The following is a 127526-nucleotide window of genomic DNA, read 5'->3' on the forward strand; positions in this document are numbered from 1 at the left end:
TTTACCAGGAAACATAGATAGGGCAGTCTAGAAAAGTCAGTGCCCTCCTAACCATACCCAAGCACTCCGAGTTTGTTGGTGATGTCCATTTTGCTCTATGAGTTCATGGTGACCTAACACTAACCCTAAGGGACTCCCCCCAGCCAAGTGCACTGCCCCAAGGCCACAAAGAGAGTGCAGCCCCAGGGCTCATGGGTGCTGGATCCCCCTCCATGTCAGTTCTGTCCTTGGATGCAGCTTCTTCAGAGAGGTAAGCAAGAATTCTTCAGTGGGTCTGCCAAGCAGAGGGGCAAGTTAGAGCTGTGCCCCAGGCACACACACACCACAGCCGTGGAAGGCAGGAAGGAAGAGGGGAGCAGCAGGAGTCCTGAGAAGTCATGGAGAAAAGGCCTTGAGCAGGAAGGGAGGAAGGAGAGGGCCGTGCAGAAAAGATTGCACAATCCTGAGATGGAGGGAAGTGCAAGAGAGGAACTCTTTTCCACTGGCAAAATCATAGGCAAACCGATACCATCACTTCCGGGGCTGTGCCCAACCCACAGCATGTAGCATGGCTGCAAGAAGGCACGTTGGAGAAGGAGGGGGTTGCAGGCACGTTGCTATGGTGCCTTATTTATAGCTGTACTTTGGGACTTGTTTTCATCACCATGCATTACGACTGAACTTTCTAAAATAAGAAATTTTTCTTTGCAAAAGTTCCAATGATTCACTCTTTGGCTGGTGGCTTTGAGCCACTCCAGAGGGCAGGCAGCAACCCCAGCCCTGTCTCAGGAAGCCCCTTCTCTCTGCATCCCTGCCCTTCTCCCTCCCCTGGCTCCTTTTGCCCTGCTTCTGCCTGGGGGGGGCATGGGGGGTTGCAAGTGCCATCTTCCCCTGAGAACGACAAGCAGAATTGTTACAGGCAGGAAATGCAGAGAAATATTTGCTCAAAAGACAGATAAACTTGAGGATTGAAGACTTGGGGGTCTGAGGCACCCCCCCTGCCCATGCCTTGTGCTGGATGGAGCTGGCTTTTCTTTCTCTGGAAACAAGGTTCTTCTCTTGATGTCCCCCTTCCCCTGTCATAGGCCTGTTCCTCTTTGGTTTGCTTTGCTGTTGCCACCCCTCCCCAAGTGAAGTTACCCCATGTGCAACTTTGCAGGAACCGGATACCCAATGGAGGACCTCCCGCCCTGTGGGAAACAGCCCAGCAGAGAAGACAAAGGATTCATGACTTTGTGCCATGAGGTGGTGTCCAGCTGTGGATTTCCCATTTCCTTTCCAGGGGGATCCAACCTCCCCCCCATCTCCAATGTCCCTTCTCTCTTCTCTGAGATCTAGACAGAATCCTCAGCTCAATGGGGGGGGGGGGCGGTTTGTCCCTCAGAGTTCATTCCTCTCCTCATCGCTGGAAAAAGTCGGATGGTCCCTCCATCTTTGGTCAGCTCCCCTGGTTTGCTCAGTTCTCAGCTGCAACATGTTTGACGTTGGGATAATTTAATGCTGCTCAGATATTTCAGTGGTAGACTATTTTTACAAAAAAAAATGTGGGCAGGAAATTGCCACTAATAATTTTCCCAGGTTCTAATTAAAAGGATTCTTGTTTTGTTTAACAAACACTAGAGGCCAGCTGGGCTACAGGGGCCACTGCTACACCTGGCTGAAATTTGGTGGCCAGCCAGGGGGGAGGATGGAGGATGCCTGAAGAAAGAGGAAAGTGGAAGAATTGCATTGGATCGGATTCTCAGGGCTGGATGGGGGGGGGGTTGGGGGGGGAGAACCCACTGACTAGAACAGGCTGTGCTTTCTTTGGCTTGCAGATTGCAAAGGAGGCCATGAGGTTGGCCAGTCAAGGCTTCTGGGTGTACAGATGGTGTTCTTTAAAAGGTGGGCAATGGAGCAATTTAGCCTCTCTTTCCCTTTCAGAGGAGGCAGGAGGGTGAAGCAAACCTTTGTTTGCCCCTTCACCAATTCCTTAGTTAGCCAGAAATGCTTGGCTTGCAACTGTGAGTGGGTGGGTGTGTCTGAGTGGGTGGGAGGATTAGGCTCCCCTTTGCTGCAGAGGGAAGGTTTCGGCTCCCCTTTGCTAGGTGGGCTTCAGAGAAGGCTGGGAAATGCTTCACTTGACGCCTTCATCTGGATTCCAGCACTGAATGCAGAGGATCTGACTGTTTTCACTTGCTCTCTTTCTCATTTCTCAGCAAAGTAGGAAGGTCTTCGTTGAACATGTTCTTCGGTTTTGGGCTTACTTGAATGGGATAAGTTACATGTTGGGATAAGTTTTCAGTAGCTTCAGGAACCAAAACAGCTACAAGGCAGTCTAGAAATATAAGTAGCTCATGGACTTTAAAATCTGTTTTTGAAGGTCTGGAAAGAATCTGTGTTTCCAGGCTAATTATTTGCAATCTGCAATACTGTCCATTTGGCTGCTTCCAGACCAACCAAAACCCCTCCCCCTCCCAAGCGAAGCTGTTCCCCCCTCCTGCAAGCAACCCAGAGGAGAAGGCAGATCTCAAGATTACAGGGAAGTGCTTGATTGAGCTGTGAGTTAGACACACACACACACACACACACCCTAGGCCTCATAGCAAAGCTCTGAGCTAACTGTAACCATAGCCTGGAAGGATTTCTGCCTGCAAAGGAGAGACTGTTCTCCCTCTTCTCCAGGACAGACAGGAAGCCAAGGGAAAGAAGGGGGGAGCGCAGGGGAAGGAACAGAGCCGCTCTTCCTTTCACTACCAGCTCCCAGGCTGGGGGGTGGGGTGGGGGGTCTATGGGTGCTCTGGGAACAAGTTGGGGAAGGGAGAGAGCTTACTGCCTTGGGTGGCAAGCAGAGCAGAGGCTGAGGGCTGATGCGGGGCCTTCCCTGAACCTCCAATGCAGCATAGGGGCTGCTTGACCAGCCAGACCAGGGACTGCCAGCTTCTCCAAAAGCAGAGCTGTTCTTTTGGCTTTGTGGTTCCTACCAGTGCTCAAACTCCATAGACAGAAGGTCTTGAAAGAGCAAAGGGTTAAAAGCAGCAGGACCCCCACCCTACCCCCTGTCTCAGGCCTGCCTCCAGGCCCAGAAGAGGAACCACGTGCAAAAGTCAGCAAGGTCTCCCTGCACATTCCACCAGAAATATAGAATAAATACTGTAGGTCAGACTCCAGACACATCCCCAATTCTATTTTCCTGTATAAGATAAAACAGGTTTCTAATCTGACAGGGTGTGTGTATGTGTGTGCGCGCGCACGAGAGAGAACTTTCATAGGATGCAAGCAGTGTGGTGGCCCCACCTGGGTGTCATGTTGTCTCTCTCCTCAGCAAAACAAAGGTTGACCCAATGCAGCTTTTGTATGCCCCCCCCCTCAGAGAGAGAGAGAGAGAGAGAGAATGCCTCCTGCTGTAATACAAGGTTCCAGGGACGCCTCCTTACGGGGGCTGCTCAGATTTGGGCTCAAAAGAAAAGAAGCTGATTTTTCCCCAGAGTAAAATCAGAATACAACTGACTTCCAAAGGCAGCCTGGCCTTCTGCTACAGGGCAGAAAGCCACCTTGTTCCCTTTTTAATCGCCAGGCAAAGGCATAACCTGAGCAGCGAGGGAGGGGCGGGGAGAGCAGGCAGAGGAGGGCTGCTCTCTCCAGGCGCAGGCAGCGGACTTGAAGGGTGAGCGCCAGCATTTTCCCAGAGGCTCTTGAGGTTCCCTGCCCCCCCTGGGCTTCTGGAATGGAGAAGAGGCCCCTTCCTTGTACCCCTTGCTCCAACCACGTGCCAAGCGGGCACTGCCCTTCCTTCTGAGCCCAGCTGGGTTGTGCGAGTGGATCTGGGTCAGCGAACAAGCTGCTGGCAGCCCACCTTCTAGATATTTTATTCTTTCCTTTGGTCCTGCAACATCAAAAAACAAAACTTTTTTTGTTTGTTTCAGTAGCATTTTCTTGTTACTAAAAAAAACCCTTAAATTATCAGCTTACAAAAAGGGAAAACTCTCCATTTTGCACAAATGTTTGGTTGTCAAAACCTCCAGATTTTTACTTTCCCAGTACATTTTTGGTTGCCAAAAGCTATCAAATCCTGCCATACTTGCACCAAAGCTGTTTTTTTCTGTCATTATTTCATTGGCAACTGCTTCCTGGCTTCATGCAAATTGCAGGATGGTTTTACTTTCTTTCTTTCTTTCTTCTTTCTTTCTTTCTTTCTTTCTTTCTTTCTTTCTTTCTTTCTTTCTTTCTTTCTTTCTTTCTTTCTTTCTTTCTTCTTTCTTTCTTTCTTTCTTTCTTTCTTTCTTTCTTTCTTTCTTTCTTTCCTTCCTCCCTCCCTCCCTCATTCTCTTTCTCTTTTCTCTCTTCTCTCTTCCCTTCCCTTCTTCTCCAGAGCCATCTCTTCTCTCTTATTTCTCTGAGTTATTAGCTTACTTTTTATTGGGGTTGTGCCTCTAAATGTCGAAGTATTTCATCCATCAAGGCAGACTCTTTCTAACACTAATACTGAATTTATAGAAGTGGTTAAACAAAGTGTTGACAATCTGGACAATGTGTTTCTGATTAGCACTGCAATTTAAAGAGAGAGGCAGCCAACTTCTTTGAGCGACTGAAACAGCTCTCTCTCTCTCTCTCTCTCTCTCTCTCTCTCTCTCTCTCTCTCTCTCTCTCTCTCTCTCTCTCTCTCTCTCTGTGTGTGTGTGTGTGTGTGCCTTCCCAGGAAGAAGGAAAGGAAAGGCCAGCAAGGGAGCTGGAGTCCCTTCCCAGCAGTAACAGATGCTGGTCATAGAAGGGAGGAGAGCCGGTCTGGTGAAAAGGAAGCTTTGCTCCAAACCCTTTGCAATCCCTCTCTGGCAATTAAATCTGCGCGGGGTTTATGTTCTTTCATTTTTATTATTTGGTTTGAGCTTAGCTGCCAATTTAGCTTTTGTTTATTTTATTTTTCTTGTTTCCAAGGCATTTTTCAAGCCTTTCTGGAAGAGCCTCTCTGCCTCAGTTATTCTGGAAGGGGAAACATGTAAAATCTGTTGTAGCAGCAAAGTATTTTTGTGGCCCCTTTAAAGAAAATACATTTATCCCAGTGAAGTGTCAGTGAAGAGAACCCAGTCCTCGAATCCTCGGGTCCAAGAAACATATTTGGCCTCAAAATTCTTTCCACAGACACATGGACACACACTCACACCCACACAGAGCTGCGAAAAGGGTATGTGTCTTGATGTTGATCTTGCACGATGCCTTTGTAAGCTCTCCGCCTGGATCTTGGCCGGACGTGGTCCATTCCAAATCATACTGGGGCACCTTTGCAAGCTCTTTTCGACTTCTTCCAAGGCAGAGTTTGGAATCAGACGAAAGGAGGAAGGAAGAGTTCGCCCCAAAGGTGGCAGGATTAATGGCCCCCAAACAGTTGTGGTGGCGGAGCGATTAGACCACTCCAGGCAATTCTCCCACACTCCAACAAACAAAGTTGACAAATTGAGAAGGATTCTGAGGAGAGCTGCACAAAGGCAGTGGGACCAAAAGCCAAAAAGCCAAGGCTTAGGATTAGGTCTGCAGGGGGCTCCCAGCCCAAAGTCAGAGAAGGTGTTAAGATATTTAAATTTGGTAGTTGGAAGAGCCAAGGGAGGGAGGGTGGAAAACCCTGGTTCCCTCTTGAAGGCAGCCTCTTTCCTAGTGGGGACCCAGGATTTGGACGAGCACTTCCTTGCCCCTCCTGGGCTGGGACAGATCCCGTCCTCTCTGAGTCAGAGGAACCCCCCCCTGCTAGAGCAAGGTGGCTTAGGAATCCCCCTCCCCCCGCCCGCCTTGCAACTTGCCTGCAGCAAACTGGGCAGAACTGGGAATCCTCTCTACTTTCTTTGGGTTAAGAGTCATTAGAAAATGCTTAATTAAACAAAGCCACACTTAATCACCAATGTTTGCCTGCTCCCACTTCCTCTGGAGGAAGGGACACTTGACCTCTTTTGCTCTGGAGAAGCCACCAAAGGAGGGTCCAGGCGGGTTGGTGCACCCTCTCAAGGGCCTCCCCCTCCATTGCTGCTGGGATGGAATGAAAGGGGCTTTGGAAGTAATGCAAGAACGCCACCCACCCCCCCGCCTTGCATTCCTCACCCCTGAGTCAGGGGCTGACTCAGGCAGTCCCTCTAGCTGTCAGAAGGGCAGGGGGAGGGTGGGAGGTAGGGGTAGTGGCAGGCAAGGTGTCCCCAGCAGCAGAGGAGGAAGAGGACAGCCTGCTACGAGGATGGGCACAATGCTTGGGCTGGCAGAGAATGAGCAACAGATGCTTAGTAGGAGACCTCAATTAAGGCAGACCAGCTTCTCCCTGACTCTTCCACTGGGCGAAGAAGAATCCCTGCCCAGAGGGATTCAGGGGTCAACACCCAGAACAAAACAAATTCAGAGGTGAAGTCTGCGGAGGTTGGAGGGTCCAGCATTGACTATTGCGTGAGAAGCCTTGGGCAGATTATTCTTACTCTTCAATACTATCACAGCTTCCTGATTGGATCAGTCTCCTGTGGGTTATAGGAAGCCTGAAGTTTCATCTGGACCAGAATTTGTGCAGACTTTTTCAACAAAAATATTTTATGGAGAAGAAATGAGAGATGATATTCTAGTAAAAAATGCCTTCAGTCTTTTCTGGAAAGCAAAAGATATGGGTTTTTTTTACAAGCTCCAAGAGGAGATGAACCACTAGTCTCTTCTACAGGCAGGATCTCTGTGCCGCCCTCAGAAATGTCAGTCCTGCTGGGGCTTTCCTTGACCAATGCCCCAAAAAGGCCCTTTTTTCCCCAAACACCAAACATTTCACCTTGAATCTGGGTTCTTCGAGGGCTGTAGACTAGCTTGCTTCCTTTGGCCATCCTTGGCTGCCAAACCCCAGCCATCACTGCCCCAAACCCTAGTCTTGATGCCTGCTCCTTGCAATGGATTAAGGTTAGGGTAATGCCTACACACACACACACACACACACACACACCATCTTTCCCCAAGTCCCAGTTCCATCACAGTGGGATAGAGGGTACCTGTAGAGTAGCAGCAGTTGGGAGGAAGAGGACCACCCTCCCACTCCAAACTTTGTTGGTGGCAAGGCTTCCTATCCTCACACTTTTCACACAAGGAAACAGACCCCTGTCTTATTCTGTAAAGTGCAAAGTCTTCCTCATTCCCTAAGCTTCTCTTAGCCAAATCGATCTGTTGTCAAGCACTTGCATTTTCCAAGGCAAAACCCACAACCTTCTCCCTAGTTTCTGATTATGCGCATTTTAGTGTAACACTTGTCCTTTTAACTGAATACTGCATAAGAAGCTGAAATGGAAAAGCAATAAACACATTTGCTAAACCAACAGCCAAACTGATTTGTAAATGGTGGCAGATTCAGAGAATCCTGGTGCCATCTCGAGAAGCACGGAGCAGGAGCCCAACACTCACGTCAAACTCCGAAATAACTCACACTCTCTTGATCTTTTGTTCTTTCCCAAATCATGGAACTATGTTCATACTACTCTGCTATTTTGCACTTGGCCCCTTTCCAAAGTAGCATAAGACATGATTATAATGGTTAAAAATATAACAATGAATAAAACTCAAATGACTCTACAGAGCCACCCATAAAATACCACTTTAAAAAGAAAAAACGGGGGGAAAACAGGTGGAATAACTCTTGTCCCAGCAGATGCAGAGGTAGGCTGCCTTTAGCTGCAAAGGTCTGCATCAGGACAGTTGCTCTGTTCTTTGAAATTTTTAGAAAAAGCACAGGGCGGCTGTAGTGGGAAGAGATGCCCCCTCCCCTTATGCATGAGAGAGCTCTTAGGGCTGAGAGTTGCACACTGGGCAAAGGGCCCTCGCTGGCTTGGGAGCCCCATGCTGAACAGTCCCGGAAAGATCCCACCTTCATACAGAGCTGAAGCCTGTCTGAATTTTGGAGAAACAGGGATGTTCCCAGCGGAATTTGTTGCCAGACTGCCAGTTTTTCTTCCAGCCCTGCTCTTGTCTCCTGAAAGGCCACGCCCACCCTCCGTGTGGTCAAGTAGCAGCTGATGTTCTGGCAAAGGGTCCCAACCAAGGGAGAGGGGACCACCAGCCAGGGCTGACCTGTTTCTGGCCTGGTGTGTCTGCAGGCCAGTTGGAGAAGAGTCCTGTGAATTGGAGTGTGCTGATCCCCCCCACCAGCCTTGTTCAGCAGAGCTATTCTCCCTCCCTATCACAGGGCTTCATTTGCATCTATCTGCATATTAATAGCTTGCATATTAAACACCCTCTTCAGAGCTTGGGCAATCTAATGAATTCGGCCATTTTCACTGCTTTAGCTCCATTTTGCCTCCTTCGTAGACTTCTGCCTTCACTGAAATTATCCAAGCCAGCCCTCTTGTGGACTGCCTTCCCATTAATCCAGTTTAGCCCCATTGATGGGAGCCTCTTTGCCTTTGTGGAGAGGGCAAACTTCCTGCTTTGATTTGGGGTCCATTTCAGGAGACCCTCAGACCCAGCTGGGACCAAGAAGGCTGCCGTCCCAGGTCAGATGGCCAAGCTTCCTAGCCAACCCTGCCCCGTTGCCCTGTGACAGATCTGCCTGGAAAATTTCATTAGCCTTTCTCCAGGCTGGACAGAAGCTCATCACATTTTTTGGGCACCAGGGACCGTTTCCGTGGAGAAAAGTTTTTCTGCGGACCAGAGGGTATGTGGTTTCATGTTCTGCTCGCATCCAGCGGATAGGGCTTTGTTCGTTTGTGCGGACTGGTTGCTGGCATGCTGTGGCCCAGTACCAGTCCATGGTTCTAGTCAAAGCAAAAGCAGCTCCTGGTGACTTGTGCAACTTGTCTTCTCTCCCCCCCCCCTTGCTGGATATGGGGCTTCCTTAGAGGAACTCGCCCTTGGGAAGAGTGGCTTCTCTGGCCAGGTTGGAGGCCCGTCTGAAGGTGGGAGGCCCAGTGCTGGAGCAGTGGAGGGCTGGGGTCACCAGTGGGGTCTTCTGGCCTGATCCAGCACAGATGCACAGCCAAGCAGGGTCCACACCTGTGTTCCAGCGGACAAGGATGGTGCTCGGGGATCTATGTCATTAATCTCCTTCTGTTACTAATAACTGAGGGAACGCTGCAGCATTGCAAAACTCAAAGTCTACTTAAGGAAGAGAGAAGGCTGAACTTTAATGAGGTTGAAAATAATTGGTCATGGTTTGCTCATTATTTCAGTAATTACAATCTTAGTTCTTTCATAATCACAGTTGTTACTTTTTCCTTTCCTTTCCTTGCTTTATTTATTTTAGCACAACCACCTGGCCTAACCCCCCCTCCTTTTTTTGAAGGGCTGGGTCCCAGAGATCCACGCTCACGTTACCCCCACCCCCACCCGCTGGAGAGTACGGTGCCTGCTTCTGCTCTTAGGAACAGCCCAGCACCCAGCTGAGGAAGGCCTGGGCCTTTGGGCTTCTCTCCTCCTCCTCCTCCTCCTCCTCCATCCAAGGAGAGGGTGGTGAGGGCTGGCCAGGAAGCGATCTTCCCTCTGCCCTTGGCGTTTTTTGTAGTTGCCCTGGAAGAAATGAGATGTTTCTTTCTTGATTTCAAGGAGGGAGAAAAAGCAAGAAATACCAGGCTGACTTTGTTTTATTATTAGTTGATGATCTCATTCGGTCCATTTTATGCTTCATTAAAGGCCATGTGAAAGTGCTGTAGGAGCTGATGCTTCCCTGGGGAGGGAGGGGTGGGTCTGCCTGACTGAGACCCACCCCCAGCTTGCTCTGCTCTGGTTTCCTTCTTGGCTGAAGGCTGGCTGCCAGGAAGGGAGGGCCCCCTCCCATCTATCAGTGGTGCCTCTCCAGCTGGGTGCCCTCTCTCCTCCCCCCCCCATTGTTCCCACAGCCCTTCAGATGCCTCCGGTTTCCTCTTTTCCTGAAAGAAGCTCTGCGGTGCCCCAGACCCTCGGCTTGGGGGAGGGAGGGTGCACACTTTACAAATTACCATCGAGAAATGAATAGCCTTGACAAAATCTAATGTTTTGTGACACAGCACAAATATGCATTTCATTCTTGAGGAGAAGGCAAAGGAGTTCATTGGAAATATTAAATTAAGCAGTGTAACAGCTGAGAATAATTTGGTTTTCTGCTCTGTTGCTTGTGATTTGGTGTGGAGTTTGAAGAGGCAGCCTGCTCCTTGTTCAGAGGGAAGGCAGCGATTTCCCCCCTGGGCCGGCCCTTCAAATGCCAGGAGCGCCACGTGCAGGACCCGACAAGGAGACGAGGGCACCACCCAGCGTGGCAGGGGGCTCCCTGCCTGCACCAGGCCCAGCCTCCTTTTGGGAAGAGGTTTCCTATTGCGGGGTGCTGCGAGGCTTTTGTGGGGTACCGACCCCCGCTTGGCCTTCAGCAGAACCCAGCACCCACCCAGGCAGAGAACATCCCTCCCTCCTCGCCTTCATCACCACCGCCAAGAAATCTCGCTCGCCTTCCCAGACCTGACATTAAGAGCAGCTTCGGGACAGTTTTTGGCACCGGAAGATCGAGAAGCCTTTCCGGCCGCCTTCAAGCCAGCGCCTCGCCTCGCTTCGCCCCTCCTGCCAGGGGAAAAGGTGGCACCCAACGGGCTCCTGGGCTGCACACTCACCCCCACCCCGCTCCGCTGAGAGAAACGGCCGAAGGAAGCGGCTCCTCTGCCCCCGAGAGGCTTCGCGAGGTCCGTCCCGGGAAAAGCCGAAGAGCCGCTGCTGTTCCTCGCCTCTTCAGCACCACGACGCGGGACCAGCGTCTCCGAGTTCCTTGGGGCGGGGGGGGGGGAAGAGGAGGGCTCCCTCCTAAGGAGACCGTTGCACCCGGAAGAGCCGAGGCAGGGGGCTCTCCTCCGGCAGACCCTCCTTTTCCAGCTCTTTGCTCCGCGCAAAAAGAAACTGTTGCTTGAGCCACGTTTTGGCTTAGGAGTCTTTCCTTATTTCTTACAGATTTTATCATAGTCAATTTTTTTGTCCTTCATGGATTGTTTTTACTTCCCTTTTCTGTTGAAAACATGTGCTGAATTCAAAGCTTGGGTGAAAAAAAGACCAGTCCTTCCCCCCCACCAAATTATTTTGAAAATAAAACTATAGCTTTAAAGACTCCCCCCACCTTATTTGTAGAGATCTATTATTTTAATAATTACAATTAAAGGCCAAGGAAATTCACAATAGGCACCTTAAACTGAGACATCTCCAGAATGGAGATTACATTAGATTAGAATATGTTTTAAAAACTTTACTTGCAAAGTTGCTTTGAGAAGGGTCCCTCCTGTGAGAAGAGGGGAGGCGTCTCCATCAGGGGAACAGCCTTTGGAGCAAGGGGACCCCTGGAGGGGGCCTGGGCCACAGCCCAGGGAATGAAGGCCAACAGGAGGGAAAAGTGGAGAGAAACAGTCTCTCTCTCTCTCTCTCTCTCTCTCTCTCTCTCTCTCTCTCTCTCTCTCTCTCTCTCTCTCTCTCTCTCTCTCTCTCTCACACACACACACACACACACACACACACAGATGCTTCTCTGTCCTTGTTTGCCTTGGCGGAGTCAGCTCTGCTGCCCACTGCACCAGGCCCTGGACATCTCAGCCTTTTTTGTCCAGTGTAGAACACCAACAAGCTCCAAGCTGGGCCTTGTGTGAGGAGGTTTCTTTGGCTCAAACCTTTCCCGTGCAAGCAATACATTGTCCCACCCGGCTCAGCTCTCCCAAGTGGTCACGTGGCTCACACTTTGGGGTCTCCCTTTCTTAAGAAACAAAACTGGAAGAGTTCCCAGACTGTGCATCTGCCAGTGTAATTTACACCTCGGAGGATAAGCTCTGCAAAGAACGTCCCTTTCCATCTGTGCAGCTGCCTGCTTGGCCCTCTCCCCGTCACTGCTCCCCCAAAACCTGAGCCCCCCCAGGGATCTTGCTCAGCGCAGTTTGCTTCCATTTGCCCGCCAACCTGCAGAGGGCTTGGATGCCGTCCCAGAGCCCGGAGGGCAAAGTGAGCTGGAAGACTGACCAGCCCCCTCCCTTGCCGGGCCCACCCCTGGAGCTGAAGCAAAGGGGGGGGGCTGGGATATACAGACAGGCATTGGGTGACAATAGGGCAGGGGAGCCCTGCTGCTTAGTGCGGGAGGGGGGGAGCATGGTGCTGCCCACCCACAAAACAGCAAGAACAACAACAGGATTGAGGCAGGGCCCTTTCCGGCCAGGCTAGGGGGTCCAGAAAGAGATTGACATTTGCCTTCCAAGCATAGCTGGGGGGGGGAATGCTTTCTGGGGCTGTGTTTCTTTGAGGAGCCCTGATGGAAACACACAAAAAGAGGGGGGGGGTCTTTCAGCAAAGTCTTTTTTCCCCTCTGTGGGTGGGTGGGGGGAGGTGTGGGTCAGATGTCCCATTGGGGGGAGGCCTTCTACTGCCTGGCTGTTTTTTCTCAGCAGGGTGGGCTCATTCAGGCCTTCCCAGATGGAGAGAGTCACTGGCAAAAGCCCAGCCCTCCCCATTCATGCAAGGGGCACCTTGCCAGGTGACCCTGCTGCTCTTGGCTGCTGGTGTTGTGCCCATTCTGACTGGCACTCGGTGCCTCCTCTGCTAGGTTTTAATCTAAAAATGCAACAAGGGCCGAAATGGGTAAGAAACGTCATGTTTTTCTTACGGGCAGGGTCTAAAATAAATAACGTGAAGCATGCTGGAGGTAAACAAACAAGCAATGAACAGTTTCTTACACACAAAAACGTCTTTAAAAAGAAATGGAGAAATTAAAGCAAAGTCTCACTCCCAAAACTGCTTTCTAACTCTTATGGTATTTATTATTTGTTCCCAAACAGCTTCTGAATATTTGATTCTTGGCCAGTCAAAGCTCTTCCAGAATGAAAAGTCCTCATATTTTCCATAGTCCTTTAAAAAGGCATTTTTTCCAAGCATTTGCTGAGGTGACACCACTCCTTCCAATGTCTGGTCCACACACACAATCCCCCCCCCCAGAGATGGGTCATTTAGGGTGACCTTTGCACAGCTTTACTTTGCTCAGTTTCCAGGGATGTGGCTGTGCTTTGAAACATATCCCTCGTTTTCTCCTCCTGGGCTGCTCTGTGGCTCCCCCCACCCTACCTCTGCCTGGAACTTCTGATTTGGCTGGACCCTCAAAGCCCCCCACAGATGCCTCCAAGATTACTTCTCTTCTGACTCAGGGGACCCTCTTCTCCTCCCCAATCTCCCCTTGGGGATCCTCCTCCTCCTCTTGTCCCAAGACCCCTCCTTGTCTGGCAGCTGCCCAGAGCAACTGTGGATGTGCAGGGGCCTGCCTCCCCCCAGCTCTCTGGCTCTCAGACTCAATTGCTGAGCTTGCGGGGGTGTGTGTGGTGGTGGTGGCAGATGATGATGCCCTTCTTGGAAGGTAAAACAAGGGCAGCTTCTCTGCACAATGGACAAACTGGAGGAGCTGCCAGCAAAGGAGGTGTGCGGGGAGCCCCTTGCATCTGGCAGATCCTTCGTCTCTTCCTTGCTGAGCAGCAGGAAGGGCTTCAGGGCAGGGTTGGCACTCTGGAGCGTCCTCAGCCACCCGGGCCCTCTTTAGCCAGCAGGTCAACCAGCCATAATTGGATAAGAACAGCTGGTATATTTTGCTTTGCTTTGTGCACTTGGGGGTCCTTCCTGCCCTCCACAAGGAAGGCTCCAAGCATCAGCTTGAGTCCTGAGGCCTCCGCACAGGACTTTCCCCTAAAACCAAGCATATTCTGGGCACAGGGCACCACCCACACAGGGTCTCCAAAGGGCAAGGCAGCCCAGGAAGGCACAGTTCAAGAGAGTGAAAATCCTAGGAGACAAGCTCTTGATCCAAACTCCTCATCCATTTGGGAACTATCCGGGTGGAAAAAGCCCCCCCCCCTGACTTCTGGGAACTTTTAAAGCAGAGGAGGTTTCTCATGGCTGGAGGAGGAGGGGGGGTTAGGGTTAGGGCCATCAAAGAGACCCTCCCTCCCTCAGCTTGCCCAGAGCTGTGCCCAGCATCACAGAAGATGCATATTTTCCACTCAGCTTTAATATTTAATTGATTAGGGTATTAATTTCAGAAATAATTTTACTGCATTTTTAAATTTGAAATTTATTTTTAACATTTGCTGGCTGCCTTGAGGACCTGCTGGAAGAGAACAGTGGGGTAGAAACAGAGGAGGAGCTATGCTGACCCTCCAGAGAGGCTCCGGGGCAGCTGGCAGGACTCCACCCGACCTAGAGGCTGACGGCCAAGGGGTGAGACCATATTAAGAGTGGAGGCCTGAATGACAGACGCTTCTGCAAGTTGCTTTTAGAGACCAGAAGACGCTTGGCATCATTAGTGAAAAAGGTAGCTAGCAATCTTCTTGATCAACAGTGGCAATTTATTTTAAAGTGTCCATTTTGCGACTGTCACAGAAAGACTTTTATTTATAATCTTATTTTCAATTTCAACAAAGACGACTTCACTCATGTTTCATGGTAGGTTTTTCCCCTTTGGTGTGTCTGTTTTTTTGGTGTTGTGTGCATTCAGATAATAACCGATGATAAAAACTACCCTTTCACTTTTCTCTCGCTCCCCCCTGACAATTCACACCCCCTCGTTGTGGTGTTGACATATGGAAATGATTCAAAATGTAATAGGGCGTAATTAGGAGCATTGTGTGGAAGTAACAATTAGTGTCTCTTCCAAGGAGACTTGTAATCAAAAGACACCAGGAGAAGGAGGGGAGGCAGCCCACAACACTTGGGGCTCAGGACCCAGCCCCCCCACTTCCAGGGTGCCGCCTGGGGGTGTCTGGGCAGCGGGGGAGGGCAAACATGGGAGGCAATGGCTCAGACTGGAAGTGCCCCCGCCTCACCCAGGGGGGGTTGCCAGGGGAGTCTTGCCTCCCTGCAGAGGCCCAGCCAGAAGCCCCCCACAGCTTTAAGGGGCCAGACCAGCGGCCCCCTCAGAATCCTACACAGCACCCAAAGAGCAGGGCTCACCATCATCCCTGAGTTCTTTGGAGACCAGATAGATTGCCCTGCTCTTCCTCTGAACCACAACGGCCCCATCATCCCTCCTCCTTCCCCAAATCCCATCTGCAAACCCCAGTAGCAGCTGACCATGGAGGAGGGTTGCCAGAAAGCACACACACACACACACATACCCCCCCCCGCCCAAGGGTCCCAGCTTCTGGTCCTTCTCCGCTTCTGTTTTTCTGGGGACTCAGAGAGTGCTGCCAGCAGAAGCAGCCTCAGATCTGCCCTTTGGCTCAGCCTCTCCGCTTCCTGGCCTCGCTCTGCCTGTGCCCTGGGAACTGCGCCGGCAATCCTCCTCAGCAGACTGGGCCACAGCCTCCCCTTTGGGTGTGTGTGTGGGGGGCACATGGCAAGAAATGCCCCGGGGCTGCCATTCCCATCTCAGGTTGGGGGCGTGAAGGGTGTGGGTCTCCAGAAGCTCTGGGGCCAAGAGAGCCGTTCCCAGCCCTATCCTGCTCTCCATTCCCCTCACGTACGGCCAGGCGACACGGCCTGCGCTCTTATCGGCTGCAGCACCTGCTGCATTGTGGGAAAGCTGAGCCTGGCCAGGGCCGGCTCATTCAAGAGCTGTCACGGACGTCAAGCCCGTCCACCTGACCCGGTGACCTTGAGCCACCGCTGCCTTTCCTTTGCCTTGGCTCTTCTTTGGAAAACAAGCCAATGGGTCTCTTTGTTGTTCTGGGGCGTCAGATGTCAGTAAAACAACATTTTGATCAGAAAAGCAATTTTGAAAGCAGAGGATGCTTTCCAGACCCCAAACTCCAAAGGAAAGTTGGCGAAAGGGCCAAAATCAGCCAAGGGATGACTGTTCGGGTGCTGGAGAAGGAAAGAGACACGGAGGCCTCCAGGGCCTGGGAGGGACCAGACACTGCGCTGGCTGGCCGGGTGGGCAGAGCTGCCTCTGCTGCTTTTGGCTGGGCCCGGTGAGGGGGGCATGCAGCTCCCTCTTCAACACATTAGTCTACCCCTCCCCCCCACAGCTGCCTGAGTTTTCCCATTTGTTCCCTAATGGGCTGCACAGTAATGATTCTGTGATTGTAATGATATATAAAATGTCTATCGGGAGGGAGACTGCTGGGAAAGTGTAAGTGTTATTCCAGCACCCCACGGAGGCTTCTGCAGTGAAGGAGGAGGCCCACCGGAGAGGGGCTTTGGGGAAGGCAGCCCAAGGGGAGGGAGCTGTGCAATCAGCCCAGTGGGGTAGAAAGGGGAGGTGGTCTCTCACCTGCCAGTTTTAAACAATTCTGTAGATGTTTCCTTCCCCTTTGTAAAGCGTCCTTGCTTGTTTGCTGTGAAAACAAGAACCCCCAAACCAAATGAAATCCTCTTTCTAACCTGAATCAGCCAAATTCAGTAGGTACAGTTATTTCCAGCACAGAAGGGAATATGCTGCAAATATTTTAAAAATGTTACAGATGCAAAGCTTGTCCAAAGAAAAGAAGCAGCCTCACAAATGAATTCAAAGCTGGAGTGTGAAGAGCTATGCACTCGCTCTCCAGAACGGATGGTTTTGCTTTTCTCTCGCCCAAATTTCTTAGGTCTCAAGAGCTTTCTGATCTACTTCCTTCCTTCTTTTTTCTTTTCCCTTTTTATTCTTATTTAAAAGAAGCATAATAAATTCTTACTCATCCCTACTTTAAGAACAATTATGTCTCATCTTGGATACCCATAAAAATTAGGTTTGCTCAATGAACTGAGCCAGTGCTGGCCGGAAGAAAAGGGCTCTGTTGGGTTTGGGGGATGGCTCCCCTGAGATTTCAGCAGCGTCTCAGCAGGAGGCTTGGGAGAGCTGGGACCAGCACCAGAAGTGGATCTGCTGGCCCCAGGCATCTCCTGCCCGTTCCTTCGCAGTGACATTCCATAAAAAGAAGTGTTTGTTATTCAGAGTTTCTAAAAAAGATTTGAGACTTCAGAATCTGAAATTCAAATATCAAAGGTTGGCACCCAAACCCACATTTCAAACTTGATTTGACCTGAATGTAAATTTCTTGGTGGTCGGGAGCTGGTTGCCAAGTCTTCGCTTGTCTCACCGGCTGTCCCAGTGCCAGTGCCAGGGCCCACCACTTGCTTCCAGCACCCCCCTCCTGGCCCTCCACTCTGTAGCAGCTGCCCCACATTGTTATGCGACTCCCTCTTTCTCCAGAACCCCCAAGCCAAATGACTCATTTCTGAAACCACATCTGAGGTCCTATTTTAAAGTTTTTTTTCCTGCTTCTGAAGTTGAAAAGGACCAGCAAGGCATTATGAAACCCTTTCCAGATTTAAATTGGGGTGAGAGCGAGGAACAGGCATTTTCTTATTTTAGCATTGATTGAAAGACATTCTGCTGCCAATAAGCATTTCTATCAAACGGGGGACTTTTGACTCTTGTTGCTTAGTGATTTTGAGGAGGCAAAGGCACTGCGTGGATGGATCCACCAACTCCCTTCCTGGCCGTGTGGGATTCTGAGAAGGTCTTCAGATCTTGTCAGGAAAAGAGGCCAAATGCCAGTGGGTGGGCTTCTCCGTAACTCCCCTGAGTGGCTTGTAGTCCTCCTGCTCAGGCAGCTCCCCAGAATGGGGGAGGGTCGGCTGGGCAACCCACTTTGTGGGTAAATTGTGTGAGCTGTCCTTCTTCTGCCAGTTCCCCGTGACTGACACAACTGGGCTCCGTGGCAAAACAAGAGGTGGGAGGGTGGCCAAAGTTGAAGGGAAGTGGGCAGAGACCTCTGTACCACTCCTTACCAATGCCCTGGCCTGGCCTGGCACAGCCCCCTTCCTGAGCAGGCTTGGGCCTCAGCTGAGAGACAGCCCTGCTTTGGCTAGGCTTCGCCTTGGGGCTTTTCCCTGAGAACCTGGCTGGGGGATCTGGAGCTAGGAAGCCGGCGAGTTTGTCATCTGGGGGGACAGGAAAGGGCAGCCCTGGTCCCGGACAAATCCTGACTTAAAATGCTTGCAAGGAGTTCAGCAAGGCATCTGAAAAGCCATTGGAAACAAAAGTGCTTTGCAGGGTGCTAAGCAAACCACAGAGGAGCCGCTCGGGGGGGGGGGATTTCATGCTGAGCAGGAACCCCAGAGTCTCCTCTGCTCAGCACCCAGGTTGGTGTGGAACAGCCCAGGGCAAAAGGTACATCCTGGCACGGAGGGCATCTCCGTAAGCACCTTCCCAGTGCAGGTCTCTGAGCTGCTTCATATGTGCATCACGGCTTTGCTCAAAAGGAGCTGTGCCTGCAGGGGGCATTCACGGGGTGGGGCTGCCCTATTGCTGGGGCCCATTTCCTTCCTAAGCAGCACCCCTCCTATAGCACACACAACCCATGCCCTTCCACAAAAGGGCACAAAGAATTTTGCATTCTGCCTGTCTTTGTGTGATCCTCATCAAGTGCCAGAGCAAATCGATGGGAGAGAGCTGGAAATTTCTGCCAAGTGAGGGGGGGCACTCCCCCCCACTGGGAGTCCTGGAGAAAGAAGGGAGGAGGGAGAGCTTCTGGGCACCTCTGCTGGCCTGGTCCCCTTGAAGAGGAGGAGGGGAGAGCCCCTCCTTGTTATTAGTTGTCCTGCAACAGCTTGAAACCCAGCAGGGTTAATGGCTCCCTGCCTGTCCTGGTGAGATGAAACTCCATCGGGAGACCCAGGACAATTTTTATATAGGATTAGAAAACAAAAAATCAATATTTAATTATCTGTAAGCGTTGCATGTCACTGCATCTTTAGCTCACTAAGTGTGAGCCCTCTGCTGCTGCCACAAACACAGCGAAGCCCTCGTGGCGGGCGCCCCCTCCCCCCTCGCCTTTACGGCCCTGCAGTAAAGAGAGCACATTATCCCCCTGGCCACCCCAGCTGGTTAGCTATCTCTGCCATCTCTATTCACCTGTATTTATGGGGGATATCTCCCGGGCATTATACGGCTAGGTTAACGTTAACAGGGAACGTTCAACTTTGGAGCACCCACTCCGGAGGCTGCCGGCAGGGAGAGCGGCATCTAGGCAGGATCTGCGTTTGGTGTGTGTGTGTGTGTGTGTTGTCTTTCTTCAACCACGTCCGGTTGGGACAAGGTCTCCGGAGCCCCTCGGCTCTCCCCTGTGCTACAGGGAGCCGCCTTCTCTCCTTGCTTTGGCCCTTGGGGCAGGGAGGTGCCCATAGTGCTACGTGGGTAAATTCCGAAAGAGATGACGGGGGAGCGTCCCCCCCTCGTCCTCTCCCCAGGCAATTAGGAGGCCTCTTTTGCTGCGGTCGTTACTTTTTTTTACAAGCCGCCTAACTCTTGCCGTTTCTCCACCGCTAATAGCGATTCCCAGCCGCTTAGCCCATAAATAAGTTTCCGAGTCTTCGGCAGATGCCGAGGGCTGCCGAAGGAGGGAACAGCAGGCCTTTGAACGGCTAATTGACTTAATTGCTGTTGGCTGGGCTATTAGGACACTCGATCCACCCCAGTGACCACCAGGCTCCTTAATGGGGCTCGCTTTCTTCGGATGCCGGGCTCCGGTTACCCTTGACGGGGGGGGGATCCACTTGCTGATTGCCTCATGAATACCTAATTGGAGGCCGGGGCGAAACGGAGCAGCGAGGGGGCATTAATAACAAGCCAATTTGCCACCGCCTTGAGCCCCTCGAGGAACTTCACGGGCCTTGTGGGGTGCAAAGCAGGACCCCTGCGCGGCTCTGCCCCCCGAGGGTGGGTGGAGGTGGAAAGGCCAGGTCTTGGACCCAGGGCAGGAGAGGCTGGCCGAAGGAGAGAAGAGCCCCGGCTCTCTGCAAGGACGGTGGCTGCAGAAGGAGCGTGGCCCCCCCTGGAGGGCAGCAAGGCAGCGCTCTCCTCATTTGGACGAAGGTCGCCTCCTTTCCCGGCAGGTAGCCCGTTGCTTGAGGAACGGAGACCTCGAGAGAAAGTTCGCTGGGCAGGGAACCTTCCGGTGAAGGGCCCCGGCAAATGTCCATGCGTGTTTCTTCGATTTACAGGTTAATACAGACGGTCCTCCTGTGATGAGAAGCCTCGCTTATTTTCCGGGGGGGGGGGGAGGATGCAGGGGCGGATGTGGAATGAGAGGATGAAGCACCAAGTCCTTCTCCGCATCGCTTCGAGCTTTCAAAGTTGGACCCTCCGAGGATCAATGTCGGCTGCTCCATCTGCAGGTCGGAAGCGAGAAGGGCCTCGCTGGCTCCGTCCGGCTCTGAACAAAACAGGCTCCCTGCAAAGCCTGCTCGCTCTGCCCCTTCAGGTGGAAGCCCCCCCTTTCCATCTGGGACGGGGGCTGTGCAAAGACAAGGCGGGGGCGGCAACTGTCCTGGGCCCCGTCCTCCAAAGAGCAGGCTTTGCTCTCCGGGAGGAGGGGAAAGGAGGAAGGAGGCGAAGGGGTCCGGCCCAGACCCTGGGAGCTGCTCTTGATGGCCCGATAATGCCAGCAGCAAAGCCAATGCGGACCAACCTCTGCTTCCCCATCCACCCCCAGCTTTCTATTTGCAGCCCTTTGCAGCCAGGACCCCCCATGGGGGAAAGGGCTGAGCCCAAGTCCACCTAACCGGGCCCAGTTCAATTCTCTGGATGTTCACAACACGTTCAGCCCCCCCTCCCTCCGAGGAACACCCCGGTTAGCACAGTGCAGAGGAGGCAGAGGAGGAACCCGCACCTTTCTCTGACAACCCTCCCCCCATTACGCCAAGGGAAAGAAAGGGGGGTCTGCTCAGGGCACCCCCAGTTTCTGGCGTGCTGCTGGGCGGAAGGGCCAGAGCGACGCACCCCACAGGAGGACCGTCTGTTGTGTTCCGATTCATGTTTCCTGCCTTTCCTCCGGTGCTTTACGAGGGAGGAAGCCCGCGCCGCTTGTCACCCTTGAGTGCGCTCGGCTTGTTCCAGCGTTTTATGTTCTCGGACAAGCAGCCTTCACCGGCGGACATGGGCAGCTTGGCTGGTTCCTTGTCCGAAGGGGGAGACGCGGGCCGCCTTCCTTCCCCCCCCCGCCCCCGCTGGCCCTGCTCTGGGAGGAGGGCGAGGAGAAGTCCGCAGCCACCGCTCCTCGTAGCTTGCATGATGGCCAGGGTGCAACGGCTTCCCTCACCCCCCCCACCCCCCAGCAGGACACTTCTCCTTGACTAGAGAAGGTGGGATTTTAGGGCAGGGTGTGTGTGTGTGTGTGTGTGATAATGCTCCATGCAACAGCTCCCTTCAAGTCTTCCCTGGAGGGCCGGAAAGAACCCGCTCAGGGGCCGATGGTGGGGTGTGTGTGTATGTATGTGTGTGTGTGCGCGCGCGCGCGTGAGCAGGTCATGCTGCCCTCCTGTCTTTGGCTCATCTTGAGCTGAAGAAGAACAAAAGCATGAAAAGGGCACCCAGATGGCAAGTAAAATAAACCCCTTCGTGATCGGCCCCTCTTTCACATGGACCAGAACTCCCATTTCTTTTTAGGATGCTAAGGCTCCTCTGCTCCTGAGAGAGGCCAGGTCCGCCCCACCATTTCTTGGGAATTCCCCACTCCTTTATACTAGGAACTGAGAGGATGGGCTCTAAGTCTTGTATTGTAACAAAAAAACAAAAACCGATCTTGCTTCCCCAGATTTGATTTGCAGCATTAAAACAATCCCTTTGCATTGCTAACAATTTTTGGTAAATTGCTCTGAAGTTTAAAAATTGCTGCATCTTTAATTCAAAGACTCCTACTTGTTGGTTGGTGCCCATGAGACAAACTAAATCATTACTGCAAAGAACTGGTAATTGTCAGTTTACCAGGGGCAGTTAAAATTGCAATCTAAAAACCTGGCTATTTGAGTTAGCCGGCCTGGACTGAGGGATTTTAAGATTTTAAATTTTAAATTTTAAACTCTTTTGGGGCTATTAATTTAATTTTATTTTAATTTGTACATTGCACTGTTTTAATTTGCCCTGTAAACCACCCTGAGTCCCTCGGCAAAAGGGTGGTATATAAATCGAAACAAATAAATAAATAAATATAGTGAGGGGTCCCAGTGTGGGTCCCTTATGGGGGGGGGGGAGAAATGACATTGTCCTTTTTGCTGCTTCATGTTAATTAAGATGATTGTGTTGGATGTTTGCAAACTCTTCTCTGATCCAATCTATATTTTACAACATTCTCTCTTTCCAAATGGTACATTCTTAACTCCCCCCTTCAATCCTTACCAATTTCTGTTTCTCAGTAGAAAGGGGGGGGGAACTGGCCCCACAAACTCAAATCTATTATGAAATGATTACATCTGCCCAGCCTCCACTAACAGGGGGCTTGAAATGGGTTTCCCCACTGTTTTCACAAAGTTGCTTGTTTCATGGTGCTCTCAGCTCCAAACCAAACCAAACCAAAATAAATTGTATAATGTGAAGAAAAAATACTTTTTCAGAACGTGGATTCCAAGGCCTCTTAAAGGGCAGGAGCTGATGGGGAAGCAGTCAGGCCTGAATCCCTACACCCCCACCCCAGATCTGGAGAAAGACACCCCCCCCCCAATCTCCATGGCAGATTGAGCAGTGAGCTGGAGAGATGGGAGCTGACAGCTTCCCTCCCGGCTGAGGGAGGGGGCGGAAATCAACGGGCAGGGGGGCTGAGCAAGGAGACAGGCCCCCTGGCTTTGTCTGCTCCAAAGCAGAGCAAGTGCCCGGAGGAGGGCAGGAGCCTGGCTCAATCCGAGGATAGGGAGGAGGGGCGAGGAGGGAGACCCTCCCCGGAGGGCCAGGCTCTCTGCAGTGCCCCTTCCCCTGAAAGCAAGGACGTCCAGGGCAAAGCAATCCACGGGCAGGCCTGCACGGGCTGCAGAGGGTTGCAGGGGGGAGGGGACTGCCAGTCCTCTGGAAGCCTCTAGAAGTCTCACTCTAGGCTGGTGGAGGGACAACCCCCACTTATAGGGAATCCTGCATTCCATTCCTCTGGCCTGCTGGATTAATTCTGGGGAATTTCTGATGATGAGTTCCAGATTTGTAGCATGCGCAGTTGATCCTGGTTCCCAAAGTCCCTGGCTCTGCCTCCTCCCCACAGAATCTCCCCTCTTGAGAGGTGCAGCCATGGGAGGGAAGGCAAGACACTGCTGCTAGTAGCTCAGCATCCCGGGTGGGCAGGTGTCTCCCAAAGCAGAAGGCTTCTGCCCTGCTTTGCACACACGCACACAAACACACACACACACAGAGGTCACCAGCAGAGGACGGAGATGCAGGGAAGGAGCCAAGGCAGGTCCCGAAATGGAGCCAGGAGGAAGAGTCCTTTGTCCCTCCCTGCTACGGGCGGTTTGGTCTGGTCGGAGAGGTCAGGCAGCCGCGTCTGGCTAGAGAATTGCCCCAGGGTCTCCTCCCATCCTGAGCAGCTCTCCAGAGCCTGTTCCGACAGACCTGGGCACCCGTCCCTCTTCCTGCCAGAGGACGGTGCTGCATCTTTTGGACAGAGTCATCTTGACTCCTCAAGGCCCCCACCGCAGACATGGCAGCCTCCTCCGCCAGGAGAGCAGACATTGGGAAGGGGGGGGGAGGCAGGAGGGTCTGAGTGTGTGGAATATTTTAATGAAGAGCAAGCAAGCATTTCCCTCTGAGCATGAAATTAACATACTTTATAGCCTGCTGTAAAAAAACCCCACTTCCTTAAGGCACAAAGATTATAAAAAATTCAAAGTAACAAAGGAAACGTATAAAAAATTCATCTTTTAGTAGTACTCATCTCTCTCTGTAAAAAATGGAGAGCTTCCTCAGGAACACAAAACTTAGAGGCATCCATGATAGATAAGCTGGTTGGTCTGGGACAAGAAGGCCTTCCCTCCCCCTCTCCTCCAAAGAAAGCTGCTCTCATCTTTGGGGAGCTCAGAAGCAGCCCCCCCCCCTTTTGGGGGCTGGGAAGAAACAGGTTGGAAGCAGGAGACTGGGGTTCCGAGCCAGCAAGGCAGCTGCTCCTTGGCCTCCTCTGGGGCAGCTCCATGGAGGTCAGAGCTCTGGGCACCGGACGGGCGCAAGGCTTGAAAGGCAGGGATGCTGGCAGGGGGGGGAGTCCCCTGCCTTCTGCTGCGCCTCCACCTCCTCCAAGCCCAGCGGGGGTCCCAGGCTCCTCCTCAGGCACCCAGGACCAGGCTGTGGCCTTGGCCAAAGGGGCTGCTACTTGGACCGCCTCAGAGGCTCAGTAGGCTGAAGATGCTTAAAAGCTTTCAGAGGGTTTACACAACCTTTCTAAACAAACTCAGCGACATCTGAGCCCATTTCCTTACTGGACACACACCAGAGGGGAAGCGGAAGGAAAGAGGGGAGTCTTCAGAGACAGCCCAGGCTTCGTCAACAGCCCTGCAAGGTAGGTCAGTCTGGATCTGCCCTGCTGACTGCAGAGCAGGGCTGAGCAAGGAGGGTCCCGCGTCTTTGGCTACAAGGCAAGATTAAGAGAGGGGCAGCCACAACCCCACAGGCCGGTCAGGTGCTCCCAAGAACAGACCCTTGCCCAGCAGGTGTCCTCCAAAACCACATTGCCTCTGCTCCCCAGAGCCCCCCCAACTGCCACCCCCAGGGATGCAACTCTCTTTGCTGCATTGGGGGAAGAGCAGCATCTGCCCACGCGGGAGACGGTGGCTGCCTTTGGCAGCAGTTCAAGCTGCCTGGTGAACTAAATTGATTTTTTATAGCTGCTCTGGAGCGAGTTTAATGAATCCACTAGTAGCTGCACAGCGCTTAAACCTCTCCTTGCTCTGGATCTGCAGTGACAGCTTTTAATAAAAAAGGAGAATATTACTTAAGACTTGCCCCTCACCTTCAAAATACCACCTCGCTGCTAAGCTGTTTGCCGTGTCTCCATTCCTGATTTAATTCATTAGGAAGAGAGCCTCCGTGTGAGTCTGCAGTGGGCCTGGAGGGACCGAGAGGCTGTAGGCGAGGACCTCCGCCTGGGGGCCTCATTCCAGAGGTCCGGCTGGCTCCAGGAAGCAGTCAGCTCTCCAGCTGCAGCAGCCGTAGAGCCCGATCCCACAGAGGAGCGATGGGAGGCTCTGTGAAGGCGGGCAGCCACCCTCAGCTTTTCAGGCCTTCCCTGCAGGCCGTGGATGGCAGAGGCAGAGGGGAGCATACAAGGCCACCACCAACAAGGGGGGGGGGAAGACAAGCTAGGCAGACACTTCCAGAGAAATACAAAAGGGAGAATTTTAACAGACACCCCTTTTCCCAAGCTCTGCTGGGAATGCGTTGCCTGACCTCTGTAAATTCCTGGGGGGGGATGCAAAAAGATGTGGGGTGTCTCCACCTGAGGAGCCTGGTCGCAGGGCCTCTTGGGGGGGCTCCTGCTCGGTGAGCTTCCCCTTCTTTGCTGATGTGGGGGTAGGGAGACCCTCGTGGTCAGTCTTTAGTTTGGGGCATGGAGGGGTCTGGGGGTGGGTGGGCTGGGTCCCAGCATGGTTTTGAGAGAGAAACCTGGTGCTGCAAATGGATCTCATCAACTTTCACATTTCCTTTAGCCAATCTTTAAAATACATTTCTGTAAGCAAACGGGCAGAGCTTTGTTTCAAATAGCTTAGTTTTTAATTAAAATATAGCAACGGAGGACCTCAAAAGCCAGCATTGCTGATCAGCTAGATCGGCATCACTGTGACTTTGAGAGTGCAACTTTGCACAGCAACACAAATGTGCAAACCGGAGGTGAGGAACGTCAAGCTACGGCTGTCCACGCAACTTCACTGCAGAGATAAGTGGGCACGTTTGCAGGGTGTCTAGGAGAAGCCTGCCAGGGAAAGCTGGGTCTTCTCGGAGAGTAGTTTTGCCTGCCAAAAAGCGATGGAGAATTGCTGTATTCTACCTGTCTGCAAAACTGAGACTCAGCGGGAGAGCTGCCCCCCCCCCCGGGAGCTTTGTGTGCAAACTGGCATTCCTGGGCCAGGAAGGCATCCACAGCAGCAGAAGAGAGAGACCCCCGTCCCTGGCAGCTCCTCGGCCGGGCGCACCTGTCGGGCTCTCTCCGGTCTCTGGAACAGCTGCCGGGAGCAGACCTTGTCGATCAGTGCAGCCGCCTTTCTGCTGGGGAGGCCACGGCAGTGTTTTCCAACATCCAGGCAGCAATCTGACTGGTGGAGTCCCAGGAGAGCCGGGCTCCCGGGCCTGCTGCACACATCCTGCCCAGGTAGAACTGCAGCCAGCGTCTCTCTCTCTCTCTCTCTCTCTCTTTCTCCATAACCCTTTCCCAGCCGCAAGAATCACCAAAGCTACTAGTAATTTCTGGTTAAAGACCCAGGAATCTGAGCCTGTCAATTGCCTTGAACCAGTAATACATTTTGCGTAACCACTTTTCAAAAATCACCAGTTATCTTGATGAGAAGCTGATATTACTTGGGGACTGCTTCCACTCATTCACACTCTGGAATGAGGTTGACCGTTTTGTGTTTCCTGCCAGAAAAAAAAGGACTTTCAAAAATACAAAAAGAAAAGACAGCTTTCCCTGATTTGGGCAGGGTTTCCTAAAGATTTTGTAGTCACAGATCACTGTGGGGGGGTGAGGTGTTACCCCCCCCGCCGTTGATAGGGCTCGCAACTTGGGCGTCCTCCTGGATTCACGGCTCAGTTTGGAAGATCACATAGGAGCCGTGACCAGGGGGGCTTTTGCCCAGGTTCGCCTGGTGCGCCAGTTGCGACCCTACCTGGACCGAGATGCCCTACGCACAGTCACTCACGCGCTCGTGACCTCCCGGTTAGACTGCTGCAACGCTCTCTACATGGGGACTTGTTTTAAACTTGTTTTTAACTTTTGTATCTTGGTTTTTAATTACCCTGTAAACCGCCCTGAGTCCTTCGGGAAAGGGTGGTATATAAATGTAATAAAATAAATAAAATAAATAAATAAATGGGGCTGCCCTTGAGGACCACTCGGAGGCTTCAGCTGGTGCAGAATGCGGTTGCGCGAGTTGTGATGGGAGTCTCCCGATACTCCCGTGTAACACCTCTTCTCCGCGAGCTGCATTGGCTTCCGGTTGCCCTCCGGGTGAGATTCAAGGTGCTGGTGATGACCTATAAAGCCCTAAATGGCTTGGGTCCGGACTATCTAAAGGAACACCTGCTGCCGGCATCAACTTCCCATCGTCCTGTGCGCTCCCATAGGGAGGGCCGCCTTAGGGTGCCGCCGGTCAGGGAATGCCGGCGGGTGATACCCAGAGGGAGGGCATTCTTTGTGGGCGCGCCTGCCCTTTGGAATGATTTACCTGTGGAACTCCGGACTGCCCCTGACTTGCGCTCATTTCGCCGGGACCTGAAAACCTGGCTTTTCGATTTATCTGGCCTGGACTGAGGGGGGTTTTAGTTTTAAATTTTAACATTGTTTTATTGTTGGGCTAGTATTAATTTAGTTCTTTTTAATTCTATTTTTATCTTAATTTATATTATCTTTTAAATATTGCCCTGTAAACCGCCCTGAGTCCTTTGGGAATAGGGCGGTATAGAAAACTAATTAAATAATTAAATAAATAAATAAATAAATAAATAAATAAATAAATAAATAAATAAATAAATAAATAAATAAATACATAAATAAAGTCTCAGAAAATGTAAGCCCCCCCCCAGCTATAGGTTTCATCTTTCAAAGCATGGAGGTTCACATTTTCGGGTGAATAGGAACACAGTTATGGTCGCTTCCCCTCACCTAGAGGCCTTTGAAAGCTGATTCTAGCACCAGAACGAAGTATTTGTTTACCCCTTGGATGATGCCCTATATGCAGCTTTGCCTGCTGGCCAAGAAAGCTCCTCTCCAGCAAGGGCTCCAGATGCCTCCAGAAAGCCCACTTTTGGGGTGTCCACACCCCTTACGCTGTGGGGCAGCTCCTGCTGGGACAGCCTTATTTGTGCCTATGGGAAGCAGGGCTGAGGCAGGAAGCAGCCTCTGGCCCAGAAGAGGGGTGGGCAGCCGGCATTTCAGCCTGGCTGGATGAGGCTAGACCAGAGGGCAAGGACACCTGTCAGCTTAAAGACCAGTATTCAAGTAGCGTGCAGCCATCAGATGGTGATGACTGGGCCCCTGAGCATGTGCAGAACACACTTTGGGCATGCATCAGCCAAAGCAGCCACTGTCTCCGAGGTGCGCCAGCTTGCTACCTGCCTTTAGAGAACAGGCACCCAGCAGGCCAGGGGCTCAGCCTCAGATGCCAGCCCTACACTGTTCAGGCCTTGGCCTGACTCTGCCCGCCCAGCCGGGGTACATCGCAGCAGTATCGATCGGTGCATTTTCAAGAATCTCATTGAGATTCCGGACAGCAGCTCTGCAAATCTATCCCAGCCTTGCTCAATAGCTTATATTTTTAATTTGTCAATAATCCGTCAGGAACCTTGGCCGGCCCTCCCCCACGTTTCTCCCCTCCTGCACTGAAGTGGGGTGGGGGTGGGGAGAGGAAATCGTTTAGTGGGAAGGAGGCTGAGCTTGACGGCCTGAGCTGAGCCAAAGGGAAATCAGGAGTCCGGTCCAGACTTATGAAAAATCGCAGGCTAGATTATTTTTCATAAACCTGACAAAAGCATATTTATTTAAAGACCAAGATTAGGTACCTGGGCTGGAGACCCGGCTGTGTCCTGGCAGGGAAAAAAATAAAAATGAGCTGGAGAGCTTAACATTTGTGACCGCCGAGTGACGCCTGACACGGCCAGGGGAGGACCCTCCCCAGCAGGCCAAAGGGGCAAAAGGCGGAGGGGAGCAGCCCAGCCTCAGACAGATCTAATTTGTGAATAAATTGTTGTCTCCAGGCAGGCAGGCTTAATTGTCCAGATCACTTAATCTGTTTCCCCTTCTTCCTCTCCCCCCACGGCCCCCACAGGCATTTTCACAGGCGAGCTGCATTTCAGCGGCTCAGCTTGCCCGAGACCCCCCCTCCCCAGTGCTGGATGCCGCTGGTTCCTAGGAATTCCAAATATCCTCCTCCCCCCACCTGCCAGAATCCTGGCTTCCCAAAACATGATGCCGTTGTCTAGGAATGTGAGGCTTTCTCTCTGGCCCCGCTTCCAGCCCTTTCCCACCAATCGCTTCACTGAGCATTTCTATCCCTCCAGCTTCTGCAAAATATTTGGACTTGCTCTCCGTCTTCCCTCTCTTCCTGGTTTCTGCTGTTCCTCCCCAATGAAAGCCCCTCTGAGGGGTCAAACGGCTGCAGTTGCAGAAGGGCCCCCCAGGGAGCATCCAGACTTGCCCCAGGAAGTGGCATGCTTGCAAGGCCAAATGGCCTCTGGGAAAAGGCGAACTTCAGGAGCTGTCTTCCATGGCCCAATGTCCTGGCCATTTGGAGCCGCAGCTGCTTCAGCTGGGATTGGCACAGGCTGAGATGCTTTCTGGGGGGTGGGGGTGGGGGTGTCAAGCCCTTTGGAGCCGTGAGAAGGATTCCTAGAGCAGCCTTTCCCTGGCAGTGATGTGTGTGTGCCTGTGCATGGGAGAGGCAAAGGCGGCAGGGGGGTGTCCTGCCTTTGCCAGGGGGCACCTCCCTGCAGAGACGCCTGCAAATATTTTCAGAGGTGACCCCAAGGACCCCACTGAGAGGAGAGGAGCGATGGCCAGGAAGGCCCCCTGAAGAGAGCAAGCTTAATCCCTGAAATCCCTCGGCTCAGATCCCTGGGATTGGGAGCGGGGGGGGGGGGCAGGAGGGCTTCCATTATTCGGCCTCCAAAGATTGTTTCCAACTTGCAGGAGAAGCTTCCCAGCTTGGCTTCCTTTTACCCCACTGGAAGCGGTCCCTGGGTGCTTCTTTCCCTCCCCTTCAGTTTTCCACCATCAGGAAGAAAGATGCCCGCTGCGTTGGCAAAGGCCTGGTTTTAGTGAGTGACCAGCCCTGGGGCACAGCCCCCACCACCTGGCCCAGGAGCCCTGTGCCTGGACAGCCCCGGGTCCAGACAGAGCCTGCTTGGAAACCTGATGCGCCTCACCCCAGACAGGGATTAAGTGAAAGACAGGCAGAAAACCTCTCTACCCCCTCCCCCCCCCCCCCGGCAATTCCTCTTCTGTTATGCTTCTCCTTTACCCACAGGGCTCTCCGACTGGGGATAAATCGGAGGAAGGAAAAGAAATGGAATAAATAAAATACAATGAATTTTGTTAGGCCACATTCCATCTCCACCCCTGCTGAGGCCTCCTCGGCTTGGTCAGTGGGCTGCCAAACTCTCCAGCCGGGAAACTGAGAACCCCAAATCTTAAAGGATCCCAGCCTGGGAGAAATGGGGCTCAGGAACCTCTATTGCCTCAGCCACCTGGACCTTTCTGGCCAGTGAACTGTGCCTTCAGGGCCCGGCTGTTTTGGATTACTTAAGATCGCAGAACAGAAGGATCTGGAGATCATCTAGTCCAGCCTCTACTCAGCTCAGGGATCTAGTACTTCAACAACCACGAAGCCCTCCTCTTGTAGATCACAGGCAGAAGTGTGCCTGTGTGCAGATTCGCACAGCCAAGGAAACCCTGGCTTTCTGGCAGGGAGAGATTGGGAAGGGAAGCCATGGCCAGCCTGCGGGGAAGGCAGGGCCAGGAGGAGCCACAGAGAAAGGCCGGCTGCCGTGATTGAGATTAATGCCAAGCAAACATGGGCCCCGCAGGACAGCAGAGCAGTGGGAGATGAAAAGGTAGGTACTTAAGGGATGGAACATCTTCCTTGTCCAAACTGAAATGTCAGTCGGCCATCAGGCCCAGCAGGGCTCTCACTGGGAGAGAGGAGCCCAGCCCTTGGCCCTCCTGCCCCAGGGCACCCTGGACCCAATGAGTGTCTCCTCGCTTCCTCCCTCTAAAGCCCCCCAATGCTCCTTCCCTCTGAAAAAGGGTCCTGGGTGGAGGGGGAGGGAACGGGAAAGATACCGGTTTGGCTTTGCATGTTGTGCACAGCCAGGGCTTTTTAACATGGTTGCTGAACAAGCCACGTTTGGCTGTGTTCGGAAGACCTCCCGTGAACGCCAAGCCCGCCCACAAACACAAATAATCTTCCCGGTTTTTAGCTTCTCCTTGGAACTGAGGACTGTGCTGGGGAAAAAAACCTCTTGTTTTTTACTTCCTTCTTTCTGTTTTATGTCTTTGAAACGTTGTAGCCCAGCTTTTCCCACAAATTCAGAGCTTCACAAGGAAAGTATCATCTTCTGCAAAACACAGACATTCAAACAATAAGCAGTTGCAAAAGGTAAAAAAACCCAGGGAAGCCGGTGGGACCCACTACTGCAGGTCACACACACACGCACACACACACACTAATATGTTGCTCTGCCTTGTGAGGATTTCCGTTGTCAAATGCTGGAGCAAAGGAGTTGTTATTATGGCACTAACGTGAAGCACAGAAAGCTAATTATGCTGGAGCAATTGCCAACTATCTTTGTCTAATTACTCAGCACCAATTAACTTTGTTCCAGTGAAGCTTGTTCTTCTTTGGCCCGGCTCCTTCCAGGAAAAGCGACCCCGAGCAAGGCCCTTTGCACAGTCCCGCAAGGGGCTCACCTCAGACCGGTCTCAGGGCGAAGGGAGCTGGGGTGGGTGGGGAGGGAGGAGCAAAGGGACGGGTCACCTGTCCATTCCCCCTTGGGCTGGAGCGACATTAAGGGGGCCTTAAATTGTGGAGGGCGGGTTGGACCCCTCCATGCTCTCTGTCCGTCCTTTCCAAATGGATCTCAAAGCTGTCCTCTCTCCGTGGGGCCAGCGGGGGGTCACTCTGGGCTGATGCTCTGGGAAGGAGGAGTCTGGGGTCCCAGAAGGGAGCAGCTGCCAGTCAGCCCAGCCACTACTCAGCTTGGTGAAAGTGAGGAGACTCCTTGGGGGCTCCAAGGTGAGACTTGCTCCCCAAACATTGTTTTCAATGTTAACTTTCCACCACCTCCCTTGAAGGCCAGATTTCCCCCTGCAATCTGTAGTCCCATCTGCACTGCCAGGGGCACCTTCATGCCATCTGCAGAATTTGTGGGCATCTCTTTAATGCAACACTTTTCTATAGACCCCCCCCAATACATATCCCCTCACAGCAGAAGCAGAGCTGCTGCAACCCCTGGCTTCAGCAGGGGCGAAAGAGCAACCTTTGTGAGCCAAGCCAGGGAAGGGTGGGCAGCCCCCAGTTGGGGAGAAGCTGCTCCCTTTTCACAGGCCCCTGTGGGGGACGAGGCTGCTCAAGCTCTGGCTCCGCTCTTCTTCACCCGACAATTTCATTAGATATCCTCCTTTGGACGTTCAAGCAGGCCTGGACCAGCCTGTCCAGGTGGGGACATCGCAGGGAGACAGGAGCAACAGAGATATTAGAGCCGGGGTGTTTTGATGCTTAAAGATCATACACAGATTGAATGTCACCCCACACTGCCAGGGGAGCACAGCAAGGGGACGGCCCAGGTTTTGCATCCATTTCCCAGGAAGGCAAAGGAGAAGGAAGTCTCTCCCCCCACTGGCTTGGCCTCCTGGCATCTTCTGAGCAGCTCTCTGGGCAGTGGCCCCTGTACCGCTGGGGGTCCAGAGCAGCCCAAGCCCTCTGAGGTGGCATGTGGGCACATACACTGCTGGCCCCGAAGCTCCCCTGCTGAATACAAAGATGTCCTCCTTGCGCTAGTCCCACTGGCAGCAGTGGGAGAAACCTCCTGGAGGAAAAGAAGGGCCTGGGGCGCCTGGCAGCCTTTAAACAAGCCCAGGACATGTAGCTCAGCTGCCAGGGAGATGGGGGGGATGGGAAGGGGAGGCTGGGCCCACCAGGCCAGAGCCGGCCCCTCCATGGCGGAGGGAGGATCTGGCGGATCGGAGCAGTTCCCGTCAGCCCACAGCCTGGTGGGGAGAGCACAAAGCCCATCTGGCTGGGCTGGCTTCCCACGGCCCTTTCTGAGCAGATGGGCAGTCTGACTGGCAACTCCCTGCAGACAGCCAGCTGGCATTCCTGGGCTGACGTCTGGCACCTTGGGCTGCCACATTGCGTTCCCTGGGGTCCTGGCTGCCATGCTTCCATGCCTGTTCTCGGGCAGCTTCCTTCGGACAGGCATCTGGTGCTGAGATGAGCCAAATTGGCATGGATGGGCAGGCTGGCAGCCGGTGGCAGCACATGGCCCCGTCTTTACCAGCAGCGGCAAGAGGACGAAGTTTCACTCTTGCTGGTTAGTCTCCAGTCTGCAGCATTCATGTGCCTAGCAACGTTTCTCACCCGGCCATTCCCCTCCCCAAACCTGAACCCAAAGGGTCCCTAGGGGCCTTGGCATTTGAGGTGGGCGTCCGGTGTGCCCCTGGATTCTTCACCTTCTTTCTCCTCTTTTGCCACCTGGTGCCCTCCCTTGCCCGGGGTCCTCTGGTGGCTTCCCCAGGCATGCAAGCCTCTCTGAGATTCCTCTTACCTTCCCTGCCTTTTATATGGTCTGTCTTGCAGATATATGATAACAGCACAATAAAATAACAGTTTTAGTGCAGCTTCATTTTCATGCAGTTGGAGAGCATTACTTTGAGTAAATTAATTTTATTTCAAAAAGCAGTGGGGAGATAACTGATTTGTTTAAGGGCCCCTTTCCTAACTGTAAACGCCAGTGATTTTATGAAGTTGCATCAGGGCTCTGCCAAGCCTCTGATCCAGGGCCCCTCTTCTCCGGCCAGGGCTAAAGCAACGCCTGAGGAGGAGTGCATGGATGGGGGTCTCAGGAGGGACCCTCTGCTTCTCTGCAAGGGAATAGGAGGAGGAAGAGGAGGTGGCTTTTGGAAATCAGCTTTGCCCGTTTCAGTCTCCTTGGTGGATTTAAGCCGGATTCCTGGGCTGAGCAGAAGATTGGTCTCCATGGCCTCAAGGCCCCCCCACAATAATTGGGTTAGGAGGGAGCTACACGGGAGGGGTTGTTTCCAGACTCTGATTTGGGACAGGGTGGGGACTTTGCTGTCCCCCCAGATCTTTGCCACTGAATGGCCTGCATCTCTGCAGTGTTTAAAGCTTGCACGTCCAGGGACCCCTCCCTTGAAAGAGAGCGGCTGGCAGGCACAGGAAGGTCGCAGGAGAAGCAGCCTTGGCAAATTGTTGCTTTTATACCTGCCCTCAGACCCTGCTTGGACCAACTGAGGCTGATTTAATCACCTCCGCCTGGTTTGGATTCCAGGGCCTTTGTGGTGGGGCAGAGGTCCCTGGCTCTCCACTCACCACCGGAGAAAGGGCCACGGGAGCCAAAGAGAACCCAGCAGCCAGCCAGGGTTTGCCCTCTCTGACCTCTCCAGGCTTAATTGGGGAAGAGCCCCCCCCCCTGCAGATTGCTCACTCGGAGGGTCCTCTGCCATTCAGCCCCCTTGAAAAACATCTTGGTCATTATTGAAATATTATCCAGCTGGTGTAAGTTAAGGGGTTTTAATATAATCTCGTGTCCTTTGAAAACGTGGCTTGCTTCTTCCTCTCCCTCCCCCTCCCTTTAATCTGCCAGCCTTATTTTCCTGCCAGGGTCCCATTTAGCCCTTGAAGGAGAGCAAACTTCAACTTGGGGGTTAAAAATCAGGGCTCCCCACATTCATTTCGCCTTTAAACATTTTTAGTTAAATATTGTTTCTTTGGAAATGCCTTTAATTTAAGGCTAAAATGCAGGAGTTTTATTTTAGAGAGAGCACTCCTCCCCCCTTCCTCCTTTTGTGCATGAATATTAATGCTTTTCTTAGAGAGAGATTTGAGGGAGAGAAAGAGAAAGAGAGGGGGGGGGGTGAACCAGTGCAAGAATAAATTAAGGACCTACAGATTTTTCTTCTAATTCCTCTTTTTTTGGTGACATGCCGTCATTACATCAAATTACTGAGATGGGCTCCCATTTGTGTGTGTGTGTGTGTGTGTATGAAAATTATGGAATATAAAGTATATGTAAATGCAGCCCGGAGCTGGGGGCAAGGAGAGGGACGTAGAGCGGCATCAGGCATTCAGCCGGCATCCTTGCCAGCCAATTAATCAAGCCGTGGTGAGGAAAGATGCAGAAGCGGATGAGTTCGCCCTTCATGTTGATGAGGCCGGTCCAGGGCAAATGCTGCCTGCACCTGAGCTCACCGTTAGACATGCAGAAAGGGATCATGGGAATATCTTCAAGCCTTTGTCTTTCTCGTGAAGGATGGAAAATGTCAAACTGTTTGGGGGCTGCATGTGGGAGAAGGGCTCAGAATTTGCAGCAGCCGGGCAGGCAGAGCAGCGCTTAACTCTTTCCAGACTCTCGCCTGGCTCCTCCTGACATGTCAAAGACACAAAAGAGCCCATCAGAGGGGAGGGGACGGGTGGATAGGGGGGGTTTGGCTGCCTCTTGCTCTTCCAGCAGCTTCCTCCGTGAGTGGAGTCTGACAAACTTGCAGTCCTGAGTTTGTTTTCCTTTGACAGAGAAATTGAGGGAGGAGGAGGAGGAGGAGGAGGAAGTGGGTTCAGCCCCCATTTCAACCCACATCTTTTTCCATGCATTAAAACAATGCAATGCCCCAAACTGCCCCTCCCTGGAAGCTGCTGGGCATCAGTAGGCAACCATGGAAGTGCCAGGGAATCTTGCCCCCCAAACTCCAAAGAAATGCCAAGGGCCATCCTCCTTTTGGATACCTGGTGCAGAACCTGAGGAGGGAGGGGAACCGGCCCCTCGCTCAGCAGCTGAGTTTGCCCAAGGAAGTCAGGAATGCTGAGCCCTCACTTAGGCACGGCCCTGTCCAGCTTCTGGCTTGGCGCCTGTCTCCAGCAAGGCTACGGCCACTTTCCTTCTCTCCCAGGTCTTGGACCATCAAAGGAGAAGTGCCACCAGGCCTGCCTCGCAAGGCATGGAGACAGGAGGGGCTGCCCCGTCCGGTCTGCCCCTTTGTCAGGTTAAGGAAGGGGGTGGAGTGAGGCCCGTGCCCCTTTCCGCACCTCAGAACGTGCTTCCTTTGCAGACAGTCCTGGGGAGAGGCATGTGTTGGAGGGGACCAGCAGGCGCGGGCCCCAGCTTCCCTTTTGTGCTGCAGCATTTCCCTGGTTTGAATTAGAAATCAGACCATCTTCCACACATAATTAGCACCAGGTGGCAAAGGGTTGCTGGGGGCAGCTTCAAAGCCAGGCTGGGGGGGGGATCCTGGAGATTGTATTAGAACCTTTTTTGGGTGGTGGTCTTCCTTTCTCAGTTCCTCCTTGCTAAATTCAGAAAGTTCTCCTGGTCCTTCATGGGAAATAAGGCAGGGGAGGCAATTTTTGTGGTTGCAAGAATGAAGCAAGGGGGACGCTCTCTGCTAGAGGGCAAGGAGGGGCCTTGGCCAGGCTCTCAGGAGGTACCATCAGGGGCAAAAATCTCCTGCTAGCCAGGGAAGAGGGGTGGCCTCGAGGGGGATTCCAGGGGCCCCTGGATGTTCTGAAGGGAATCCCAACTGCAGCCTCAGGGCCACCCTCAGCTCCTGCACAGGCCAAATACGACAATATGCCAGACAACAGGCCCAACTCAGTCTGGTGGGCACATCCACGCATGCCCTGGGCAGGCTTGGCACTCAGCATGCTTCATGGGGTCAGTGCCTGGGCCGAGATTACCCTGGTCTCCTGCCCTTAAGAACCAGGATCCCAAGGGTCTCCTCGGGAATCCTGGCTGCCCGCTGGGACCGCCTTCCTTTCCCGGCAGCAGGAGGAGCTGAACTACTGGGGGCAGCGCGTGGCGTTGCTTTAGTTGCAGCTCCCTTGTGGAAATTTCCAGGGTCTGCTAATGCGCGTGGATTTGCCTGGGTCGCTGACATGCTTTGGTTTGTTCTTCGTATCTCTATTCTCCTTCCCCTCATGCTCAATTTTCTGTTCAAAGTTTGGCAGCCGAGAAGGTGTCAGGACTAAAAAATGGAATGGGCTCCCTCCGAAATGAAATAATTTTGTTGTTCAGTTCCGAGCGATTTTGTAATTTCATGCTTGTGTATGATAATTTTATGCTGTCCTGCTCCACGTAACTCAGTTCTGCCAAACCCTGACAGGTGATAAATACAATCTTTTCCGCCTGGCACGCAACAGGCCAGCGCCGTGGAGAGAGCAGGGACAGGACCATTCCCACGGCAGGCAGCGGGCGGAGCACTTGCGCGTCTCCGTCTCCGAGTGGTCCTTTTCCACGCCTGCCTCGCGTCCTTACTCTTGAGCTGAAGCCCCCCCCCGCCTCTGTGTGTGCGGGTGTGTATGTGTGAAAGAATCCCTCCACTCGAAGCCCCCCCAGCAGAGCTGAGCCCACCCACCAGGCTGGGAAGGGAAGGGCTGAGCTCCTGTCCCCAGCCGGCAGGCAGCGTGATTTAGAAGCTTTGTCTCCTTAATGGAATTCAGTGGAACTGTAACCTTTTGGAGAAATTATTTTTACAAATCTCTTAAACATTTGAAAGACAGCACTTTTCTAATAAAAGGCTCACATTCTTCCCATTTATCACTGGGCTCCGATTTTTATAACTTCAGCTGACTTTGTAGAAAGCGTTTCTGGGGGGGGAGAGAAAACCCAAAGGCAATGAAGAAATGTGGGGCAGATGGGCTCTGGGGCAGGAGGGGAGGGGGACAGAACCAGGAATTCAGTTCTGGGAAAGGGGCCCGAGAGTGCCGATCAGCATTTGCAAGACATTCGGCTTGGGGGGGGGGGCTCACCTGGTCCACATTGCTCAAGGGGAGAAGAACTCGGGCCTTGGGACAAATGGGGGGGGCTCCAGTGTTGAAGCCACGCTCGCCCTTAGAGGGACCACCTGGTGAGGGGAATTAGCTTTGCCACAGCCCCCCAATTACCTAGAAGGCAGCCTCTTAACCCTTGGAAACTTTGAGACTCCTAAAAGGGCAGGAGAACAGATGTATGTTCTGGAAAATAGCTTGTTTTGTATTAAAACTATATAAAAGGTTTAATAAAATGGTGGAAATGCAGCCAGAGGGAAGGCCCTCCATCTGTGGCAATGGGAGAGGGAGCCATCTTTCTTTGATGCCCATGAATTGTTCAGCAGGTGAAACCTTCATGTGTTCTGCTCCGAAGGGAGGTGGCCACACACGCCGATTGGGGGTTGTTCCACATGGAGGGTCCTCCACGGTCCTCCCTCTTCTGTTAGCGGCCATAAGATGCACCACCTCGCATTTTTCATTCCTTGCTGTCTCAAATGCAAATTTCCCATTCTGCTGTTTATGTTAGGTTTTCAAATATATGGGAATCCATCAGTTGGGAGGAAAGGGCTGAGGCCACAGGTGTTCCCGATCCATCTCCCCCCCAAAAGCCCCCTTGTTTTCACCCCACCCACTTTTTCCCACAGATGGCGATGGAAGGAAAGAACACAAACTTTGTGTTCGGCAATGGTCCAGAGTCTGTACAGAGAGAAAACAAAGACTCTGTAAGCAACACACATTTAAGCACATTTGTCTTATTTTGCACCCTGGACTCAAGACGGGCGCATGTGTATCTGTCTGCCCAACTGGTGCTCTCTGCCTTGTTATTTCCCTCTAAAGTAAAATGGCAGAATCTGCCAAAATGGAAATTCTCACAGCACCGACGGACAGCCATCTTGTGGATTTTGTCAGCCTTCTCTTGACCGATTTCTCAGCTCAACTCAGGAGGGCTCCAACCTAAGCCCTGGGTCTTCCTGGGGCAGCACGGGCACCTCTCTGCCCAGATGCCTCTGGGGAAGAGCCACCTGGCGTGCCCCCGCCATCTCCTGGGCACGGCTGAGCCCGGCAATCAACTCTGCCCAGCCGCCAAGGCCTCAACCTCTTGGTTAAATGTGGGCAGCCGTGCTGGAGCGGCCTCTCTTGTGTCCAGAGCTGGCTGCCTCCCTTCCTCCCCCTGTGCAGTCCGGCTCCACTTTTCTTTTCTCCAGGTGACCCAACACTTTTCTGCAGAGCTTTTTCAGAGAGCCAAATTCTTTTCTTCATTTCCGTCCCTCTGCCATGAAAGAGCCAGGCAGTATTTTTAATACTAGCATTGTCTTTTTTTTTTTGTTATGAGCTTGGAAATCCTTCCCTGCTTTGTAAATGTGAAATCTGCTTGGAAATTCAGATGGAATTGAAAGAGAGATCAATTCTGAGTCCACACTGGGAGACAGAAGTGAAATTGGCAGGAGCTAGTGGTCTCCCGCTTTTGGCTCCAGATGAAGGTGATAGTTTCCCCAGAGTTTGTGGGGAGTGTGGGGGGGAGCAGGCCCAGTTAATTCAAACCCTCCCCCCCATTCCAAATACCCTGCAAATGCCCAGAGACTTTTCTTGGTACAGCTGGAAAAACGGGGAGTCCCTTTGGGGCTGCAGAGAGGAGCAAGGAAGTCCCGGATGGGGGAAAAAAAACATTTAGAGGGGAGATAAACCTGGGCCTAGAACGGTGGGGGGAGCTGTTTAAAAAAAACTCTTGAAAACAAAGCAGCCACAAAGACACAGAGAAAGAGCAGCCAAAATCCTAACTCAACCAGGGAAGTTTTCTGTAAACATGGAGGGCTCCTGTGGGGTGTTGTGCGGAAGGGGTGGGATTGACTGGCAGCAGAGTGCCCTGGGTTTCCATTCTCCCTCAGCCAGAGAAGCTCCCTGGCCCCCTCCCCTTTGCCTCTCAGCCCTGCCCAGCTCAGAAGAACCTTTCTGGGGGGGGGGGGAAGAGGGGAAAATGCAGCAGATGCACCCTGGGGAGGCAGGGGGGCCACCAGAGAATCCAACACCTACAACGGGGTGGGGGGGAGCTGCCCCAGGAGGACCTTCCACCAGGTCAGGATGAAAGTGATTTTTTTCCACCCAGGGGGTGGGGAGCAAGCCCCGCTTTGGAAGTGTCCTGCTAGGGCTTGGGGTGGGGGCAGCCTGCCCTGGCGCTCCTTCGCCAAAGATGGCACCTTTCCCAGTGAACCTGTGTGCCCCCCCGGCACTGCATCCCCGCGGGCCCCTCCTGCCAGTGACCCCGCTGGGCGGGCGCTCTGGGTCCCCCAGGGGTGGTGGGTTGGGGGCAGGTGGCCGCTTCTCTCCCCTCCCTTGGATTCAAGGTCTGCTCCCTGCTTGAACGATCAACATCATTTCCATACTATAATTACATCGGCCAATCGTGGCTGCTTCTACCGCTATCTTGTAAGCCCCCGTCCTGCTTGTGAGTAATTTAAAGCCCTATGAGATGTCAGCCTCTGTGAAACAATCTCTCCTCCAAGAAATACGGCCCGGATCATAATTGATAAGTCCCATTAGATCGGGGTGGGTGATGCCTGCACACACACACACACACACACACACACACACACACACACACGCAGACAGACACACACATGCACACACAACTTCCCTCTTGGTCAACCCCCACCCCTGCAGATTTTGTCTCCTGGAATGGCTGCTTTCCCAACTGGGCAGCCAGGGAGGGGGGCAGCTTTGGTGCAAGGAAGAGGGTCAGTGGCTGAAGGGTCAGTAGGGGATTGCTGGCCCTTCTGATTTCCACCTCCAGGATTTTAAGTTTTCGGCCGGAGTTACTGATGTGTTTCCACCTAAAACCTTCCCTTCCTGCAAACTACAAAGAGCCTCTGACTCCCTTTTTGGGCTCAGATGATGTCCTAAATATAAAACACGCTAAGCTACATGCCTAAACATATAACCGTGTGCCCAATGCCCCAGAAGACTGTATTTCAGACATGCAACCTCTGACCTGCCGGGCCTTCCTTGGCTGCAGACCAAGCAGGGCCGTCATCCAATTAGGGGGCCGCGCTCCGAGCATCCTCTGTCCTGAGCTGGGGAAGTGCTTAGCGGCTAATAAATAGAGGGCTCAGCTTAATGTGGAAGCTTATGGCAATTTAATAAGATGAGGCTTTGGCTCTGCTTCGGAAGGCAGGCAGGAGGCTGGCTGGCCGGCAGTGCGCAACACCCCCCTGTGGCAGCCAAGGTGATGCCCAGCCTGGCAGCCTGGTGCTCCTTCTTCCTCCAGCGGTTGGCCAAGAGGCAAAGGGCAGCCTTGGCACCCAAGAGCCCCGAACGGCCAAGAATGGCCTGCACTCTGCCTGGACAACCCCGGTCTGGCCAGGGGGAGGTCGCGACCCTGTACCCAGAGGGGCTAGGAGCGGGAATTGCTGACTGCCTCCTCTCCTGAAGAATGGAAGAGCTTTTTGAGACTGAATAGCCGATTTGTTTTACACCACCGGCCTTCAGGTGGCTTTGGCTTCTGGAATGAAACTCAAAACTGAGGGCTAAATTTGAGTAATAAATAGAATGAATGTCCAGCCCCCAAACTGCTGCAATTCAGCCTTCCAGCCAGCACAGCTGGAGAAAAAGCCCCAGAGATCAAAATCAGACGGAGCTGGGTCTAAGGGCACATGGGGGCCCTTCTCCCAGCACACTCCCCAGTGGCTCCTCCCTCCCTCCCTCCCCTCCCCTCCCCTCCTATTATATTCCCTCCATCTAAGACCCCAGCTCCCTCTCTTGGCTGGACCATTTTGGATGCTTCTTCATTGTTGCTCTGGGTCCGTTAACAGCCCCCCTTTGGGAAAAGAAATGAATCTGCACTGAAGTTCTTCTCCAGTCTTGCCAACATCCCCTGGGGGAGCAGAGGATCCCTCGAAGCATCCCAGCTGCAGGCCCTTGGGTGGGACTCCAGGAGCCCTTGCCCTACCTGGCTGGGTAGGCCAGAGACTGGGGGGGGGCAGAAAGAGGGCCACTGTGGCTCCCAAGCACCAGCTCTAAGGGGCAGGAGGGGAGAATCATCCCAAAACAAGCCCCACTAAATGCTTTGGCAATTATGCCAACCAGCAAATCACTTTCCCCAAATTGCTTCTTTGGGGAATTACTACCCTGGAAACGAAACACAAACAGATTATTAAAAAAGAGATTCCCATTGGGAGAGAAACAGTATTTACAAGAGAAGATGTGCCTAGCTGGACTTCTAATTGCTCCTCATTATCTCATATTGATTTAATTAGCTGCTGCTCTCAAGTCTAAATTGCCTGCTGTCCTCAGCAGGGATTTAGGGGCCGGGATGTTTGAGATGACCTGGCGGGGAGGCCCCCCTCTCCTCCACACCCTGGCAAACAAAGCCAGCATCACTTACCTGTGGGGAGGCAGGGAGGGCAAGGGGTGTGTGTCAGGCTTCCTCCATCCAGATTCCAGGGGTGGCCGAGGGCTTATCCAGGGGTCTTCTGGGAGGCCTCCTTGATGGGGGGAGCAGCTGCCTACAGGTGCACTATCCAACTGGCTATCCAAGGCTCCAGACTGCCCCGCAGGCAGCAAATGGCTTTTACCTGCTGGAGGTGCTGGCAGGCTCCAGGGCTTGCCCATGCCAACTGGGCAGAGGCACTGGCCATCTCTGGAAAGGCAGATCATTTAGTCCCACATTTCCGTGCAAGAGGAAAACCAGGTAGCCTCAACTAGATGCTGCCTCTGCCAGGAGGAGGAAACCGGCCAGGAGAGGCCCCTTCTCGGCTGCTCAGGCCTCCACTGCAGCCAGGGGAGACCCCTCTCCTACTCACCAGGGAGGCGGTGGGGCTGGGTGGGCTCCTGAGGACTTGAGCACCCAAGCTGCTGCTCCAATGGAGAGCCCCTGCCAGCCCCCAAAGGGAAGGGAGTGGAGGGTGAGTAGCAGAGGGGAGGGGCAGAGGAACCAGGGTTCTCACAACGGGCACCTAAACCAAGTTTTCAACTGAACAGGCAGCAGTTTTTTCCAGGGACTGCAGCTTCTCGGCCCACTCCTGGGCCAAGCCCACAGTCGAGGGACTCTGGATCTCTTCCCAGAAGCAGGAGGGTCCGTCCATCTCCCAGAGGAGCTTCTAACCTCTTTGAGCTCCTGGCCGGCACGGGCTGTCCGAGCTGCCCAGGAGTCAAGGGGCTTTTCCTACTGTGCGGGGGGCACCTAATTGCCAAGTCCTCCTCAGGTGCCAGCTCTCATGAATAAACAATTGTTTCTGTGGCTAAAACAAACTTGCCCATTAAAATGCCCCTTATGGCTTTTGGGGGTGGTGGCAAAGGGAGCGAAGGTTGAGCTGCTATGCAAATTGGCCTGTTAAATAAAGAATAATCCTAGGTAAAATAATTATGCAGTGCCGTTTCCTCTCTGCAGAAGGTGCCAAAATTTATTTCCCTGATGCCAATTATCTGCTTGTTAGCACTGACATTATCACAGGCAATACACCAAAGTGATGCCGTTTGGGTAGCTTGACACTATTGGAGAGCCATTCCCCTCCTCGCATCTCTCTATTTACTACTCGGTATAATAAATGTCATTTTTCAAATGTTAAGCTATTTGATATTTAATCTATCATTAAAGCCCTGGACGATTATAAAAATAATAGGGATACGGCGGGTTGAGCAGAAATGAAAAGGCTCACTTCTGTGATGGGATGGGGGCAAAGAAGCCACGGAGGAGGCTTCTTCCCGGGTTGGGGTGGGGGTTCAGAAGCTGCGCTGGGCCACCCAAAACACCCGTTGCCTGCCACTCTCTTCCTAAGCCCTCCGGCCAGCCTGGATGCCTTCTCCCTTGGCACGGCTTGGCCAAAGCTAACTGGGCAAAGAGAGAGAGAGAGAGGGGAAGATCCCAGATGCCTGGCTTGGTTCTGCAAGGCAGCTCAGGCCCAGAGACCCTGGGACCTTGCAGATGACCTTAGGGTTCTTGGCACCCCAATACTGAGCAATGTCCAAGACGTGGCCTCATTTGAGAAGATGGACAACCTGGGTTTTGCAAGTGCCAACCATGGTCTGCTGCTCAAGTTGAATTTTCTGCCAATGAGATTTCCCCATGCATTTTACCAGGAAACATAGATAGGGCAGGCTAGAAAGGTGAGTGCCCTCCTAACCGTACCCAAACACTCCGAGTTTGCTGGCGATGTCCATTTTGCTCTATGAGTTCACAGTGACCTAACTCTAAGTTGAATTTTCCGGCAATGGGATTTTCCCATGTATTTTACCAGGAAACATAGATAGGGCAAGCTAGAGAAGTCAATGCCTTCATAACCATACCAAAGCATTCCAAATTTGTTGGCAATGTCCATTTTGCTCTCCAAGTTCGTGGTGACATAACCCTAACTATAATGTAGACCATCGACTTAAGCATTAGCAGATGCTGGGGTTATGATTCCCAGATGAGAAATATTAGAAGCTCCATTCAGTCCCCAGGCCAGGAAAAGGACTTGATTTTGCCCCCTGGAGTCTGCTGTGGTAGTGAGAGGGAAGGCAGGCAGCCGCCGGCCCCAGGTTCGTTCTGGGCTGGGCTGGGCAGGTGGGAACCTCCTGCTCAGGCCAGCTGCCCTGTTTCCCCAGCTGCAGCCCGTTCTGTCCAGCTCTGGGATCTGACATCCTGCATGGAAACAAAACCACCTTCCACTCTTGAAGCCTCAAAGTGGTTGAATTATCTTGAAGGCAACAGTCATGTGGTTTGTGTTAATTGTTGTTCTTTTGTATTGGGGAGAATTGGGGGGAGCACCAAAAATGCTGAAGTTCTATGAGGCAGGATTCCCTGGGATCCCTCTAGGAAAAAGGGTCCACAGACAAGGCAGCCAAACTCTTCAAAAAAGATTCCTCGGTCCAGCCTCACCCTCTTGTCCTCCCCCCCCCACCTTGGGAGCTTGTAACCTATCCCATCTTCCCATCCTCCCAGGTCATTTCAAAGGGATGGGGAAAGGTCTGGGCCGCCAGGGTGGGGATGTAAATCTCCCCCCCCAGAAGCCAGGCTGCTGCTGATTCACAGTGGCCGGACCATCTGGAGCCTGTCCGCAGGTGGGCACAAGCTGGGCACAAAGCCCGTCCTTTCTGCAGGGTGCCAGGCTGGGCAGTCTCCAGGCTGGAGCAGAACTGGGAATCAGGCTGTTCCCCCCCCCCTCGGCTGTCTCCCCAGCAAGGTCAGTCACCAGCCGAATGCAAAGCCCTCTCCTTGTGATTTCCTATGATTGGAAACTCAAGCAAGGCGGCATGAATAATGCAGAGCCTCTCGTCCTCTCGCCTGCCTTCCCGTCCTCCGGGGCTCAGCGCGGCTCTTGTCTGCCTCATTAGTGGCTGTTCAGCCATTTGATTTTTGCAACAATGAAGCGCCTCGCCAGGATTTTCATACCTATTTGCGTCACAGAGTCAACGCCAAGGAGGGCTCCTTCCCCAAGTCCCCATAAAATGTTAATGGCCTCATCTGCATATTTCTGTATTCTAAGCCCTTCCCCCCTCTGCCTTGGCCCCCTGAAAAAGGGGGGAGGGCCGGGAGGAGCCAGGTGGCAGAGGGCAGGGCTGTGGCAGCCCAACCAGAGGGAAGAATAACCGATGAGCAGCCGGGTGGGGGGGTGTAATGAAGAACAAGGAAGCACTTGCAGCAGCTGGGCCTTCAGAGGACCCGGGGTGGGTGGGGGGGAGCAGGAGGAGCAGGAGAGGAGATGGATCCAAACTCACAGGCCTGATTAGGAGGAGGTCTTTTCTGTGATCAGGCAGCCCAGGCCTCTTGAGCAGCAGAGGAGAGCTGGCCCCTTCAGAGGAGAAGCGAGCTGGGCCTCTGGAGATGCCCCTTCTTGAATTGGGGATCCCCTCGGGGTGGAGCAAGGGCAAAGGTGGCCCCAAGCTGTCTGAAAGAGAGCTGCTCCTCAAGAAGAGGGAGCTACAGTGAGAAAAAAGGGGCCACCGGGAGTTCATCACAGGAGCCCCCAATTCCCAGTAGCCCCTTCACTCTGTTGCCTGTTTGGGCCAGAAAGGGGGGGGAAGGTGCCAACTCACTTTCTGCCTTTGGGAAAGGAGGGGCTCTTAAAACTCACCTGGCCCTCCCCAGCATGCTTTTGAAGAAACCACCTGACTGGGTCCACCCAACTTCCAAGGCCAACAAGCTTGTGAGCCAGGTTGCAGTGCGTCTGCTGTGGAGGGGGGGGGAATCACCTCAGAAGGGCAGACTGATCTCTTGGCCCCCATCAGAATGAGGTTCAAAGGGGGTGTTTTAATCGCAACCCCTTTCAAAATTCATATGTTTGGTCTGTGACCCATGAAGCAACCGCCTAATTGCTCCAGATGACCCAGCGGAGGAAGGTCCAGCCTTCGGTCAGACTTGCTGCAGTTTCTTGGCTGGCCTCTCTCTCTCTCTCTCTCTCTCTCTCTCTCTCTCTCTCTCGGGACTCCCCGGTGCCCCGGAAGGGCCGGTGGAAAAGAGGGGGCCGGCGGGTGGAAAGCGGCTGGGGCACCCAGGTCCTGCCAGCGCCCTCGCTATGCAAACCGGGGAGTCTTCGAAGCTCTGCCCAGGCAGACTCGGGCAGGGGGTCCCATCCAGGTGTGCCGACCCGACCCCGGAGCCCGCTTTGGAGGCGGAGGACGAAGAGCCCCCCCGCCCCCGGGGGCTTCTTTTGGCTGCGGTCAATCTGCGGTCATCGTCCGAGACCTTTCTCAAACGCCAGCTTCTCAGCGAGGGCTTTATTGAATCGATATTTAAAATAAATAGTAATAAGGATATATTCTTTCAAATTTTACTCGTGTTTGAGGACTGACAGCCGAAAAACGCCGCAGCTCAAAGGGCAGCTGAAGGTTCGCTTTTGCGCAGAGCTCCAAAAGCAGCCGAGCGGCTCCCTCCTTCGCCTCCGGCTTCCTTCTCAAATTCTGCTTCTCCTCGGAAGGGCTCTTCGCTCTGGGGCTGGCTTAAAGGAGACTTCCCCGGTTCTGTCAATTAGCCACCTGTTCCTCCGAGAAACGCGGGAGGCGGTGACTTCAACGGGCGTTTTGCAGATGTTTCTGCTTTTTTTCTGCTCTGGGATCTGGCCGCAATTCCTGGGCCTCAGAGAGGGTTCCGCAACCCAGGTCGTTGAGGGAAGGAGCGTTTTGCATCCTGTTCTCCCAATCGTAAATATTTTCTACTTGTGACATGTAAGTCTGTGGCCATTGTGGGCAAAACTCTCTGATAAATTACCAAAGACGTAAGCAAACTCCAGTGATTTACACACTGGTGTTTGTCTTTAATAATGTTTTGTCTTAGATTTTGTCCTAATTATAAATCATTTGCAAAGACAGCTTAAAATATAAGCAAATCTTACATGGCATTCTTATTATCTACTTTATATCTCGGAGCACAAGATTTACTGGGCCCCATTCTGGGAATTAAGCAAACTCAGAAACTAAGTAAAATGCGGTAAAAATTATAGTTTTGTCATAAAAGTTTGATTGATCAATGATTATTGTAAAACTGTGGTAAGTATGCAGATGCCAGCATAAATCTGCAACGGGACACAATTTATTATACAAAATACTATATTTCCTCCAAATTTGACCGTCACATTAATACAAAAATGACAGATTTACTGTGGTTTTAGCTTAATTAACTCTATATGACTATATGTACCCTTATAATGCATGTTTCCCCTGGTCTTTGGCATACATATTTTGTTTTCCCCTTTTCTATTGTACTTAAAGAAATATTTAATCTTTACACTAATTCTAAGTCGGCTCCTTCTCTTTTGCCCTGAAAGGAGAGCGGGTGGGGAACGGGTCCCTCATCTTTTTCTGAACGGTGTGAGAGTGGCTGGCTGCTGCAGGGGGGGGGGCACCCACCTCCACTTCCAGAAGTTGTGCACAGCTTCACACACCAACCGGAAACACACCTGCCTCCTTGGCCTTGTGTCTCTCCCTCTCGGCCGCACCTGGTCGCCATCACCTGGGCAAAGACTCTGACTGCTCCCAGAGCAGTAGGTGCAGTTGGGGCGGTGGGCAGCAGGCAGCAGGAAGGGTCTGCTCAGAACCAGAACTGGGCTTTGTGGCCCCTTTTGCCTTGGCCTGGAGGCATCTCTCCCCCCCACCCGGCTTTGGCCCCCTGATATTTTGGCAAGTGGGACCGGATTTCCTTCCTGGAAGAAAGTCCACCGGGCACCATCATGCCTGAAACTCTCCAAGAACGTCTTCCTGCTTTCTTGCTAAGCCCTGAAACACATTCCTCCAGCAAGTGAGGATGCCCAGATTAAAAAAAGAAAAAAGAAACAGCAAAAGCGAACTGCTTCTAATTGTGACAGTAACTCACTGGGCCAAAGCTGACATGCCTCTAATTGCTGCTAAAATTGTCTCTGTCTTCTAAAGTGCAAATTACCACCCGAAATGACAGGAATAATGAATGAGTAACTCTGATGTAATGCAACAATTAGCCCTTAAAGACACTGTCTAATATGCTAATGCTGAACACCCACTCCTCGTTATTAAGTGGCTGATAATTATTTAATTATCTATCTGCCAGGATGATTTACTTGGCTTGTTTAGCCGCAGAGGCTGGGCAGCTGCCACCCCCTCGGAGGTCAGAGCGAGGGTCCCATTCCTCCACGGCGGGCAGGCAGGTGGGCAGCAACTCCACGGTTTCCTCGGCTTCCTTGCCAGGCCTCCACCTGCGGCTGCTTTGCCCAAGTTGGCAGCCACAGGTGAGCCTGGAGGAAAGTCGGTGGGCAACCCGGCTGCCCAGATGCTTCTGCTGCCCAACCAGCAGCGCGTCAGAGGCACCTCAGTTGGGCAATTGCTGGATGTTGCAGCTGGCCCCTGCCTCAAGCTCAGAGAGGCTCTTTGGGCACAGAGGGCCCCCCTGGCTGGGTGCCCATGTCTGCCTCCGCTCATGGGCAAGGATGGGGGCAGCTGTGTGGCTTGTTTTGCTCTCACCCTAAGCAAATGGTATCTGCCTTTCTGCAACTAGGGGTTGGGCCAGCACTGAAATCCCAGGAATCCAAGTCAGGGGCTCTGTGCTGGGCACCAAGTTGGCTGATGATCCCTCCGGCCAAGGCTGTCTGGCCAGATTCCGGGACCGGCTCTCTCAGCTGCTAGTCACAGTTCCAGCAAAAGCCTGGGTGCACCTGCAAGATGAGGCAGGGTTTTGCAGCTTAGCTGCCACCCAAATCCATCCCATCCAGAGAGACCTGACAATGGAGAGATTTGGTCACAAGCTTTGGGTCCCCAAGTGAGGAGTGGGGCACAGGGAGGATGAGGCAAGGCAGAAGCAATCCTCCGCAATCCTCAGACCCTTAGCATCCCAAAGGGGAGGACTGCGAGATTTAAATCTTTCCCCTCCTGCGCGCTCTGTGCCTGGTGAGGCTTTTCTCTCAATGAATGAACGTGTTCCCCAGCAATTAGCAATTATGCCTTTTGAGATCTATAGACAAACTTGCCCTGCTGGGGGTGACCAATACCCTCTGCACATCATAACTCTGCTCTTGTTCACCTCTTACCCCACTCTCTCCTTGGCAAATTTTGCCTGGTGAATTTTAATGGGGCTGTAATTAGGCAGTGCAAAGCATCCTCTCCAGGCAGCCCATCAAGCTGGCAGCAGCGGCTGCCTCTGCCCCACAGGTGGGGGTTCTCCTTGGGCCCAGGTAAGGGTTTCCCCCCCTCCTCTTAGGAAGAGCAGGGGGGATTCAGAGTGGGGCTGCTATGCAGGAAGCAGCCACGGGCCACACAGCTCCCCTGTTTTCCTTGGCCAGAAACTCCCTTTCTGGCCCCGGGTGGGGGTGGGAGTGCGAGTGGGGTGGGCACCATTTCCTTGGAATGAACCACCCTCTGATATCTCCACCCACAGCTGCTCCTTCCCTGGCTCTCAGTTTCAACGTGGCTCCCTTCACCCCGTTTTTCTGGCTTAGGGGGATTGAATGGACCCATTTTTAGACCAAACTGGGAAAATGGGCACATTCCTAGCCAGGTTAGGCACGTGTGTATGATGACACCCTTTACCTCCTTTTCTGTCCCTGCCCACGTGAAGCTGTTTTCTCCGCAAGAAATTGCCTCTCTCTGTTGAAGCCCATCTTTCTTCGAAAAAAAGGGATTTTGTCCTGTTATGTGTTGAGGTTGTGCATTTACAAATCTGTGCAGCTGATTTTTCTTCCTTTTGGCCTTTGGCCTGCAAGGGTCTCTTATTTCTAGGAGACGTGTTGATACCCCGCCCATCCAGCTCCAGTGCTGCATCTCCAACAGATCTGTTCTCTGATGGGCAAAATATAAAAGGCAAGATGGGGGAAAAAACCTTGACAGAACCTCTCAGAGTGATAACAATTAACTTCTGGGCAGTTTGGACTTTCCATTTGCCCATTCATCAAGTGGGAGGGGGCTGCCCAGCTCCCCAAGGGGATCCTGGCCAAGGAGGGGGAAGGGCTGAGCAGAAGATCCAGGGCTGAAGAGGGGAAGGAGGCCCCTCTTAGGTGCTCAGCTGGCCTGGGGCTGCCCACGTCCTGCCTGGCTTCCTGGATCCGGGAACCAAACTTCCTCTGGGAGGGAACCCCCAGCTTGTTCCACTGGTCTCATCCTGCACGGACCAAGCCTTGTCCAGGGCCAGCCCTGGCCTGCAACCTGGGTGCAGAAAAGGAGATCAAAAGTCTGTGCTTGGAAAGAGGCAAAACGTCTGCGATGCATCTCCGTCCAGTCAGCTCTGCAGGTCAGGCTGCCAGATGCATTTCCAAGCGAAGCACAGCCACTGGACAGCTGCGGGGGATAGGGGACAGGTGGTGCTCCCCCCCACAATTTCCTGCAGGCCCTGAGGTTTGGCAGCTCCCCCCTCCCTCTGCTATGCTGGGCCCTGGCTGTCTTTGGAAGCTCCAGACGTCAGTCAGCTGGAATCAGCTTTCTCGTGCATAGCTGCTAATAAATTGGAAATGCCACCTTCTCCCAAACTGCATTATTACTGTTTATAATTTTGATTGTTCATTTGCATACGAAAATTAGTCCTGTGACATGCGTGAATTTTATTTTATTCCTGAACTAATTATAAACAAGAATGCCACATTATTTACATAACTAATTATTGTTCCTTCTGTTCTCTCTGGTGTTTGTTTGTCATATTTTTTGGGGAAAGGCCTCTACTTTGCTCTGCTTAAAACCACAAATTAGAAAAATATTCAAAAGTTACTGAATTTCTTACGTTTGTATCAAGTGTAAATTCATTTGAAAGGAAGACAATGAACATTTCCATTTTAATAGGCTTAAATTGGCTTGATCTTAATTTGTAGTTAATTGGAATAAATCATTCCTGTCTACCTGTGTAGATTTTTTCAGCCACAAATCGTAAAGGCTTATTAACCTATAAACCAGCTGTGCCTTGCGCATAAAAAGTGTGTTTTGTCCAGAAAAGATGGGCCAGCCGCTTCCTCTTAGCCGTCTCCTCTGGGCTGAGGCTGGGCTGGGCATTTGGCTGCTTTCCTGGCAGAGGCCTATAACTCATCGTTGAGATGGCAGCAGTGCCCCCAAGCGGGCAGCCCTTCTTCAGAGAACGGAGACACAAGGTCCTCTTGCTCCCCCAACCCTCTCCTGACACCTCCCGTCCCACACACTTTTTTCCCCCTTCTAGGACTCACACTATAAAATTCGGGGACATAAGATGGGATGGGCTAGGCTGGGAGTGGGGGAGGGGGCAGGCCAATTCTGCAGATGAAAGGCTCCCGGAGCACGCCTTTGGTCACCTCTTGCAGAGCCCAGCTGGAGTTGGAAGAAGCGGGCCAAGCTTGGAGGCAGCTCTGGAGGCCTCCGGCCTAGGGAGCCCCACGGGCAGCGGATTCCTGGAGGGGGCCAGAAATGTCTTCTAGGGACCCAGCGGGGTAAGTGAGCATTTGCCTTGGAAAACTCGCTTGCTTTTTCACAAGGGGGGAGTGGAGCCCTGACCTGCCGGGTGTGCCTGGGGTTGCAGTTGCAGTCTTAAAAAATTGGACAGCTGCCTAGTGAGAGGCAACGGGGCTCCTTTCGGAGGAACTGTCTCGCCCTCCGGCCTGCTCCTCCCGCACCCACGGGCTCCACGGGAGAAGGGGAGCCTCAATTCCCCTCTGGCTCAGGGGCTTCCCTTGGTCTTGTTTTAAATCTGCCTCAGGGAAGCCAGCCGAACGCTCCAGCCCTGCCGGGAGCCATTTTCTCCTGTGAAAGAGCTGCCAAGCCCAGCCCACCCAGGCTGGCAATCTACAGAGGGGCAGCTAATTGGCTGTAATGGGATTAGGAACCTAATATGCTAATGTTTGAATGAGAATTTAATAAACTCTAATGTGATCGCAGAACACAGCTCTGCTTCGCATACGGCGGCCTGCCGGTGGGAAATGGGCAGCTGTGATTAGCCAAACAAAGTGGGTTCATTACTCTGCCAGGTACTTCAACACATTTTTAATCAAACTATTCAGACATGAAAGGGAGCCTATTTGCAAGGCAACTTTGGGCTGGAGGGAGCCAAGAACAGGCTGAGATGCTCCCAGGAAATCCCGAAGGGCGGAGAGGAAACCGAGGCAGGTTTCTCCAGAAAGGAGCCTCTGAAATGGGGCTCCCTGTGCCTCGGTGGCTGCTTACAGAGGGGGAAGGTTTTCCGCGCTTGAGGACAATGGAGGCCACACCAGGGGAGGGGGGCAGCCCAAATCCTTCCTGTCTCAGTGGGATTACAAGCTGGTGGGTATTCGCAGCCTCCTTCAAGGAGAGCCATTTCTCCCCGGTGCCCTTGAGGCCCAGGGCTACTGAGGGAGCCAGGCCCAGGACTGAGGCAGCCCAGCCCAATGGTGGGGTCTGGACTGCTGGGATGACCCTGCCCCAATGGCCCGGTTACCCTCAAAGGATCCCTCCTTCCTTCCTTCCTTCCTTCCTTCCTTCCTTCCTTCCTTCCTTCCTTCCTTCCTTCCTCCCTCCCTCCCTCCCTCCCTCCCTTCCTTCCTTCTCTCCATTCCTTCCTTCCTTCCTCCCTCCCTCCCTCCCTCCCTCCCTCCCTCCCTTCCTTCCTTCCTTCCCTCCCTCCATTCCTAGGGGACTGGTGGGCTCCTGCAGCTTTCCCTTGATTTCTACTTCCTTCTATTCCTGTCACTCCCGTCCTATTTAAAGAGGGGAGCCCTCCTTAACCCGGGTGATAGCAGCGCCTTATTCAGAGCATCTGTGCATGATGCAGGCTGTGCACTGGAGAATCTATATTTTAAAAATCAATTCCCTCTCAAAGGGCACAGGAGGAAAGGAAGCGTGTTATGCATCCAGGTCACGTGCCTGATCAGAGCTTGCCCGTGAAGGTTCCTCCTGCTTATCTGAAAGCCGAATTTTGACCTAGGTGGGGTTATGAGGCCTGTTACACTTTGCAGCAGATGCTCCTTAAAATCCCAGGAAAAGCCCAGGTACCTTTACCTTGGCCAACCTCTGCTCACTGGGGAGTTTTTAAAGCCTGGTAGTCAGATTTTGTTTATGCTGCCACTTACAAATTGATATCTCAAGTTGTGTTAATCTGCATATTAAACTGCGGTATATTAAGCAGGCATTCACAAGTCTGCCCTTTCTCAGAAGGCACAACTGTACTGATTGTAAAGGAGGCCTAAGTGGAATTAGCAACTGGGAAATTGGAGAGTCACATTGAGTCACTTTGATGGCACCCTTGGAGGACTTTATCCTGGGAAGCTTTATTGCTGATACACAATAATGCACATTTTGAAAAATGTTCTGAAAACAAGTGTCTTTCTTCTTTAAAAAAAACAGCAGGCAAATCTGGAAACTTTTTCAGATAATCTCAAAATTGACACTTATTATGTTCTATCTGTTGGGAAAGATGAATTTAAAATGGATACCAAATAATGTTCCTAGCTGATAACCAGACCTGTTCAAATCATCATATGCCAGTGGTGGCACTCCGACAAGGCCCCATTTTCCCTGAGGGAGGGCTGGCTCTGGGTTGGCCGTCGGCTGGGTGGGCCGAGTCCTTTGCAAAGGGACCTCGCACCTTTGACTCTGGGCAACCACCTGTTCGTTCAGAGACACTTCTGTGTTATGGACTGGTGGCAGGATCCAGATGCTGGCTCTTCAGGATAAAAGGAAGTTAAGAACTGAGGTCCAAGCAGCAACGTGGAAGAGAGGGTCTCTGTCTTCCCAATAATCTGGGGACTCGGGAGAGCTTTTCCCCTTGATTTCTGGAGGAAATTGTATCCATCTGATAAATATGAAGCTCATTTATCTAGAAATTCATCTCTATCAAATTAGTTCTTCCATCAAATTAGCCAATGAAGAGGGCGATGTTTGGCGGGAGGGAGCTCGTGAGGGAAAGGAGTGTTTCACTGGCAGAATTATGGATGGCTGCTCTATTAATCATTCCCAGTAATTATTTCTGCTTTGGCACTATCTTGCACACTTTCCTGGCCCATTAATTACCTGAAAATTATTCTTTGCTTCTCTTATAAATTACCCACCATTCCCCTTCTCTCTCTCATCTCTGATTTGCTCCTGCGTGTGCGCGTGCACGCGCACACGCACATGCACACACACACACAGAGAGGGAGAGATGTGTGTTTGTGCATGCACACATGTGCACACTCTGGGCTGATTCCTGAAGTGTTTCTACAGTGGGAAAGAGCATTGTGAGATGTATCCATGTGTCAGTTTCAGTTTAGTTCCATGGCACACTTTGATGAACGACTCTTACGGATCCCTGCCCACCTCCCTGGCCAAGCAGAACTGCTTCCCACCCTCCAGTCCTGCTCTCTGGGTCCCAGGAGGTCCTGCCAGCGTGACCCCTTTTGCAGAAGGGAGCCCTTTTCCCGAGGCAGCCGCAAGAGAGAGACCTGAATTGGCATGCTGTCATTGTCATGAGTGGTGGTGGGGAGGGGAGCCGGCACCAATTCTGACCTGAAATTAAAACACTCAGTTGCTGGGTGGGTTATTTTCCAGAAATAGCCAGGAAAGCCGCTCAGAGGGGAGCAACGATGTGGTTCTGCATCAGGAAGGATGGGCCTCCCTCTCAACCAGAAGCTGCCCAGAAGCTGCACAAGGGCTCCCAAGCTGGCCAGCAGTGCCTGGCCCTCACCCTGGCTGGACGGTCTTCCATCTGACCCTGCTGGCCGGGAGCTTCGGAGGTCAGGTTGCTCGCAGGAGCTCTCCAAGGTCCTGATTCCCAGGCACCTGGCCCTCTGTGCCTGCCAGCTTCCCTGCCAGAACCGGGTGACAAAGACGGTCAGTAACTGAGGAGCAGTTTGCAGCGATGGCAGGAAGCAGCTGGAAATAAATGGCTTAGTGAGTGAAACGCACTCAAGAAGGTGAAGACCCCCGGCATGCTGCAGAGGCTTTGAGGGAAGTGCTTTGACTTCCACATCTGGCTGGGTGCCCTCTATAAAGAGGCTGCCCCTGCTTGGAAATCGGCCCCGTCTCCCCTTGCCTCCTCTGGCACCCCACGGGCTCTCTGCCCCTCCTGAGGCTGGGGGGAGCCAGAGCCGGAGCAGCCGGCATCTCCCCTGGGGCCAAATCACCCACCTACAGGAGGGCAAAGGAAGCAGGAGGGACGGGGGGGGGGAGCTCTTTCTCTGCTGCAGCTGGAGCTGCCACCCGGCTCACAGAAGGGCCTTGGCCAGCCTCGCAGAACACATTTTGTCCATTCCAGTGATGAATATGGAGAGGAGCTTGGAGGAAGGGAGAGACATCTAATTAATGAAACTGCGCAGGGTTCAGGATAAACTTTGGGCGGAGTTGTCCCTCCTGGTAGGTTGATGGTTTCACAGGAACATGAAACATCCAATTAACTAACCATTTTTGCACCGTCTGAGTAGCAGTTTGAAAAAGGTGAAAGGTTGGCATATTCTGGGGGCCATGCTATATATATGTATATAGATATTTTTTCTAGATTTCCCCCAATATCTGTTTAATTACTGGAACAAATGTTTGAACATTTTAATATATTAATTTAGCAGGAGGATAATTGTGTGATTACAAATGCACTTTGACCAGAAGAGAGTGAGCAGATGAAGTTTTTTTTAAAGCTAAAATGAACACTCAGATGTAAAAGTGAGAAGAAACGGAGCAAATTTAAACCTGGTCCTCAGGGAACATGTTTTTAGTTCGTTTGTCAGAAGAGGGTGCTTTGAAGTTAAGCACATAACATTGCACATAGAACATTGTACACCAGTTGCACAAAGCTTTTTTTCTGAAGGGTGGGGGCTGCAGTGTTTTCAGGCTTATGGGGTTGGAAGCGACAGCATTGCTGGAGCTACTGGTAACCAGTCATCTTGCCCCCAACCCCGCCCCAGGCTGCCCACGCCTCTTCCCGAAACCGTTGCCACACGGAGGGCAAGTGCCGAGCCCAGCCGAGGGTGAGCCTCTTCTTCAGGAGCGCCAGGGGCTATGCAGAACCCGGAGTTGGGTTGGCCTCATTTTAGGCATGACAGAGCCAGGGCAGCGATGGGGGGCGGGGGCAGACTAAAGGACCCAACGTGCACAAGGGGAAGGGGCTGGTGATGCTCAGATCGAGGCAGGCTCTGAAGTCCAGCTAGCATCCAGGGCACGAGGCTCACCCACTCCCAGGGGTGAAGGGGGTCCCTTGGGGCTCTTTGTGGACTCTCTGGGTGGATCTGCTGCTAAGAGGAAGATGGCAGGGCTGGAGAGCAAAGCGGAAATCTTCCAGGAGAGTTGCTGAAACACGCGTCTTGGATGACTGTGCTAAGGTGTGCTAGGAAGGAAGGAAGGAAGGAAGGAAGGAAGGAAGGAAGGAAGGAAGGAAGGAAGGAGCAGCTTCCCCTCTGTGGTGCCACATGGGCGAGGTAATTCGGCCCTCCTCCTCTTCCCACAGATCCTGGGCGCATGCAGAGAGAGGCACAGCTTTGCTGCTGTTGGTGTGGGGCTGCCAAGGCACACCCAGGGAGCCCTTAATCTACGGGTTGCTGACATGATAAACAATAATGTCTCTTTTGGTGCTGTTATAACTTATCTTGTTAATGGGCGGTTTGGGATCCCGTAATTGGTGATTTGTGCATGGACTGTCACAAAATTTTAAAACACGTTTGCCATCATTTCTTGGGTGTTTGAACAGCAACTGGCTCACAAGGCCAACAGGGAACCGCAAACAACACTCTACCTCGAGCTCGGGGTGGGGGGCAGAGAGGAAGCTATCCCACCACAGGCATATTCTGGAAGGTTTTAGGCATCCCCTGGCGCTATCTGACCAGGATGAATAACATCTGGGTCCGGTCTAACCGCAGCTGAAGGGAAAGCCCAAAGGGGAGGCTGTGGGGACCCACTCGGCTCCTTCAGGATTTCCAGGAACTGGCAAGATCCCCAGAGAGCCATTGGTGGGAGGGCAGAGAAGCGGCCAGAGGGAAAAAGGACCGCGGGGGGGTGTCCTCTCTGGTCACTCAAGAGGCAGAGGAAAGGGGTGACCCCATATTTCTGAAGAGCCGTATCTCTTCTCCCCAGCCACCATGCCCAGCTGGGACTCAGGCCAGGACTTCAGGGAGGGGAGGCCGGGAGTCCTGCCGGCGTTGCCAACCTTTGCTCAGGCTAATGGGCGTGGGTGGCAGGGGGCAATGCTGGGCCCTCCCCACTTCTTGGGCTGTTTTCTGCTGGAGCTAATTAAGAGCACCTGCCCTTGTAGTCGGCCCTGCTTCATTAGAAACACTGTAGACCTAGTGTCAATGTGTAATTAAAATTATGCATATCTTTTTTAAAAATAGCTCTTTTGAAACAGAGCCCCAGTCATCCATAGCTATTAATTTAATCAGCCAATTTTGCTCAGGTGAATTCCTCCCTCCCCTCCTCATGCAAAGACACAGAAGGATTTTAACTGATTAAGTTACCATAGCAATGCGCAGCTTCTCTTCTCCCCACACTGCTAGGGCCCTGCCAGCACAGGAGTTCAACCCCCACCCCCATACTTCCTCCAACCCACGCCACCTCCTTGTCCATTTTCCCCTGCCTGCTTGGGTTGGTCTTCTCTAGGGCCAGGGACATCCTAGCTGTCCCAGAAGGAAAGCACAGCTTTGCAGAGGGAGGGAGTTAAACCCCTGGGCCAGGGGCCTTTCTGAACAGCAGTCCCAAAGGAAACTGTCGTCCCCCCCCCGTTTGTCAACACTCTGATGTTTGTCCTCTCTGTGGCATGTTTAGGAAATGCACAGCCACCGAGGTTTTGCTTCCTGGGCAAAGTCTGCTGGAGGTGTCTGTGCAGAAGCTGGTGAAGGGAAGGGAGGGGAGGGGGAGCAGGGGGGCAGCCTCAAAGGAGGGTGCTGAAAGATGGGGAGCTGCCTTCTGCCTCCTCCAAACCCAAGCAAGCATGAAAGGAACCCCACCTGGCCAGAAGGAGAGGAAAGGGGAGTTGCCCGCCAGGACTGGCTCCTGCCCGTCAGGAAAGCCGGGGTGTGTGTGTTTCCTCTTGCATCTCATTAGGAATGCAGGGCGCATCCCCGTTGCTGGCGCATTCTGCTGCAAGAAACTCGGAAAAGACAAGAAAAATGAAGGCAGGTGCAATCTCATTTTCTGAGGGCTGCAAGTCAGCCAGGAAGCGGCCATTATTCCATCGACTCTGTCGGCATTAAGTTATTTCCTTCACTAAAGACGGGCGGGTTCATGAATATCTATTGAGTTCCAGGTAGTGGCGTCTGGCAGAGAGCGCCTAGCTGATTGTAGCTTTATATTCCTCCGACAACACACCTCAATCTCCCTCTGAAGTGAAAGACAATAGTATTTTAAATTGGTTAATAAATCTCTAGATTGATGCTCCAGAAAGGCCTGGTGACTTCATCTCTATTACATGAATAAAAGTGATAAGGCCTCTGCCACAGAGGGGCTCCGAATTGGGGGGACCCCCCCACGACCTTCAGGCCTGCAGCACCTCAGCTGCAGAAAGGGCCCCGAGTGGGGAATGGAAGCAACGGAAGCTCTGACCATCTAGTCAGAGCTGAAGAAGCTTCTTGGACGAGAAGCGAAACTTCTTCAAAGAAAAACAAGGAAGTCCAGTTGCCTCCTGAAAAAGCTCCTTTGGGATAACCCTGACCTGGGTGACCGAGAATCTCCATAGACTTCTAGGGATGAAGCACCCACAATGTCTGGAGGCAAGCTTTTCCACTGGTTAATTGTTCTCACTGTTAGGAAGTTTCTCCTTAATTCCAGGTTGCTTCTCTCCTTGATGACTTCCCATCCGTTGTTTCTTGTCCTGCTTTCAGGCGCTTTGGAGAATAAATTGACCCCCTCCTCTTTGTGGCATCCCCTCAAATACTGGAATACTGCTGTCATGTCACCTCTGATCCTTCTTTTCTCTTGACTGGCCATATCCAATTCCTGCAACTGTTCTTTGTATATGTTTTAGTCTCCAGGCCTTTAATCCTCTTCTTCTTTGCACTTTTTTTCAAAGTCTCAACATCTTTTTTGTAATGCGGTGGATGCAGCATTCCAGGTGTGGCCTTACTAAGGCATCATAAAGCAGCACTAATGCTTCACGTGATTTTAATTCTACCCCTCTGTTTATACAACCTGACTCTGCCAGCGAGGCTCTCCTGATTTTGAATGAAGGCAGAAATGCAGCAGGACACACAAATGGCAGACCAACCGGCGAAGGCCGAGTGGTGGTCCTCCTCCTCCAGTTCCTTCTGCAGTGAGGTCGGCCTGGCATTAGGTGGGTTCCTGGGGTCTTCTGCCTTTGCCTTCCTTGTGTCGCGATCAAGTGGCAGCTGCGATGCTGAGGCTCTTTGCGAGAAAAGTACACGTCTAATTCAAAACAGTTATGTTAGACCATATAAATTTATTTAGTGCCATAAATTACATAATTGAATTTTTATTTCCTTCATATATTTGAGTGAAATAACTAATATTTTGAATCTGCTTGGCCTGCATATGTCTTTCACAGGAACATATTTTCTGTAATATTATGCCTGTATAAAGCTGACATTTAAACGGTTTAATAAATGAGCTGTTGTTTGACTTGTTTCAGATTCAATACATTCTGGTACATTAATAAAATATATTTCAGAAAGCAGCTCAATAGCCCAAACCCTTGATTTATTAGCGATACTTTTGCTATTAGGGGGACAGATATTCAAAATGTCATTAAGGTTAAAATAATAATCAATCACACTAATTAGGCTCAATTTTTCATATGCAAATATAATTAAGCATACATTTCTCAAGAACTTTAAAGAGAATGACGGAAACTGGGGATAGGATCCTGGGGTGGGGGGGCGAGATCCAGTTTGCACTAATGGAACAGCTGTTTCCCCACTTAAATCTGCAACCAGATTGATTTGGCACTTTGCAATCTGCCAAAACTCAGAAAAGTTGGCGCTCAGGCCAAAGAGCACCTAGCGTTCAGGTGAAGCTGCTTAAGGATGAAGCTGGCTCAAACAGGTGCAGAGCAGACTTCACAAGCGGCTGGTTTGGGTTCCTTTGGGGAGGGGTAAACCATTTCTGCCCCTTCCTTACCCCTCCCTGCATTGGTGCTGGGCTGGGCCAGGCCACGTGGCAACTAGGAGTCCAGTCTGACCGACTGGGAGGCTGCTGGCCTTCCACTGCGTGGGCCCATCCCAGCCCTCTAGCTGCCTTGTGCCAGAGCCCTTTTAGCATCCGCTGGAGACGAAGGGAAAAACCCACCGAAGCTTCAGTGCCCGCCTGGGGCTTCTCGGGGGTTGAAGGGGCAGGGGTGGGCAGGGCACTCGAGGGGCATGGGCAGCCTGGCATCTGCCTGGACAAAAGGTGGCAGCTGCTCCCCAGGAGAACCAGTCATTCCTTGGATCAGGGACTCCCTCTTTCTTTTGTGAAGAGAAGGGTTAATAAGTGATGTTTATTTATGAACTTGGAACATTACTGTTGTCGGATAATTTGAATACATGCCTGGGTTATATGTGTCTTCTTTACTGCATACTATAATTTCATTTTTAAAGCTTCCCGAGTGCCATCCTTTGAAAATAATGCCACAAATAAGGAATAAATTCTTTCTTCAGCTGTGTTGGGTACAGCTACCCAGGGACTGAGCCCCCTTGTTCTCCCAGAAGCTTTGTGGGCAGGTCTGTCTTGGCTTGGGGAAGGGTCAGTACAGGTCTTAAAGGGGGGGGGCATTTGCTCTGAACACAGGTCATTTCAGGCAGGCCAAAGAGAGGAGGAGCAGGAAGCAGAGGCTTTGTGGTATCTTTTTTGAAGATCCTGGCGTTTCTCCTTCCAGCTGTTGGCTTCTGTGACCATCTCCCGTGTGCCTCTCTTCAGCCGGAGGATCCGCAAAGGCAGGGAAGGGCTGGGGAATTCAAGCTCCTCCCCACCCATCTGGGAAAGCCTGCGAGCAGGGAGGAAAGGGCTTCCCGGGGAGATCCTGGGGAAAGGGCTTGCACCCAAGGCCAAAGGCAGCTACCCAGAGAAAGGAAGCCCCAGCTGAACCCCCCCTCAACTTTCGGGCCCACCTGCTCAGCCGTGGGTTCCCACCTTGGGGGTGAGGGTGGGCATTGGAGCCCAGGGCAGTCTCCTTTCTTCTCCGCTGGCAGCTCTCTGCAAGCCTCAGCACTTCTCCCCAGGAGCCCCTTCTCAGCCTCAAAGCCGGGTCACGCAAACTGACCCCGAATGGGAGGAAAATGCCGTTTGAAAAGCAGGTTTGTCCCTCTAGGAAAATGTCCTCCTTCCTTTGGTCCACGATCCATCATCCCCTCTCCTCCCGTCACCTTCGTCTCTGGCTCCAGGCAATCCATCTTGTGGTTAAAAAGAAAAAGATTGATTCTCACAAAATGCCATTTTCAAGCAAGACAAATGGAAAGGGGCCCTTTGGAATCATAGTTGCATTGGGTGTAGGAGGGAATCCGCACAGGATCCCAACTGAGAGTTACAGGCAGATCGGTCTCCGGGGGATCCAGGACGGAGGCTCAAAGGGTCAGAAAGAGCATTTAAAACGGCCTGGCCCCTTTCCACAACCTCCTGGGGAGATCAGTGTTTGGTGAGGAAAGCACAGAGGGGGCTAAAATAATGCCAGGCCTGCCCTGGGCTGAACTAGCAACCCTGATCTGGGAATCCCCCTGCCCACATCCTGGCCCCCTTCATCTTCCTCCTCCCCCCAAAAAAAAGAGCCAGAGAGAAAGATCCACCAGAAAGCCCCCTCCCCAGCCAAAGCCTCATTCCTGTTCAACCAATTCCAGAACCTTGCCTTGGATCGGATGGCAAAGGCAGGAGGTGCAGACCAGCCAGGGCTGCTCCCCATATTAGCCTTGGCCAAGATGGCGGCCAGGCCAGCTCCCTCTCAGCTGATCTTGGCTGCAATAGAGACACGGGATCCATTCCTTGGAGACGGGGAGATGGCCTCAACCGCTGAGGCTGGCAGAGGGCCGCGTTGGCCAATCCTGCATCCTGCATGCTGGTAGAGCAGTTCCATGAAGCCCATGGCCCCTTCCTCACCTCGGCCACCCATGGGGAGCCCAAGACGGGCAGAGAGACGTGTCCCCAGTCTCTGCCCAGGAGGGTGTCGGCTGTCCTTGCTCCCTTGCCGGGCAAAGGAAGTGCAGCCTGATTGGGATGCGGGGATGCGCTTCTGCTTCTCTCTCTAATGAGACAAAATAAATTTACACCGTGTCGTCCCCCCTCCCCCCCTCTCCAAAGCAGAGGCAGTTTTTACGCCGTTTAGACAACCTCCGATCTCGCCCCAGTCGCACGGCTCTTGCAAGCTGACTGCATTTTTATGAGCAGGCTTGTTATATGCCAGCAAAGTATGCAAAATATGTCAGGCCCAAGCCGAGATCGGAATCAAAATGACTCTAATTACGTGTAATAATTTTTGCATCCCTGCATAAAACAAGATTTGGCTTTTTATAAGAGAGAGAGAGAGAGAGAAAAGGAATAATGCCTTCCCAATAGTGGAAAGAAAAGTCATTTAGTGGGGTTCGGGGGGTGGGGGACAGAAGATTTGGACGGGTGTGGGGGCCAAGGGCTTCCGCCACTGGAGGGGGCTGCAATGACAAGGAAGGGCTCCTGGGCAGAGCTGAATGCCCCAGGCTGGCCTTTCGGTAGGCTGCCTCCTGGCCGCCAGGGCTTCCTCGCCCAGTTCTGGCCCAGGCGGAGCTCAGCGCAAATGGACAGGGAGCCGCTCTCTCCCTTGCGGAAAGTGGCCTGGATCTGGCCTGACCTCTGACTCTTTCTGGGCTTCTGGCGAGTTGTCCAGCAAGGAGGACTTTATTCCTTAGAGATGGGATTACTTTTGAAACACCGTTGCAGATCTGAACCAATTTCCTCATGGAAAAAGATTTGTTCCAGCAACTGTGATTGTGATTAGTAGAAATTCCAGGGGGTGGGGGCAGAAAGAACGTGGCATTCTGAATGCAAATATGTCCTATTTACATAAAATATTAATCCAAAGATGAGGTTTCTTCCTTGCATCTTTTTACGAATCGGCTGTTTACATAATGGCTGAGATGGTTGAATTGTTTCAATTGCTAGAGAACCCTTTGGCAATTTTTAACCAGGGGGGCACGGCACATTTATGGCACAATATCTCTGTTGTTGTGCATAATGCATGCTCACAACACACACTGAATTGTGTTTAGATGAGGCAGGTGAAATACAGCTGAACAGGATGAGCGTTATGACATCTTACAATGCCCACTTGGTGAAAAGAAGACGCCCGTCTGCGGAATCCCTGGCGGCCCTTTCAGAGTCCCGGATGATCTTCCTTGAAGCTCTCTGGAAAGATGATGGGGTTACTGAGGAGTGGAAGAGGCCGGCTCTCCCACTGGCTGGACTCCCCTCCCCATGGCAAGGGGGACCTCCTCTGTCTGACAAGCTGTCCAGGCTGGTCTTCTGGCCCACAGCATTCTCTGGACTCCAGATCACTTCTAGCATCAACCCCGTGATTTGACGGCAAAAAGGAAGCAAAGTGGGAGGCTTCAATACTTTAAGGCCTTGGGCTGCAGAGAAAATATTCCCTCCCGATTTATGACAGGATGGAGATTAAAGTAATTAGAAAAGGTGGGTAATTCTTTCCTGAAATAACCACGTGTGGCACTGGGACAGCTGCACTGATCAATCCTGCCCCTCCTATAGAAGATGTAGGAAAGCTGCTGCTGCATCTCCTTGGCCAAGAACGACCATAAACACAGGAGATTTTTTAAGAGCAGGTGGCCTCTGGATTCCCCACTCTCTCTCCTCTCCAATTTTCTAATGTTCTTGCAGCTGCTCCCCCCACCAGGCAGCCCCCCTGACGGGAGGCTCTCCTGGGCACTGCCCCCTTCTCTGGCAGGGCATTTGGGGGTGTGGGGGAGGCCTCACCCCAAGGGAGACTCTCTCCAGGGTCTCCGAGAACCAAAGTTGCTCCAGTCACCCTCTCAGCCCTCCCTGGATGCTTTGCTGCAGTGTGTCCAGTTTAGTGTTGCTTCCTCGTGATCCATCTCAGCCTGGATGGACACTTGGCCATCATCAGCTTCGGCCCAAGCTGCCCACAACCTCCCTTGGTTGGGACTCATCACTCCAGTCCAAGGGTTCTGGAGCCACCCGGAGCTCTCCAAGGTCCTGAGCTCCCGTGGTGCTGCCTCTCTCTCCCCCCCCCACCCATTGCTCTCCTCAGTCAAAGGTCGAGCCGAAGCCTCTGAAGGAGGAGGCCTTCCTCCCTCTTCTCTCAAGGGTACCCAGACTCCTGCCTTGTTTGGCCCTTCCTGCATCCTCCTGCTTGGTGGAGGCTCTCCTCCGTCTCTTCAGCCACCTTCAGCAGGGTTGAATTCTCAGACTGGAGGAAACCAAACCCAGCCTTCTCCCACTCTCCCCCCCCCCCTTGCATATTTTGCCTCTTCAGAAGGGTGTCTGCAACTTTCTTCCCGTGCCTGAATGGGTGAGAATCTCTTCAGAAATAGCATCCACCGCAGCCTTCTGCACAAGGCCTTCTTGAGCACGGATGGAGCCCACTCATGCCCCCAACCCAGACCTGGTGCCAGTCCTTGTGCCACTTCTCTGGCCCGTTTCTTAAGCAGCACCTCTGCTATTGGGAGGACCCCCAAAAGGCATTCTAAGAGATTTGGAACCAGGCAAAGGGTTTCCCAGAGGGACCGGCCACGTGCCTTTTTGGCTCGGGAAACCCCCAAATGTTCTGGTCAAGCAGGCTTGTGAAATCAAACTTGTAGGGCCTGCTTATCCAGCGAGGGAAACACAAAGAAGCCGAAGAAGGTGGGATAATGAACGTTGAGCTACAGCGTTGCAGGAAGGGAAAGTAAGTCTGCCGTCTTCAATCCTGCAGCAGCTTCTTCAAAAGAGCCGATATTCCAGCCACCCTCCTTTCAGGCAGGCAGAGACGCTTCGCTGTCACCCAAAAGAAGTGCCTGTCTTCTTCCAAGCTGCACGGAGGCATTCAATTTGGAGTCAATTTAAATTTCAATTGTCTGTGAAATCTAAATCAATAGGCTATAGTTCAATGGTGCTTTAATAAAATGGGACATAACCGAGGACTCGCTGGGGGATTTGGTATGATAAGACATTGCAAAGAGCCTCCATGGCATAATAGTGGCAGGACCATTAGAGAACGATGTGGCGCAGATTCTGCTCCCCAGGAGGCCCAGAGAGCCTGCCCCACGTGTCCCCCTGGGGAGCAGGAAGGGCCCTCTGGAGCTCAACTGCTCTTGGGGATGAGCAGACCCAGGACCCTGGGCAGAAGCATCCTGGCACCCCATTCAGGAAATGCAAGGCAGGTAGAGGCTTAGATGGCTCTGTGTCCTGCAGCCTTGTTAGAGCTGAAATTAAAATGTCACCCAGATTTCAAATCTGCTAATTGGAAAAAACAAACAAACACGGCACCTAGAATACATGAAATGTAACATTTCCCATGTTTTATTTACTTACTTACTTCTGTTACTGAGCTCTCGAAAGAATCCTGAATATGGTTTTGTTGATAAAAATTGTGATTTCTAGTTCAGAAATTAAATGCTCACAGAAGTCAGAAAAATGGTCTACTTTTTGTTTTCATAAAGACATTGGGGAAATCCTTCACTAGCCTTTGTGTGTTGCCCACCCATAGTTGTGGGTCTTTCTGGAACCCAGTTCCGGGTGTCCTTTGTGCTGGGGAAACTGCAGGCACACAGGTGTTTTCACACTTCCAAGCCATGCTCCGCAACCGCTGGACAGTTCAGCAGATTCCACCTCTGAGCACTGCAGCCGGTGGCTTCCACCCTTCCTTGCTGAGTAATATCACTGTCCGGGCAGAGCAAGTGCCCCAGCCGTGGTTCCGTTTGCCTTTGACATGCCGAGAGAAGGGGCTCCAGAGAGGGCAGCCAGCATGGCCGTGCGTTTGGGGCCGAGTTGGCCAAGGGAGGTGGGCAGATGCCTTCCCTTCAGCCCCCTCCATCCCAGAGGATGCCAGAAGCAAACGTCTCCTCCGGTGGGGCTTCTTTCAAGACCCCGAGCGAGAGAGGGCAGGCAGGAGTCTCTGCTCTGCTGGCCAGCTGCCCAGATGGGCCCTTCCAGGAGGCTCCTCTCGGGCCAAAGACAGGAGCCAGGCAGGCCTCATCTGGCTGGGCAGTAAGTGACGCTTAGCTGCTCCTCCTGCCGTGCATCAGCCGCCACTCACATCTCTCCTCCTAATTTATGACTTTTATGTCACTCTGAGCTGCTCCCAAACAGCATTATTTAACTTTATTTGCATTTAGTAATAATTCACTTTTTCTCGGTGCATTGCAAATTATCATAATCAGGCTGGAGATGAAATTGAATTTCATCAACAGCACAGGGGCTTCTCCCTCCCTGCCTGCCTCCCCCTCCCTCCCGTGGCAGAGACGCCTGGAAATGCCTCTGCACCCAGGCTGGATTGGAGGTGGCTGTTTTTTGCCCGAAGGGGCCAGGTGGTGGACCGGGCAGGGTCCTGGCCCAGGGAAGGACTTGGCTTCAGCCCAGCACCAGACTGGATCCTCAGAGCAAATCTCCAAATCTGCTGCAACGTCACACGTTGTGCCTCTTTGTTAAGCAAAGGAGCAAGATTTGCTGCTCTTACCTTCCTATACTTGAAGGTCTGAACAACCCAGAATGTGTCTCTTCTTTGTAGGAAAAAATATATAACCTTGTTCAACAAGGCTGTAAGCTGTTTGTTTCTCCAAATTTACTAAATTTACTAAAGCAAGCAAACAAAAAAGAATAAAAAATAATTTTCTGCACAGCCTATTTTTGCTTGAGAAAAAAAGTGGCTGGGGAGGATGCCAGGGGTCTTCCCTTTTCCCCCTGGAAAATCAAAACTCCACTGAAGAGGCTCCAGAGTCCTCTTGAGTTAAATGAAACTTTTAAAAGTCTTGTTCTTGAGAATGCCAGAGACCCAGAGGGCAGCTGGAAAACAGCCCTGGAAGAAATACAACTAGCCTTGTGCAAAGCCCTAATGAGAAAAAGAACAAGTGGAGATGGAAGCCTAACGAGAAACGCTGCACAAGAAAAACTACAGCTGCCTTGGCGGGGCGGGGGAGAGAGGAGAGAGAGAGAGAGAGAGAGAGAGAGAGAGAGAGAGAGAGAGAGAGAGAGAGAGAGAGAGAGAGAGAGAGAGAGAGAGAGAGATGTGCTGCAGCCTCTACGTGGCCGACCGGCCAACCAGCATATTGATCAGGGCCAGAGAAATGAGAGGAGAGACTGAAGGGGGGATAAATACCGGGGAGATAGCCAGCGCCAAGCCTGATGAAAACAAGGGGGAGGGGAGGGACGCAGCTTAAATCAAAGAGCAAGCCCACCAAAGAGATGCAGTGATAAAAGGATTTGTGGGGCAAAGGGAGGACAAGGAGGAGGGGGCTGGCCTATCTCCTTGGGGTCCAAGGGAGGGGAGGGGGAAGCGGGCACATGCCAGAGGAGCCCACTCCCCAGGCCTTGTGATGAACATCATCTCACAATCTAAAACATGAAATCGGAAACGCCGCTAGCTAATATATTTAAAAACGTTCGCTTATGTAGAGAATCAGTAATAATTGTCAAAATGGGCATTGATAGGGCCAAGGTTTAATCCAGAGATTCAATTTGAAGCCAATTCGATCAAATCTCTGAATTGAGTCAAATTGTTAAATCAAATCAAATCACATGCACAAAAAGCCTCTTTTTTCCTCCCTGCATTGAGTTGGAAAATCAAATCAAAACAATTTTCTGGATCAATTTGAAGTGTCAAAATAGATCAAATCAGTGACTTGATTTGAAGCAGGTCACAGCCAATCTACCTCCCCCCTTAAAGGCAGCCGAGGGTGAGGACCAGAGTGGCCCTTCCAAGAAGGCCAGGGACCCCGGTGACCCACCCCGGGCTAGCCCACCTCCACGGGCTCTTGAGAGGATGATGCCCACCAGTTTCAGTCCTCTTTTCATCCTTGGGGCCGTGGACAGAGATCCAGTTTTCGATGGGACTCAGAACTGAGCCCGGATCTCCCCAATCCTCGGTCAACACCGCAGCCGCCCGTGGGCAGGACTGAGCTGTGCCAGCATCTTTCCTGGCTTAGCAGTTGTGGGGAGGGAACCTCGGAGCAGCCTGGAGCCCAGGAGACCCTCCTCATTTTGAGAACAGCTGTGATTGGCAGAGGGAGGGCAGCCCAGTGAGGGGCCTCAGCCAATCACAGCGCTTACCACCCGTTGCAGATGCATACTCAGGAGGGTCAGGACTGTGCTGGACCCAGGGCCTTCTTGACCCAGACACACACACATCCCGTGGGCTGAGGAGGGACCCAGAACACCCCAAGATGCAAAGAGGATTTTCTGCTGCCTCCCAGCAAAGGCAGAAGGATGCAGAGTTAACAGATATTACTCCCCCCCCTCGAAGATGACCCCAGGCGCATGCCACCTTCAGAATCAGACCTTTTCAGCAGCCTGGCTTGTCCACTCAGCAGAGTGTCCTGCAAAGCCTTTTCAAATTGAAATGGTGATTGGCTGGCCGAGGTTAATAGGAGTGTTGGAAAATAAATAGGTTATTGATTGATAATAACAATACGCTGACTGCAGCCATAATTCCTGGCCTTCTCTGACCCGATATTACAGAAAATCCAGTTAGCATCTCATTATGACCAGCTGGCTGAGGGAGGGGGTATTAATGAGGAGATGATGAGGGCCGAGGAAGAGGAAGAGGAGGAAGGCCACAGGCCGGGGTGGGGTGAGAGCCAGTCTCAGCCCTAGTTATTGTGGGTGAACTGCAGGTCAGGCAACCCCCACCCCTTCTGGCCAAAGGATGGGCCTGGACAGAGCAGCCCCACAGGCACCGCAGGGCCACTTACTTGGTCCCTCATACTGTCTCAGCTGGTGCAACCGAGGTGCCGGTGGCGTCTCCAGTTCTTGGGGGATAAACGGAGGCAAACTCAACCGGACAACGGTTTGCTGGGCGACAGCGCCCCCTCGCCAAGCCGGAGACCCTCCTGCCCGCGCCCCAAACGGGCAAAGCCCCGGGCCTTCCCCAGCGGAGAGGAAGGGGACCGCGGACACGCAGCTGAAGCAGGCGAGGCGAGCCGTTTCCTTGCCTAAGTCGCCACCTGGCGCCCGAAGTGCCTGCGTGGCGCCTTTCCCTCCAGGGCTGCCCCCGCCCTCCTCTGACAAAGGGAGCCCTCCAAGGGGAGAGCCAGACACCCCCCGAAGGAATGGGGGTCCCATGACAGCCCGCCGGGGTGCAGTTCACTCGCGATCGAGGGCTCAGCCGGGATCTCTCCGCCCTGGCTTCGAAGCCCGGTTCGATCAGTCCTTGAGGGGTGGGCTCCACGTGGGGCGAGACGGACCCGGGCGGCGCGTGGAGGGCCGGGCTGCTGTGCCAGCTCATTCCGGAGTGGATGAGAAGAGGAAGGGGGGAGGCGGTTCGGGGGGTCGAGGGAAGGGAGACCGCTTTCCTCGGGACGGGGGAGGGGAGGCCCGGGGCGCAGCATGGGGCGGGCGGCGGTCGCTGTCCAGGCACGCTCGTGACTTCCAGCCAGGAGGCACGAAGCTTGGACTTCAACTCCCAGGAAGTTTTGGCTGCCGTGCGCGATGGGCAGCGAAGTCCCAATCTAAAGAATCCAAAAACATACGCGGGGCGGGCGGGGCGGGGAAGAGGGCATCCTCCGGGCGTCACCGCACCACCGATTTGCACCTCAGCGACGTGCGGACTGCACGCCTGCAACACAAGACTAAGCTCTCAGGGCATTGTGGGAGATGTAGTTCCTTCGCGAGGGGCTCGCCTTGCTTATGAAAACTACATTTCCCAGAATGGACAGGTTGCTGTTCGCGAGGGCACGTGACCGGTGGTCGTGGCTCTGGGTGATTTCAGCCCTGGAGTTCGGGGGCCCGATCCTGGGAGAGGGGGGCGCCTCCTCGCCTGAGGGCCGGGAGAGGAGGAGGAGGAGGAGGAGGAGGAGGAAGGGGGCGGCGATGCTCCAAGCGCCTCCTTCCGCGCGCTTCGCCTCTGCCCGGGAGAAACGCTCTCGACGGTCTGCGCCGGGCCGCCTGTCCGGCCCCCTTCCTCCTCCGCTGGCGCCCGGAATCGTAAAAGGCGGCGCAGCCTTCGCAGCACCGCGATTCCGCCGCCTTCCCGGATCGTGTCTGTCGTTGGGACGGGCGCTTTGGCCACCCCAGTGGCGATGCGGGCGCTGCCGTGAAGCCGCCCCTTCTTCCGCCCCCTAGGCGTAAGAGCGGGGATCGGCCCAGCGAGCCCGTCTGGTCCCGACAGGCCGGGGCCGCGAGAAGTGCGCCCCTTCCTAGCTGGGCGGGCTCCTCCCTCCCTTCCGGCCTCACAAGGCGCCCCTTGCTAGCTTTGCCCTCGGCCTCGCTCGGGTATGTTCCCGGGAGGAGGTCAGCCACGCGCGGAGACCGGTGGGACCACAAGAGCCTCCCGGCGGCCAGGCGGCCTCCGCCAGCTGCGGGGAGCGAGGCTTTGGCGGGGTCCGTCCCCGTCCCGGCAGGGCCAGCTCAGCGCCACCTGCGCCCGCCGCCGCCGCCGCCGCCGCGCGAGTCCCCCGGGCTGGGAGTGGGCGGGGCGCCCGTCCCCTCCTCCTCCTCCTCCTCGGTGCGCGTGACGTCTCTCGGCGCCGGCCGGGCAGCGGGAGGAGCGAAGCCGCCCGGGGCTGCCTGCGCTCTCACCGGCCGAAGGGGGCTCCGCTACCGGCGCGGCTCGAGCGGTGAGTACCCCCGGCGCCCCCCGCCTCGCTCCCTCCTCTCTCCCCGGCGAGGGTCCCCGGCGCCCCCTGCCAGCTGGCGCCCTCCCTGTAGAAGGGGGCCGGGAGACGCTCGGCTCCGCAAAGGTTTTCTCCCGGCACCGCTACTGACCCGCTTTGCTTGCTCCGATGGCCTCGGCCGGTTCCCCGCTTTACCCCGGGTGCCTCCCCGACACATCCCCTTAGCTTCCCCTCGCCGCCGCGAAGGCCGCTTGGGCAGTGCCTGGTGGACCCGGATGCAGCTTCTGTGCGCTTTCCAGCTCGACCCCCAATCTTCAGTTCTTCTTCCGAAAGGACGGTGGTCCTGTGTATGGAATGAACCCAGTAGGGTCCAGAGATACAGTGCTCCTGGCTCTGGAGGCTTCCTTCGATAGGTCCCCCTTCCGCAGGACAAATATCCCCTCTCCCCATCAACCAGATACGGTCTGCTTAAAAGCAGAGGTTCAGGGACTGGTTCTGGACATCGGAACAGAGCGGCCCTTCCACCCACCCGCATCCCGACTGACTTTAGCTCCTGTGAGACGGCTTTGGCTTGCAGGGTGTGGAGAGTTGGGGGTCAGGTCCCCCCCCCCCCGCTCTTCTTCTCTGCTGCCACCCCCTGGCCAGGAGTTGCTTTGCCTTTGGGCAAGAGCGGGGGGGGGGGGAGTTTCCTCTGGGTCTCCTCCCAGCTTCCACTACCACTCACCCACCCACCCACTGCTGTTTTGAATCTTTTTTTTCCATTGCCGGAAAATTCATTTTGCATCCAAAACAGCCCAACTGGACAGCCTCCTCCTCCCTCCACCTTCTCTCTTTCCTCTTTGGGTATTTGTGTGTGTGTGCGCGCGCGCATCTGCTCATGTATGTAAGTGTCCCTAAGCTGCTTTTGAACAACCTACATAATACCCGCATGGTAAATGGTTAGTTGCTGCTGCACCGTTGGAGAAAAATGACAGGCAACCTTGAGGGAAAATTATTTTTATTTGTTCTTTATAAATAACAGGTGAAACGGTTGCCCAAGCCTTGCAGTTGATCCACACTAGAGATGGGCTTCAGCCCAGATCTTGGTGGGGCTTCAGTCCTTCAGGAGTAGATGAGACCTTTGTGCTCACCCCTGCCACGGATGCTAAGATGCAGAAGGGGCCTCCAGGCCTACTGCCCCTTTTTGGCACCCTTGGAACCAGCCATGAGCCACACTGGAAGGCCATTTGCAGGAAAAGTGCTCTATTTTAGAGAAGGCTGAGTCAAACTGAAGACCAAAACCCACAAGTGTGGTTTCGTAACTGGCACAGGAAACTAATTTTATCTCTTCCTCAGCTGCTGCAGGCCCGTAGCTCTTGATTTCCTGTTGCAGGCAGAGGGAGAGCCTGAACTGTTCTCAAGGCATCCTCCTCCTTGCCTCCTCTTCTCTGGGGGCTCTCCAGAGCTGCCACCTGGCCTCCTCCTGAGCCCCTTTCCACCCTTCGAAAGGGCCAGGTGTGGAGGGCAGGGCTCCCCAGCAGAGCAGCATCTGTTTGCCTCCTTGAGCTTTCCTTCCCTGCCCCTGGACGGGAAGCTCTTCAGCTAAGTGGGCTCTGTTTAGTAAACACTGCCGTGCCTGGAACCAATTGGGCAGGCAGCTCCCTCCCACCGCAGGCCGTGGTTTTCCCACATGACCATGGTTTAGGCGTTTGTATTCATTTTTTTTATTGAAAAGTTTTAACATACATTTTATCTTTATCTTTTATCTTTATCTTTTATCTTTAACAATCCCCCCTCCCCCTCCCCTACCCATCCCTCCCTACCCCTCCCCCCTCCCCCCCCCACTTCCCAGAGCTAAGTACAAGGTATAAAAACAAAAAAACAATCATGAACATCCATATGCTAACAACCATAAACTCTAAAATCTATCACTCTCTAGCTCATATAGGATAACTACAAGCACTATTAATATTAAATATAAAAAAAGAAAAAAGAAAAAAGAAAGGAAGACTTATTCAAATGCTACATGAAACTTTTTAGTCCCATATTTGTTCTGGATATACTCAATCCATTTTCTCCACTCCATAATATAACGTTCTTGCGAGTGATCTTTCAAATAAGCCGAGATCTTTGCCATCTCTGCCAGGTGCGTTTGTATTCATTTTGCAAGGCTTGGACACAAACTCGAACCCCAGACTCCCTCCAGGCTTGGATGGGCGGGGGGAGGGTGTGCCCTGGAGCCCACATTTCAAAGTACTTTCTCCCCCATCCACGCCAGTCTTTGCCATGCAGAGGCTCCTTCTGGCGCTTAAGAGCAAATTGAAATGCCCTCCTTGACATCACAAGAGCTCCCGAGGCCTTTTGGCAGGCGTGGGTGGCTGAGAAACTGCCGGCCTGAATCACAGTGGTGCATCCGGCTGTGTGGCTCACAGTCCCTTAGCAACTAGCTCGATGGTTCCAGAATGCTGATCCATGAGAGGGCCTTTCTTTTTGCTGGAACCGAGAGCAGGAGTGTGCCACAGTAAGAGCTGAACTGCTCTGGGAGCCACCCAATGAAGGCAGCCTGCCTGCCCAGCAAGGGCCAAAGTTGGTGGCCTTTGCCGAGTGATGCTCCCTCTGGCTTCTCCTGCCAGAAGCACCGAGGAACGGGGACGGGAGGGCCCATTCTGGCAGGAGGCAGTTTCCAAAGCATCCCAGCCTTCTCATTTTGTGGGCAGAGTCTGTCCAGGCACTGCAGCTGGCACACTGTGCGTCCTTCAGGAAACTGGTGTTGCACTTGAGGGGCGCCACCAAGGTCCCAGACCGGTAGCATTGCAAGCCTGGCCCGATCCTTCTTATTTGGCTTTGGCTGTCTTCCCTTTATCCCCAGGGAGCCTGGGAGTCCGAACACAAGCTGGACTTTCAGCCGGCTGGCCTGAGAGTCAGAAAGAACCTTTGGGTGCCAGTTGCTCAAAGTTAGAATTTAACCAATAAACACACTTTTGCACACCCCTCTATTTTTTTCAATATACTTCAAATGCTGGGTAAAATTGTCTTTTACTCCTGGGGGAATATATACTCCCCCTGACATGTGGTGTACTGCTTGATTCCTTAAATGTTCTGGATCGAAGCTGTTGTGCTATAATTAATCTCTTGTAAGACTTCTATGGTCTGTGTAAGCAGATATAATTAACCTTAACAGGTCTCTCCAGATAGTTTGAACTCGTAGAAACACCTTTTATATAGAAATACCTTTATTGCCACTGGGTTGGCAAACCTAAAAAACCCCTCTCCCCCTTCAACCCCCCTGCCACCACCCGATGATGCAGATGGCACCTTTGGCCTCTTCTGAAAATGCGGCGGACGGCAGAGTTCCTTGGATTCTGCGGGACAGAAGTTTCCTGTTTACCTAATGCAGCAAATTAACGAGCAGCTGCCTTCTGCAGGATTGAGCAGCCTTTTTATCTAGGCCACCCAGCGTGTGTGCGTGGATGCATACGTGTGCATGTGTGCTCATTGTGTGTGTACCTAGCCTTGGGGGGGAGGGGTCTCTGTGGAGCTCTCCAGCTGCCTGGCTTGATGAAGCATGGCCGCCTGTCTGTTGTCATGGCAACAGGCTCATTCTTTGTCCCCGAAACAGGCTGTGTCTTCCAGCTTGGCCTGGAATGCAGCCTTAAGCCCAGCTGATCCCACAAGGCGCCCAGCAGCATCAGGTGGGGCTTCTGCACGGGAGGAAGCTGTCCGGGGCCCCTCCAGGAGGCAGGAGGGACCCAAGCCAGGGAGCTCCAGTGCAGGATGCGGCCCCTGCAAAGTCTCTGCCTGACCCTGTGCTTTCCTTCCCCAGGCTGGACTTCCCTGATTTGAGGGTTCGTGGTTGTGCTGAGAGGGAGCAACGAGCGAGCATGAAAATGAACTCCACCAGGGAAGGTGAGCCATAAGAGACTCCCCTGATGTCTCTCGGCCACGGTGGATGAATATTTGATGGCCCCCCCAACCCCCCCCTCAGGCCCGTGTTTTGTGCCATTAATATTTGATCACCTTCAAAAGCTGCAAGGAACTGTTAATGGAGGCTGATTGGCATGGAAGAGCAGCAGGAAGGGAAGGAGGGCGGGTGGAGGCAAAGCGTCCTTGCTGTGTCGGTCCTGAGGCTGGGATCTTAGGCTGCCCTGCCCAGCAATCCGGCCAAGAGACCCTTTCCCAGGAAGCCTTGCTGAAGAGCAGTGAGCGGGGGGGGGGGAATACTGTGGAGCTCCCCTCTGCTCTCCTTCATGGAGGCAGGGTGGGCTCTGCCCACCAAGAGGGAAGTCAGACGATTAAAGACCCTTCCGCTATTGTCCCAGCAGCATCCAGATGTTGACGGTGGCGCGACCGCTGGTCCCATGTGGAGGAGGCGAGGATGCGGCTGACCGTGAGACGAGTGCTGATGGTGGTGGGCTTTGCCATTGCCCTGATGGTCTCCGTCCAGCTGGGCCAGCAGATGCTACAGTGCCAACAGATCCTGGGGCAGGGCTCCAGCCGGGCACTGATGCGTCCCGAGAGCGAGGAGCTGGTGATGCTCGACGCCAACCGAGTTGAGTATCGCTACAGTAAGGAGATGCCGCTCATCTTCATCGGGGGTGTTCCTCGGAGCGGGACCACCCTAATGCGAGCCATGCTGGACGCCCACCCGGAGGTGCGCTGCGGGGAGGAGACGCGCATCATCCCGCGGGTGCTGGCTATGCGCCAAGCCTGGTCCCGATCTGGGCAAGAAAAGATGCGCCTGGACGAAGCCGGGGTGACGGACCAGGTGCTGGACGCAGCCATGCAGGCCTTCATCCTGGAGGTGATTGCCAAGCATGGGGAGCCGGCCCGCTACCTCTGCAACAAGGACCCCTTCACGCTCAAGTCCTCCATTTACCTCTCCCACCTCTTCCCCAACTCCAAATTCCTGCTGATGGTGCGCGACGGGCGGGCTTCCGTCCATTCCATGATCACCAGGAAGGTCACCATTGCCGGCTTCGACCTGCGGAGCTACCGGGATTGCCTGACCAAGTGGAACAAAGCGATCGAGGTGATGCACTCCCAGTGCCTGGCCATCGGGCGGTTGCGCTGCCTCCCCGTCTACTACGAGCAGCTGGTTCTGCACCCCCAGAAGTCCATGCGGGCCATCATGGACTTCCTGGGCATCGCCTGGAGCGATGCTGTCCTGCACCACGAGGAGCTGATTGGGAAGCCCGGCGGCGTCTCCCTGTCCAAGTGAGGGGCTGGTTGGGGATCACCGCCTGGTTGGGCTGGATCGGGTCGGGTGCAGTTCTAATTCAGGGGCTGGAATCCCCTTGAAGGTCTGGGGTGCATGACCAGGGTGCCCCCCCCCAAAAAAAATTCAGGCACAGGGGGAGACAATTCTGCAGTTCCACCTCCTAAGTTTTTGTAGATTTAGCTTGCAAGTCCTCGGGCTGACATTGATCTGCAGGAAAGCCAAGCGCAACACACAAATGTTTCTGGTCTCTGCACAGGATCGAGCGATCCACGGACCAAGTGATCAAGCCTGTGAACATGGAGGCCTTGACCAAGTGGCTGGGACACATTCCGGACGACGTAGTGCAGGACATGGCTCAGATTGCCCCCATGCTGGCCAGGCTGGGCTATGACCCCTATGCAAACCCTCCCAACTACGGTAGCCCAGACCCCCTGGTGATCAACAACACCCACCGGGTGAGTGGCGCAGGGTCCCTGCCTGGGCTGGGTCTCCCGGCCTGATTGGCATCTTCCTCCCTTTGGCCGCAGGAAAGGGGCTTTCCACACACAATCCGGATTATTGTAAACCCCTCCTAGCTCAGAACTAGAGAAACAGTCTTTTTCCTCACTGAAAGGGGGGGAGGCAAGCCCATCTTTTCAATGGTGAGACTGCCTGGCTGAGCAAAGGGCTGCAGGGCCCAATCCTGCTTACCCGGCTGACTCCGTGCTCCTCTTTGCCAGGTCCTGAACGGAGACTTCAAAACACCTGCCAATCTGAAGGGACACCTTCAGGTCAGCTCCTTCGCCTCCGTCCTCCCAGGCTGCAGAAATGATCCTAATTCAGCTAGGCATAGTCCTTTGGGGTCCACCAGTGTCCCCTCCCCAAATGCTTTCTATTTCTGGGGCTGGGTAGTTTTCAAGGGAGGGGACTAGGAGGATGCCAAAGTAGGGGTGCTCCCCTCTGCACCTTCCATTGAGAGGATCCTGTCAGGCAGTGCCGCCTTCTCTTCTGGGTGGCTTTGCCCTGTCATTCTTTTCCGACTGTTGCATCTCCTCAGAGACTACAGCTTAAATCACTTTGAGATTTGATATACGAATTTCCTGCAGCCAGGAATAACTAATCCAATAGTAAGTATCCCTTAAAATATTTGGACTAACTTTGCTCCTATCTGGACCTGTTTGGAAAGCTAGAAACCCCAGACAACCGGTGCAAAAGTGAAACTGCCCAGCTCAGAAGCCATTGACCTTTCCTCTGTTTGATCTTTGCAGGGGACTCCGAACGCGACTGCTTTTCACTGACCAACTCAATGATTTCCAGGTACGTCTTGGCGTGTCCCAGCAGATCATGTCTCCAACTCAGGTGGGGCTACACAGGAGCCATCCTGATGCTGGGAGGGCGCTTCTCCAGGGCGTCATCCTCTCGGCCCTGGATTCACACCAAAGGAGGAAACCCTGGTCTCCCTCGCTTGAAGACTGTGCTTGGACACCGTCCAGGAGTAATTCTGCTTTCTTTTAGGTGCAAATTTCTTCCCCTTGTTCTGAAGAGAAGAAAATTTGCAAACAACGAGAGTGGGGATCTGTTATCCAAGCATATTGCTTGCTACAGATATTGCCAAATCAAGTGTTATCTGTGAAATACTTTTCATTTTGTCATTAATTTGTCAAGTTTGAACTTTCCAGTTCCGGGAAATAAGTCACGTACCAAGTTTGGACACTGCTCTGCAGTCATGTATGTAGAAATAAAAGGAACCATAAAGAATATTGGAGATTTTATACTTGTCTGCGGAATAGGTTTTTCAGCTCTGTGTAAAACCATCTTGTAATTTTTGTTCTTTAATTTGCAAACTAGCTGTTTGTATATCCTCTTTATAGCGCTTTCCGTCTTACTGACACTTGTCTCTTTTAATTCTCTCTTCTCTGTAATTTACCAAATTAAAGAGGTTTATTTATTAATTCTGATATAGATAGATAGATGTAGATAGATAGCCTTTCAGATTTTATTCTTGTGAGAGAACAGTTAAACCCTGTTTTAACTGAGAACTTTTAAAATATCGGTGGTAACTATCGGTACTCCCTAGAATGGGGATGTTCCTATTTGTTTTCTTGGCATGCAGTTACAGAACAGGAAACGTGCGATCTCTTGGCATCCCAAGTGGGATTGCCGGGCTCAAAACCCCAGCCAGCAAACGTTGCTTGCTTCGGTCGTGCTTCAAAGGGAACCCGAGTCCGCGGGGTAACCCGCCTAAGGTTGGCCTGGGGAAGGAGCCCGGAGCTCGGGCAAGGGCGAGGCGGAGCCGCAGCTGGATTCTGTGGGGGAGGGAGGAAGCTGCCTTTTCTGATGGGTGCAGGAATTGTGTCCTCCAGGGGTGGCAAAACCCAGGAATCAATCAACCAGCAGCATTCCAAGGAGGGGAAGCCAGACAGAGCTGGGGGGTCCGGCCGCCTTCTGGGCAATTGCAAGACTCCTCCACGAGGCGGCTTAAAGATCGCCCATCTCCCGTCCCTGCGGCCCCCACCCACCCCCCCAAACGCCAGCGGAAGCGCCGCTCTGCGCACGCGCAGGCTGCCGCAGCACCCGAGCCGTCCCGCCGGGTCACCGAGATGGGGAGAGAGAGCGGCCGCCTCCCGCGCAGGCGCAGGCGCTTCCCTGAGCGCCGGAAGCGGGCTGTGGCGGCCGCGCTCGGTGGTTCCGGCGCTTCTCGGTGCCTCGCTAGCATCATGTCGCTCTCGCACCTGTACGGGCGCGGCGGCGAGGCGGGCGCGGAGGACGGCGGCGTGGAGATGGAGAGCTTCGAGATCAGCGAGTGGGACCTGCAGAACGAGTTCAACCCCAACCGGCACCGGCACCGGCAGACCAAGGAGGAGGCCATCTACGGCCTGTGGGCCGAGCGCGACTCGGACGAGGAGAGGCCCAGCTTCGGCGGGAAGAGGTGCGGGCGCGGGGCCGGGAGCGGGGAGGGCTGGGCGCGGGGCCCCCTCCCTAAAAGCCCTCCCTCCCTCCCCCCCCAGGTCCCGGGACTACTCCGCCCCGGTGAGCTTCATCAGCGCCGGGCTGAAGAAGGGGGCGGCGGCGGCGGCGGAGGAGGAGGAGGAAGGCCCCGGCGAGGACTCGGAGGAGGAGGAGGAGGAGGACGGGGAGAGCGGGGCACGGGCGGAGGAGCCCCCCAAGGAGGCGGTGCCGAAGAAGCTGAAGACGGTGAGCGGGGCCGGGGCGCCCCCCTCCCTCCGCCGCCCCCCCCGGTGCTCATCCTCCCTGTCCCCCTTCTGAACCGATGCAGGGCGGCAACTTCAAGCCCAGCCAGAAGGGCTTCGTGGGCGGCAGCAAGTCCTTCGCGGACTTTGGCAGCTGGGAGAGGCACACTAAGGGCATCGGGCAGAAGCTCCTGCAGAAGATGGGCTACGTGCCTGGCCGAGGGCTGGGGAAGAACGCCCAAGGTAGGCCGGCTCTCCCTCAAGCCCACCTTTGCCTTAGTCCCTTTTTTGCATTACAGCTTCTCCGAAAACCACGTGCTTATCCACGGCCGCCCCAAATTAGCGATTTATAAAATTCAGGGGATAGGGCTGGAGGAGACCTGGGAGATCTTCTAGTCCAACCCGCTGCCCGAGGCAGGAGACCTTATACCATCCCAGACAGGCGGTTGTCCAGTATTTTCTTAAAGACCTTCAGCGATGGAGCCTCTCAACCCTGGGAGGCAAGCCGTTCCCTTGGCGTCTGCAGGGAGCTCTCTGTTTTGCTAACCCTGAAGAACTTTCCTAGGTATCATCAACCCCATTGAGGCCAAGCAGAGAAAAGGCAAGGCAGCGATTGGGGCATACGGCTCGGAGCGAACCACACAGTCCTTGCAAGATTTCCCCATTGTTGACTCTGAGGAGGAGGAGGAGGAGGTATGACCCCGTGTTCTCCTTTGCCACGTTAGAGCTGGCGTGGGAGAAGGCTCTCTCCCCCACCCCACCCCGGCTTTGTAGTAAAACAAGGACGTCTGGAATGTCCTACTATGCTTCTATATGGTAAATTGTTTTTTCTGCGTCCGAGTGGTTCATGCCAGAGGTTTCAGGCCTGAGGCACAGTTTGCACAACTCGATGTTACACCTGCAGGTCTGGGAGTTCCATTCTGCCTCCTGCTGTCCAACATGGTTTGCAAGGAACACCTCCTGTCGCTTCCCACCTCCTTGGGGGAACAGCAGCCCCCACCCCATGCGACCTCCCGCTTGATCTCAGTAAAAAAACGGGTGCCTTGTGGGTTGCGCACTGCCTGCCTCTGTTTTTGACATCTCTCCCTTCCCCCCCCCAGGAATTCCAAAAGGAGCTCAGCCAGTGGCGGAAGGACCCCAGCGGGGGCAAGAAAAAGCCCAGGTATGCCTACAAGACGGTGGAGGAGCTGAAAGCCAAGGGCAGGGCAGGCAAGCCGCTGTCTGCCCCTCAGAAGGAGCTGGCACAGGTCAAGGTGAGGCGGGGGATGGCAGCAAGGTGGGTGGGGGGGGAGGAGGAAGGGGGGGCTAAGCAGTCCTGCTCCATCCAGGGAAGACAGCAACGAAGGTTCTGCCGTGGACTGAGCTCGCAGCCTGCCTGGGGCTTTGGCTGTGGAATGGATGGCAGCAGCAGCAGCCTAAGTTTGCTTATTACACACTTATGCCACCCGTCTTCCCTACAAGATGACTCTGAGTTGGCAGTCCTCCTCCACTGTGCCCCTCCGCCTCCTCACTCCGTGGGGTTTCTCTCTTGGAAGGTGATTGACATGACGGGCCGTGAGCAGAAGGTTTACTACAGCTACAGTCAGATCAGCCAGAAGCACAACATCCCAGAGGACGGTCCTCAGCAGCTGCCTGCCTTGGGCAAGGAGGCCAAGTCTCAGAGCTTCTCCCTGCCGGAGCTGGAGCACAACCTGCAGCTGCTGATTGACCTGACAGAGCAGGAGATCATCCAGAATGACCGGCAGCTGCAGTACGAGCGGGATATGGTGGTCAACCTGAGCCACGAGATCGAGAAGATGGAGACGGTGCTCTTGCGGGAGGAGACCGACATCCGCAACCTCGGCGAGGTGCTGGAGCTGGTGGAAGAGTGCGAAAGGCGGATGCAGCCCAACTGCGAAGACCCCCTGACTCTCCCCGAGTGCGTCAAGATATTTGAGACCCTCCAGGATAAGTACTACGAAGAGTACCAGATGTCAGACCGCGTGGACCTGGCCGTGGCCATCGTCTTCCCTCTGGTCAAGGACTACTTCAAGAACTGGGATCCCCTCAAGGTGGGGCTTTTGTGGGCTTCCGACTGCGGCTCCGAACGAGCTTCTGAAGGCTTGGGGATGAATGCGCCTCTCACCAGGCCTGGGATTGGGGCCACATCTCTCCCTTTTTCTCTGCAGGACTGCACAGCCGGCACAGAGATCCTGGCCAAATGGAAAGCCTTGTTGGAGAACGATCGGTTGCTCTCCCACAGCGCACAGGACCTCGGCTCAGATGCCTTTCACAGGTGAGCCTCCAGCAGGGAAGGGCAGACAGGCCCTTCCCCAGAAGAGCCTTTAAACGGGCCGGTTTGGGCCCTGAACTACTCACTTGGGTCCTCAGGTTGATGTGGGAAACGTGGATGCCGTACGTGCGAAACATTGTGGCCCAGTGGCAGCCCCGCAACTGCATCCCGATTGTGGACTTCCTCGACAGCTGGAGGCACATCGTTCCAATGTGGATCCTGGATAACATTCTGGACCAGCTGATCTTCCCCAAACTGCAGAAGGAGGTGCGGTGGGCAATCCCTCGGGCTGCTGAGGGGAAGCTGGGAAGAGAAGGAGAAGCTCCTTCCCTGGCCCCGGGCTCTTCGCTTCTCCTCAGGGCTTCCTCCCACCCTTGCCTTAGGTGGAGAACTGGAACCCGCTAACTGACACCGTGCCCATCCACTCGTGGATACACCCCTGGCTTCCCCTGATGCAGGCCCGGCTCGAGCCCCTCTACTCGCCCATCCGCAATAAGCTGTCCAATGCCCTCCAGAAATGGCACCCCAGCGACTCCTCGGCCAAGCTGATTCTGCAGCCCTGGAAGGAGGTTTTCACCCCGGGCTCGTGGGAGGCTTTCATGGTCAAGAACATTGTGCCCAAACTGGGTGAGTCCCTTTCTCAGCAGAGCAGGGGAGAGAGAGAGAAAGCCCTCCCCCCCCAGGCAGGCAGGCTGTTAGCATCTTTTTTCAGGAACATGAATGTGGGCAGGGATGGGTGGTCTGGCCCTGAAATCCCAGATGTTAAGATTCTGGCCGGCAACTGTCTATCTGGCCTTGGCAAAGGAAGGCCGTTGCTTTCAGCCTTCATCTGCCGCGGATCAGGGCCAGCTTAGCTGTCAGTCGATGATCCCCATGTGGAGATTTAGAGCCGAGGCAGGAATCATCCCCCCAAAGGGAGAAGACAACTGCCAGCTCCAGCTGTGGCTCTTCCTTTTCTCCTCCCTGGTCCAGTTTTTGGGGTCCCCCTGCAGCCCCCCCAAGATTGTCAGGCTTTGGAAAACTAAGCAGTTATTTTAAGCAATGCAAAATATAAAGGCTGGACTGCTTATGGGGGAGCAGCTGTGCTGTGCCCCCCAGGAGGTTGAGATAATGACTGGTGGCCTTTCCTGCCCATAGGCCTGTGTCTCAACGAGCTGATCATCAACCCCCACCAGCAGCACATGGACGCCTTCTTCTGGGTGATGGACTGGGAAGGGATGATCTCTGTCTCCAGCCTGGTGGGACTCCTGGAGAAGCACTTCTTCCCCAAGTGGCTCCAGGTGGGCAGCCCTCGGGGACTGGCCGGGATTAAGAGCCACCGTGTGCCCCAAGCGGTTGGGGCCCTAAAGCCACTGGGCCTCTTGGTCCCTCAGCCTTGCTGCAGAAGGTGGCCCTTCCTTCCCTTGTTCAGGAGCATTTCCTCGGCCTTTGAACTCTTGGGTTGCCAGGGGCGGTGTGGAAGGGCCCCTAAAGTCCGTGGTCTTCTCCCTCCCTCCCCCCACAGGTGCTCTGTTCTTGGCTCAGCAACAACCCCAATTATGAGGAGATCACCAAGTGGTACCTGGGCTGGAAGTCCATGTTTTCCGACCAGGTGCTGGCCCACCCCTCCATCAAGGAGAAATTCAACGAAGCCCTGGACATCATGAACAGAGCCGTTTCCTCCAGTGTCGGTGGGTGCTGTGGGGGCTCTTGGGCACGCAGGCCGATGCTTCAAGACGGGACCCTTGGCCGGGTCTCGGCCAGTCACGGGGGAGGAGGGCAGTGCAAATGTGAGGCTGCATGCTCTCTCTCCTCATCCCTTTCCTCCTCTCTTGCCAGGGGGCTACATGCAGCCCGGTGCCCGGGAGAACATCGCCTACCTCACGCATACAGAACGCCGGAAGGACTTCCAGTACGAAGCCATGCAAGAGCGCCGAGAAGCCGAGAACATGGCACAGCGTGGGATCGGCATGGCTGCCAGTTCTGTGCCCATGAACTTCAAGGACCTGATCCAGACCAAAGCAGAGGAACACAATATTGTCTTCATGCCCGTCATCGGGAAGCGGCACGAGGGAAAGCAGCTCTACACTTTTGGGCGCATCGTCATCTATATTGACCGGGGGGTGGTCTTCGTGCAGGGTGAGAAGACCTGGGTGCCCACCTCTCTGCAGAGCCTCATCGACATGGCCAAGTGAGCGGGGGTGTGTGTGTGCTTAGGGCTCCTTGTAAAAGAAAACCAGGCTGGAAAGAGGCAGCCCTGACGAACAGACTTTTATCTGTGAATGAAGCACCTGCTTTATCCTGTTGTTTGTCTATTAAAATGCTCAAAACTGCCCACCCTTCAGTGGGGGGCAAATCATTGAAGGGGCTTGAGAAAGTTAGAAGAGTAACGGCTGTTAATAAAAGGCACAGAGTTCAAGAGATTTTTTAATGATTACAATATAAGGTGTTAGTTGATCCATGGGTTTGACAGCAACCCAGTTCCCCTTCCAGTTTCTGGGAGAAATCCTGGCATGGTATCCTGGAAGAAGCAAGACCTACCATCATTGTTTTCCATCTCCCCCCTCCCAGTACTTCCTCAGCAAGAAGCAAGAGTTGTGGGATTTGTGGGGAGGGGCTCACTGCATGCCCTCGGACTTTGGGCTCCATTGCTGCGGTTCCCTCCATTTCCTGTGCATGGGGGGGGTGTTATTGGGGTTTGTTTCTGATGATTTCCAGCTGAGTCTCTTCTGGGTAAAAGGGCTCCGGCTGGCAGGCCCAGCAGTCCTGGGGGAGGCCCCTCAGTTTCTCCAGAGGAAAGCGGTGGACGGATGTGTCGTTGAAGACATCGGGGTGGAGCGGGTGGGGCGGAAGGGGTTCCTCCTGGGACGCCTCCAGCACCTGGTCGCAGGTGAGCGCAAGAAGGCGTCGGGTTTAGGCACACTGGCAGCCAGAGGCTAGAAGAGCTAACCGGTGGCCGAACACCGAAGGCCATCCGGAACGACTTCAGCTCTTCCCACTGCAGGACCTCTGCAAGGCCACTGGTCACCCAAGGATCGTCGTGACCGAGCGCTGGCCCCATGGCTTCTGGCTTGCAAGTTCTGAAGGGGGCTTTCAGATTCTAAAAGTGGGGGCAGACGGGCCCCTCCCACCAGAGCCAGAGAGGAAGACCCACCTTGGCAATGTAGCTGTAATTCTCACGGAAGACTTTGGCCAGCAGCCTAGAATGGGAATGGGGGGGGAGAGACGGGATATTAGAAAACGTGGAGGGCAGGAAGCAAAACTCGGGCAGGTCTTTGTGCAGCTTTCAGCCAGGAGGGGAGCGAGGAAAGGGCTGGCCAAATCAGCAAATCACACCTTTGCAGTGTGGGAATCCACAGTTTGGTTCAACAGGCCAGGATTGCACAAACTCAGCCAGGGCCTGAAAAGGTCGTGCAGGCCGAGCGGCTGACTCCAGCCCGCTCCCTGCCCAGGTGGCAGGGGGAGCGCGTACCTCTCCTCAAAGCCCCTGAAGCTGTTCCCTATGACCACCACCTGGGAGAGAGCCTCCACAGACCAGTTGCTCCACAGCAGGTTGTTGTACAGCGCCTTCCCGCAGTGGATCATGTAGAAGAGCGTGGGGCCCTCGATGCTCCGTTTCCCCTCCTGGGCAACAAAGGACGTGCCAAGGACTGCAGAGCCAAATTCAGGGAAGAGACCCCGATTGTGCTGGCAGGCACTCTGCACGCTGGCACGCATGCTCACCTCCCCCCCCCCCCCCCCCGCCCAAGTTCACCTCGTTCCACTGCAGCACGGTGAGGCCGAGGCCACCCAGCACCTCAGTTTCCAGGGTGGAAAAGATGGGGTCAAAGATAAAGCACATCTCTGGGGGAATCTGCAATGCAACAGCAGGGAGGGGGCTGACTCGAACTCAGGGTCTCCCCTGCCCTTCCCCTCCACCCCCACCCCCAGCCGGCAGCCCCAACCTTGAGCTCTTCCAGCAGCAGCAAGAGGAAGGCCAGCTGCAGGCGCGCCTTGCCGCACGAGCAAAAGTTCCCGAGGCCGTAGCACACACACCGCAGGCCCCCCGCTCTGCCCACCGGGCCCGTCGGGTCCGATTCTCCCGGAAGGGCCTCCTGCAACTCCCCCAAGGCTGCCAAGGCGTTCCGCTCGACTGTCAGGGGGGGCCCGAGGGACTTCAAGATGGATCCTGGATGAGGAGGAAAAGATCGAGATGGGTCTGGGGAGATCAGGCCAGGACCCGAACGCTCCCCACCCCTCCCAGGTCATTCTCTCCCCAAGCAGGCTCCATCCTCCTCGCCCACCCAGCGCTGCCCTGTGGAGGGGGTCGGGCGGCGGCCGAGCTAGGGACTTGACTCTGCCGGGCAGGAAGCGCGTTTTGCCGGCTCCGGCAGCGTTTCCCGCTGCTGCACCCAAGAAGGGTCTCCGGGGAGGGGAGTCCCCGCCCCCCAGCCCCGGCCGCTTCCCCGGCTGCGGCGGTCTGGGCAAAGCCTCACTTCGGCTGGAGTCCCAGAAGTCGGAATCCTTCAATTCGGAGCTGCCAAAGAAAAAGAAGAAGGGAGGAACTCGGGGCTAAGACGGAGATAGACTGCACCTGTCGGTGGAAGCTCCATTCCCACCTCTTCCCCTTTTTGCTTTCTTTTGCGGGGTCCTTACAGCGCCTCCTGCAGCCGCCGCCTCTGCCGCTCGCCCGCCGCCGCGGGGCTCTCGTCCTCGGCCGCCCCCTGTCTCCCCCGCCGCCGCCGCCGCCGCCGCCCTCCTCCCGCGCAGCCCCCATCCCCGGACATGCCACCACCGCGGAAGCGCTAAACGCCAGGAACGTCCCTCCGCGGCACCCGTCGCCGCCCGCTCAGCCGGGCGAGGAGCGCTGAAGGCGCTTCCGCCCACGTGACTTCCTGGCGGAAGCCGCCGGCCTCTCCTCGTACGGCCGCCTAGGGCGCCTCTGAGCATGGGCAGAGAGCCGCCGAGGGGCCGGGGGCGGCAGTCCCCCCCGCCGACCCCCCGCCCCTCTTCCCGCGCGTAGCTCCCGCTGCGGAGGCGCCGAGAGCCCGGAATGGCCGCCGCGGCCCCCCCCGCCTGGTACGCCCCCCCGCCCCCCCCGCGCCCCTCCGCCCCCCCCTCCGCTGACACCCGCCCCTCCCCCGCTGTCCCCGCAGGTGGCGCTGCTTCTTCCTCTACGACGCCGCGAAGGTGCGGGGCGAGGGCGACCCCACCCGCGCCGGGATCTGCTGCTTCCACCCGCGCCAGGTAGCCCCGCGTGGCCCCCCGTCCCGGGCGCCCCCCTCCCCCCCCCTCCCTCCCTCCCGGGTCCTTCGGCAGCCCCACCGCCTCCGCCGCCCCTCCTGCCTTGCAGGCGCCCCGCGACGAGCAGGAGCTGCTGTGCGGACAGATCGCCGGCGTGGCCCGCTGCGCCCTGGAGATCTCCGGCTCCCCGCCGGGCCTCATCCGGCTGCGGAGGCTCAAGTTCGCGCTGGAAGCGCAGGGCAGCTACCTGTGGGTGAGTGGGGGGCGCGAGCCCCCTTCGCTCCCGGCCCTGGGGGGGAGCGGGGAGCGCGGCATGCCCGGGGGGGGGGGGGAAGGATCGGTGCGGATCCCATCCGGTCCATCCTAGCCCTTCTCTCCTGCAGGTCCTGGGCTGCACCGCTGACCTCTCGGACCTGAGCTGCAGGCGGCTCCTGGAGCGGCTGGTCGGCCTCTTCCGCTTCTACAACGGACCGGCTTCTCGGGCCTACCTGGTGGGTGGGCGGCTGCACATTCCCCCCCCCTCCGGACTCGTCTGACCGTCAGCTGGGGGTGCTGGGCGACTGCACTCTGCAGAGGGTAGCATCCCTGAGGGATGATCTGCGGCCCTGCAAGAGGGCTGGTGGGGCTCTGCTCTTTCCCCTGGGAGCACCCGCCTTTGCCATTTATCAGTGCAGCCGCCCTGAACTGGGCTGGCCGGCTGCTGGGGGGCAGCAGCTGACGGCAAGTGACGCCCAGCCACCACCAGGTGGGTCTATGCAACCATCCCCTGTCATAAGTCCGTGAAGCAGCAGGTGCATAGCAATCGCCGGGGCGCGAGCTGTGTGTAACCCTGGGAGACATCCAGGGATGTTTTGAAGCCTCAGGGCGTCGTTTGCCCCTCCAGCCAGGGGAACAGTTTGGAAAAGGTCCTGGCAGTTGTGCTCAGCCTTGTATCAGTTTGTGGTTCATTCCAGCCACGGCTCAAGCTTCTCCTCCAGGTACACCCCCGAGGGAATGCTCTTCCCAAAGGAGGGCATTTCTGCACGGCCAGCGGGTTTGGGCAGCTGGTCTCCTGAGCTGTCCTCTGCCCCGGTTCTGACCGGTGCTCTCTGTCCTTCCCAGGAGCGCTCACAGGAGGATCTGGACCGGGAGTGGGAGCTGTATGTGAACCACCTGCAGCAAAGCTCCAGTGACCTTCACCGGGTTTTTAACTCCCTCTGGGCCTTAGACAAAACCAAGGTGCCTCCTGGGAGGGCTGGGGCCTGTTACTTCCTGCGGTCTCTTACGGCACCCGGTGGAAAGGGCTGGATGGGACAGGACCCTTTAGCTGTTGCACAGGGCCTAGAAAGGTCATTTGCTCCGGCTTCCTCCTCCCCAACAGGTGGACCCTTTGCTCTTGTTGAAAGCTGCCCTCATCCTGCAGAGCTGCCAGCGTTCTCGCCACGTGTTGGCCGGCTGCATCCTCTACAGAGGCCTGTAAGTATCTGGGGAGCCTTGAGGCTTAGGGTCTCCTCCATTGGCCCTTGCTGAACAGCCCCGAATACAGTCAGATTCACCGTGGCTGTGTATCGGATCACCCCATGTGCCCAATACAACATGAAGGCCTCCAGGTGGCAGAGTGGGCAAGGGCCGTCTTGTACGGGCCTCGTTCTTCAGGGATGGGGGTTTATAACTGAGTGTGGGCCCCCTGGGTGACCTCTCCTTCCTTTCCCCTGCAGGGTGGTCAGTACACAGCTGCCACCTGAGCTCACTGCCAAAGTTCTGCTGCAGAAGGGAACAGAGGATGGAGGTGTAAGTTGTAGCTCTGCCCTTGTGGTGGTGGAGGGTAGAAAATGTAGCAATATCACTTGGGTGGTTCTGGTGTAATAATCTTGGGCGGGGGTGTGTGTCATGAAATAATCCTGGTCTGAGAACGATAACCTTTTTTGCAATTTGGCATCACCTGGCTAACTCTCTGCTTCCGTTCTAGAGTGGGCCGAAAAAGGGGGCAACAGTGCAGCTCAAAGAGGGTAAGCTGTGGGGCTGGGCTTGGCTCCGCTGGGTAGTTCACCCCAGGCCCCACTGCACCCCGAGGATTCTTAATTGTTCTTTTCTCTAGGTGGTTCCCTGACCACTTTTGGGCCAGCAAGTTTACCGCCGGGTGTGTGTGTCATACCTGTTTACCTCCTGGAGGACGAAGCAGCTGCCCTGCGGGAACTGCCTGTAGAATGGATGACCAGGTAAGGCCAGAATTGTGACGGTCCCTCCAGGCTGGGCATTGTGGCTCCAGTGACTCCATCAGGCTCTCTGATGAAATTCCGAGCCTCGCTCTCACTTCTGTGGCCAGCACAGGTGCCCTCTGGCCCCCCTGTGCCAGTCCAGATGGCCCAACCACCTTCTAATGGGTTGGGCAGGAGCCAGTCTGGGCAGTCCTTCTGTGCAGACAGCCAGCCATTATCCAGGGGTGGCAGGGAGGCTGAGCTTCCGGGGGGGGCAGATGGGGACGGGGCAGGTGCTCAGCTATCTTGCTGTGCCTCCACAGGGCGTCCCAGAGGGACCTGGCCAGCAGCAAAGGCGATGAGATTCCCTCAGGAGGGGCAGATGTGGCCCACTTGGTGAGGATGGCCTTGTACATTCACCACGTCCGGGGCCTGGTGCTGGCCCTCCTGGCCGAAGAGCCCTTGGTGAGCTCCGCAGACTTCATGGAGGACGTGGTAAGGAGAGTGCGCACCTCCCCAACAAGGCTCTGAGGGCAGCAGTGCAGGGAGAGAGGCCAGCTTCCCTGCCCTCCAGGACCCTCTCTGTGGCAGGCTCCTGGAGCAGCTTCCCAAATAGGACAATTGGAGGAGAGGGCCTCCCACAAATATTTCTCCCCCCCCCCAACTCAACAGTATCACAGCAGCCTTGCCTCCCTGAACGGCCTGGAGGTCCACCTGGCAGAGACCCTTCCCAAGGGCCCCCTCAACTCGTCCAGGAGCGCCTACAACTTTGCTCACTATGACACCGTCCAGAACATCCTCACCAGTGAGTGGGGGAGGGGCTGGGAGGCAGCCTCTGGCTAAGATGGAGGGCAGCCTTCCCTTTCCAGTCCCAGCATCACTTTCATTGATGGTGCAACTTGTCCCTTCAGCCAATGTCCTGCAGACCACAAGCCCCGAGGACCAACTCTTCCTGCAAGCCACCGGCCTGATCCACACCACCTTTGAGCAGCTACCCACAGCCTCCGAACTGACACTCAGGTAAAGCTGGGCTGAGGGCAGTGGGGCCTCAGGGGGGGGCGTGTGGTTTGGGTGAGATCTTACTAGACCACGGCACGCTGCCTCCCCCATTAGCCCACCTGCTCTCCGTGGCGCACAGAAGCAGAAGCGACGGCAGAGGATCGGTGCCTTCCCTCCGTCTAGCAGACCAAAGCCAGTCACAACTCTGCTTTGATTTCACCCAGCTCTTTTGCCAGGCAGCTGCTGCCCAAGCGTGTGGTTGGCCCAGTTGCTGTAATAAGCTCTGCCACTGTTTTCTGCACAGCTCCCCCAGCACAAAAGACCCCCTCCCCATCTCTTGACTCTTTCAGAAACGCTGCCACGGCTGTCTACGGCTGCCGGAACGCCGTCCAGGAGAGCTACTTTCAGCAGAGGGGTTTACCACCCTACAACTCAGGGGTGCCCAACCCCCGGGACAGCATTATCGGTCTGCCCGGCAAGGCCAGGCTGAAGCTGCTCAAGCATGGGGTGAACCTGCTCTGAAGCCGGACAGGCGCTCCTGGCGCAGGTCTCCGTGGACTCCACACCCATCCAGGACTGCCTCAGTTTTGGTGCAGAGGCTTTTGAGCCCTGCCGAAGGCCCTTGGCCCGCTGACTCCTTACCATGTCTTCCCAAGGGTCCCCCGCTGGTGGCTCTGCCTGAAGAAGCTGTGGCCTCTTAGCCAAAGCAAGCAGCAGTTCAGCTGCAGCCTCATCTCGGGTCTTGCCCACCCCGGGTTGTTCCCATCTTCAGGCGGGGGGAGCTGTCTGGTGGGACTCTCTGCCCCTCCACCTCCCCAGGGCCTTCCTGGCCCCCTTCAGGCTTGGGAAAACAGAGGGGCTCTTGCACTGGCAGAGCCTTGGGAAAGCAACCTGGCTCCAGGGCAGAGCACGACTGCTGCTCCCTCCCTCAGAAGGAAAGGAGGGGGGAGCTGCAGCAGTTGAGGGCGTTCCTCCAGTCTCTCCGGCAGGGGCTTTCTGAGTGGCAGGTGGTGGCACCTTCCTCCACCCTGCTGTCACCCACGTTGCTGCTGGCACTCTTCCAGGCTTTCCCATTTCCTGGGGGGGGGGCTTCCCTAAGGGATTCCAGCCCCTTCTCCTGCACTTCCTCTGAGAAGCAGAAGGGGCTCCCCACTGTTCTGGATTCTCTGGAAATGCTTGTTCTGTAGAAAAGCAGCGGAGGGTGGGGGGGTGAATAGGGGTCTGGGTTCAGATGCAGCCTTCAGCCGAGAATAAAGCTGCCGACTTCTGCTCTGTGCCTCTCCCAGCCTGCATTCGTAACGAGGGCCCGTCCTGTGCTCTTGACCCCCAGCTCTGGCTCCCCAACGGAAGCCCAGCCTCTAGCAGCAGAGCCCTGGGCCCCGGGAGGGAGCCCCCCGCTGTGGACAGCTGTGTTTTCAGCCAGGCAGGAATGTTTGCATAGCAACAGAGGCACGGAGGGGAAATACCCTCTGCGCTCACAGTTGCTGCAGAAAAGCCTCGGCTGCCGTCTGTGCAGGCCGTCTGTCAGCCCCAGCCAGCAAGGCAGCCTGTGCAGGAGCCATTGGGAGCTCATCCTGGACTCGTGACTTGCACGGCTTCCACGCCAGCTGCCCCTGAGACCCCAATTTCTGGGGATTGACCTGCCAACTCCGCCCCCCCAAAAGTTGAGCCCCAGGAGTTGCCCCCTCCTGCGCCTGGAGTAAAGAGAGTTCTCAGAAGGGGGGGGGTTGTCGTTACAGCTACCAGAACCGGGCTGAAATTTCTGGCGTGGGTTGCGCTCCCTCCTGCTCTCTGGGGCTGAGGGTTCCAGAGGGATGGTCTCTGGGGGAGCCCCAAGGCTCCCCGCCTGATGTGCGCTCGGCCCCTGCCCACTGCAGCCTGTTCGGGATGGCTGAGCTCTGGCTTAAAAGACTCCCAGGGCGCTCACTGGAGCCCAGCACAGAGGAGAACTCTGCCTCTTCCTAGCCCCCTGCCCACCAGGGGAAGAGGGCCACCCCTTCCTAGGGCAAAAGCCTTGGCCCCCAGAGTCTTTGCGTGTGACCACCGTCAGCCACAAGAAGAAAACCCGGAATTGAGCAGGAGTGTTTTATTGAAAAGTCCTGGCCTTGGCCAAGCCACAGGGCTGCAGTGGCCCACGTTGCAGGCGCGGGGCAGAGTCTCACCAGAGTGAGTGCCCCACAACTGATGTGTGAAAAGTAGCGTGGCCACCCAGTTGGGGCTGGCTTGTTTTCAGCTTCTGCCCCCAAGCAGGCCAGAAAGCCCGCTCCTCCTGTTGCCTGCTTGCCATATTCCGGGAAGAGCCCACGGCAGCCCCTCCCCCACTGGTGCGCAAAGGATGCTGTCCTAGTCCAGGCAGGAGCATCCCAAACAAGGCACAAAGAAAAGGGGGGGCTGGCCATCCTCCCCCCCACACACACCCTTTGGCTACCCTGCGTTGCTTTCACTCACTTCTGTAAAGGGAAGCGTGTGTGTGTGTGTGTGTGTGTGTGTGTGTTTTTCTTGTCCCAGGGGAGCAAATGAGGAACAGGATCCGGCCTGGGGAGGCCCATTGTGGTTTCTGAAGCTTCAGTGGGGATGGGTGGTTTGCCTTCTGAGGATGGACACGAGAGAGATTGGTACAACTAGGTTCATCAACGCCTCAGGATTGGCGGATGCAAAGTTCTGGGCATAGCGACGCACAAGTAGGAAGGTGGACGGACACTACAGCAGCACTTGGCCTAAACACAGGGAAAGGGGCAGCAGCCCAGCCCCAAGCAAAATGGCCGTTGGGAGGAGGTTGCCAGATGAAAAGGCCTGGGTGCCAAATCTGGTGCAAGGGGAGAAGCCCGCATCAGCCGTGGGTGACTGTGCCTGTGTTGAACGTGCACAGGCGGGAGGGCAGCCCCCCCTCCGCAGACACGGAACCTGCACCATCTCACCGTCCAGGAGCAAAAATAAAATCAAGAGCCTGGCGCTCAGCCGCAGCAACGTTGGGATGCCAAAGGTCTACCATGAACACCGCCCGGGGTCCTTCCTCAGGGGGTCCTGGAGGGGCAAAGAGAGAGGAGGTTGGTCCGGAATGCCCCCAGTCCCGGGGGCCGGGCACGGAGATGATCCCCAGGCTTCATTCACCTGGGGCACCTCCTGCAGGTAGCCCGTGGAGGGGAGGTCCTCTGAGTCTCTGCTGCACAATGCTGCCTTCAGCTCAGGGTGGGGTGGGGGGGCTGGGGGGCTCAGACTTGCCTCCGTGGTAGGCTGTGTGCAGAAAGGAATCATCAAAAATCAGGCAGCGACCTTCAGCCCAGCACTGGGGCTCACCTCCCACCACTAGCTCACAGCTGCTGGGCGTCTTCAAACCTGCAAGGCGGGGAGGAAGAGAGAGAGGAAGGGTGGGCCAGGAGGGCATCAGCTGAGCCGCCCCCCCCCCCCCCCGCCCAAGGAGCTGCTCCTCCACTATCAGCCCCCGCCCACCGGATCGCTCAAAGACTCACCTTATCCAAAGCATTTATCCTTCTAGTTGGTCACAAAGGAGAAGCAAATACACACACACACACACACACACACACACACGCATCTCTAGCACCTGCTCCCCAACAGGGAGGAGTTGACAGGCGGTGCAGACAACCCGAGTTAGCCGAAGACCTCAGTCTTGGGTGGCTGCCTGGCAGAATACAGATCAGGGCACCATTGCTGTTGCCATGGCAGCTGCCCAGACTGCTATGGGAGCCAACTTGTGCCAGCCATGCAAATGAAGGGCTTATAACATAAAGGGGTCTCTTGAATCCTGATGCAACTTGGAAAGGCAGAGGACCTGATTTCTACCAGCACTATCCACAAACTGCCTTTTCAGACAATCTTGGAAGATTCTGGCTGCTGGGAACATGACCCCAGGAGTCGGGCAAATCTCCTTTCCCTAATGCAGCCCCCAAATTTGCAAGGCACAGTCTAAGCAGGTAGAATTCTAGCGCAAAGGCAGCGCAGGGCAACTCAAGCCTCTAAGGGATGCCTGGCCAAAATTTGACTAGCTGGCTAGCTCAAGGCCGCCCTGGGCTCATGCTGGGTGGTGATGGGCACCTCACTTGCCAGAACATTAGCCAGGATGCGGGGGGGGGCTGCACAACCTACCCAGGTGGCAGCGCACGCGGATATTGGTCGGCCCATAGTGCTCAGTGATGACGGTGCCAGGGCTCAGCATGGAGATGCAGGCGTTGCCAAACACGTTGCTGCCCACGCAGGTGCGGAGGCTTCCCAGCAAGCGGTATGTCCGAGGGCACCTCCGACAATTCCGGGGCACGCAGGCACCCTGGTTGACCAGGTAGAAGGTCAGCCACTCACCGCTGGGCGTGCTGTTGACTTTCCATCCGTCTGGCAGGCTGCAGTTGGAGAAGGCCTTGTAGAGAGATTCGAACTCGCACAGGATGGTCTGGAAGTTGCGCTCCAGCAGCTCCACGTCGTGTTTCTGGGCCTCTCGGGAAAAGTACGGGGCGGTGGGCAGGTCGGGCAGGAAGAAGACCTCTGGCCGCTGGATGGACGGGCGGCTGGCCAGGTAGCGGCCCTGCTCGCGGATGCCCTTGTGGATCCGGCCCATGCCCGCCCACGAATACCGTTTGGCATACTCCTGGAGATTGTGGTAGAGCTTCTGGTTCAACCCGTCACTGTGGGCACAGCGCACACACTCGGGGGAGCGGCAGTGGCTGAAGCCATTCTGCAGGCCAGCCGCCTCCAGGCCCCCCGGGAGCACCGTGGCGTAGGGCCGGGGCTGCTGCTCCCGCCCGACGTGGTAGCAGTACCAGACAAAGAGGCCCAGCAGGACGGCTATGGTGCTGAGTGCAGGGGGGTCGCAGTCCCGCACCGACTGGATGGTGGAGCCGATGAACTCCCTCAGCCAGTCGAGGGACCCACGGCAGCACATCAGCCCCTCCAGAGACATCTTGGCAGCCGCTGTGCAAAGCCTCGCAACTGAGGCCCCTGCTTCACACGGGCCCAAGAAGAAGTTCAACAGGAAAAGCTGGGCTGGACCTGGGCAGCTTCACCCATCGAAGGAAGACAGGTCATGCAGCGAAAGAGTTCCTGGGAAGCTGGCTGCCAAGCGCCCAGCGCAAGGTGGCCAGTGAGACCGGTCCCACTGAGGACCCGGGCTCCTGACCCACCAAAGGGGTTTCCCGTGGCGGCATCCTGTCTCTTGAGGGGGGGGGCTGCTGCTCTGAGAGCCTTGGTCCTTCCCTCAAAGGTCATCCTCCTCGTCCTCCCTCCTCCTGGCTGCTGGAATCCAGCCTCTGCCTTGATCTTGGACAGCCTGAAAGGAGAACACACAGGGGCGCTGGGTAGGGGGCTTCCTGCCTGTTCCATCAGCCCACCCTCACCCCGTCACCTGGTGCCCCAAAGAAGCGCCCCCATTCCTGAACCGTGCAACCCTTTGATCTTCCCAGGTTTGCACACCATGCCAGCCCTTTTCCAGTCCCGGCTTTGGTTAGCAGGGCTGCCTCCTTCCCTAGTGGGCGGAGCAGATGGCCCTGGAAGGGAACCCGCCAGGTGCAGAAGAGGCAGGCAGAAGCTGGCTTCTGAGCTGCCCAGCTGCCTAACTGCACCCCCACAGCGTTCCACCCACTTAGCACCAAGGCAGCAACTTGTCAGGGATCAGGAAGCTGGTGAGTCACCAACTCGGAAGGCTCTGCACCCAGAGGTGACCCAGCTGTGGCTTGTCATTCCCAGGGCTCGCAATGCCTTTACCTGAGCCAGAGGTGGAGCCGTGCCCCCCATCTCTGCTTGGGTGAAATGAGCAACCTTCCTGTCTCCCATCCGGGCTGCCTTCCCGGAACTACAGCTCAGCAACAGCTGGGAAAGGGACTAACCTCCAAGGCAGCGCCCAGGCGCCCACTTGGGACCCCCTCTTCCCTAGACGGTGGGGGGTGCCCTCTACCAGATGGGCCCTTCCTCAAAGATTCAAGCGCCAAACAAAGATTCAAGCTGAAGCACCCTCCAGAAACAGCAGGATCCGGGCAGCACAAGCCAAGGCAGGGCCAAGAGGGACCCGCGCCGGGAAAGCGTCCTAACTTCCTGAGAGCCGGACGCGAATGCCAACCTCTGCCTGGGCGAAATGGCCTGGACGGGACCCCTTAAAGAAGACAGCAAGGCAGGGCCCCCCCACCTGCAATCGCCAGCGCCCATGGGCAAACGGTCCAACGCTGAACCCCCAAGCTTGCAGTTTTGACTCAGCCTTTGGCTTTCCTTACCCCAGTTGGGGGTCTTTTTTCGGGGGGGGACTCAGTGTCTTAGGGCTGCCGCCCGGGGCCTCCCGCGCGAAAGCAGCCTTATGTAACGCGGCCCCGGACCGCGGGGGCTTTCCGGCTTGCTGGGAAATCTAGCAGGCCGGGAGATACTTCCGCCGCGGCGCATAAGGGGTCTCAGACGCCCCTGGCCGGACTCCCAGCCCCGCCGCCGAGCCTGCGGCAAAGGTCCTTCCTGCCGCCAGGAGCCCCCCCCCTCGCCCCGCCCGCCGGGGTAAGGGCCGAGACAGTTGGAAGCCCTCCGGGTCCCGGCCGGATAGGGGCGCCGCCGCGGGGCAAGTGGCCGACGTGTCTCGGGCCCCCTCGCCACGCGCCGCCTGCTTGCAGGAGACCCTCTCCTGGGGCGCCCCCGCCCGCCCGCCCGCCCGCCCGCCTGCCTCCGGCCCGTCGCGCGCGCCTGCCCGCCTAACCTGCAGCCGGGTTCCGCTCGCCCGTCGGCGGCGCGCACCACAACTCCCAGCAGCCGGCCCCGCCCCGCCGGGGAGGGCCGCCGCCGCCGCCGCGCGTCCTGGCCTGCCCCGGGAGCGTGGAGGCTCTCTGCGGGCGCGGCGCGCTTCTTCCGCCGGGAGGGGGCCCGCCTCCGTGGCGCAACAACCGCCGCCGCCGCCGCCACGTGGGCAGCCCTGGCCGGCAGGAGCCGAGAGGGGCTCGTGCGCTGCCCAGCGGACGAAGGTGCTGATGCCGCCGCGGCCGGGAGCTTCGCGCGTCTTGCCCCCTCGGGCGGTGTCTGCGGAGCCGGCTGGGCTTGGCGGCGGTCGCGACGGGACGGGGCGCCCTGCGGGGAAGGCGAGGCCCCCACGGGCAACGTTACCCGCCCGCCCGCCTCTTAAAACGGGCACGGACCTAAGAGAGCGTGGGATTCTTTCAAAGCCGAAGAAAGTGCGGAGCGTCTCCGGGGAGCGCCCCAAACGAGGGGGCAATTGGGACCTCTTCGTGGAGCTTCACCTTAAGGCCGGCGCTGCAGCTGAGATAATGGCATTATTGGGTGGAATAAAACGAGCAGACCGGCTGGTGCTCCACGGTTTGAAGTCCAACCTTAGCAGGACTACCTACCGCAAGCCAAACCTGACCGCAGAACCCACTTTGAGTGGCAGCGTTCGCGCCCAGAAAACGCGAGGCTTCAAACAAGAATGCCATGGAGCATGCACAGAGTGCCTTCCACACTGATCTGTATGGAAGAAGTGAAGAGGCACCTCTGGGCCCTTCCCGGAGGTGGGTGGGGCACTTGTTGAACTCTTGCGGGGGTCGGCAAACTCTTCTCTTTCCTGGATCCGACCCTTCCTTGGCTGCAGCCTTTGAGTCTCTGCTTCCTTTTGTGTTGCAACACGTCATCTGGCACTAAATTCTGCAAGGCTGACAATTCTTAGCTGGCGGCAGACCAGCCTGTTGATGCGGTTACTCAGGAACAATAAGGAGGCAAATCTGAAGTCTGTATTCCAACTTGGGGGAGGGGGGCACAGGATTCAGCTGGGAGAAGCATGCAGAGCAACGCATGCCCTCTTACCATGGTTCCCAGCTAGCGAGCAGCTGCACTCACAAACCTTCTCTCATCCTGCCCCAGAGCGGCATCAAGGCATTTGAGGGCAGCTGAGGGTGTTTTCTCCCATGCGGAAGGTGGGGAGGGGGGGATATTGGGGCTGCCTGCTGGTCTCCACGGTCGGGGAGGGGGGGTACTCTGTTACAGGCCTGGCTGGCAGGAGGCTACCTGTTCCTCGAGGGCCAATTAGCCCAAATTGTGCTGTGGTTTTCCAAGTCTCATCTGGAGGCTATGCAAAAACATGATGGGAAGTGTAGTCCATCCTATCACAGAGAGGGTGGGCCCATAATCCTCAGTGCGAAGCCCTTCCTGCAGGATTTAGCCAGAAAGATCGGGAAGATGCTTAACAGCAAAAGGTCATGGTGGAGTCCCCCCCCATTTCTATCTGTTGGTTATCTGGATTTCTGTCCTCCCCGGATGATTGCTGAAAGGAATAAGATGGAGAAAGCCAGGGGGGGGGCTCCATTCAACAAAGGGGAATGAGGATGGAGAGTACCACTCTGTTCCCAGGCCTCCCGCCAGTGGCCAATGAGAGGGTCCCATGGGGACTTCTGAGCACTCAGGCTGGAAGTGGGTGCTGCTGCTTGCCTTGGTCACAGGCAGCCTTGATCCCTCCGCTGCTCCGGCATGGGGAGCAGCAGGAAATCGCTCGCTCCCTCCCACCCAGCTCCCAGAGTCCCAGTCAGAGTGGCTGAAGACATGGTGGGCTTCCTGGCAGCATATTTGAGGCCCCCCTCTCCTGAAGCCAGGTGCAGCAGGGGAACTGCAGGGGGGGCTTCAATTGAGGCCTTGGAGAGCAGACGGGGTGGTGTTCCTTAGCAACCAGACTCCCCCAGCTGCTTTTTTATGTTCAGCTGTCAGACTAGCCTCTCAGGCAGGAGAACAACCGCCCAGTGCACACTGGCTCTCTGGGGATGGGATGGGGGCTCTGGCTCCTCCCTGCAGCGGCCTGGGTCTCTCTTCTCCCCCAGCCGTTCCAGCTATCCTAGCCAAGGAGGGGGCAAGAGCATTGGAGAGCACCCAGGCAGAACTGCACTGGGATGAAGGCAGCACCATCTGACCCTGCTGGACCGGTCATTTGGAAAGGTCAGGCAGCATGGGGTTCCTGACCCCTCCCCAAAAGCTCCTCAGAAGACCCCTGCCAGTTGGGAAAAAGCAGGCAGTTTCCCCTCTTTCCTGCGTGGTGAGCCCCCTTGGCCCCACGGCCCTTCCAATCTGGGGTTTGGGGGCCCTGCTTGTCTGCCGGTCTTCCCAGTTAGACTCAGCTTGATCTAAACCAGCCAGGCGAGGCGCACGTGGACTCCTGCCTGCCTTACGTGTCTCCGTGACCCTGCATAGATTTTGCATCATGAAGACAAGGAAGCCCTGAGCGGCTGGCAGCTGCGAGGTTAGGGTTTCCTGCTAAAGAGGAAAGATCACAGCTGAGAAGTGTGTTGTTGCTGTGTCTTCACACTGGCTCAAAAACACCCAAGCTGTTAGGTGTCAACAATCCCGCTGTTAGGATGGCCACACGCACGATCGGAGCAGCTCAGAAGCACGGAAAGCGCATTCGTGCTCACTTGAAAATCCAGCACCGTCGACGGTGACCTTATTGAGTGCTGGCCCTGTCCAAACAGGTTGTGTCATCTTCAAAAATATTTAATCCCATCACACTTATAAAAAGAGAAGAAGGAGAGAAGTTGTGTACATCTGCTGTTTGGCCCACCGCCTTTCCCAGCCTTCTTCGCAAATCACAACACACTCTCAAGGGAGGGGGAGGAAGGGGGCTCTGGCCCGTATGCTTTAGAAGGAGGGGGAAACACACATGCACACTCCCAAATCCCTCACAATTGCAGAGATGCACCAGCCTGGATTTCTAATCTAAAACAGACATGTTTAAAAAATTGTCATGGTTACATTTTCACTGTTTTTACAAAGATGGGAATAAATCAGCCAAACATCTGCCTCCTTCAGTTCATCCACACTACAGGAGTGGGCTTGATCGGGAGGGGGGGCAAGGGGGTGGGGAGGGAGGGTCGTGTCTTCCACAAGGCAAAGTCTTCTGTCTTCATCACGTTTCCACAGAGAGAGGAGCAGCCGGGAGCCTGTCGGCCCTTCTTCCCTTTCTCCTCCTTAAGACCCGACTTGTTCCAGAGCAGAGGCATCCAGCAGGACCACCAGCCGAGGGTCCAAGCGTGTATGCAGGGGGAGCGGGTGTCAGCCTGTCTGAGGGGCTCTTGTAGCTCATCCCGCTGACCTCTAGCCCTGCATTTTGAGCCACCTTTAGGATCGCAAGGCAGGAAGGTTTGGGGGGGGTTCCTGATGCCCCCTGGTGGGTGGATGGCTGGGCCAGAGGCCTCTGGAACACCCCTGACCACTGGCCACTCCGCTTGCAAAGGGGGCTCTGTTGGTGGGACAACAGCCCAGTCCACCTCCTCTCCCCGTCCTTGCCGACAGGAGATCCCCAGAGGTGGCCTTGGCCAAAGCCCTCAAAGCCCGCAAGGGGGGCTCCTCTGCGGAGGGGGCTTGCATGGAGCCAGCATTTGATCAGGGCCAGGATGACAGAAGAGGCTGCAATGATATTTTTCTTCAGAAGGACCGTGCCTGAGACCCCCCTCGAAAGGTCCCCTGCCCTCCATCGCCAGGAGCCGCCTTGCTGCTTCCTCACTCATCCTGGCTAAGGGGCTGCTGCAGTTCATACCTCACGCTCAAAATAAAAATGGGGAGGGGTTTCCCTTGATTGGGCTTCTGGGTCTCCCCCAGCAGCCAGCGGCCCCGGAGTCCCGGGGCTGCTGTGTTTTCCCATGAGGGCTCCACTTCCTCCTCCCTAGCCCCCCCCATTCAGGCAGAGGCAGAAGTTGCACCAGCTGTGCCCGGGGGGGGGGGCAAGAGAAGAGCAGCCCTGCCAAGTGGTCGGAACTTGGCCATAGAGGCAAGCCAAATCTCACTCCTTCGCCAGGGGCAGCCTCAGTTTTCGGCCACAGGTTTTCAAAACACAAGATCCGAAAGAAGGTGTCCCTTGTGGCTGGCCACGAGAGCAGCGGTGGTGCCAAGCGGGCTCAGCTCCATGCCGGCAGAGCCTGAGCCCAGCACCTGCCAGGAGACTTGAGAAACCACTGAGGGAGGGTCCACCAAGATGAGGAGGAAGAAGTGGGCACACCTGGACTGAAAGCAAAAGGAGAGCAGCGGGTTCCAGCTCTCGGGCAGATTCCACCACGTCTCCAAGTGGGCTTTGGGGACGGACGTCGAGGCGGTGCGTGTGTAGGGGGCTGCTTCAGATGGACACCTCGTATTCCCGGGTTTCCTGTGTGGAGAGAGATGGGACCGGTCACTGATGAATCTTCGCAGATGACCTGCTTAAAGGGAAGCTCTCGGGTTCAAATTCAACACTTTGCCCCCAAAAAAAGGCACCAGGAAGGGCATCTCCGCATCTGACTGTGAGGTTGACCTGGAGATGGGAGCACCTGGCGCATCCCTTGCTGGGTTACCTTTGGGAGAACAGCCAGCTACAGGCTTAGTAGAATCCCCTGCATTTTTTTAGTTTTCTCTCACTGTGCAGGAGAAAAATGGGGAAATGGAAATGTTGATTTAAACACCGGCAGACCCAATGGTCCAGTCACTGGGCGTCGTGGCTTTTCCATGTGGGGAAACAGCAATGGGGATTCCGCAGCCCAAGACAGACTGAACCTTGACATAACCCTCCAGATGCTGATTTCCCTGTCCCTTTCCTGCTCTGGCCACTCTTAGGGCACCTGGAAGAGACCCCTCCCCCAGCCACACGGATGCTGTGGGTCCACCCAGCCAAAAGAGTGGACCCACTTTTGAACTGGATCTGGCTTCGCAACACGTCCAGCAGCCTTCTTAGAGGAAGGACAGCAGTGACCTGCTGCGGGGGTGTCCCGGCAGTCTCCGTTTCACCCCCAATCAGTTCTGCCTTGGGCTGAGAAGAGGCAGCAACTCACCCCCGTCTCGTAAACTGGATTATCAAACTCCGTCTCCACCGTGATTTGGCTGTACGGATGCGAGTACATGAGGGGGAGCCGCAGGCTGGAATAATAGCGGCATCTGAAGGAGAGAGGAAGCAAAGCCTCCGTGGGTCAGCCCAGCTTCTGCCCGGAGCTTCCGGAGGGAAAAGCTGCCAGAAGCTAGGAGGGCATGTAGGGTGGCTGTGCATGCCGACACGAGACCCTAACCCTCCCTCCCTACCTCGTGACGTAGACATAGGCGCCCCCCAGCAGCAAGGAAATGACAAGAACAGGGATGAAGATGGCCAGCGCCATGTTGCCTCCCTCCAAGGACGTTTCTGCCGCAGCTTCTGCTACTAAAGAGACAAAAGGCTGCAGGGCTCCCGGGCACAGCCAGCCCTTCCCAGATGGCCAGGGCTCCCGGGCAGAGGAGGGACTGGCTGAGACGTACCTTCCAAGGCGTGTTCAAAGCTGTCTTGATTGACTGGAAGAGAAGCAGGGAATCAGGTGGCTTCCCCAGAGCTGTGGCAGAACTGGGCTTTGGGCTCCTGCCTCTGACCCCTCCCCAGCTCCTGTTGTCAAGAGGGGGCAGCTGGGGGAGCCTAGCAGAGCAGCACCGGGGGCCCCAGGAGCCGGAGGAGCTACCTTTGCAGGTGGGGAGTGGCCCACTCCACCGGGAGGGCTGCCCCAGAATGCACTTGAGGGTCAGCTCCCCGAGCAGCTCGAAGCCTTCGTAGCACATGAAGGTCAGCGACTCGCCCGGCAAGTACAGGCGCTTGTACAGGATCTGGTACCCGTTTTCGGGCAGACCTGGGTTGTCGCAGGCCAGGGATTCCTCCGCTGCTTGGGGAGAATTGGGGAGCGGGTTAGCAAGGGGGGGTGGCCCAATAGGATCCTATTCCATGCGACTCCCAGTGACCCTCCTCTACCCCCACCCCAGCTCCTTCTTGCATGCCCACAAACAAGCGAGCACGTCCCAAGCGGCAGACACAGGAAAAGCAGCGCCATCCCCAGGCGAGCTCCAGACTTACGCACGCAGCGAGGCAGCCTTGAGGTCCAGATGGGGGTCCCCGTTTCCCGACTGTAGCAGGTGAGAAGGGAGCTGCCCTCAAGCACAAAGCCCAGGTTGCAGGCGTACTGGATGGTGGTGCCAACCAGAAGCACCGGGTCCGAAATCAAGCGGGTCGAGTGTTCCACCTCTCCGGGGTCTGTGCAGTACATGACTAGGGCAAGAAGCAGGAGGTCAGGTTGGAGCACCCCAACATGCCGCAGGCTCAGGCCAGACCATCTTGTACCTTCCCCCACTTCTGCATTGGTGCAGCCCTGACCCTCCCCATAAAACAGGGTCAAAGCAGCCGTGTCTCCTGCTTCTTTAAAAACAGCTCTTTGGGAGCACAGCCCATCGCACTGGATCTCATTCAGGTGTGTATGTGTGGTTTGTGTGTGTGTGACTGACTCCTCATTTACTGGCTACTGCAGATATTAGAGACAGCCTGCCCTCCCCCAGTTACCCCGCACAGCCTGGGATTGCCAATCCTTTTTCCAGCCGGGCTCCTGTGGTCGTAACAGCAGACCCAGAGAGAGGATCCAAGAAGGAATGGCTTAAAAACTGAATTTCTCTGCCTGGAACTTTGGTTAATGTCGCAGGAGGAGAACAGGAAAAAGACAAGGTTGTCTTCAGTGCAACTCACAGCTGCAGAGGGGATAAAATCTGGGCAGGGACATACTTTTCTCGCAGAAAGGGGGGTCGCTGCTCCAGGTGAGGTCCCACTGGCAGGTGAGGGTGTCGCTGCCAACAATATCGTAGCCCGGGTCACACTGGTAGGTGATCTTGGCCTCCCGAACCAGCTCGGTGTGAGAAGTGGTCTTCCAGCCATTCTGGATCTCTGGCAGGTCAGAGCAGGACTCGTTCCGTGAGGCTTCTGCAGCCAGAAAGGGCTCCGGTGAGGACGGGCAGGGTGCGAGAGGCCCAGTTCCTGCCCAAAAGGTGGGGTACCCCAGGGGAGTCCAAGCTCACCCACCGATGTAGCTCATGGTAAAACCCTGCCCCTTCCCAAAGATGAGGCCAGCCGGGTCCGAGTGGAACTGGATGGTCACGTCAGGCGTGGAGGAGTAGAGCTTCTGGGGCCCACTGCTGCCCAGGAACTGGCCCAGGATGTGGGTGCTGAGATCATCCCCGTCGTAGACTGTGAGGATGTCGCTCTGGCTCAGGTTCAGGCTGCAGGGAGAGAGAGGAGGGGAGCGGGGAGGCCCTGCTGAGACTGTGGGGATCTCCTGGGATCAGCAGCTGCTGGCAACTTCTCGGAGCTGAAAGTGTTGGACCTCACCTCCCTCCAGAGAAGCCCTGACTGGCAAGAAGGAATCGAGGCAGCTGGCCCTGAGAAGCCTATAAGTGGCACCCTTTCCTGCTCTTGCTGCCAACAGATAGACTGTTCCTGGATATGAGGGCTCTCAGATGATGCAAGCACAAGCAGCTGCTGACTGCAGCCTTTCCTTGGCTGAGAACGTGACCCACAGCCCAGACTGGTGCCTGGAGCACCAAGTGAGAGGAAGATTTTTTTACTCTGGCCGTTTTTACTCACTGCCTTCTGCTTTCAATTCCACGATGCTTCTGCTGGCCAGCAGAGGGAACTGCTGGCCCAGCAATGCCAATCTTTACTTTGTGTGTGTATGTGTGTGTGTGGGGGGGGGGGGGCTTTCTTTAGTCAGCTGTCAATGCCAGGGAGAAACCTGAGGTTGCCAGCTGACTAAAGAAAGCTTCCCCATTTCTGTAATTGCACTGGGCCTTTCTGTGCCAAGAAGTGGTTAGGGCTGGATTGGCATTGGTGCCCCCGTCACGTCTCCTCCGGACACTCCAATGCCAGCAGAGGCAGCAGCACAAGGATTGGGGGGGGTGGTGCAAGGAGGGGGTGGGCAGCTTTGCCAAAGCATCTTGGAAAGCAAACATTTCCCAACCCAGAGAGACGGGAGCAGCCTCTTCCCTTGCAGCAGAGGCCATGGGCTCTTCCCAGCTTGGATTCATTCCTAATCCAGAGCAGGGAAAAACAAGAGGAACATCACCAAAAGATCAGGAATGCTGTGTTGGTAGAGAGCCAACAGAGAAGAAAGCAGTTTTAGCAGACTTTCCCTCCAACTCTCTCTGCTGCTGTAGGTGGAATAGAAAGCATGATCAAAGTATCTGTCGTTCATGCTGGATTATCAAGAGCCACACAGAGGCTTCTGCAGGGAGGAATCACAAGTCCCAAGTGAGGCTTTAATTGGCTGTGGTGTGTGTGTGTGTGTGTGAAGCAAGAGACGGGAAGGGTTAGTGCTCCCAGGGGCTGCAAATCCAGAGACTGTCTTTTGCAGGATTGGATGCATTTGTGGGAGGCAGCCACATCTGTGGCTGTGGCTTACAGGCAACTCCATTCAGGAGAGACCACCTAGCAGATCTGACTGTGCCCCCTTCCCCACCCCTGACCCAGCCCCACTTTCACTCTGCAGGCAGGCAAACTACCCGCCCCCCCAGCCTTTTGGAAGTGCAAACTGTCCCTCCCCGATGCTGAAGACAGATGCACGAAATTGCCCCTGCAGCTGGGGGGGGGGGAATACTCACAGTTGGATGTCCAGAAAGATTCGCTTATCCTCTCCCACGTGGACCTTCCAGACGCAGTCCTCGCCCTCAGCATAAGGCTCTGGCCAGTTGGGGGACAGGATGACCCCAGCCGCCATGGAGAGCTCTCCTCCGCAGGTGGCTGCAAGGCCAAGAGTCAGGATGCCCCCGCCACCAAGAGCAGCCCCCCTCGAGGCAAAGCCCCTCCCTCTGCCCCGACCCACCTCGGCACAGGGGCTCCGTGTCGTTCCAGTAGGGCTCCCTGAGGTTGATGCACGCAATGACTGCCGGCCCTTGCTCCAGGGTGTGGCCAGGGTCACAGGTGAACTCCACGATGGTCCCGAGGTTGTAGGCAGCATCAGAGGTGGTGAAGTTGCCATTCTGCAGGTGGGGCTCATAGCAGTGGCCCTTCTCAAAAGCTGGGAAGGACACAGAAGGGCAGGACTGGCACAGGCAGAGCCCCAGCACCCCCTTTGCCCCCCAATGTCTCCTTTTGGTGCAAGGAAGGGGCCAAACCCAGCCAGGAAACAGCCTGGGGGGGATTATTTTGCATGGGGTTGTGAGACGAACCCAATTTTTGCTGGAAAATTAGAAGGATTCAATTCATGTTCTGATTCCACCAGTTGAATCAAACTGTCAAAGAGGATCAATTTTATTCACTGTTTGGGTTCAGCTTTTTTTAAAAAAGGTCTTTTGCACATGTGCAGGAGACCTTTTTAACTTCCGACTCTGATCTGATCTGGGAAACTGAGGCATTCAGTTCAGGGCTTTGGACCCTTCGGGTTTTGTGTGCTTTGCTTGGCCGAGTCAGGCCTGCCAGGCTCCGGGAGCTCTCCAAGGTTCTGATTCCTGCCAAGCGATCCTGCAGGGCACCAAGCGGGTCCCAGCAGATCCCTGGGCGTGCCTGAGTGGCATGAGGGTTGCCGAGGCAGACAGGGAAAGACCAGAGAACCGGGGGAAGAGGAAGGGGGCTCCAGGCTGGATTGGGTGGGAAGACGCAGCCTGCAGACAGCGCAAAACCAAATTATGTTCAGTGTGGCAGAATTTAAATGGAGAGAAAGATGGAGCAGTAAGTAATAATCAGCAGCAAAGGCCAGAAAACTAGTGCTCTACACGAGAGAGAAGAGAATTCCTTGGCTGAGGGTTCCTGATTCACCAAAAAAAGAGGAAAAGCTTCATCTCCAGCAACCTGCTTTTCCTCCAGACATTTTGCTCCTGTTTCTGAGAAGCTCCAAAGCAGCTGGGAGCCCTCTCGGCTCCTCTCTGTTTGATTCCCCCCCAGATGATGGGAGAGAGGCTGAGCTCCCCCCCCCCCCATGCCAGGCAGAAAGAGCCATGCAGAGGAGCTGAGAAGGGCTCCCTTCCAGCCACCCCGGGGGAGGGGGATCCATCCTTTGGAGGATTTCAAGAATTGCCTCACACACACACACGTGAGACCTGTGGAAAGGTCAGTCTGGCAAGCATTGGAGAGAGAGTTCGGCTCCCTCAGTGCCTTCATCTACCTGTGCCCATCTACCAATGGGCAGCCTTCAGTTAGTCCTGTTCTTCAGCGCCAAGGTGGGAGGGTTGGCCCCACTGCAAGCAGCCCCTCCAGTGCCCTGACCTGCCCCTTTTGCCACAGGGAGGTTTGCATCCCTGCTCTTGCCTTAATTTGTCCAGTTTAGCAGCAGCAGAGAATCCCCCCCACATCCGACCACCCCATCCCAGAGAGTTTGAGGAACAGGATGAGGAGCGTCACCTTCAAATCGAATGCTGAACGTGGGCTCTGTGTTGGGGTCCTCCGAGGTGAAGTCAACACGCAAGGAGCTTCCTTCGCTGATCACTCCTTCGAAGGGCACGTTGCTGCCCTGCTGGGAAGCGTAGAGCACGGCTGAGCGGTTCGACTCTCCACCATAGACCACCATTCTGGAGCACAAGGAGAAGATCGTGGTCAGGAAGGGGGGAAAGGGCAGAAGCCCAGGAGGAGGATGCTCGGAGTCACCTCGCTGCCCTTGCTCCCAGTTCAGCTGGGGAGGGAATCCATTTTGTTTAAAACAATACACTTCTGAAGCTGCGCTATAATTCCTGGGGTCATATTACAATAACTTCAGATACAAGAGGGGCAATGTCTGCCAAGGCACGCCATGAAACCTGCCATGTTTTCTGTGGTCATAAGCAGGTGTTTTACCCTGAGATCACAGCACAGCTCTTAAAGTTGTTTACTGTCTGTCTGCCAGTTCCTCAATTTTTTGTTTTTTTTAGAACTGCTGCTCCTTTAAGCACCCACCCCTCCCACTTCAAACGCCATGAGCCTTGCAGTGCTGGGGAGCTAAATGCTCCAGGTGTATTTTGGGGAAGGATCCTTATTTCTGAACAGCTGATGCACAAGCTGGTGCTTTTACTTTTGAAGCACACAGCTGAATGTTACAAATCAGAGCAGAGATATTTTGTTGCCGCTGTTGTTGTTTCTCAGAGAATCAGCCCAGCCTTTTCTCAGCCCACAGCCTCACCTTTCCTTCTCACCCAGCAGCAGCCTCTCAAAGTTCAGGTGAAGTTTCTGACCCTGAGGGGCACTGACCATCCACACACAAGCCAGGCTGCTGCCCGAGGGGCTCCGTGGCCAGGTCGGTGCCAAGATGCGGCCAATGGTGGCATTGCGCACAGTGCCTCCGCAGGGGGCTGAAAGCAGAGACAAGTGGAGCCCAGATGGTCAAGGCCCAGCCTGCCAGCCTCCAGCCACCACTGCCCGCCAGTCCCCCATACCTGAGCAGTTAGGCTCCGGGGCGCTCCAGTGCGGCTTGGAAGCATTGAGGCAGGTCAGGCTCTGGGGCCCCTCCAGCTCATAGCCCAGGTGGCAGTGAAAGTGAGCCAGGCCCCCCGAGTGCAGGCCCATGACGGCCACCTCCCCAAAATTAGGCCTCCGTGGGAAGCTGCAGCTCAGCATAAATACTGTTGGGAAAAGTGCGCAGATGAGGTTAAAATGACAGGTGGGGAAGTGTTTGCCAAGCAGCACAGAATGGAGGAATGCTGTCAACTGACTCTGGGTGCTGGAAGACCCGCTGTGTGACAGGGAGACTCTGCATCCTGGTCTGCCCGGGGGGAACCGGACCAGAGAGTCCCCCCCGGGAGTGAGCCCAGAATGGTGCCCTCCCTAATCTGGATGCCCTCCAGAGCTTCTTGGAAATTTCACCCGCAGCCCCCTTCCTTCCCACAGCCCCACATGCCACCTCGGGCCTTGCCCTCTGTGCCACTGGGCACCACCTGCGCTGAAAGTCTTTTAAGCCACTTTGCCCTCTCCATTTCCCTCCAGTAGGGCAACTCTGTCCTTCTTTGGGCCTTCCAGCTTCGGCAGGAGGCAGAGTCGGCAAACCAGCTGCTGCTTTTGGAAAGGAAGTCCTGCAAGGGAGCTGGAGGGGGGGGATCTTGTATGGAGAGGGGGCCGTCCCAGCTGGCTTACCTTGATAATGGAGCTGGAAAGTCCCAAGGTCATCTGGGAAGGCTCGGAAGAGAACCGAGATGGTGTTGGTGGGGCTGCGGATGACCTGGCCTTCTACCAGGAGGGTCTGGTTGGCCAGCGTGACCAAGTGGCCGTCCTCTTCACCGCGAATGGCCAACACTTCCCCCTCGGACAGGTTCACGCTCTTCACCTTCACATCAGGGAGAGGAGCGGAATCCGAATTTTCACCCTTGCAGAGCTGCTCCACTTGGGGGTGGGGTGGGGGGACGGCTTCCACTATGTGGACATAGTTATCACCTGAACTGAGGCACCTGGCCTCGCCAAGTCCCTCTGGGGTGGGCAGCCCAATAAAGGGTCTTGGGATCACCCAACCAATAGATGAGGAAGTGTGTGTGTGTGTGGGGGGTTTCTGTTGAATGAGCCCCATGGTTCTTTTCTTCACTGAAAGCTTTTCATGCTCTGAATAGCAGCCTTTGAAAGCGTCACTCATGCTCAGGCTGACATTTGTTCTGCCTCAAACGTCCTGCTTTAACAGCCCCAGGAATTACCCGCCCCCACCTCCTCGCAAGCTGCCTGCTCCCACCAGGGCTGCATGCAATGGCCCCAGCTGGCCTGGCTCGGCAGGAAAGCAAAATAGGAGCAAGGGTGGAGACTCTGCACAGCATCAGGAACCCGTTCTGGATGCAGAACCACACGGGCGGTGGGGAAAGGTACTCGGGGCCAAGATGGCACGAGGGAGTCTGCCCATGAGTCTTTGGGTGCCCCATAGGAATGTAACTTGTGAGATATTTCCTTTGGAACAGGCTCACCCAACCCTGCTTCCCTCTACCTGTGGCAGAGGACTACAGCTCCCAGGATGAGCAACAGGGGAGGGAGGGTTTAGTCCAACCCTCCAGAAGGCTCCGGATTGAGGCACAATTTCTCTGGGTCCCGCTTCAAGGCTTCGTTCTGCTGCTGGGTGGGAAGTCGGGTGCCCAGGGTGCCCTCCTCAGCAGTAATAGCTAGGTGTGTTCAAGAGTGAAGGCTCCCCAAGCCCACTCCCCAGGTTCAGCAGCCCCCTCCCATGCCAGCCCTCCAGCAGGCTCCCTACCTGCAGCTCCACGCCATATCCGGTGTAAACCGTCACCCGGAAGGTGCACTCCAGGAAGCCGTTCTTGGGCACCAGCGGAGCCTCAGCTGAGTCGATGTAACCCTCCGGTTCAGAGAGATTCATGCTGCAGAGACCTGGAAGGGAGGCCAGCCAAACGCTCCCTCATCTGGCCTTTTCCAGAGCACCCGAGAGCAGCCACGCACAGCCGGGATCAGCCCCCCAGAGGTAGCCTTGCTGGGCTGAGAGCCCACGCCTCGGAGGAGGCAGGCAGGCCAAGGAGATGGGCACCATTCGGCTGAGGCGAAATTCGTTGGAAGGTGCATCTATCCCTTCCCAAGAGCAGAGCAGGTGGAGAAACAAAAGACTGACAAGAAGGCAGGGACAGTAGTGGTGCGATGGCCGGCTCACTTACTTGGCAGCTGCTCCGGGGGGTTCATGATAGCAGAAGTCGTTTCTCGGCCCCCTTCCCTGGAGGAAGATCCCCCCGTGGCACTCTGGGGGCGGCTGCTGGGCAGGATCCCGGCTTCCTTTTCAAGGGTCTCGGTCACCCCTTGAGGAGAAGCACCGGGACCCTGGGTCACCAGCGGAACTGTGAAAGGAGAGATCTGGAGCGAGGAATGGCTGGTCACGCCGTGGCTGCTTTCCCTGCCGTCCCCCCCAGGCATGATGGGGTTCTCTTCCAGAGACCCGGGGAGACCTTCCCCCAAATCCTCCAGGGGCTGCCGGCTCTCCACAAAGGGTCCAAGGCTGGTGGCCGACTTCAGCTGCTGGCTCTCCTGCTTCTTCCTGGCAGGAGGGGTTGGTCGTGCAGTGGGCCCTGAGAAGGCCCCCTTTGGGGGCAAGGCCAGCTTGGGAGCCAGGGCACCCAGGGACTCTTCTGGCACCTGCTCTGGACTCTCTGGGGTGGGGTATCTGGAGGGCCCCGTCTTCCTCCTGAGAAAGGTGCTGTTGGTAAGCTCCTCCCAATGGGACACTGAGCTGGTGGGCTTCCCCACAGAGTTCATACCTGGAGCAGAAAAGGGGAGAAAAGCAGGCAACCCGTCAACTGGAGATAAATCAGCACCAGAAGTCTTGTGGGGGAGGGGAACACTGGGCTCCTGTGGGCATCTAAGCAGTTCCAGGCAGGGATGGTTCTGGCTCCAGAGCTTTGACAGAGGGGCCCAGGCAGGTCCCATTCCTGGTTGCGGGCGGGTGGAAGACTTGAAACAGGTTGTTCTTGGCTGTGGGCAAAGAGCGTTTCCATGAATCTGCTACCTCATGGGGGGGGGGAGAATTGGAGGGGGAGAGCAGCCGGGTTACAGTCACGCACCCCCTTTGTGGAAAGCCAGTGACGTGTTCCTGAGTAGAGCAAGCAGGCTCTTAATGAAACCTCTCCAGAGCAATCTGATCACTGCCGTGGGAGCCCGGAGATTAATTGCTATGAAATCCTGATTTATCTGAGGACAAGCAGCCCTTGAAGTGAGAGCCGTTGGCTACGGAAAGAAGAGGCGATGGTGACGGCACAGTCAAGCCCAGAGCTAGGCTGGCCGGGCTGCTCATGGGAAGGCCAAGAGCCCCTCAACAGCTGCCGCAGCTGTGCACCTTTGCTTGGAAAATGGCTGTCAGTTTGCTGCTGCGGCCCCCCTCCCTTAGGCCCACTGGGGGGCTCTTTGTGTGGGCCTGCTACAAGAGGAAAGGTGGCATCTTAGCCCCTCCTGGCCTTGTCTTTAAGGTCTATCATTTTAACCCAAAGCCCCCAGAAAGTCCCCCCCAACAGGTTTTCTCTAGCGCTGCCTTTCACGCTCGGCGAGGGGCAACGCTGCCAAGCCTTTCTCTAACTGCCAGCAGGGGGCGCCTTGCAATTACTCTGTCGGAACTGGAAGTAATTACAGCTAAACTGCCACACTTTGCATGCTTAAAATTGCAACCCTCAGAGAGTCGTTTGCTAAGTGCATTTAAAAGAGATTAAAGTGGGAGGTGGGCAGAGTTATTATGATCTTATTTCTGAGAAAGGGGTGGGAAAAAAGTATACCTGAACACAAAGAGGTTTCCCCCTGTGGAGGTAAAAATAATTTCCTTCCTTCTGTGACAACTTTAAAAAGCGAATGTTATTGTTTTAGAATAACAGCCTCTAGCAAGTTGACCAATTTCTCATGGGAGGGGGGAGAGGAACTGGAAGGGCCCTGAAACAAATTCCAGCTCAACGAGGCAGAAATGAGAGCCAGTCCGGGGCCAGGCTCTCTTTTCACTTCAGTTGGGAACGGGTGCGTGTGTGCATGCGTGCGTGTGTGTACACATTTGCACTCTTTGTTCTCCATCCAGTCCCTCCCCACACACAATACTCTTTCCCACTCAGCCAAGGCTTCCCGTCAGGTGCCCCCTTCCTTGGGCCAGCAAGTGGATGTCCCTCGGCTTCATAGTCTGGCCAGGTGGCTAGCAGCGCTGGCATTCTTGCTTTGCCCTTATTTAGCGTGGGACCCCAGCCATTCAAACCTCTGTTGCCCAGCGGATGGGTCTGGTTCACCCCCACCCCACCCCTAATTCCAAGCCAGCCTCTGGCCTCCAGATGTCCAGAGGGTCCATGCACCCTGTCTCTATCTGGAGCCAGCAGGAGGACTCCCAGGAACCCACCAGTGGTCCTTTTCCTCCGGCCTCTAGCTCTTCCACGCCACAGAGGCTCCCCCCCCGCCCCCACTTATAGTTGTTGATGGCTCATCCTCCAGGAATCAACGGAGTGCTGACTTTACTTGCCTGGATGTGCAAGCGTGGGCAAAATGTGGCCAAGTGACAAAGCAAGGCAGACAAGGTGAAGGCAAAGGTCAAACTGATTGTCTAGCCAAAAAAGGGAGGTGTCACACCCCCCCAGGCGAGCGAAGAGAGCAGCTGGAAACCCTCCCACTGCTGGGCCAGCCTCCCTCGCCTTTTCTTCCACGGCTTCACTGATAAATGCGGTGTGTTTCTCTTGCCAGGGATAATTAAGCTAGCCTTGCAGGGTCTAGTCTTGGCTCTGCCTTCCAGCCACTAATAGATCTTCTGTTCCTGCTTATCTCTGGAAAACCATGCCATAGATTACTCCTGTCTCCTTTGGAGGGAGGGGGGAGGGGGAGAGCCCAGTGAGGGCCCAGGCTGGTCTTGGTCCCTGGAGTTGCTACACAGGAAAGCATCAGAGTGTGGATCAGGATCTGACCTTCTAGCATTTCTGACTCTGCAGCCTGCCCAGGTTTTGAGGAGGCCATCTTGGGAAGGAGGTCTTTCCATTGTGGGAAGAGAAGGAAAGCAACGCAGTCCGGTAACAGAACTTCCATTGAATCAGACCTTCGGACAATGACTGGGAACTTGCTGGACCAAGGCCCGACAGTCCACCGGCTGCAGGGAGGGCTGAATGGGGCCTGGCCAGGCACAGCCAGGAGCAGAGGGGCCCTTTGCATCCTGCTTACCTGCATTTGACCATTCCTGGAGGGGGCGGGGAAATCGGTGTTTTTTTTCAGCGCAGGTTAGAAAATGTGTTCTTCATGACAAGATGTGTCACTGAAACCCCCATATAAGGATTTTGTTCTCAGGTTTGATTGCATTTTATTTGTACACTTACAAGCTTAACGTGCGTGGGTTTTTCGTTTTTTTAAAATAAGCTCTGTTGCCATCTTCTTAATGAACTCTCCTGCATCTTTATAGAACACGATGCTTCTTAAGTGTAGGAGAGCTGAACTCGCATCTCCTCTCAGCCACTGGCCAAGTCTGGGGGGGGCACCCTGCACCCCGCAGAGAGGCCAAAGGGCTGACTTCAACGATCTGCTTCTTTGCCCTGAAATGGAGGTGGGGGTGGGGATTTGACTCCCAAGAGCATGCCAAAGGGAGCACCTGCCTCTTCCAGGCTCCCTTCGCCTGACAGGCTGCTGCACTGTGAAAGTAGGTGGCTATTACACAGTCCTTCTGTGCATTTTTCCAAAAAGAGAATGAAATATGATGGCAATTTGGAAATTGAAAGACTCAAAGACCCTAGGTGGAATTTTCCTCCAATGGGATTTTCCCATGTATTTTACCAGGAAACATAGATAGGGCAGGCTAGAAAAGTCAGTGTCCTCCTAACCATACCGAAGCACTCCGAGTTTGTTGGTGATGTCCATTTTGCTCTATGAGTTCATGGTGATCTAACCCTAACCCTAAGTGGAATTTTCCTCCAATGGGATTTTCCCATGTATTTTATCAGGAAACATAGATAGGGCAAGCTAGAAAAGTCAGTGCCCTCCTATCCATACCCAAGCACTCCAGGTTTGTTGGCAATGTCCATTTTGCTCTATGAGTTTATGGTGATGTAAGCCTAACCCGAACGGATTAGCCCTTCTTCCTTCCTTGCGCTGAGGGGGCCTTAAAGCCACTTCTGCAAGAGATTTTTCTAGGTCAGCCCATTCCTGTTGCCTTGTGCACGGACCTCCCCATCCTGGCTCTCTTGGCTAGATTAATTAACCGGATAATCGAAACAGTAAAGAAGGGGAGAGGCAAAGAATTGTCCCACATCCCTCTTGGTGCGCAAAATCTGCCAGGGACTCAGACTTCAAGGGACCCTTAGCAGCTCCTTGCGCCCCACCCCCACCCACCCCTGTTGCAAAATTAGGAAAGGAGAAAGAAATCCTCACTTTTCCCCAGACTGGAAAACCCAGAGGGAGGCATCCTTGCCTTGCTAAATTAAAATCCTGGTCTTTGAACGATCTCAGGGCATTGCCATTTTGCGGGAAAGAAATGAGTTTTTAAAGGGCTGAAGACATTCTTTTAAATGCCCTGCAGAATAGATGCTCTTTTTCAATAGGGGGGAAGCTTTGGGTGGCCGTGTCGCAAGACCCAGATTCTAATTCAGCTCAGATAAGCTGAAGCTTTGTTGGTTGACTGCTTTGGTTAAAGAGAAGACTTTCCCTACCTTATTTTCTGCTTGGAAAGAAATGAAATTTTAACTTGGGTTTTGATGATTAGACTTGTTACGATGATAGAAGTACTGTTTGTTCTGATTTAGTCTGCTTCATTGATTTTTAGGTTTTTATCTGTACTGAGGAAAGTAAGAAGTTGCTTTTTTTTCTGTTAGCTTTTTTCTCTTTTTGTCAGCAATCATCAATTTTGCTTTTCCTTTCCTCTTCCCTCTTTTTAAATTCTTCTCTCTTTTTTTGCTTTTTTGTATTTTATAAAATTTGCTAAAGTTTTTAGAAAAAAAGAACCCACTTTTGGGGCCCACAGCCATGTCCAAATCTGAAATTCACAAGGATTGTCACATTGCAACAGGAAGGGGAGAGAACACAGGTGTCCTGCTCTGAGTCCCTGGGAGACAGAAAAGTTTTTAATGGTAAAAAAAAAATTCCTTACTGGATATGAAAAAGATCTCCTGCATAGTTTTTACTCAGCTGCTAAGAGGCGTGGTGTTAGGGTCCCACTGAACAGGGCCATTCCACGTATGGCAACAGGCCTTGGCAAACAGCTGGGAAAGGCCGCTCTCCTTCCTGAAACTGTCCAGACTCTAACTTCAGGAATTTCTCACAGCTTACACTTTGTAAAATGTATGCGTTGCTTTCTGTCTTTCTTAGGTTTAGCAAAATCCTCTCTTTGAGGGATTCATGGACAAGAAACCAGCAAAGTAAATCCCTACAGCAACAGGAAAAAGTCAGCGACCCCTTTTAGCAATGGCCAAATTAAAACCAGCATGTCGGAAGGCTGTTTGGCGGATTGCAAAAAGAAAGTGGCTCATTATAACCGAAGCCCTTGCTTGGCATTGTCAGCTGCTGTTTGCTGCCCCTTTTCTTGATTGGAATCCAAAGAAAACACGGTTGAAGTAGCTGCAGTTCAAAACTGCCTCACAAGGCGGGGGGTGTCATTGCAGCCTGGTGCCCCTTCTGAAACTGGCCCATTGAATCACAACCTGTGCTTTCCCTTCCAAATTGCAATACTGCCCCATCTCTCCCGCCCCATTGCACCTTTCCTAGGAGACACTGTCTCTTTTCTTCTCCTTGGCAGCCCCCTCCCACCCACCCCTGCCCAATCCCTCCCATGCCAGTCTTCGCTGCACCAGCGTGCCCTGGGAAATGACTTGGAGATTAATGGATCTGGACACACTCTTCTCAGTTTTGCTTCCCAAATTCTCAGGACAACCGGGAGGCCCTGGTGGGGCCTGAAAAGCCTTGTGGATGCTTGCAAACAGCATCCCACAGGTCAGGACACGGTGCTCGGGTGGCCGGAAGAGCCAATTGGGCTCTGCTGCACTTTCCGTGCCCCCCTTGCCCTCCCAGCCCCTCTCGCTGGCCTTCCAGGCTGGTGCCCCCAGGGGCAGGGGGAGGGCTTGGGGAGGGCTATGTACCTCAAGGTGGGCAAGAATGGAGAAGCCCACCTTGCCCAGATCAGCCCACCCCTCCCACTTGTCACTCTGATGCCTGGAGTCCCGTCTAAGTCCCGTCTTGGGCAGCTGCCCATGTTCACACAACCATTGTGAGAATGATAATTAGACGCAAACAGGCTGCAGTGTTAGGAGAAAGCACTACCTCCATCTGAGATTGCCCGCGTGTAACAATCCAGTGCCAAATGACAGGGGCCCCTGCCAGCCAGCCCCCATGGCTCACTGCTGGGCTGGGCTATTGCTGCCACTGAAATAGAATATCCCTGCATGCTAAAATAAAGGACTATGGGAAAAATTGAAATATCTGAAGACATTCATTTGTCAAAATTCATCATTTTTTAAAAAAGGGGTAGATCTGACGCCCATTTCCAAAAGAAAAGAATTCTGCAAGGAGAGCCCATCGAATCTCGGATGGACCCTCCCCCCACTTTCCAGGCGCTTCAATGTTCTCTTCCTCACAATCTCTTCACTGGGACTTTAAAGCAGACGGAATAAGAGGACTGCAAAGTAATTTCTGAAGATAGAAACGCGGCGGAGATGGTTTTCCTTTTCTCCTCTAGATGAAGGTGGCCAACCAGCCCCTCCATTCCCCCAGGAGGTCCTCCCTCCTCCGCCACCTCTGCTTTTTATTCGGCTCAATTGGTCTTAATTACATTAGAAAGGATAACGATGGCCCTTTTCCAGGAGTGGGAGGGCCACTCGCCTGACAAGCACTGGCAGGGCTGTGCCCGGTGAGCGAGCAGAAGCCAGAATCGCAGAGGCCTGGGCCAGTGGAGTAGGCAGAGAGCCAGAAAGATGCCCGCTGGGATGGCCTGGAAGGCTGGCCAAGATGGGGCTCCCCCAGGCAGGTGGATGGAGACATGGGCCTGGGGCAGCACTCAGCAGCCCGTTGGGAGGCCCTAAGGCTGGGGTGGCCCAAACAGGCAGAGGAGTTTGGAGATGGGGAAGGAGCAGGCACCTATTCTGCCATGGGAGGGGTCTCTCCCACCACCCACCCTTTCTCCTTTCTGTATCACTCATCCACCTGTACTTTCCCCACCCCCCACCCCTTTGCCTCCATCTGCCAGTCCGGAGTGGCCCATGCCATAGCCAGGACCCTTGCCATGTGCGCCACAAACAATCCATCTAGTTATCCCAAGGGGACGGCTGGGCTGATGGGCTCACTCTGAAGAGGCTGGGATCTTCTCTGGTCCCAAATAATCTACTCCTTTTCTTGTATTTGGTCTCTGGTCACAGCACAGGAGATCAGACCAACCAGCACAAAGGCCGCATCAACAACAACACCCTCCCTATTGGGGTGAGGGGGCTTGCCGGAAATATAACTCTGTGCCACCTGACTGGGAGGAGCCCCTTGTATGGTGCCCGAAGAAAGGCCTGAGGGAAGGGATGGTGTTGCCATGCAAACCGAGAAGGGGCCATGCAGAGGTCATGCAGACTGCCGATTAGCCAAGCTCAGGGATCCTAAGCTCCCCCTGCCTCTCAGCAAGAGCTTGTTCTCAACCGAAACCCAGAAACTGCAGAAGCATCTTCGCACTTGGGTGCAGTCCCCCCTCCTTCTCCCCACAGTGTTCATTTAAAACTTCCTTTCTTCCCAGTTGTGTCAATTCTTTGCACAGGAACCCAGATGTGCTCCTGCCTCTTGCCCCACGGACGGCCACAGGATTGCAGAACCCCCCCCCTTTGGGGTAAATGAAATGCCAGCACAGTCTCTGTGCCGCAGCAGCCTCCCTGCACCAGGCCTGGCCTCCTCCTCCCCCAGCCGTGGTCCTGGCTTGGTCTGGCTCCAGGTGCCTCTTCTGGCAGGTGAGGAGGGACCAGGCCTGATCAATATTCCATCGGACCGCTTCTCAGCGGTAATCACCCTCATCATGAGGAGACGGCTGGAGGAATCGCGGCAGCCGCGACAGAGACAGCGGTTTTTATTCCACAACATTTTGAGCGGCAGCTCCAACTGCTCTGCCCGGCACTTTGCCTGCGGTTCCCTCTGGCTCTGAAGCCCTTTTCTGCTGGCCAAGAGCTCGGCTGCCAGATGGCCAGAAAGCAGAGGGGAGGGCTCTGGGGGCTAGGGCCTTAAAACGAAGACACCCCCCCCCCCGGATAAAGATTGAAAAGTATTACGGGACGAGGTGGGTGGGCTGGGAGACAAAGAAGTCCCAGCCATTGCCAAGGAAGAGCAGCACTGGGTGGGCCTTATGCTCAGAGTCCAGCCGGGAGTCGTCTCTGGGACACGGGCCCACCTTTCTGGAAGCAGCCGCAGAGCAGACCAGGCCTCCGGCTCTAAGGAGTAAGGCCAACAAGCCCGGCAATGGCCCCAGCACGCTACAAAGTGGTGCTGAGTGGGTTTATTCCTAGTGACAAGACAGAGCCCACAGCGACTTTCAGAGATGAAAACCTGTTAAGCAGAGGGTTGCGGGCTGTTCCGCGTATTAATAACACTGAGGGGACTTTGGATTATTACTCCGCTGCTCCGGTGCTGCTGCTGCAGGAGTCATGAAACGCAGGTTGTTCAACCATCCATTAGCCCATCCAGAGAGGGGGCCCCTCTCTTGGCCAAGATGCCTGCACAGGAAAGACTCGCCGCTGGAGGTGTGCCGATAGGTCTTCCTGGGCAGCATAAAATCCAGGGAAAATGAGTCTTTGCGGCTGGCTGGCGGGAGCCGAGGTGAAGCCAGTTCCCCACTGCCAAGCGCTGGAGGCAGCGAGAAGGGAGAGGAGCCTTGGCTCCAGGAAGGCCTCCCCTCTGCTGCCCTGCCCAGCCCAGAGTCATTCCCACAACACCATCCCCAAGGCTTGCATGGTGTCGAACGGAACCAGATCCGACGTTTCAAAGTCGGGAGTGGGCTACCAGGTGCGGAGGGGAGGGGGCTTCCCGGCTTTCTTCTGATCCTGGCCAGGGTGCTCTGAGGATACGGCTGAGCTGCTGTCTGAAGCGACTGTTTCCCTCAGGCCGAGGATAGAGCTGGCCTGGCTCCAGCTGAGACAGCAGCAGCCAATCTACAGCCTTAAAAAAAAAACCCGCCTATGGAAGCTGATTCACCTGGCAGTTGAGCAGCTTTGCAGGCCTGGGCGCAGGAGGCCCTCTTCCCAAAGGCCCGGCAGGCCTGGTATTGGGGGCTTCCCTGGCCGCTCAGCCTCCCACAGTTGGACAGATCCAGTTCCTGCTCTGGCCTCTCCATCAGCGGGAGTCTTAAGCAGGTCCTGGCCTCCCCCCAAACCTTTGGCATCCAGGAAGGGATCCCAGCAGGACGGGGAGGCCCAGTGCAACACTTGGCACCCCGGGGAGAAAGACGGGGGAGGCCAAGAGCCCCCTACCCTGCGACTGACAACCCCCCCCCCCCTCCATTGCACCTCCAACCCTTCGCAGAATCCTCTCCAGCCATTACACAATCAAGAAAAGGCAGCGGTGGGGAAAGGGGGGGCCTCAGGCAAAGCCAATCTAAACCAAGCGGCCACACAAGACAGCAGCTTCCCTCTGAGTGGCTTTTGCACCCCTTCCCTGTTTCTGGCCTGCATAGAGAGAAGATAGAAAAAAAACCATTTGAAATTCTTGTGCAGCGTTTTGATCCAGAGACATTCAATCGCTTCCTTGTGTGACTGTTGGTTTGCTCACCCTTGCATCAATTGCCTCCACCTTCATTTCCCTCCTTCGGGCCTTTGATTTTAAAAGTAGGAAGTATCACCCTGGTGTGTTCCTGCTTCCTATAAGCGCTCCTGTTCTCTAAGTTGTGTGCATCTGGTCAAAGGAATGGGAAGGGGTCGAACCGAAGAATCAAACCCATCTCTTGCCTGACATGGATTACCTGGCGTGCTTTGTACACAGAAATGGACATTTAATTGTTTTCTGATCTCCCTCCTCTTCCTCCCTTTCCCCTCCACCCTTCAACCTGACATTGCTGCCCTTTAAATTGGGAGAGAGGCTGAGAGGCTGCCAGCGTCATGACTGCAGGACACCCGGCACAGAAAGAACCCCGAGGCAGCTCCAGGACCCTCCCCGACTGCCATATTCTGCCATATTCTGCTCGTCTGATGAGCAGCCTTATCCCGCCAGGAGGCACCTTGTGGGTAAACCCCTGGGTGGGGCCCAGATGAGCTTATTGAGGTTGCCAGCTCTTCCACAAGCCAAAAAGAATTCTTTTGCAGGGTTAAGGCTGTATAGCAAATTCGATCCCAGAATAATCTCATTGCAGACCCTCAAAATGGCTTTCTTGGTAACTGTCCTCTTCTTGGATCTTGAAATTGTACCCTCCGGGAATCATGTTGCAAGAACAGCAGATCACACCCAGTAGCTGAGGAATCAACTCTTCCTGGGAAATTGTGTCTGTCTCCACCCACTCTCTTTTCTCCTCTGCCTCTTGTCTCCTGCCCAGCCCCTCTGATTTTCTTGGCACCATTGTCAGAACTGGTTTTGCTTTTGCCTTCCTCTTCGTGGGTCTGGAGACAGCCAATCGGCTTCAGGCAAAACTAGAACTCACCATCTCCCAATTTCTACCTCAGGGCCGCTCAGTGTCCCCTACAGCCCTGCTCGAGCCAACCTCAAAAGCATCGGGGGGGGGGGAGACAGCCTGGACGTCGCAACCATTTTCTGCTTAAAGGAAATGCTGGTGCGAAAACGGCCCAGGTCACAGCCCCAAAGATAGTCACCTTCTTCTGAAAACCCCAGGCGCATCTCTTTGTGAGCCACATTGAGCTCCAGCCACCTGCAGTTTGCTGCTGCTTCATGGCACACACACACACACACACACACACACACACACACACACCTCAGCTCCTGCCCTGCAGCAGAAATGGTCAGAAATGGCCACTGAAGGCAAGGAGGAAGCCCAGAGGGAGGCAAACTGACTTGGGATCCCCACCTCCCCTCCCCAATCCTCTCACTCTCCCCTCCTCCTGACATTGCTTTGCTCAGACTCACCAGACTAATGTGATTAAACACGCATTTTAAAAACATGTCAGATTATTTAAGCTCATCAAAAACTTTCTGCAAAGGGCTGCAACCTGCCCTGCCTGGAGAAGCTCCACAGAAGCGCTTCAACATCCTTGGGAGGGGAGGGGAAGAACCAAAGCCAGAATTTTGTCAGAAAGGACAAATTTGGGGGTCTTTGCAAGGCCAGCCCACCTTTCCTTTTCCCTACAGGAGGAAGGTGCCCCCAAATACCAGCCCCAGCTTTTAATGTCTCCTGTTTAACGAGAATGACAAAAATCTAATAAAAGAAATAAAATGATCCGGACCTTCTTTCAAGAACATTAGAAAGAAGAGGCCAGAGTCACCAAGGCCTTGGATTCCCAATTTATGGGGTGGGACAGGGTGAACGGTCCTCAGGCCTCCCGCTCCTTTCCACCCCCGCTTTCATCTGGGTTTTCTCACGACAGACACTCCACCCGGGACAGGAATCCTCTGCGTCAGCCTGTTGCTCCCCCGAGCTGGAGGCGCAGAATCCGGCCCCATCTCCCTGCCTTGCCGCCCTTGCCCTGCCGCCCGCGACGGGGGTCCAACGGGGCGCGCCGGCGAATTCCGGCCTCCTTTGGCTCTCCGGGCCGAGCAGCCACAGAAACGCACAAAGTGGCCCCTTCAGCGTCCAGAGGCCGCCGGCCTCCGCCGCCCCCAACACTCCAGCCAGCCCAAAGGCCGCGCAACTTCCCGCTCCCGGAGGCGGCCAAGCCGAGCGCGACTCCGGCACTCGCTGTTCGGGCGGGGGGGCACTGGCGGGCAGGCGGCGGGAGCTGTCCGGCGCCCTGGTGCTGAAGGCAGGCGGCCCGGAGCGGCGGCGAGGGCCCCCCACAAGCACGCGCGCCCAGGGCTGGGGGCCCCCCTCCCCGGTCCGCCTGGCCTCCCCGCTTTGATGTTCGCCTACGAACTTGCGCCCGGGATGGGCAAGGCTGCCCGCGACGCCCTGGGGCTCCGGGGCTGCAAGTCTGCGGTCGGGAAGAGGCTCCGGGGGCTCCTTCTTAGCCGAAAAGGGCCGCCGCAGCTGCTTCCCCGAGGAGACGAACGGACGCTCCCTCCGCCCCCGCCTCTTGGCCCTACCTTGGCGGCTCCTCTCGCAGCGGCAGCTCAGCAGGCGGAGGAGGAGGAGGAGGAGGAGGAGGAGGAGCGCGAGCCCCCGGGGCCCCGACATGCTGCTGGGATCCCGCTCCTCGAGACGAGCTGCTCTCCGACCGGCCGCTCCCTGTTCGCGCAGCCCGGCTTGTGGCGGTGGCGGCCGCGGCAAGGAAGCCCCTCCTTTGCCAATCCGAGCTGGCGCTGCGGGAGGGGGCAGCAATGGGCTGCCGCTCTGCCCCGCCTCCTGCCCGCCCCGCAGGAAAAAGCCGGGGCCGAACCGGAGCTTTTCGCGACTGATCCGGTCTGAGGAAGAAGAGGCAAGAATGCCACTGAGCGCGTGCTGAGTGCACCGAGCCCCGCCCGCTGCCGCAGTTCAACCCTCTGCTCGAGGTAGGGGCGCAGAGCGGAGGAGGAGAAACCCCTTTCCCTTTCTCACTCCCTGGGCTGAGGCTGACAGCCGGCCTCCCCCCTCCCCAAGGCCCTTGGAAGGGAGAGGTGGGTCTTTGTGACCACGATGGTCCCCAAAGCCCGGCTGGCCCCCACTTCCCTCCCGTGGGCTGCGAGCAGAAGGCGCTTAGCAAAGGCAGCTGTGGCCACACAGGCCCAAAGCTTCTGCTCCAGGGAAATCTCCCCACTCAGAGACCCAAAGAAGGTTCCAGGTCACCACAGCTGGATGAGAGACCACAAGGAAGTTCTGAACCTATAAGGAGCCCTGGGAGGAGGGACACCACTCACAAGAACACGCGGCAAGTGGCTTCCATACCGGCGCCAAAAAACCAGCCTGGAAATCACCACCAGACCCATCAGCGGCTGGGGCTGGGGCTGGGGGCTGAGGGGGGCATTGGGGAGGATGCCCAGAACTGCAGTTCAGCAGCATCCGGATGGCCCCAGGCCTGGATCTGAAGCCCACACCCTCTGGCCAGAGAGCCACAGGCCTGGGCGAAGGAGCTTGGCTGCGGCTCCTTCCGCTACTTCTCCTCTCAACTGCTCGTCTCCATCCCGTGGGCCTCAGTCCCGAGGCTGTGCCCCCTCAGTCCCACCACACCTTCCTTGCCCCCCCCCCCATGGCCACAGAGCAGGCTTGCTAACCACAGGGCCCTGCGTGGCCTCCTCAGGTCCTAATCTCCAAGCCTGTGGGCAAATGTCAGCCCTAATGGGTCTTATGAAGAGGAGGTCTCCGGCAGGTGGCTTCCCTCTGCCCTCTGGGCAGAAGTGCAACTAAGGCCTGGGGCAAAATCAGGCAGGAAGGAAGAAGTGGGGGGGGAGCAGAGAACAACATAGAGAAGGGACTGAGAGAAGAACTGACGCCAAATACTTGGGAAAACCAAAATGGCTTCAATTAATGTACCGGAAATGGCACAGGATGATCCTCCCAGGGAAAAGGTATTTCCATCTTCCCCAAAGGGAAGCCTTTTCCTGCCTGGTTGGCTATTCAACGTGGCCCATTAGCCCCTCTCTTGCCCTCCCAGGAGAAGGGAGAGAGAGGAGGAGGGGAGGGGCTGGGAAAGGCTGGTCCTGTGGGAGCCCCTCTCTCCTGGCAACGCACCCTGAGGCGAGGATGGCCCCCAGGCAGTCCGAAGGGGAATGGGACGACTTGCCACAGCCAACTCACTGCGGAACAATTTAACAGTTCTGATTATTTAAAATAAATTTTAAAAATATTTTAATTTTTGTAAATCACATTTCATCCTGTCCCTCCTTTTGCATCCTTTCTGCAATGATTCTATTCCATTTCTTTGTTATCAGTGTAACGAGTTGTCCAGTGGTGAGTTGGCCACAGTGAATTGTCACAGACCCGTCCAAAGGGCTGCAGAGTCCATTCCCCATTTTCTGCACCTGGAAGGGGATGAGAGGGGTGGGGATCCAGCACCAACAAAGAATATTTGCGGTTCAGGGTTGAAACGAGGGGTTCTCGGTGCCCTCTGAGCTGGGTTGTTTTCTTGCAGACATTTCATTTCCCAGGCCAGGTAACTAGCTAGCTAGCAGTGCTAGCACTGAGGATGTTACCTAGTTTGGGTAATGAAACGTCTGCAAGGAAACAACCCAGCTCAGAGGGCACCGAGGCATCAGCAGCAGGAAGGCTGGGCGGGCAGGAGGGTGTGAAAAACGTCCGGTGCCAAACGACCGAGTCCAGGCAAAGCCCCTACACGGACGGGGTGGGGTGGGGGGAACAAAGCGACTAGGTCTTTCTTATTTCCAGCTAGGAACCAGGAGCTGCAATCGTAAGCAGCTTCTTGTACAATGCTGACTCTCTGCCCTGTATATGCAGAGCCAGGACTGGTGCTGAGAAGTGGCGGGGGAGAGGGGAAAACTGTTTTGTAATCACGTTTCAAACCTGAGAGGGCTGGGGCTTGTTTGCCTTCCTGCCTCCTGATCCTCCATTTCCTAACGTGAGCTGCCCGCAGGCCACACGGTGCTGGCTGACGTCCACCGCTGGTCTGTCGCCTGGACTGTAAATCTGTTTAACAAAAAGGGCCAATCTAAGGCTTACAAATACGGAGACAGGCAGCACCGCACCTTCAGCAAGGGCAGCAAATGGGGAAGAGGGAGAGGAAGAAGAGCCAGGATCGAAGTAACAAGCCCCGATACCAATTAATGAAGTCGCGGATTTTTGAAAAGCAGCTGCACAGCTCTGGGACAGGCCCCAGAGAACCTTCCAGGGACTCAGCCTGCCCCCACCTGGATGGGGGGCATGCTCCAGCCGATACCCCCCCCCCGAGGCCCGCATTGGGCAGAGACTTTGGGGAACACCAAGCGACTCGCCTCTCTCTGTGGTGGGGCAGCTCTGCTGGCTCTGGGACTGCAGCTACACGAGGACCGCTCCAAGGACGGCTCTGGTTCCCATGGCAACCCCATCACTGCCACCGTGACTGGCACCTGTTGCACAGAGAGGGGCCAGCAAGCTCTGCTGTCTGCTCACAAGAGGGCCCCTCCCAATGGCTCCCCCCTTCCCAGTGCCCCCTACCCAAAGACCGGACAGGAATAATGTTTTGCTCCAAGCCTGGGGGGGGGGATGTCTCTTGGCTTCCAGGAGGCCTCGGAGGGCTGAAGGCAACAGAAGTGACTTGAGGCCTCCTTGCACCTGGCAGCAGAGACTGTCCCCCGTTCCCTTCTGGGGAACAGATGGGGGGGCTTCCATCCTCACTTTGGATTAGCAGGAGATTTTTCTAACTACGGTCCATGTTGTACAATCTTAAGGCAACCATGTCAACATAGAATTCGCACATGTTATTTCAACCGGCTACCACACCCATTTCGATCACACCAACACGGGGAAAATGAAGCAGCAGCTAATCTCCGCGCCACTGGCTGGATTTCAAGTCATTTGCTGATGTTTCCAATCAAACCTGACATTTCCAAGCAGGTGAGATTTATAACAGTTGGAGTTTATTCCTTACTCTCATCTTTCTGCAAAGGCTTGTGCTCTGCTTTGCACATACAACACACACACACACACACACACACACACACACACACACACACACACGGAGACACATTTCCCTAGGATAAGCCTCACTTTGGGCCCATCCAACCAGATGGAGCAATGTGATTCCCTGTGGGTGTTTTTTTTTTTAATGGAAAGAAAACCTACAGACAGGTTGGTCAAGGCTGCCTGCCTTGTGGAATCAGGGTGCCTGTCCAGGTGACCAACAGTTGATCCCACCAGATCCTGGGTTCCATCCACCAGGTTAGCCTGAAGTGGGTGGGTGCAGAAAACCACTGAGCCGTAAACAGAACATAGGAGGAACTTTGCCTGCAATCAGCTGCCCTTTGGGGCTAACAAGGCTCAGCGGCCTGGGGAGCCCTTCCATTCAGCCTGTGGGAGGCTGGCCGGCCAGCTCTATAATCTCCCTTTTAGCCTAAATTTTCTGGAACGCAGCAGGGAAAGGAGACAGCCCTGTAGCAGAGAAGCCCCAGGGCACTGCAGTCTTCTTGCAATTTGGAATTTATTAAGAAAGGGAGAATTCAGAGTGTACCAGGAAGAGGCGTGCAAGAAGCAAAGAAGGTAATCTCTGGCATTATCAGCTTAATTGTTATGGCAAGTGAACTGCTGCAGAATCTCTGCTGTAATTGTCTTAACCACTTTGTTGTCCTCTTCTAAAAATATAAATGGGGATATTTGTTCAGAAAGACCCTTCTGGGTCCAAGGAAAAAGGACCAGGTGGGGGAAGGACCACTGCAGAATCTTGGGGAGGGGGCTATGAAAGGGTTTCTGGAGTGAACCCTAGGAAACAGCCACATGCCTCTCTGGATCCACCCATCTCTCCATCAATGATTCCTGCAGTGGAAAATGGAGAGAGACCCCTTTCACTCCAGGAGGAAAGAACATGCTCCAGCCCCAACCTGGGAGACAATGGATGGACAGACCCCCAGCCAGTTAGAGCAGGGGACAAGGAATCCACTGGAGGCCTCCGAACACCTGGATTTCGCTTGCTGGTTTCAATTATTTAATAAAGAAGAGCCATCTAGTGTGTCTCAGAAGCCAGCCAGCCAGAGGAGGGGGAACTGGGCATCCTGAAGACCCCACGTGGCCCAGGAGTCTGTGGGCCCTCACCTGCATGAGCAGGCAGGATCAGCCCCTTTCAGGTTAGATCCCACCCAGTCATTCCCCAATGTCTAGCACATAATTGGGGGCTCTGGCCTTCCCACACTGCTGGCTGAATGCTTGGGTGGGTGGGGGAGGGCTGCAGTGTGTGTCTTTGGGGGCTTTGTGTTTGCTGCTCCAGAACCCCCCCCAGCAGCCCCAGTGGGCAGGCGAGCGAGCAGCTCAGAGCCACAAATTTGTATTCCGTCCATTCAGCCTGTTTGAGCACCGCCTGGGAAGAGGCTGCTGCATCGCTTCAGTTGCTCCATTTGTCTCCTTGACGGCTGCAGCCATCCTGCCCCACCCCTGGGCAAAATGGGGCAGGAGAGAGAGGGAGCCAGAGGGGGCATGACCTCGGAGCCTCTCAACAGCACCCAGAGGCACCTTCCCCTGCAGGGATGCCATGCGAAGAACACCTTTTTAAATCCTGGGGAGGGCCTTCATGAAGGGCAGCGATGCATTTCCAGCCTGGACCTGTCCAAAGGCTGAGCGACCTTCGTCCCGGCTTCCTTTCCTGCAAGCCAAGTCTGGACAGGGCAGGAGATCCGGCCAGCTCTGCCCCCCACTGGCACAAGTCAAGCCGCCTCTTGGCCGGGTCTGGCTGTGGGCCCATCAGTTGGCAAGCTGAGCTTCCCTTTCACAAGAGTGGATGTTTTATTCATCAGGGTGGAATAAATGCTTTTAATTTTTTAAAAAAACAGAAGACAAAGGAGCATCTTGGATTCTTTTTTCCTTGAGGCTGGCCTCAAGCGCCACGGAGGAGGAAGAGGAGGGGATCCCGAGGCATTTGCGCAACCAGGATCTGGCCAACGTGGCCAGCTTCTCTGATTCAGCAGGGTGGGAAGGAAGACCAAGAGTGGGGTGGCTGACCCTGGGATGGCTCTGCCCCACCTGTGATACCTGGGCTAGGCTGGGCTACGCTGGTGGGGTGGATCCAGACCACTGGAGGGCTTGCGGCCTGGAGGGGCTGCGTTGCACAAAATGTTTATAGACACTGTTTGGGTCAGCAAATTGGAGAGAGAGGAGTGTGCCCTTGAATGCGCACGCACACGCACACACACAACACTGTTCTTGAGAAGGGACTGAGAAGCGCCACAAGCGAGGAATTTGTTTCCCTGCTTCTGACTGCAATGGTGGGGCTGGGGAGGGGGCAAAGGGAAGGCACCCCCTAGCAGAGACCCTCCTTAATGTCCAGGCCAGGCAGCGGGTGGCCGCAGAGGAAGATGGGCTCAGAGGCTCTGGAAGGAAGGGAGCCAGGAAGGAGGCTGCCTCCAGAGGGACCCAGGCCCTCTGTTTATGCCCAGATAAAAAGGCCGCAAAGAACCCTCCACCTGCCAGCCCT

At 55.0% G+C, this 127526-nt stretch overlaps 6 protein-coding genes and 1 long non-coding RNA gene across 20 annotated transcripts; 3 read left to right on the top strand and 4 right to left on the bottom strand.

The window, feature by feature from the left end:
* Window positions 1–59030: 59030 nt before the first annotated feature.
* Window positions 59031–70741, bottom strand: LOC310646923. Of its 2 annotated transcripts, none has more exons than XR_014493792.1 (2): window positions 70480–70741; window positions 59031–60977 (listed from the first exon to the last, which is right to left on the bottom strand). It is a non-coding gene; the product is annotated as an uncharacterized lncRNA (long non-coding RNA). The 2 variants fall into 2 exon arrangements; XR_014493793.1 differs by lacking the exon at window positions 70480–70741 and adding an exon at window positions 62867–62896.
* On the top strand, window positions 69916–77571 carry TPST2 (tyrosylprotein sulfotransferase 2). Of its 7 annotated transcripts, none has more exons than XR_014493791.1 (7): window positions 69918–70331; window positions 74131–74213; window positions 74630–75521; window positions 75782–75980; window positions 76245–76631; window positions 76773–76821; window positions 77020–77036. XR_014493791.1 is itself a non-coding variant. In XM_083373740.1 (7 exons), the coding sequence occupies exons 3-6, from the start codon at window positions 74683–74685 to the stop codon at window positions 76800–76802; spliced, it is 1119 nt and encodes a 372-aa protein (XP_083229866.1). In that variant the 5' UTR covers window positions 69920–70331; window positions 74131–74213; window positions 74630–74682; the 3' UTR covers window positions 76803–76821; window positions 77020–77569. The 7 variants fall into 7 exon arrangements, 4 of the variants coding, with proteins under 4 accessions (XP_083229864.1, XP_083229863.1, XP_083229866.1 ...); XM_083373740.1 differs by having other exon boundaries at window positions 69920–70331; window positions 76245–76295; window positions 77020–77569; XR_014493789.1 differs by having other exon boundaries at window positions 76245–76821; window positions 77020–77571.
* Window positions 77572–77826: 255 nt separating this feature from the next.
* Window positions 77827–83367, top strand: TFIP11 (tuftelin interacting protein 11). 2 transcript variants are annotated; one of them, XM_083373763.1, is made up of 12 exons: window positions 78159–78433; window positions 78513–78699; window positions 78782–78938; window positions 79261–79388; window positions 79796–79948; window positions 80231–80746; window positions 80864–80970; window positions 81066–81234; window positions 81351–81594; window positions 82105–82247; window positions 82472–82637; window positions 82786–83367. In XM_083373763.1, the coding sequence occupies exons 1-12, from the start codon at window positions 78222–78224 to the stop codon at window positions 83139–83141; spliced, it is 2538 nt and encodes an 845-aa protein (XP_083229889.1). In that variant the 5' UTR covers window positions 78159–78221; the 3' UTR covers window positions 83142–83367. The 2 variants fall into 2 exon arrangements, with proteins under 2 accessions (XP_083229888.1, XP_083229889.1); XM_083373762.1 differs by having other exon boundaries at window positions 77827–78699.
* Window positions 83361–85712, bottom strand: SRRD (SRR1 domain containing; the record flags this gene model as incomplete). Its single annotated transcript, XM_083373389.1, has 7 exons — window positions 83361–83826; window positions 84101–84146; window positions 84419–84570; window positions 84701–84799; window positions 84891–85114; window positions 85422–85462; window positions 85582–85712. The coding sequence occupies 7 exons, from the start codon at window positions 85710–85712 to the stop codon at window positions 83635–83637; spliced, it is 885 nt and encodes a 294-aa protein (XP_083229515.1). The 3' UTR covers window positions 83361–83634.
* A 49-nt stretch (window positions 85713–85761) lies between these two features.
* On the top strand, window positions 85762–90601 carry HPS4 (HPS4 biogenesis of lysosomal organelles complex 3 subunit 2). Of its 4 annotated transcripts, XM_083373796.1 has the most exons (13): window positions 85764–86004; window positions 86082–86172; window positions 86279–86422; window positions 86553–86660; window positions 87271–87387; window positions 87530–87624; window positions 87867–87939; window positions 88118–88157; window positions 88247–88367; window positions 88670–88841; window positions 89019–89151; window positions 89258–89366; window positions 89696–90601. In XM_083373796.1, the coding sequence occupies exons 1-13, from the start codon at window positions 85979–85981 to the stop codon at window positions 89865–89867; spliced, it is 1401 nt and encodes a 466-aa protein (XP_083229922.1). In that variant the 5' UTR covers window positions 85764–85978; the 3' UTR covers window positions 89868–90601. The 4 variants fall into 4 exon arrangements, with proteins under 4 accessions (XP_083229921.1, XP_083229922.1, XP_083229923.1 ...); XM_083373797.1 differs by lacking the exon at window positions 87271–87387 and having other exon boundaries at window positions 85766–86004; XM_083373795.1 differs by lacking the exon at window positions 87867–87939 and having other exon boundaries at window positions 85762–86004; window positions 87271–87624.
* A 1237-nt stretch (window positions 90602–91838) lies between these two features.
* ASPHD2 (aspartate beta-hydroxylase domain containing 2) lies at window positions 91839–96128 on the bottom strand. 3 transcript variants are annotated; one of them, XM_083373463.1, is made up of 4 exons: window positions 96022–96128; window positions 93450–94620; window positions 92568–92681; window positions 91839–92369 (listed from the first exon to the last, which is right to left on the bottom strand). In XM_083373463.1, the coding sequence occupies exons 2-4, from the start codon at window positions 94252–94254 to the stop codon at window positions 92260–92262; spliced, it is 1029 nt and encodes a 342-aa protein (XP_083229589.1). In that variant the 5' UTR covers window positions 94255–94620; window positions 96022–96128; the 3' UTR covers window positions 91839–92259. The 3 variants fall into 3 exon arrangements, with proteins under 3 accessions (XP_083229589.1, XP_083229591.1, XP_083229590.1); XM_083373465.1 differs by lacking the exon at window positions 96022–96128 and adding an exon at window positions 95473–95506; XM_083373464.1 differs by lacking the exon at window positions 96022–96128 and having other exon boundaries at window positions 93450–94707.
* A 4273-nt stretch (window positions 96129–100401) lies between these two features.
* Window positions 100402–121675, bottom strand: SEZ6L (seizure related 6 homolog like; the record flags this gene model as incomplete). The annotated part of the gene is made up of 20 exons (XM_083373390.1): window positions 100402–100431; window positions 101090–101192; window positions 101334–101448; window positions 101544–101576; window positions 101738–101932; window positions 102124–102315; window positions 102820–103014; window positions 103114–103310; window positions 104688–104826; window positions 104909–105103; window positions 106423–106589; window positions 107174–107342; window positions 107427–107612; window positions 108121–108310; window positions 109211–109344; window positions 109414–109539; window positions 109623–110216; window positions 117294–117581; window positions 118597–118825; window positions 120932–121675. The coding sequence occupies 20 exons, from the start codon at window positions 121673–121675 to the stop codon at window positions 100402–100404; spliced, it is 4221 nt and encodes a 1406-aa protein (XP_083229516.1).
* Between the last annotated feature and the right edge of the window lie 5851 nt (window positions 121676–127526).

This window comes from Vipera ursinii (genome assembly GCF_947247035.1).
Source record: "Vipera ursinii genome assembly, chromosome: 14".
NCBI lineage: Eukaryota > Metazoa > Chordata > Lepidosauria > Squamata > Viperidae > Vipera > Vipera ursinii.

What these genes read in the sequence shown, in the direction of transcription:
- TPST2 (XM_083373738.1), top strand. Translation starts at nt 74,683, where the DNA reads ATGCGGCTGACCGTGAGACGAGTGCTGATGGTGGTGGGCTTTGCCATT. An exon ending in GGCGGCGTCTCCCTGTCCAA is followed by an intron (nt 75,522 to 75,781) that starts GTGAGGGGCTGG and finishes GTCTCTGCACAG; the next exon opens with GATCGAGCGATCCACGGACC. An exon ending in TGATCAACAACACCCACCGG is followed by an intron (nt 75,981 to 76,244) that starts GTGAGTGGCGCA and finishes CCTCTTTGCCAG; the next exon opens with GTCCTGAACGGAGACTTCAA.
- TFIP11 (XM_083373762.1), top strand. Translation starts at nt 77,842, where the DNA reads ATGGGTGCAGGAATTGTGTCCTCCAGGGGTGGCAAAACCCAGGAATCA. An exon ending in GGCTCAGATGCCTTTCACAG is followed by an intron (nt 80,971 to 81,065) that starts GTGAGCCTCCAG and finishes TTGGGTCCTCAG; the next exon opens with GTTGATGTGGGAAACGTGGA. An exon ending in TCCCCAAACTGCAGAAGGAG is followed by an intron (nt 81,235 to 81,350) that starts GTGCGGTGGGCA and finishes CCCTTGCCTTAG; the next exon opens with GTGGAGAACTGGAACCCGCT.
- HPS4 (XM_083373795.1), top strand. Translation starts at nt 85,979, where the DNA reads ATGGCCGCCGCGGCCCCCCCCGCCTG. An exon ending in CGGCTTCTCGGGCCTACCTG is followed by an intron (nt 86,661 to 87,270) that starts GTGGGTGGGCGG and finishes TGTCCTTCCCAG; the next exon opens with GAGCGCTCACAGGAGGATCT. An exon ending in TGCATCCTCTACAGAGGCCT is followed by an intron (nt 87,625 to 88,117) that starts GTAAGTATCTGG and finishes CTTCCGTTCTAG; the next exon opens with AGTGGGCCGAAAAAGGGGGC.
- ASPHD2 (XM_083373463.1), bottom strand. Translation starts at nt 94,254, where the DNA reads ATGTCTCTGGAGGGGCTGATGTGCTGCCGTGGGTCCCTCGACTGGCTG. An exon ending in CCGCGTGCGCTGCCACCTGG is followed by an intron (nt 92,682 to 93,449) that starts GTAGGTTGTGCA and finishes CCCGCCTTGCAG; the next exon opens with GTTTGAAGACGCCCAGCAGC. An exon ending in GCACACAGCCTACCACGGAG is followed by an intron (nt 92,370 to 92,567) that starts GCAAGTCTGAGC and finishes TTGCCCCTCCAG; the next exon opens with GACCCCCTGAGGAAGGACCC.